At 41.5% G+C, this 144,179-nt stretch overlaps 2 protein-coding genes and 1 pseudogene across 3 annotated transcripts; 2 read left to right on the top strand and 1 right to left on the bottom strand.

Annotated features, from left to right (window-relative positions):
- Window positions 1–27,470: 27,470 nt before the first annotated feature.
- LOC129495222 (60S ribosomal protein L23a-like) lies at window positions 27,471–27,938 on the top strand (annotated as a pseudogene).
- Window positions 27,939–40,793: 12,855 nt separating this feature from the next.
- ACO1 (aconitase 1) lies at window positions 40,794–99,740 on the top strand. 2 transcript variants are annotated; one of them, XM_055302346.1, is made up of 22 exons: window positions 40,794–40,864; window positions 43,303–43,420; window positions 64,100–64,218; window positions 65,251–65,419; window positions 66,451–66,588; window positions 73,641–73,710; window positions 73,843–74,026; window positions 74,765–74,904; window positions 76,598–76,769; window positions 77,379–77,479; window positions 78,391–78,507; window positions 79,693–79,852; window positions 81,829–81,964; window positions 82,890–82,974; window positions 83,766–83,922; window positions 84,959–85,083; window positions 87,285–87,389; window positions 88,112–88,254; window positions 90,796–90,943; window positions 95,364–95,486; window positions 97,817–98,002; window positions 98,859–99,740. In XM_055302346.1, the coding sequence occupies exons 3-22, from the start codon at window positions 64,122–64,124 to the stop codon at window positions 98,970–98,972; spliced, it is 2,670 nt and encodes an 889-aa protein (XP_055158321.1). In that variant the 5' UTR covers window positions 40,794–40,864; window positions 43,303–43,420; window positions 64,100–64,121; the 3' UTR covers window positions 98,973–99,740. The 2 variants fall into 2 exon arrangements, with proteins under 2 accessions (XP_055158321.1, XP_055158322.1); XM_055302347.1 differs by lacking the exon at window positions 43,303–43,420 and having other exon boundaries at window positions 40,804–40,864.
- A 5,817-nt stretch (window positions 99,741–105,557) lies between these two features.
- RIGI (RNA sensor RIG-I) lies at window positions 105,558–143,569 on the bottom strand. Its single transcript, XM_055301777.1, has 18 exons — window positions 140,819–143,569; window positions 139,199–139,333; window positions 134,303–134,484; window positions 133,169–133,316; window positions 131,920–132,033; window positions 130,397–130,495; window positions 129,820–129,973; window positions 128,416–128,674; window positions 126,137–126,299; window positions 124,174–124,293; window positions 120,639–120,796; window positions 119,515–119,650; window positions 118,600–118,748; window positions 115,936–116,026; window positions 112,682–112,852; window positions 111,405–111,556; window positions 108,243–108,386; window positions 105,558–106,180 (listed from the first exon to the last, which is right to left on the bottom strand). Exons 1-18 carry the CDS (start codon window positions 140,922–140,924, stop codon window positions 105,896–105,898), a joined length of 2,766 nt encoding a protein of 921 aa, XP_055157752.1. The 5' UTR covers window positions 140,925–143,569; the 3' UTR covers window positions 105,558–105,895.
- Window positions 143,570–144,179: the final 610 nt, after the last annotated feature.

The raw sequence follows: 144,179 nt of genomic DNA, 5'->3' as shown, positions 1-144,179 counted from the left end.
CATGACCACTAAACCATCCCTACAATAAATTTTAAGAGGAACTCTTTGAGGAGAGAAAAAAAGACCCAAAGCAACAAAGTCTAGAAAGGACCAGAGAATATCAGAGAAATACCAACTCTATAGGTAATACAATGGCACTAAATTCATATCTTTCAATAACTACTCTGAATGTAAATGGATTAAATGCTCCAATCAAAAGACATAAGGTATCAGAAATGGATTTTAAAAAAAGAGATCCATCTATATGCTGTCTATAAAAAAACTCATTTTAGACTTAAAGATATCTGCAGACTGAAAGTGAGGGAATGGAGAACCATCTATCATGCTAAAGGATGTCAAAAGAAAGCTGGAGTAGCCATACTTATATCAGACAAACTAGATTTTAAACCAAAGACTGTAACATGAGAAAGAAGGACATTGTATCATAATTAAGGGGTCTATCCATTAAGAAGATGTAACAATTATAAATATTTATGCCCCCCAACTTGGGAACACCTAAATATATAAATTAATAATAAACATAAAGAAATTCACTGAAATAATACAATAATTGTACAAGAACTTAACACCCCACTTACAGCAATGAAAGCTGTAAAATAATCTAAGCAGAAAATCAACAAGGAAACAATGGTTTCGAATGACACACTGGACCAGATGGACTTCACAGATATATTCAGAACATTTCATCCTAAAGCAACAGAATATATATTCTTTTCAAGCGCACATGGGATATTCTCCAGAATACATCACACACTGGGTCACAAATCAGCCCTTGACAAGTAGAAAAAGATCAAGATCATACTATGCATATTTTCAAACCACAACATTATAAAACTTGAAGTCAACCACAAGAAAAAATTTGGAAAGTCCACAAATACATGAAGGATAAAGAATATTCTACTAGAGAATGAATGGGTTAATCAGGAAATTAAGGAAGAAATAAAAAAAATACATGGAAGCAAATGAAAATGAAAAAGAAGTCTAAAACCTTTAGGATGCAGCAAAAGTAGTCCTAAGAAGGAAGTATACTGCAACACTGGGCTACCTCAACAAGCAAGAAAAGTCTCAAATACACCATCTAATCTTACACCTAAATATAGCTAGAAAAGGAGCTAGAAAAGGAACAGTAAATAAAGCTTAAAGCCAGTAGAAGAAGGGAAATAATAAAGATTAGAGCAGAAATAAATGATATAGTAACAAACAAACAAACAACAACAACAAAAAAAAAAAACAGTAGAAAGGATTAATGAAACGAAGAGCTGGTTCTTTGAAAGAATTAATAAAATTGATAAAACTCTAGCCAGAGTTGTCAAAAAGAAAAGAGAGAGGACCCAAATAGATAAAATCATGAATGAAAAAGGATCACAACCAACACCACAGAAATACAAACAATTCTAAGAGAATACTGTGAAAAATTATATGCCAACAAACTGGGCAACCTAGAAGAAAAGAACAAATTCCTAGAAACTTACAAACTACCAAAACTGAAACAAGGAAGAAATAGAAAATCTGAACATACTCATAACTAGCAAAGCAATTAAATCAGTAATCAAAGATCTCCCAACAGGGACGCCTGGGTGGCTCAGCAGTTGAGCCTGCCTTTGGATCAGGGCTGATCCCGGAGTCCGGGGATCGAGTCCCCCATCAGGCTCTTTGCCTGGAGCCTGCTTCTCCTCCCTATTCCTATGTCCCTGTCTCTCTCTGTGTCTCTTTCATGAATAAATAAAATCTTAAAAAAAAAAAATCCACTGTCTTTAAAAAAACAAAATCTCCCAAAAAACAAAAGTCCAGGGCCAGATGGCCTCCCAAGGGAATCCTACTAGACATTTAAAGAAGAGTTAATACCTATTCTTCTCAAACTGTTCCAAAAAATAAAAATGGAAGAAAAACTTCCAAACCCATTCTATCAAGCCAGTATTAACTTGATTGCAAAGCAAAAGACCCTACTAAAAAGGAGAATTACAGGTCAATATCCCTGATGAACATAGATGCAAAAATTCTCAAATAAAATGCTAGCAAATCAAATTCAACCATACATTAAAAGAATTATTCACCACAATCGAGTGGGATTTATTCCTGGGCCACAGGCGTGGTTCAATATTTGCAAATTAATCATAATATACCAGATTAATAAAAGAAAGGATAAGAACCATATGATCCTGTCAATAGATGCTGAAAAAGCATTTAAAGAAACACAGCATCCTTTTTTGATAAAAACCCTCAACAAAGTAGGGATAGATGGAACATACCTCAACATTATACAGGCCATATACAAAAGACTCAACAGCTAATATCATCCTCAATGGGGAAAAATTGAGAGCCTTTCCCCTATGGTTAGGAACAAGACAAGGATGTCCACTCTCATCATCACTATTATTATTTAACATAGTACTGGTAGTCTTAGCCTCGGCAATCAGACAACAAAAAGAAGTAAAGTTATCCAAATCATCAAGGAAGAAGTCAAACTTTCACTATTTGCAGATGACGTGATACTCTATATAGAAAACCCGAAGGACTCCACCAAAAAATTGCTAGAACTAATACATGAATTCAGCAAAGTTGCAGAATATAAAATCAATGTGCAGAAATCTGTTGCATTTCTATACACCAATACAGAAGCAGCAAAAAAAAAAAAAAAATCAAGGAATTGATCCCATTTGCAATTGCACCAAAAACAATAAGATACGTAGGAATAAAACTGAATTTTATATTTATAATTTATAATTTATAAATCCATGGTCATGGATTAGAAAACATTGTTAAAATGTCTATACTACCCAAAGGAATCTACACATTTAATGCAATCCCCATCAAAATACCACCAGCATTCTTCACAGAGCTAGAACAAACAATCCTAAAATGTGTATGGAACCCCAAAGACCCCAAATAACCAAAGCAATTCTGAAAAAGAAAAACAAAACTGGAGGCATCACAATTACAGATTTCAAGATATATTACAAAGCTGTAGTCATCAAGACAGTATGATACTGAAAAAAACAGACACAGATCAATGGAACAGAATGGAAGACCCAGAAATGGAACTAAAACTATATAGTCAACTACTCTTTAACAAATCAGGAAAGAATATCCACAAAAAAAAAGACAGTCTCTTCAATAAATGGTGTTGAGAAAACTGGACAGCCACATGCAGAAGAATGAAGCTGGACCACTTTCGTATATCATACACAAAAATAAATTCAAAATAGATGAAAGACCTAAGTGTGAGACAGAAAACTACCAAAATCCTAGAGGAGAACACAGGCAACAACCTTTTGACCTGGACCATAGCAAATTATTACTAGACATATTTCCATAGGCAAGGGAAACAAAAGTAAAAATGAACTATTGGGACCTCATCAAGATAAAAAGCTTCAGGACGCCTGGGTGACTCAGTAGTTGAGCATCTGCCTTCGGCTCAAAGCATGATCCCGGAGTCCTGGGATGGAGTCCCACATCAGGCTCCCTGCATGGATCCTGCTTCTCCCTCTGCTTGTGTCTCTGCCTCTCTCTCTCTCTCTCTCTCTTTCTCTCTGTCTCTCTCTCTCTCTCTCTCTCTCTGTGTGTGTGTGTGTCTCTCATGAATAAATAAATGAATCTTAAAAAAAAGATAAAAAGCTTCTGTACAGCAAAAGAAATAATCAACAAAACTAAAAGGCAGCCTACAGAATGGGAGGAGATATTTGCAAATGACATATCAGACAAAGGGTTAGCATCCAAAATCAATAAGAGCTCATCTAACTCAACACCCAAAAAGCAAATAATCTAGTTAAAGAATGCGCAGAAGACATTGACAGACATTTTTCCAGAGAAGACATCCAGATGGCTAACAGACACATGAAAAAATGCTCTACATCACTCATCATTAGGGAAATATGAATCAAAACCACAATGACATACTGCCTCACATCTGTCAGAATAGCTAAAGTCAACAACACAAGAAACAATCAGTGTTGGTGAGGATACAGAAAAAGGGAAACCCTCTTGCAAACTGGTCCAGCCACTCTGGAAAATAGTATGGAGGCTCCTCAAAATGTTAAAAATAGGGAAGCCCAGGTGGCTCAGCAGTTTGGTGCCGCCTTCAACCCAGGGCATGATACTGGAGGCCTAGGATCCAGTCCCACGTCGGGCTCCCTGCGAGGAGCCTGCTTCTCCCTCTGCCTGTGTCTCTACCTCTCTCTGTGTGTGTCTCTCATGAATAAATAAGATCTTTTTTAAAAAATGTTTAAAATAGAACCACTCTATGATCCATCAATTTTACTACCACAGATTTACCCAAAGGATACAAAAATATAGACTCAAAGGGATATATGCACCCTGATATTTATAGCAGCATTATCAACAATAGCTAAGCTATAGAGAGCCCAAATGTCCATTGACTGATGAATCAATAAAGAAGATGTGGTATACACACACACACACACACATACGTGTGTGCATGCACACACAATGGAATACTACTTGGCCATCAAAAAGAATGAAATCTTACCATTTTCAATGATTTGTTTTTTGTTGTTGTTGTTTTTAAGATTTTATTTACTTATTCATGAGGGACAGAGAGAGGGGCAGAGACACAGGCAGAGGGAGAAGCAGGCTCCATGCAGGGAGCCTGACGTGGGACTTGATCCTGGGTCTCCAGGATCACACCCTGGGCTGCAGGCAGCGCTAAACCGCTGCGCCACCGGGGCTGCCCCATTTGCAATGATTTGGATGGAACTAGAGTGCATTTTGCTAAAGGAATAAGTCAGTCAGAGAAAGACAAATACCATATGGCTTCACTCATATGTGGAATTTTTTTAAAACATTTTATTTATTTATTCATGAGAAACACAGAGAGAGAGAGAGGCAGAGACACAGGCAGAGGGAGAAGCAGACCCCATGCAGGGAGCCCAATGTGGGACTCGATCCCAGGACTCCAAGATCGTGGCCTGGGCCAAAGCAGGTGCCAAACCGCTGAGCCACCCAGGGATCCCCTCATATGCGGAATTTAAAAAACAAAACTGATGAACATGGGGAGAGGGGAAAAGAGAGGGAAACAAACCATAAAAGACTCTTACTGATAGAGAATAAACTGATGGAGGGAAGAGGGTGGGGGATGGGGAATAAAGAGGGTACTTGTGATGAGCACTAGGTGCAATATATAAGTGATGAATCACTGAATTCTACTTCTGAAACCAATATGGCATTGTATGTTAACTAACTAGAATGTAAATAAAAATTTAAAGAAAAATAAGTTCAAAAAAAAAGAAAAGCTCTTGTGTCAGGAAGGAGGGACTAAGACCAAATATTGTAACATAAAACATTCTTATCATCCCTATCACTCAAGAAATTACAAGTTTTAGGTACTATACACCAGGAACTGGGAACAAAGACCTAATATATTATTCTTATTATTTCACAATATTACAGAGGCACATCAATTTCTTCAAGCCACAGAGATCATCAGTCTGGAATCTGGTGGGTGTACGTCTCCCAGATGACCTCAAATCCACCCAGGACCCAAAGAGAGCTCAGTATGAAAGAATATGGTTTTGTACCCACTAGCAAGAAAGCAAGTTGGGCAAAAATATAATCCCCAAGAGGCCAAGTCCTATATCCTGCCAAAATTATCTTAGAAGCTCCTAAATCAAGACCATATTACCTTTTGGTGTCGTGAAGAACTTCTGCTCAAAACCTTGATGTTGGGACTTCCTATACATCCACTCCAACCTACCCACACCACCCTTGATGTGTAATCCTAACTTTAGGCCTTAAACCCTGGTTTATTCATCCCTGTACTGTCAGCATGTACCACAGTGCCTAGGGCATAGGAAATTCTCAATTGTGTTCAAACAAGTGGAACTATAAAGTTATTTGTTAAATGAGCTATGTACGTCCAAGCCTGAAATCATAACAACTTGGATGCAGAATGAGATATTTGAAGGAATATTAGTCAGTGTGCCCATCCCAGGCTAAACCCCGCCAGTCTGACAAAAAGAATAGCAGTTCTGAGCAGAATGGCCAAGAATCGGAACCTTCAGGGAGGTCAGAGATAGCTAGGCCACTGGCCAATCTGGATAGCGCTCAAGAGTCAACATCACACATTAAGATTTTTTGCCCTCCCTGGGATGTAGACTTAATTTCCACTGTCCCCTGAATCCATTTATTCTTTAATTCAACATTCAGCCAGCCCATGTGCAAAACCCCATTTGAAAGATACAGAGATAACTAAGGCCTTTCAGGGCCTGTAGACATGCTTCGGAGATGCACGCAGATAGCCATCATACAAAACCACATGGGCAGGGGTCATAAGTGAGAGATAAATGAAGTTCTCCTTGATAAGAAATCTATTAATAACTATCTTCCAACTTGGTCTTTATGAGAGAAGTTTCTTCTTACTTATGACTTCCTAAGTATATGTCCCCAGGAGAAAGGAATTATGAGGGCTGCTCAGACTGGTCCCACTGCTTAGAACCTTGGTCCCTTCCCAGTTAACTCTATTCATCTTTAGATCTCAACTTACAAGTCGGTTATGCCATATCTTCTTTGATTCTCCTAAGATCCCTGCTATATGCTCCAAGACTCATGAGGTTTTCCTTATCGGACATTTACTACATCATATCCTAATTATTTGCTTGATTTTCTGTCCCTATAATGAGATTAAATTCCCTGAAAGGAGATCTGCACCCTGCATCTCTGCTCAGGGCTTGGTGCACAGTAGGTGTGCAGTGAATGTTTTATATGGATTTATCCATCAGTCAACACAGAGCACACTTAAAGAGCCTCAGCCAAAATCAAAGTGGAAAAGCAATGAGTAGCCAAACTGCTCATCAACCTACCTGGACATGAAAATGGATTAATGCAAATTTTTAACACCAGATATAGAACTCAAGGCTTACAGGCCCTGCCCCTCATGTATGGAAAAGGGGTTGACTAATGCTTGCAATAAGTCATAGATAATTTGAAACCCCAAATTATCCAATACTTTTTGTATTCCTAGTTACCATTAGTTTCCCCACCACCACAGTACCTTTTAATAGAACCACTAATAAATTAGGAGGAGAAACCATGCCCTGACTTGTCTCTGCTCCCTCTTCTACCTCCCATCTTCTAGGATGCTAGAGAGAGAGAGAGAGAGTGAGAGAGAGAGAGAGAGAGAGGCAGTAGCCAGAAGAAGAATGAGGAATAAAGATCAAATCATCCCTGTGCTTTAGCTCTTAGTTGTTGCAGCACTTTTTTCACAAAGGATCAGAGTCCTGCCCAAGGTCTGAACAACCTGGGGTGCCGGGATTCAGGGTTCTATATCCCCAGTCCTCTGCTCAGGAGGCTTCTCCATCAAGGCTGCCTCTCCACCTAAGAACCAGGCTGCCGGGGGATGCAGAGTCCAACATCCATCGGCATCACTGAGCATCCTCTACCTGGACAGCCGCTGACTGTGACCCCAAGCAGCCAAATTACCACTGGGATGCAAAAAACAACCTGGGCTGTACTTCTCAATGGAAATGCTTCCGTTTGATCTGTATCAGGGCACAGTGCTTTTTCTACAAGCCTGTCACTGCATGTGATGCCTCTATTACACACACAGCCTCTGGCAACACGGACAAGGCTGAATCTTTGCCCAAAATCAAAACGTGCCAGAGCAGATCAAAATATGAAGCAGTGCTTAAGCTGAGGTGGAGCGCAATTCACAGGCACAGACGTCTAACTCTTAACTCTTTCTCTGCCTCTCTCCTAAGTTTCCGATGGGACTGTGGATACCACAGCACCGCCCTCCTCCTCCTTGCTCCCCAAACCCATCATCACCACCAAAAATCACCCAGATTCCACAACATCTTACAATGCTATTCATTGGATTCTAGCAGAGAGGGAATGGAAACACAACATGACATCTTCCATTTCCAGACAGAGCCCAGGGAAGGCATTGCTCCGCTGACAAATGCTTGCTTTCAGGCGCTCCCAGCAATCCCCAGGTGGTTCATATGCACACCCAGTTGGAGAGTGGCACTTTCTAGTCTAGAGCAGCTGTTCCAAAGCCACCCTCAGAAGGTTGCCTCAGCTAAAAGCCAATTTTTTTATGGCAATGCCCACCGATTAATAAAGCATATGCAAAGAGATAGCCCTCTGAAAAATTAGCCTTCCTATTGCAGATCTTGGGAAGCCTTGCCTCGATCCAAGTCTGCCTGACATTTTGGCTCCTTAACTGACACAGCTGTAAGCAAATAAGACTTTTGTTAGGAATTTTAGGCATCTTTGCTAAAGCACAAGTGAGACAAGTAGGACTGAGTAACTTCCAGCTCTTACCAAGTGCCAATATGCTTCTCTCTCTAAGCTGCAAGGCACCAATGGGGTGGCCAGTAAACCCCCAACTACAGTGAATGCACATGGGAGGAAGAGTGAGAACAAGAGTGATGTTACACCTTCCTGAGTCTGTATTTGAGGAGGCATCAGAAAAAAGACTGATAATGAACCTTGTTGGGATTGATTCTGGAAGCTGTTTAAGAAAAATGTGTTTGAGCATGCCTAGGGAGCACAGTCAGATAAGCCTCTGATTCTTGATTTCAGCTCAGTTCATGATTTCGGCGTCATGGGATCAAGCCCTGCAGCAGGCTCCACGGAGTCTGCTTGGGTTTCTCTCCCTCTGCTCTGCCCTCTGCTCGTGCTTTTGCATGCTCTTTCATGCTCTCTCTCTCTCTGTCAAATAAATATTTTTTTTATAAAAAAGAATAACGTGTTTTTTACTACAAAAGGAGTTCATGTTCACTGTAGAAATACAGCCAAGCATGGGAAGAAAAATAAAATAGCAACAATCTACTTTCTAAAAGTAATCACTGTTCAGATTTTAATTCCTTCCTTCTGTGCACACCTGTGTGTGTGTATGCATGAATTCCTTCCTTCTGTGCACACCTGTGTGTGAGTGTGTATTTTTGGTTGTGAGTACTATGTAGTAACTGGTGTTTTTACTCAACAAAAATTACTATGTTAATATTTTTGTACTTTTTTTAAAGACCATAGGGATGGGTACTAAAAATAGCTCACGTTTATTGAGCCAGGAAAGTTATATTATCCCTTGTTAAAAGACAAATTGAGGCGCATTAAACATTTTAAGAGTTTATTTGCACAAAGAATCGATTATTCAAGTTGAACAGCACCAAACTGCAAGTGGTTGGGAGCGTTCCACCAGCAGGAGCCAAGGGAAAGACTGACAGGCATAGAGAAAAGGCAGAAGCAAAGGAAAGGAATTATCGATTGGCTAAAACTTGAGGCCTAGCTGGCCATTTGTGACTGGCTGTCCTTAGCTCTCTGATTTCATAACTGAGGCATATATAAGCTTAGATTTTGGTTTGCTTGTGGAGGCTATCAAGGCATTAGAGCCACCTCAGTCTATTGGTCTCCTTGTTTAATTAATACAACAGTCTTAATCCTCACAAGGACTCTCTGAGTTGGGTACTATTACATTTTGCCATATTTTTTTAATGAGGATACAGAGATGTAGCAATAAGATAGGTGGTGTCTCTTGTCTCTCCTCCTTTCCTTCTCCTCTTCTCCATATACCATCCTCTACCATCCTCACATCAGGAGACAGAAGATGGCCTCCAGTGCTTTCTTGGAGTTTATGAAAGCAGCGAGATGAGGCCATGTGGAAACAGGTCACTGGGCAGATCATCCAGGATCATCTCTGCCAGAGCAGGTCTGTGAGCAACTCAGACCTCAGACTTCCAGCAACAGCCTCCTGACACTTTCCTGCCCTGCTACAGCCAGTGGTGGCCCTAAACTCAATTTAGGGCCATTTCTGTACAGTGTTCTTTCTGGCTCTTTAGCTCTTGTTTTTTTGTTTGTTTTGTTTTTTGTTTTAAGATTTTATTTATTTATTTATTTATTTATTTATTTATCTGAAAGAAAGAGAGCAAGCATGACAGGAGGAGGGGCAGAGGAAGAAGGAGGAGCAGGCTCCCCACTAAGCAGGGAGCCTAGTGCGGGGCTCAGTCCCAGAACCCAAGGATCATGACCTAAGTCTAAAGCAGATGCTTAACTGACTGAGCCACGCAGGCACCCCTTGTTTTGAATGATTTTATCTCTTGTTTTGACTTATTTTTCTTCCATTTCTCTTCTCTTTCACTCTACTTTGATTACTGCTTATGTCTCTGAAAGACGACATTTGTTCTCCTTTCTCCTGTTGCCTTTTTTCACTGCACCCTCTCTTAGCTCACCCTGGTCCCCTTCACCAACTGATGGTTCCTCAGCTTCATTTTCTGTAGATCTCACTCTGATTAAAAGGTCCCCTTCCTCTCTCCCTTGGTCTAGCATGCTCATTCAAGCCTGCTTATGGCATCTGGAGAAGTCAATGACAACCAAATGGCAGGATCCCTGCTCTATATGATCAGGAGATGGTGGGAAGATATCCCCTGGGTTAGAACCTCCAGCTGCTCACACACACACACACACACACACACACACACACACACACACACACACATTCCCCTGACCAAATGAAAACTGTTTCCCTTAGTTTCAGTTTGTCTGCATTCTTCCTCAGTGATTTCTGGCTCTCATTTGTTCAGAAACAACTGAGACCAACGTGATGTTGTGATGATGAAGGTTCTTTCCTAGAGCCCCTCTGACAGCACGTTGCTTCACAACAGGTTAGACCTCACAAATGCAAATAGAAGTAATGTGTGCAGAAAGATTACAATGCACCCTACAGGTACCATCTGGAGTCAGTTCTGCTTAGTTTTCTGACAAAGGCCGAGGTATTCGTGAGACATTTCACTACCTAGAAGCCAGGTTGTTTAATTTCACTTGTCACCAATAACTCAGATTGAGGAGTCAGAGCATTGCAAGCAGTTTGGGGGGAAAAGAGGGCACAGACTAAATGCAATTCATTTTGCTTTCTGGGCTGACTCTCCGGCAAGGCATGAGGGAGCACTTGTTTTTCACTTTGGTTATATTCCCTGACCACTCCAGAGTCTCCAACTCCTCCCTCTGTCTACTCTGTGCCCTGCCCACCCCCCAATTTGCACACGCAAATGCCTATACTCACACACATGAGAATCGACCCTCAAGACCCCAAGGGCCTTCAAAATGTACTCACTGATAGGAACCAAGCACTGCTTTTAACAGGTCTTTTTTGTTATTGTTTTTCATTCTTACCATAATAGAAAATGGAGAAGAGAATTAAAGACAGGTAGAGCTGAGAAGGAGAACAAATCCTTAGGAATCTGCTAAGACCTGAATCCTGAAAATCTCCAAAGAGGCCTGGACAGCAGCCATGGGGATCAGCCCATGATCAACCTGCTCTAAGGTCCTGAGTTGTTGGCAGCATCACTCAAAAATAATGAAGAATCCAAGAAAGCAGATTGTGCTGCTGACTGGGTTTGCTTTCTAAAAGTATATCTGATCCTGATCCATCCTCTAATGGTAACTTTGGGGAGCCATTCCATAGACATGGTATTGTGGTGAACAGTAAAGAGGCTTCCACCTGAATGATGTAAGATCCAAATCATGTTGCTGCTTCCCCTCAACACACAGTCTCCAACTCGAGGCAAAACTATAGTGGCCCAATTCTGCTTTGTGTTGAGCTAGGAAAGAATTTGCATGATTTCCTCAAGGATGACGGAAACAAACAGAAGACATCAGGATACAAATATCTCAGTCTTAAGACTGAGAGCACGGGATTAAGACAAAGTCTACAGAGAAATCAGAAGAATCATTGATTTGGGAAGTTCTCAAGCAGGTAGGAGTGAGAGGCCAGGCTTCAAATAGCTCCTGCCAGCTATAAAAATAAGTGAACTGTAAATTCTTCTGACTGTAGGTTTCCTAAAACAGCAGAAAGAGAAGTATTCCTAACATCCTAATACAGGGAAAGTCACTCAAATAAATACTTTTTAAGGGAATTGATGCATTAAGAGGAAGCATTTGCAGACTAAGAGCCACATAATACACAGAGGTTGCATCCTGACAGGATACTCGTTAAAAGAATCCATTTGCGGTTCCAACATTCAGGGTCGGTAATTTCTCAGAAAAAGGTTAATGGAAACAAAACAGAATTCAGGGCACATTCTTCCAATCAGTGTGCCAAAGTATAAGCAAAAGTATACCTTTAGCAGAGCCTCAGGCTATAGAAAGCAAAATTATTGCAACATTCTATTTAGTAGAATTTGCAATCAACACAATGGAAAAGCGAGGGAAGAAGGCCAGATGCTGGGGGACATTTGTGTGTGTGATTGGGCAGGTGGACCAAATGACCCTGGTCACCTCCAGAAAGGTTACAGTGATGCCATGTTTGAAGGCAGAGTATGAATGTGAAAAAACCAAATGGTGACTGGATGGAGCTGGAGAAACTTTCTCAAATCACCTTCTAGCCCTTGAAGCTACTCTGAAAAATTTATAGATATGTCACAGACTAACAGATTTGGGAAAGTTGGTGGAGAATGAAACCATGAAACCTAATGGCTGTGGTCTGTACCTTCCCTCCTGTAAAGAAAGAGAAACCTGATCTGGGCAGCAGTATTCGAGAAAGGTTGGGACATGGGAATCTGGCTTGGCTTTCAGGGTATAAAGTAGCAGGGTCCTCTGGAAAATCACAGTGAAGGTACCAACAGAGCAAGAGATGGATCAAGGTAGAGACAATGCAAAGAGAAAGTCTGTAACACCAACAGGATATAGGGACCTTGTGCACAGAGATTTGGAACAGGATGAGTAAGCAAATATGAGGCTGGAGGGAACCCTTCCAGAAGCTAACCTAGGTCAAATAACTTTTGAAAAAGACACCACTGCACTGAAGAGGTCGCAGAGATATCTATACAAGTCAGCTACAGCAGGAAATTTGTGTCCTTTGGCTGAGGGTGGTACACAATTCAAACTGTCCAAAAATAGCTTTCGGGCAAGGCCTCACCAGCTTCTAGACTCAGGGCTAAATGTTGTATGTGCAGCATGCTATGTAATCTCCAAGCCAGGCCTCCATTCTCACCAAACCCTTCAGTTAGAGAAATAACAATTATGGAAGATTGATGGACTTCTGAACTGTATCCTTCTGTTCAACTAGATGATCAGAAAGCTATACTGAATGCCCTGTAAGGACTGTCTTAGGGTACATGGTACTCACTCTTGCCCTTCCACCTCAAACTCTTTTAATTAAAAAGGACTATGGTATGACCCATCAGCTGACACTGCAAAAGTAGTCATGTGAGAAGTTTCATTGGCTTAATGTAGGAATATCATCTATTACATCACACAGGCTTCTTCTCTTCATGAGTCCCCAAGAGATATACTCCTGACCTTAGCATTAAGAATTACTATAGCTCTCCTAGCACATGGCATGTTTCTACATTATAGACACTGGATCATTCAACTGATCCTGTTTGCCTACTTACATGGGCTGCTAGGAAGCTCCAGGCCAGATTTGTGGCCCAATTCAAGGCATGCGGTTACTCTAACTTCATTCCATTTTTTTCTTGCTCCACTTTTTAACTATAGTTATCCTTGTCATTTTTATCCTATAAAATTATATACATTTTTTAAAACTCTGTTTGTACAAGATCAGGTATAAATACATATGTACATACATTCATATGTGCAGATCTAAAAGCGTTACAGCCAAATTGCAAAAATAGTGCAGGGACTAAGAGTTTCATGTACATATAATTGAAATTAGTGAAATTCCTGTCCCCTGTTAAAATTACTTCGTATTAAAATGTATGAGTAACCCAGTTTTCCTGCTTCACATTTTTATTGAGAAAATCCATTTTCAACTTGCCAGAAACCTGAATTTCTTTAGTCATCACAGAGGAGCCAAGCCTTCTGATTTATATGGAACAACTTCCCCATCTATTGGCACAATTCAATATTGCAAACAATACTTTAAAATCAAATGCTCCCTTATTACTCTCTGCAGATTTTTTTGCCTTCATTAAGTCTTTCAAAAAGTTTCCACTGTCAGTAATTAAATACATCTCCCCTGCATTAAGCTCTTTGCCTTCCGGAGTTAATAAACCTATAGAAATTAAATTCATGGCATTATTACTGGGCTGAGAGGCTTCCTAGATCATAATCTTCACCTCCAAAAGGAAGTCAAGCCAAATTTTCCAAAACAAAATATAGAGGAATGAAGAAATATTACACATAGACTTAATCTAAACCCATTTAGGATGTGATAATCATTTTAAGATCATGTTTAAGGATTGAGTGAAGTACTGGACATGCCAATATTTTAATCTTCATGTGAAATAGCTTGTAAGTGACAGAACATATGGGCATCCAAAGGGTCAGTTTTAAAAGTATGATATACAAATCCCACATCAGGCTCCCTGAGTGGAGCCTGCCTCTCCCTCTGCCTGTGTCTCTGCATCTCTCCTTCTGTGTCTCTCATGAATAAATAAGTAAAATCTTTAAAAATAAATAAATAAAATAAAAGTATGATCTACTTTTACAAGTGTTTACTCAACTGAGACAGAACCAGTCTCACCATTCCCCACCTACCAACACATCTCTACCTTTGAGTAAGTCATTTCTTCACCTAACAAGGCAATCCCATTTTCTCATAAACAAAATACACTTAAATTTTTTTAAGCACAAAATGTTCTTAAAATCTCTATGATGTTGCAGGGCACCTGGGTGGCTTGGTCAGTTAAACATCTGCCTTTGGCTCAGGTCATGATTCCAGAAGCCCTGCTTTCGGCTGCCCGCCCAGCAGGGAGTCTACTTCTCACCACCCCCTGCCCCGCCTTGCTCATGCTCTATCAAATAAGTAAAAATATTTTTTAAAAATCTCTGTGATGTTGCAATCTCTATATGACTCTGTATACCTGCAGTGAATTTATTTCTATGTACATCTCTTATTACCCTACAGATCAGAGCTTAAAATCCAATTTTTCTCCTTAGGCAAAGTGTGCAACTTTGAGCAAGTTACTTTTACCTCTATAATCTTCTTTCCTCACGTACATATGAAAAGAATACAAATTACCTTGTAGGACTATTGTAAGGATTAAATAAAATAATTGTTTAAAAAATATCTGGCACTTAGTACACACTCAATAAATGGTAAATTTTAGTAGTTGTTGTAGTTGTCATACAAAGAAGAAAAGGCTTCATCACACTTTTCCCATAAGTTGCTTGACCATTCAATCCTTCTCAAATTGAATCTCTAGCCTAAAGAAACAACTTTAAGAGGACCTAAAAGCAGGGAGGTTCATAACAGCAAGGAATAAGGGACTTAATGAAAATTACGAAGGAAGGAAGAAGCAAACGGAAGCAGAATAAAAAATATGAACTAGAACAGAAATCAACAAAACTGAAAACAGGATATCAGTAGAGAAAATCAACAAAACCCAGGGACATCTGGGTGGCTTAGTGGTTGAGCACCTGCCTTTGGCTCAGGGCATGATCCCAGCATACGGGATCAAGTCTCACATCAGCCTCCTCCTAGGGAGCCTGCTTCTCCCTCCACATGGATCTCTGCCTCTCTCTGTGTGTCTCTTATGAATAAATAAATAAAACTTAAAAAAAAAAAAAGAAAAGAAAAAATAAAATCAACAAAACCCAAAGTTGGCTCTTTGAAAAAAATCAGAAAAGCCTCTAGCCAGGGTAACTAAGCAAAAAAGAGAAAAGACAAATTACTAATATCAGAAATGGAAGAGGGGACACCTCTATAGATCTCATGGATGTTGAAAATATAATAAAGGAATATTATGAACAACCTCTATGCCCATAAATTTGATAACCCAGTTAAAATCAACCAATTCCTTGAATGACACAATCTGCCAAAGCTCACACAAAAAGAAACAGATAATCCAAATAGACCTATAGCTATTTCAAAAATTAAATCAGTTATTAATAATCTTCCAAAACTGAAAGCACTAGGTCATATGGGTTCACTGGTAAATTCTACTAAATGTTTAGGAAAAATATTTTAGCAACTGTTACAATCTCTTACAGAAGATAGAAGCAAGAGAAATACTTCCTAACTCTTTCTATGAGGCCAGGATTATTCTAATACCAAATCAGACAAAGGCATTATGAGAAAACTATGGACCAATATCTCTCATGAACATAGATGCAAAAATCCCCAACAAAATATAAGCAAATAAAATCCAATAATGTTTTAAAAAAATTATACACCATGACCATGTGGGATTATGGCACATATGCATGGCTCATTCAACATCTGAAAATCAATTAATGTAACACATCACATGATCATATCAATAGAGGCAGACAAAGCATTTGACAAAATCTAACACCCATTTATAATAAAAACTTTTAGCAAATTAGAATAAAGAGATGTTATAAAGATGTTCATAAAGAACATCTACAGGAAAATCTATAGCTCATATCATACTTAATAAAAGCCCTAAGCTTTCCCTCTAAAATTAGGAACATGGCAAGGATGTTCCCCTTTGCCACTGCCTTTAACATCTTGTTGAAACATCTATCTAATTCAATATGACAGGAAAAGGAAACAAAAGTTATACCAATTGGAAAGAAAGAAGCAAAACTGTCTTTGTTTGCAGATGGATGATTGTCTATGTAGAAAAATCTAAAAGACAAAAAAAAAAAATTCCTGAAACTAACAAGCCATTATAACAAGGTTGCATAATACAAAGTTAATATATGAAAATCAATCATTTTCCTATATTCTAGCAATGAAAAATGGAATTTGAAATTAAAAACACATTTCCAGTTACATTAGCACCCCCCAAAATGAAATGCTTAGGTATAAATCTAACAAAATACGGTCCGTATAGACAAAAACAAAGTCCATATGGAGAAAACTATAAAGTTCTAATGAAAGAAATCAAAGAAGAATAAATAAGTGGAAAGAAACTGGTGCTAGAAAAAGTGGATGTCCATATGCAAAGAAATGAATGTAGACACAAACTTTACAACCTTCACAAAAATTAACTCAAAATGGGTCACAGACCTAAATGTAAAATCAAAACTATAAAACTCCTAGAAGAAAACATAGGAGAAAACCTAGAAGACCTTCGGTATGACAATGACTTTTTCAATACAAAACCAAAGGCCTGGGATGCCTGGGTGGCTCAGCGGTTAAGCTTCTGCCTTTGGCTCAGGGCGTGATGCTGAGATCCTGGGATCGAGTCCTGCATCAGGCTCCTTGTATACAGCCTGCTTCTCCTCCCTCTGCCAGTGTCTCTGCTTCTCTTTCTGTGTATCTCATAAATAAATAAATAAAATATTTAAAACAAAACAAAAAGCCAAAGGCCTGATGAATGAAATAAAGAATTGATAAGCTGAACTTTATTACGATCAAAAACTTCTACTCTGTAAAAGACAATCTCAAGAGAATGAGAATATAAGCACAAACTAGGAGAAAATATTTGCAAAAGACAGTTGATAAAGAGTTGTTATTTAAAATTTACAAAGAAGACTTAAAACTCCACGATAAGAAAATAAACAATCTGATTAAAAATGGGCAAAAGACCTGAAAGACACTTCACCAAAGAAGATAACAAATGACAAGTAAGCACATGAACAGATATTCAACATCATATGTCATTGGGGAATTGCAAATTTACACAATAATGAGATACCAATACATTCCTATTAAAATGACTAAAATCAAGAACAGGGACAGCATTTTGTGCTGGCTCCAAATGCCAGAGAGGATATGGAACAAGAAAAACTCTCATTTGGAGCACCAGGGTGGCTCAGTTGGTTAAGCATCTGCCTTCTGCTCAGGTCATGGTCCCAAGGTCCGGGAATGGAGCCCCACATCTGGCCTCCTGTTCCCTCCATCTTGCTCTTGTGCTCATACTCTCTCTCTCTCAAACAAATAAATAAAATCTCTAAAAAAAAAAAGAAAAAAATAACTCTCATTCCTGATGAGAATGCAAAATGGTACACTTTGGAAGACAGTTTGTAATTTCTTACAAAATTAAATATATATTATCATGAAATCCAGCACTTGCACTCCTTGGCATTTGCCCAAATGGACTGAAAACACATCCACATGAAAATCTGCACACAGATGCTTAAGGCAGCTTTATTCATAATTGCCAAAACTTAGGAGCAACCAACTTGTCCTTTAATGGGTGAATGATTAATTAAACTGTGGCACAGTAATGGAAAGTTACTCAGCACTAAAAAGAAATGAGCTATCAAGCCATGAAAAGATATGGAGGAATTTTAAATGCATATTACTTAGTGAAAGAGGCTGATCTCAAAAGGCTGTATGATTCCAACTACATAAATTCAGGGAAAGGCCAAACTATGGAGGCAATGAAAGGATCAGTGGTTGTCAGGGATTGGGGGGTGGGGGATGAACAGGGGAGCACAGAGGATTTTTCATTTGCCTTTCCATACAAATTTTAGAATCAGCTTACTGATTTCTATGACAAATTCCTGCTGGATTTGATAGGTATTGCACTGAATCTACAGTTCAATTTGAAAAGAACTGATATCTTAACAATATTGAGACTTCAAATCCATGAATACTGTAGAGTTGTCCATTTACTTAACTCTTACTCTGATTTTGTTCATCAGTGTTTTGCAGTTTTCAGCATTTAGATCCCATACATATTCTTTGAGACTTATACCCAAGTTGTTACTGTAAATAGTACTCATCTTTACTTTCGGTTTCCAATTGTTCATTGCTAATATGTAAAAATACAATTGAATTTTATATATTGGTCTTGTATCCTAAAATCCTGCTAAACTTATTACTAATAATCTTTTTGTAAATTCTTCGAGATTTTCTACATAGTTGCTTATATCAGCTGCAAACAAATTATAGCTTTATCTAACTTTCAAATTTGCACACCTTTTATCTTTTTTCCTGATTTATTTCACTGGTTTGGACCCAGAACAAAATTGAATAGGAGTGATGACAGTGGACAGCCTTGCCTTGTTTCTGAGCTAACAGGGGAAGTTCTCAGTCTTTCACCATTAAGAATGATGTTAGCTGTAAGTTTATATCAAGGATGCCCTTTATCTAAGGTTGAGGAAGTTTCCCTTCTGCTCCTAATTTGCTTAAGTTTTTATTATGAATGGATGCTGAATTTTGTCAGGCATTTCTTCTCCATCTATTAAGGTTGATAATAGTTTTTCTTAGTCTGTTGATACAGTGAATTATATGGTTGATTTTCAAACGTTATATTGCTTTCCTGAGATAAATCTCTTTTTCATGATAAACTAGTCATTTTATATGTTGATAGATTAGACTGGCTGTTACTTTGTTAAGGATTTGCCTATTCTATACATTTCATATAAATGGAATCATACAATATGTGGTCTTTGTGACGGGATTCTTTCATTTAGAATAATGTTTTCAAGATCTGTCCATGGTGTAGCATGTGTCAGTACTTCATTCTTTTTTATTGCTGAAGAATATTCCATTATATGGATACATTACTTTTTGTTTATATATCATCAGTCAACGGACATTTGGATTGTTTCTACTGTTGGCTATTATAAATAATGCTTCTATGAATGTTCACTGTGAAAATTTTTATATGGATAAATGTTTTCATTTATCCTGGGTATATACCTAGAACTGCAATTGCTGGGTCATATATTAACTCTATGTCTAAGAGTTTGAAAAACATCCAAACTGTTTTTAAAGTGGTTGTACTATTTTACATTTCCATCAGCAATGTTTGAAGGGATACATCTTATGAGGGGAACCAATTTCTCCACTTTTTATTATCTATATTTTCTTACTGTGTTTAGTTTTTTAAATGTTTCTGCTTTAAACAGCATATATTTTTGTATAGCTCACATCTCTCTAAGAGAAATCTTTTAGATGGTCTGTTTAATTATAGCGATGTCAATAAAGCCAGAATCAGTTAATGAAATATCATGAAATTCAAATGTAAACTGTCTACAACCTATGTTAAATAAATAAAATTTTCTACTCCAAAATATTTTTTATAAATAGTTTCAAGAGTAAAGATCACTGTGTCACTGGAGAACATATGACTGATGAACTGGCCTGATTTAAATTCATGAAGACAGAAAAAAGGAAATGATTCAAGAAAAATGTGGCCAGAACTTTATTGTCCAACTTCACTGTATTCATATTTTGTTCTCAAAGGATTAAGCCATTTTTTCCACCTTTAATGAGGTATAATTGACAAATCAGAATCATATATACTTAAGGTATATAATATAATGATTTGATATATGTAAATATTGAGAAATATTACCAACATTAAGCTAATTAACAATCTCATTCATCACCTCACATCGTTACTTGTGTGTGGTAAGAACACCTAACATCTACTCTCTTAGCAAATGCAATTGTAAAACATTGATGACAGAAACTAAAGATGATAAAACAAAAGGATTTATGGATTGGAAGAATTAATATTGTTAAGATGTCCATACTACTGAAAGTGATCTACAGATTTAGTGCAATCCGGGCAGCCCTGGTGGTGCAGCGGTTTAGTGCTGCCTGCAGCCCGGGGTGTGATCCTGGGGACCTGGGGTTGGGCTCCATGCATGGGGCCTGTTTCTTCCTCTGTCTGCTTCTCCCTCTGCCTGTGTCTCTGCTCCTCTCTCACTCTCTGTGTCTATCATGAATAAATAAAATAAAATCTTTAAAAAAAGTACAGATTCAGTGCAATCCCTACCAAAATTCCAATGTCATTTTTCACAGAAATAGAAAAAGGCATCCTAAAATTCATATGGAACCACAAAAAAACTCCAAATAGCCAAAGCAATCTTGAAAAAAAAACAACAAAGTTGGAGGTATTAAACTTCCTCATTTCAAACTACATGACAAATCTAGAGTAACTAAAACAGTATAATACTGGCTAACATTTTACATTTTAAAAATGTCAAATTTTCAGTTTTTTCATCTCAACAGCATATGACTATCTCAGTGCTTTTTACTTTCAGACCATCCATGTCAACAATTTTTTTCTCCAGATCCCTGCTATTGAAATGTGTACCCTCTGGTTTCTTTCTTTTTTTTTTTAAGATTTATTTATTTATTCATGAGAGACACAGACTGAGAGAGAGAGGCAGAAACATAGGCAAAGGGAGAAGCAGGCTCCTCGCGGGAAGCCCGATGCGGGACTTGATCTCGGATCCTGGGATCACAACCTGAGCCGAAGGCAACTGCTGAGCCACCCAGGCATCCCTGCCTTCTGGTTTCAACTGTAATTTTGATGAAGGCTAAATCAGGAATATTTTTGTCTTAAATTGTATTTATAAATTAATATTCAATAACTATAAATTTTTAATGAGCATCAATTTCTCCCATTAAGTTAACAAAAAAATTATTGATAATATCCAGCATTCTGAAGGATCCTGAAAGAATAACCAGAAATTTAAACTAATAGAAGTTTTCTTTTTTAATTTATTTTTTTTAAGATTTTATTTATTTATTCATGAAAGACAGAGAGAGAGGCAGAAACACACTCAGAGGGAGAAGCAGGCTCCATGCAGGGACCCCAATGTGGGACTCAATCCCGAGACTCCACGATCACATCCTGAGCCAAAGGCAGAAGCTCAACAACTGAGCCACCCAGGTGTCCCTAATATAACTTTTCTGAAGGACAATTTGGAAACATATTTTAAAAGATTTAAAATATGCAAACTCTTTGATCTAGTAATTCTTCTTGTAGGAATTTATGCTAAGGAAATAATTATTTAGTCAAATAATATCTAATTATTAATATTATTGACTAAATAAATAGATATTTAGTCAAAGTTTTATATATAAAAATGTTCATCTGTTAATAATGGAAAAGAAAATTTTTAAATAGCTAAAATGCGAGATGATCAAGGGTTAAAAAATACAATCTATTTGTGTGATATAATATTATGCAACAATACAAAAGCCATGTTTTTTTAAAAGATTTATTTATTTATTTATTTATTTATTTATTTATTTATTCATGATAGACATAGAAAAGATTGAGAGAGGCAGGGTCACAGGAGGAGAGAGAAGCAGGCTCCATGCCCGGAGCGGGACGCAGGACTCGATCCCGGTACTCCAGGATCACGCCCTGGGCCAAAAGCAGGTGCTAAACCGCTGAGCCACCCAGGGATCCCCAAAAGCCCTGTTTTCAATTAACTTTCAATGGCTTGAGAAAAGTTTCTAATGTTATGTCTTGGAAAAAATTCAACACATAAAAGTAGCTACTGTGAGCTACCCACTTATTGAGATAAGAAACTAAACATTAACAATGATAAGTCATCCATGGGGGACATGATGGGCAGTTTTTAATGGAGTGGGTATGGGTGTGGGTGTGAATGTATGTGTGTGCGTATTCGCACACACCCGGATATATTTTCAAAGTTTTTTGCAGTGAAAATGTTTTACTTTTATAATGATGATGAAAGTGATGTACAGAAGTGTTCTTAATTTCACTTCTGTTAAAAACCACTTTTTTATTTTACTGCATAGCGATAAATGTCTCCTTCAAGACTATCTCATTTTGCTTTCTCCAAAAGTTGCAAAAGCAACTTAGATAATGAGCAGTTTATTTGCAGTAATAACATATTGGCACTACTTAGGGAACTAGCTCACAGAACTTTTCCCTATGGCAAAACAAAAATGTCATACACGGAGGCATTACAGTGTTTATGCTAACTCTGGCATTTTACACGCTTGAGCTCATTATTATTCTCATTAATTTTGTGATTGTTAATAGTACTGCTATTTATATGATGACTTAACCTTTACAAATTTATATCAAAGATTTTAAAACTCAATGGAGAATGTGTCTAGAATATAAAAGGATATATCTCTGAGTGATTTTCCTCAGTGGGAAACATATTTTGATCCTTAATATATTTAAATAATTGGGATGCCTAGCTAAAGAAAAGTTAAGAAACACTATTTTATCAGTGAAGGTATAAAAAAAATCACAATGACTAATTGGCTTTCATAAAAATATGTACAAATGTCAAAAATACATATGAAATGTAAACAAATGAAAACTAGGGGTATTTTCTAGGTGTTCCCTTTTATGAAGGTAATTTTCAAATAAGCAAGGAATATGAACCTTTAAACAAAGAGCCTTATTTTACTTTATTTTAAAGATTTTATTTATTTATTTATTTATTTATTTATTTATTTATTTATTTATTTATTATTTATGAGAGACACACAGAAAGAGGCAGAGACATAGGCAGAGGAAGAAGCAGGCTCCCCATGGGGGACTCTGGGATCACAACCTAAGCCTAAGGCAGACACTCAACCACTGAGCCACCCAGGTGCCCCCCAAAGGGCCTTATTTTATAACAAAAGCTATCCTAGGCTTAAGTCTGAGCTAGATAAAGTGAAAATTTCAAAAGGATAAAGATATAGAAAATTCTCTATTTTAATTGTTTGGAATGCAGTGAGGACCTCGCTGTTCAGTTTTGCCAACAGATGGTTGACGCTGTCTTGTACGGTTACTTTATCCCTGGTCATAGAGTTGTTCTGAGTCAGCTGTGTTTCTGCAGAGGTGTGAGTGTTTTACAGGCATTGTCAAAATCATTATACACAATAAGTAGAAAAGCAATAGGAACCATTATATCTTCTATCTTTTTCTACACTTTGAAAGAGTTTATTAAAAAATATATAAATAAATAAATAAAATAAAAGAGATTATAAAGCATAATAATTCCCTGTTGTAAGAAGAAGAATTTGATGGCAAAAATCTAAAAGTCGGACAAAATACTGAATCTGTTGATCAGGCTGTGGTAGGAGAAATGCAAAACAGTGCTTCCATACCAATGAGCAGTGGACCCACGGTGATTGTTACCTGTTGCCCCTCAGCTCCTGATCTATCCTTTCTTACTCTGCTCTTTGATACTGGGGCCAGGATTCTCAAGCCACCTTCCTGCTTTATCAGTCAGAATGTATCAATGGGAGCACTAGAGTGAGTTTGAGAGGCTGGAGGGGGACTGAAGGGAGTGGCTCCTCCTTGTCTGTTCCTGTCTACTTGCAGTTCCCATGAGTCTGTTCTGCAATGCTTTCACCCTGACAGCAGCAGTACTTTCCCATAACAGCAACCAAATTCAATTTTCGGTTTTCCCCATATTTGCAAATTCCTGTATCACATAGAAACAGGATATATAATAACAGCTGGCTACCCCCTTCAAGATCTGAGCCCCAGGCCCACAGAGCTACCCATTTCAAACTCAGAACCACAGCACCAGTCACAGCATCTCACAGAGGTCTGATTGCCATTTCATGGCATCCCTCCTCTTAGTCCCCTCAGGTGAGGGCTGGCTGGTACAGGCTTCCTACTCTTGCTGCCGTTTTGATTTCCTAAAGTTTTCTTTTTACCCTTTCAACAATTTAATTAAACCTCTACCTAGTGAACAATTCTTTACATTAAATTCCATTGGTTCAAATAGCTGACATGGTTTGTTTCCAAATTTGACTGTCTTAGTCAGTTTGAGGTCTAAAACAAGTTACCACAGGCTACATGCCTTAAACAAGATTTATTTCTCACAACTCTGGAGCCTGGAAGTCCAAGATGAAGTCAGAAGGTTTCTGGGGAGGACCCTCTTCTAGGTTGCAGACTGCTGAGACTGCATCCTCATGTGGCAGAGAGCTCAAGCTACCTCTCCAGCTCCCCCTCAGGACCTAACGACTTCCCAAAGGCCCCACCTCCAAATACCATCACATTTAGTGGGAAGATCAGGGGATCGTCAACATTTCAACATATGAATTTTGGAAGATACATTCAGTCCAATGCAGACCCTAACTAATACAGAAAAGAATTTGGCACTATCTAACAAAATGACATGGATTTACCCTTTGACTCATCAAAGATACATGGTCTAGGATTTTCTTCGAAGTGCTACCTGTAACAGTAAAGACTGGAAACAAAAATGTCTATCAATGGTACATGTTGGGGCACCTGGGTGGCTCAGCTGTTTAAGCGTCTGCCTTCAGCTCAGGTCATGATCCCAGAATCTGGGATCAAGCCCCATATCGGGCTCCCTGCTCTGCAGGGAGCCTGCTTCTCCCTCTCTTTCTGCCCCTCCCCTTGCTTGTGCACATTCTCTCTCTCTCTCTCTCTGTCAAAATAAATAAAATATTTTTTTAAAAAAGGTGCATGCACATAACAAAGTATTATAAAATCATAAAAAGGAATGGGAAAGGGTTCTATATACTGCTACAGAGTGATCTCCATGATATGTGGTTAGGCAAAAAAGAAAAAAAATAAACCACCATGGGAGAGAAAATATGCATAGGACACTCCTATTTGTCTACAAAAGAAAAACTAAAACCATATTCACATATTTGCTTTTGTTAAATTAAATTGAAGGATAAACAAAAATATATATAAGATATCTTGTAGGAGGTAAGAAAGAACAGGATGAAGATTGGGATAGAAGCTAGACTTCTCTGAATATCTTTATAGATTTGACTTTGAAAGGTTCTGGTACCAATTCCAACATGGGGGTGTGTGTGTGATAGTTGGGGAGAGGGATTCCCACACCAGCAAGCAATTCTCAGACAGCTGGGTATCCCACAATTTAACTCAATTCTGACACTAACTACCTGGAGATAGCATCAAATCTCACAGGTTGAGGGCTGAGTCCTACAAGACTGTCCCCCACCATCATTTCGGATGTGAGTCACAAGTTCAGGTTGTCACCTGTGCTTCTCACTGACTAGCTATAGATTGGAGATTCTAACAACCCCCTTCTTGAGCTCCATTAATTTGCTAGAGCACATAGAACTCAGAGGAACATTTTACTTACTAGATCATTGGTTTATTATAAAAGGATACTAACTCAGTAAGAGCCAGATGGAATAAAGCATAGAAAAAATTATGAGGAAAAGGTGCAGAGCTTCCATGCTCTCCCCAGACACACCACTCTGCCCAAATCTCCACATTTCACCAAGTCTGAAGCCCTTCAAACCCTATCCTCTGGGGTTCTATAAAGCCTACATTACATAGGCATGACTGATTAAATCACTGGTGGCAATTAACTCAACCTCCAATCCCTTTCCCATTCCCAGGATTGCAAGTTCCAACCCTAATCATGGGGTTGGCTCCTGTGGCAACCAGCCCCCATCTTTAGATGCTTTCCAAAAGCTGGCTCATTAACATAACAAAAGATTCCTTTATTGCTCTTACCATTTAGTAAATTCCAAGGTCTTAGGAGCTCTGTGCCAAAAACTGGACAAAAACCAAATACATATTCTTCATCTCAAATCACAATATCACAACTTTGAAACTAAAAATAATTTACATAATTGCAAGTCATACTCATAAATAAACTTAAAATGTTCAAATGATGTATTTTATAAACAAAATCTCCATCCACTGAAAAGTCATTGTTTCTACAAAGACCAACCCCACAGCCATGAGCATCCCTAGGGCACAGATTATGTCTCTAAATACCATTTCCCAATAACAGGAACCAGGTTCTAGGTCTGGAGCAGAAAATACACAAAGTGAAGGAGGAATCTCTTATACCAGACAGCAAGGAAGCTATCAAAAGACAATTAGATTATGTCAAAAAAGACTCAGGAGGGACCCCTGGGTGGCTCAGTGGTTGAGCATCTGCCTTTGGCTCAGGATGTGATCCCTGCATGGAGCCTCCTTCTCCCTTGCCTGTGTCTCTGCCTCTCTATGTCTTTCATGAATAAACAAAATAAAATCTTAAAAAAAAAAAAAAGACTGAAGAGCCAACCTGAAGATATTCTATTAGAACAACTTCATTTCCATGTCCTAATGATTAATGAGTCTAGGAAATGATCATCAATGCCTACTAACATCACAAAAAAGAAAAAAAAAAACAATACACATACATATACACACAACAAGAGAGAACCAGATATTATGTGCCTCCTAGTAAAAGTATATAACATCATATTTGAAGCATTCTTGTGCAAAACACAGAAGCATAATCTACTCAAGCTTCAGGATACATGTACCTGGGGTACCTGGGTGGCTCAATGGTTGAGTATCTGCCTTTGGCTCAGGTCATGGTCCCAGGGTCCTGAGATCGAGTCTCGCATCAGGCTCCCCACGGGGAGCCTGCTTCTTCTTCTTCTTCTGTCTATGTCTCTGCCTGTGTCTCTATGTCTTTCATGAATAAATAAATAAAATCTTAAAAAAAATACATGTACCTATTTGCATGAATAGAAGAGCATATTAAACAACACCAAGGAGATGCAATTTGCAAAATCCAGGTAGTAGAACACTATAGGACCGACAATTATTTCAACAACAAATAAATTGCAAGAAAAAAAGAGAATGTGTATATCTAAATTTTTTTTTTTTAAATTATTTATTTATTTATGATAGGCACACAGTGAGAGAGAGAGAGAGAGGCAGAGACACAGGCAGAGGGAGAAGCAGGCTCCATGCACCGGGAGCCCGATGTGGGATTCGATCCCGGGTCTCCAGGATCGCGCCCCGGGCCAAAGGCAGGCGCCAAACCGCTGCGCCACCCAGGGATCCCATGAATGTGTATATCTAAATTAATAGAGAAAGGGTAATGAACCCAAACTTTGTTAATATAATAATGATATTGTGGTTGCATTTTTTAAACAAAATATACCTTTCACAAAGATGGTGCTGAAGGCCAAGAAGGAAGCCCCTGCCTCTCCCGAAGCCGAAGCCAAAGTAAAAGCTTTGAAAGCTAATAAAGCAGTGCTGAAAGGCGTGCACGGTCACAAAAAAAAGAAGATCCGTAAGTCACCTACATTCTGACGACCCAAGACCCTGCATCTCCCAAGGAAGCCCAAATATCCTCCAAAGAGCGCCCCCAGGAGAAACAAGCTTGATCACTATGCCATCAAGTTCCCCCTGACTACTGAGTCAGCCATAAAGAAAATAGAAGACAACAACACACTTTTGTTTATTGTGGATGTCAAGGCCAATAAGCACCAGATCAAACAGGCTGTGAAGAAGCTCTATGACGTTGATGTGGCCAAGGTCAACACCTTGATCAGGCCTGATGGAGAGAAGAAAGCATACGTTCGACTGGCTCCTGACTATGATGCTTTGGATGTTGCCAACAAAATTAGGATCATCTAAACTGAGTCCAGCCAGTTATAAATTTTTTCCCCATAAAAAAATAAATAAAACAAAATATATAATACATGAAATTGTATAAAGTCAGGTATTTGCTTCCAAATTATCAGGTATGGTAAGAATTGGGTGAAGATATAGTAAAACCAATATTTTCCAAGACTTTATAATTGGAGTCTGGGTCACTGGTACATAGGGGTTCATTAAATAATTCTTTTAACATTTTCACATGATTACATTTTCCATTTTAAAAAGTCCATTTAAATCCAAAATCATCTGAGTGAAGAACATTTTTGGATGTCATTCTTCGATAACTTTTCCTATTACTTGCATGATTATTGCACTAGCCAAGTTTTCCATTTCTTCTAGCATTTAATGTTTAGTGTTTTCTATTTAATTCTGTGAACAAAGAATTTATTCATTAGAAATTTTCTTAGAGAATAAAATAAATAAATCCACTCTGAAGAGTGTAAGACTATGGGCAAACCTGACCTTGGGAAGAACAATAATGCCTGACTCAAAAAAAAAAAAAGTGAGAGATCTTGGTTACATCTGAAAGAAAGTGAGGGGAGAGAGAAGAAAGAGAGTAAGGGGGAAAAGGAGAAAGACAGCAGATGGCTATGCAATATGTAATTGAAGCCAAGGAACAGAAATAGTCTATATGAAATTAAAGGCTCGATAATAACATCTAACACCCAGTGAGCGTGCACAGTGGGCCACTTTTCTAAGCACGGTGTGCACATATTAGCTCATTCCATTTTCATTACGACCCTGTGAAGTAAGAACTGTTATCACCACCGTTTTCAAAATGAGAAAAATGAGGCATGGAAAGGTTCAATACTTTTTCCATGTTCCATGTTGATACAACTAGTAAAAAGTGGAGTCAGAATTAAAACCCAAAGCCATTATACTTTGGGGCAGGATTGACAAAACTGCCTACAGGCCAAACGCAGCCAGTAGCCTATTTTTGTACTTTATTTTTCCGGCGGGATGGGGAGGGGGGATGCCCTGCTTAGAGCCCTGCAGGCCGGCTGCAGGGATGCACAGAGGCAGCCGCAGACGCCCCCTCGCGGGGAAGCCGGGCTCACCTGCCGCAGAAGGGCCACCTGCCACGCCCGCTGGTAGGTGGCCGTCGGTGGCCTTCGGGAAAACACGAGGCTGCAGCACCCAGGTTGAGCAGGAGGAGGCAGCGGAAAGGCAGGCTCCGCCCCGTGCCGCCAGCCGCCCCGCCCACCGCACCTTTGCCCTGGGTGCAAGGCAGGTAAGCTAGGTACAGGTGACATCTTGTCCCCCAGGGCCACCATCGGCGCAGCCCCCCTATACATCTTGAAAGCTAAGAAAACTTTTTCGGTTTTTAAAAGGTTGTAAACTAAAAAAAGGAAGCAGGACGAGGAGTGATGTATGTGCCCATGAAGAATAAAATATCTGCTATCTAGCCCATTACAGAAAAACTAACCAAGCTTTTCTATGATCTGAGCGGTTTCCATGTGGAAAATTGTTAGATGTTGCCAGGAAAATAAATACAGCCTACATGGAGGAGTATGGATTTTTAGAAAACTATGAAGCAGTCACAAAATTCCAAAGCATGAGCAGGTTTTTGGATTGTCACAAATAGAAGTGGCATTTGAACCAAAGTCAACCATATCTCTGAGGGATGGAAGCTACAACGATACAGATTTTATATATATTGGTCAGAAATTTTCCTCTCGCCAATCTTTGTGAGTCTCAAAATTATTTGCATAGAATATTTTATAGTATTCTGTATCAAATTATTTTAACATTTATATTTGTAGTTATATATCTCAATAGATGTATGCATATTTTACCTCATTTTTTAAATCTGTCAGAGATTTGTATATTTGATTTATTTTTTTAAAGATGCAGTTCTCCCAAATAGCCAATTCTATATATTATATAATTCATTAATATTTTCTTACTCATTTTATGTTTTCTTTAGGTTTTTTTCTAACTTCACTAATTTCTTTTTCATGCTTTTTTTTCAAGATTTTATTTATTTATTCATGAGAAACACAGGGAGAGAGGTAGAGACATAGGCAGAGGGAGAATCAGGCTCCCACGCAGGGAGCCAGATGTGGGACTCGAACCCAGGACTCCAGGATCACGCCCTGGGCAGAAGGCTGATGTTCAACCGCTGAGCCACCCAGAGATCCCCCCTTTTTTGTTTTAATAACTACAGAACTTAAGGTTATCTATTTGCCACTCTATATAGCTTTGGTTACATCCAAAACATTTCAGGATGGGGAGAAAGAATTGTGAGTTTTTTTAAAAATTTCTTGCTAATAGAGCAATATATTCTCTGTTCACAAAGTATTTTTTTACAAATACAAATAAAACAAACATACTATACTATAAAATCAAAGTAAATTCCAGAGAGTGATTTTAAGACAGAATATATTATGAATAAAATCATATAATCTTATAAATGTGTTGCAAAGTCGTTGCGGATGGGAGGCAGATGTAGAAGTCAGCCATGAATTGATAATTATTGAAGCCAAGTGATATCCTTATGGGAGCTCACTACTAGTTCAGTAATTTTGTAATTGGCCAACATTATTCATTATTTTAAATTTTTAAAATAAAGCGGGATCCCTGGGTGGCGCATTGGTTTGGCGCCTGCCTTTGGCCCAGGGCGCGATCCTGGAGACCCGGGATCGAATCCCACGTCGGGCTCCCGGTGCATGGAGCCTGCTTCTCCCTCTGCCTATGTCTCTGCCTCTCTCTCTCTCTCTCTCTCTCTCTCTCTCTCTGTGTGACTATCATAAATAAATAAAAATTAAGAAAAAAAGAAAAAAATTTTAAAATAAAGCTTAAAAAGTGACAAAATAAAAATGTTCCAAATTTCCAGCTTGGCAAAATTTGGGGCAGTCACAAGACAAATTTAACAAACTGATTTTTTTTCCTCAATGTGAAAACAAAATTACACAACTAAATTTGTGCCTAGTGATTTCAACTAGACAACACAGCATTCCCCACTCCCCCACAAAACCATATATATGCTGTCAAGTATCTATACTGGGATTTTATTCTACTTACAACCTCATAAGATCCTGTTATTATTTTATAAATACTAGAAAAAGACACAAGATTCCTAAGTCACAGAAAAGAACTTTAGGGCAGCCCTGGTGGTGCAGCGGTGCCGCCTGCAGGCCAGGGTGTGATCCTGGAGACCTGGGATCGAGTCCCACATCAGGCTCCTTACATGGAGCCTGCTTCTCCCTCTGCTTGTGTCTCTGCCTGTGTGTGTGTGTGTGTCTCATGAATAAATAAAATCTTTTTAAAAAAAAAAAAGAACTTTATTACTCATGACACAGTGAACAGCATGAGCATGTCCCAGATCCCAGGGGGATAATGTGGAAGGACCTGGAAGGATGTACTACATACAATAGGTTTGGATTGCTGATGAACACAGCTTGGGAATCCACTGTTTTTATAATAAGTGGTAAGAAGTCCTGTACTTTGAACCCACATGTACCTGTGACCCAGATTCAACAATTACAAATTTTTGATGATATGGTTCATCTATGCTCTCACTCAATTCTTCCCCCAACCCAATAACTTTGAAGCAAATATCCGACCTATATATAATTTCAACCCCCAATGTTGTTCACTATAAACATAACCCTGAGAAATGGCATTAGGAAACAAAAGTCAGGAAGGAACTTGCATTCTTGGCATACCCAACAAACATGTGCAGGGATGTTCAGGGCCTGTAGAAGATTGTTTTCCCCACCAATCCACCTTTGTCCCTACCTGTTTGGGCTTCTGGCAAACTGTCACAAAAGTATTTATTTCTGTTGGCCACTCTGAATAATTTAACCAACACAGGCTAGAAGTAAATCTGTTTAATTTGTCTCACACAGCACTTAATTAAGGCTACTATCATCAGGACTCCAAACAATGAGATGAAGTTAACCTGCAGTATTGACCTCAAATACGCCTTCCAGGGTCCTGGACCTAGGCAACTGTCCCAAGAGATACCAGAGGACTTTATTTCAGACAGTCAGGTTGCAGTCCAGTCTAAGGCCCATTTATTATCCATTTCACTAACCTGCGGATCTTTGGTGACGTCACCAATAATTCCAGGAGGCAATAGAACTCTATCCCTAATGGAGAGATATTTCATGGCCCATTTCCAGCCATATAGGAGAATATAACCCAAGTAGGCACAGGTAACTCCTTCAGGATTTGTAATTAAACTTGATTTGGATCAGCATCACATTGGTTTGCTTAAGTCACATGGGCAGTGTCCATGAATAGTTGTAACTTCCTTTCCTAAATATGGCATATCCCTCTCAAGCATCAGAGAAGCATGTGAATTTGTAACAGAATGAAGTGAGGCTGTACCAGTCCATGTGTTTGTACCTGTTTAAAGGGGCTTCATGTTGAGAGCTGCTATTGATGATGCCACAGGCATGACAGCACAATGTACAATCACCCAGGTCCACAGATTGTCGGCTGCATTTACTGTTTGACTTGAGTGATGGTGTTGGATCTAGGCGACAAAAAGAATATTTATCACCCCCAACCTTGTACATCTTGAGTCTAAGGTGCCAGGGTTGTTTAATTTCTAAGTCTATAGTCTTCCAAAGGGTAGACCAGATAACAGACCAGATAGCTACATCATTGGTACTAACCCAAGAGTCAGTAAAAAATATGTTTCATCAAAGGGCATATTGGTCAGAGTTGTGAAAATGGCCTTGAGTGCTGCGCAGTGAGTAAACAACAATGACAAATTTTGGTATGGCATATCTAGAGCTACAGACCCCCCAGGTAGACACTAACAGGTTTGACTGTAGCCAAACCATCAGTAAACCAGGCCCCAGCATTAAGATGAACCTCTGTAACTGAGGGCCTCATTTGGTCCAGTGGCTTTATTTGGGGTGGTATAATGTGAATATAGTTTCCCCACAGCAATAGCTGCCACCTTTTCATATAAACTGAGATGCTGGGATCCCTGGGTGGCTCAGCAGTTTAGCGCTGCCTTCAGCCCAGGGCCTGATCCTGGAGATCTGGGATGGAGTACCATGTCAGGCTCCCTGCATGGAGTCTACTTCTCCCTCTGCCTATGTCTCTGCCTCTCTCTCTCTCTCTCTCTCTCTCTCTCTCTCTCTCTGTGTGTGTGTGTGTGTTTGTGTCTCTCATGAATAAATAAATAAAATCTTTAAAAATAAAAAAATTTAAAAAATAAACTGAAATGCTGCTGGAGCCAGGCTACTAGGCTAATATCCAATTTGCAAGTGTGGAAAAAATTTCTAATTTGACAAGTGAGGTATATCGGGCCTTTTCCTTATTAGTTGCCAAGCCTGATGTAACCCATGCCAAAATAGGGACATCAGGCTGCAAAGTCATGGGTCTTTATGGGTCAGGCTTTCTTCTTCAACAAGAGTTCCACTACAGGTCAAGAGCCACACCTCCCACCTCCCCAACCCCTACCACCCTGACCTCCTCCTGCAACCCCAGCTTTTTAAAAGAGGTGTACTCAGTGTCTGGATCAGCAGGTGGCGATGTTGTACTAGAGAATTCTCTCTCTGGGTTTTGCAATAGTTGGCTTTAACTAAAGCTGTGATTTCCAGTTCTCCACAGATTTTATATTCTTTTTGCTAGACCACCAGGAAGAGGACAGAGATTACCTCTCTACATGCCACAGTCCTTGAATGAAAGAATCCCTTTTGGACTTCATGAGTATTCACAACACAAGCATATATAACATAAATATCAATTATACCTTTGGCAGTGAAGGACAGTAGTACATTGAATGAGCCAAAAAGCCCTATCAGGTCACTTTAATTTTCTTTCTTCACAGAAAATGTTGCCCACACCCCATCAGGTGATTTTTAGATGCTTCCCCCCCCCCCCCCCCGCACAGCAAGGATTCCATCCTTGGCATTACTAACATTTTGGGTTGGATAATTACTCGTTTGGGGAGGTGTCCTGTGTGCTATAAGATGTTTAGCAGCATCCCTGCTTCTACCCACTTAATGCCAGTAGGACACACCCTCCCTCCTCTAGTTGTGATGGCCAAATATATCTCTAGACGCTGTCATATGCCATAGGGTTGGAAGTGGGGATTAAATCACCCTGGTTGAGGACCACCGCCCTGTGGGAACATGGACCAATGGACCAAGAAGTCTAATAGGCATATAAAGGGCTATAGCTGCTGGAAGTCCAGAAGGTGAGGGGATGCAGGCGGTGGGTAGGGAGGATAGGCTATGGAGGATGGCTTTTTTTTTTTTTTTTTTTTAATCCTTTGTCTCTTCAAGCCAGGATCAACATTTCCTTGCACATATTCTTGCAGCTTCCTCCACAGTCATCGGTGCCTTCAGCTACACTTGCATCTAGCACCCCAAACCCCTCCACTCACTCAATAGGATTGTAGCCTGGACACCTGTATATAATAAAGCTTAAACTATCTGAGTTTCTCCCTTCTTGAAGTCCCCCAAGCATACTCAGCTTTCTCCTTAAAGCAGCTAAAGTTGGAGTATGGGGGAAGCAAGGAATCAGGAGGTGCAGAGGGACAGAACAATCCCTTGCCAATAAGCAACACTTTGCATCAACTTTGTTTCAAGCAGCTGCCAACAGCTTGGGCTCACCCAAACCAACACTTGTTTTTTATCCACCTATGTTTCTATCTCCATATTGCTGACATCATTTATCTAAACTTTGGGGAACCCTTGACTCAGCAGTTGCAGCCACTTTAAGCCACAAACTGCCGCACCATCATATAACATCTCTTTCTCTCCTACTCTTTGAGAGTGAGCACAATCAAAACATCATTTGGGGGATCCCTAGGTGGCCCAGCGGTTTAGCGCCTGCCTTTGGCCCAGGGTGTGATCCTAGAGTCCCAGGATCAAGTCTCACGTTGGGCTCCCAGCATGGAGCCTGCTTCTCCCTCCTCCTGTGTCTCTGCCTCTCTCTCTATCTCTCTATGTCTATCTTTAAAAAAAAATCATTTGGGTAAATTGTTTCAATCCTGCTTTTTATAACTTACCCTCTAAACATACATTAACAGGGCAGTGGGGGACCCACACTCTGCACCTGGCTCATCACTTGGGTAAAAGCATTTGCTACTACATTCTGGAGAGTCTTCTCTTGCCCTCTAACACAGCCCATAGGTCTTCCAGAAAGGTATATCTCTGCCAGCGTCCCATCTTGTCACCAAAAGTGTAAGAAACTAAGATTTTACCCTACACATGCTAATAATTTAGCCTGTTACTGTTTCATGGATGTTGGCAGAAGAAAACAAGATTCTTACGACAGAGATAAAGTACTTTATTACTCACACACCACATGTAACATGAAAATAATGCTGCATCAGTTCTCTGTGGGGACAACAGATAGAGGGTCCAGGTAGATGCTATGCACATGATGAGTCAGCTTTGTAGCTTAGGAAAAATGAGTTTGGGGAATCCAGTGCTTTTATAGTAACTGCAAGACAGGTCAGAAAAAAATACCCAGAATCATGGACAAAGAGAATAAAGGGTGGAAAAGAATGAAAAGAGCATAAATGCATATGTGCTGTAGTAAGGTTTTTTTTAAGGTAGTTAATCTAGGGGCACCTGGCTGGCTCAGTGGTTGAGCATCTTCCTGCCTTCGACTTGGGTCCTGATCCCAGGGTCTTGGGAGTCTTGTCCTGAATTGGGCTCCCCACAGGGAGCCTGCTTCTTCCTCTGCCTATGTCTCTGCCTCTGTGTGTCTCTCATGAATAAATAAATATTTTTTTTAAAAAAAGGTAGTTAACTAATGCATGAAAGCAGTCTCCTTATAAACTGGAAATGGAAATGAATCCAATTAGTAACAAATCTCATTTTTCTAACTCACATTTGTTGATGTTAGCAAATAATTTTAAGATTTTTATTCACTTATTCATGAGAGACACAGAGAGACAGAGACAGAGACAGAGGCAGAGGGAGAAGCTCCATGCAGGGAGCCTGACGTGGGACTCGATCCTGGGACTCGGGGATTACGCCCCGAGCCAAAGGCAGATGTTCAACCACTGAGCCACCCAGGAGTCCCAGCAAATAATTTTCTTGAAAAAAATTAAATAAGTCAGTAGCAGCAGCCTCAGAATAATATTACTGCTCCTGACTTTTAACATTTCCATCCCCCAGAAGGGGCAGCATTTTTCCTTCCTGCACTAAACTATAGGGCTACATCAGGGATCTTTGTACTATAATTAGGGAGAAGAAGCCCTGAAAACAAATGAATAAGGCATTCTAAACTATATGGTGTTGGATCAAAGTTCCCTCCTAGATCACTGAAGTTCCTCTTCTTTTCTGCAAAAAATAATTTATAACTTCAGAGCATCTGATGATCTCATATAAAGTTATAATTCATTGCCTGGAGGTTGAAAGCACAAGCTCTGGAATTTAACCAGCCTTTGTTCAAACTCCAGCATCACAATTTGCCAGTTATGTGACCTGAAGTAAGTTATAAAAATCCTCTGAATCTCAGTTTCCTTATCTGTGAAATGGTAACAATGTCACGAGCCTCAAACGGTTGCTGTGAAGATTCAATGGAACATTTGATCACATTTGGCTTTTATCACTAGTTACGTTGAGGGGGATGGTGTTTAACCATAAAGCAGATGGCCAGCTGTTCCTGGTTCCTTGGGAAGGCAGCTCAAGGAGTCAGGCACTGAGGGAGGCGGTAAGAAAGAGAACACAAAAATTAAGTATATGACAGGTGCAGAAGGGGGGGTGGAAGTCAGATATTTGTGGGGGGCCAAAATGAGGCTAAGCACTGTCTTTATTATGAATACAGCATATTTTAAAGGAATGGAAAACAGTTATTTCAAACTTCCTCTAGTCTGAGGAAGACATGCTTTCACTGATGAGCACAGGTATTCTAGAGTTCCCTAAAACAAGAATCTCAGGAAGGATCACGTAATACTTCATTCATTACCAAACAATGTTGCCCCTCCGTGCCAGGCTTTAGAACATGGAACGAAGGGTAGTAGAGTAGGGGGCAGGAAGAAAGTCACAGTAAGTTAGAATCAACTGAGCGCCCTTCTGCCACTAGCCCCTGGAGTGATCTGTGCTGCCTGAGCAGCTCCACATCTGGATGACTTATTCTCAGAAGGTATATAAAGTATACATACTCCTCTAGGCCACTTGCAGAGTCTTTTGTGCCATGACAGATATAAGCAGTGATATGGTTCTACATCCCTTATATGTTTAGCTTTCTCAATGCACCATGAGATCCAAATTCAAGAAGTGAAATTCAGAATGAGGAAGAAGCTCGATGGGAAAGAGGAGACAGATTGATGGTAAGAGAAGACACTAAATTCCCATTTTATATATTTTTAAAATATTTTATTTATTTATTCATGAGAGACACACACAGAGAGAGGCGGGGACATAGGCAGAGGGAGAATCAGGCTCCCTGAAGGGAGGCCAATGTGGGACTTGATCTCAGGACTCAATCCCAGGACACCAGGATCATGCCCTGAGCCAAAGGCAGGTCCTCAACCTCTGAGCCACCCAAGCATCCCACTAAATTCCCATTTTATTATTTTTTATATTTTTAAGATTTTATTTATTCATTCATGAGAGACACAGAGAGAGAGAGAAAGAGAGAGAGAGAGAGAGAGGCAGAGAGAGAAGCAGGCTCCATGTAGGGAGCACGACGCAGGACTCGATCCTGGGTCTCCAGGATCACACCCTGGGCCAAAGGTGGCGCTAAACCACTAAGTCACCTGGGCTGCCCTAAATTCCCATTTTAGATGTGAAGAATGGCAGATGCCTTTGGAATATCCAAGTGGTGATACTCCACAAATGGCTGGCAATAAAGCATGTGGAGATCTGAAGAGGGTTAAGACAGCAACAGACACGTAGCAGAATGTGAGAGGTGGCACAGAGTTTGCATAAAGAGAAAATAACTGAAGAAAAACTTAGCAGTATATGAAGTCATATATGTAAAGCAAGAGGAGAAAGAGTGCAGTGAAAGAACCTATGAAAGAGGGAACAAAGACAGAAGACGTGATCATGAGAGCCACAGGCTCTAAAGCCAAAAGATCGTTACAATTTCAAGGAAAGACTAGTCACCAGGGTCAAATAACATAGAGCAGTCAGTGAGGACAAGAACAGAAGACAGGCCAGTGGATTTGCAATCTGCAGGTCACTGGTGACTTTCCTGAGGGCAACAGAGCCAAGTGACGTGGGTACTACAGGTATTTCCTGCTCTCCAAAAGCAGAGTGATCCTATGAAACCCAAAAGGCAGAAAGCAAAGAAGCAATTACCATTAACTTCAGTGGAAAAACTTTGAAGTGTTCCCAGACCCAAAAAATAACTTCTTTTAGGCTTTTACGATACCTCCTGTGTCCCCTACCACCTAGAATGTTGATTCATTAAGTCAGGAGTGGAATCTCCCCTGAGTCTGAGGAATCTAAACACATCTTGCTAATGGACGCACACCCCCACCCCCTCACTAGCCATGAGGCCTCCTGGGAAGGTGATAAAGCTCTTCCTTGCTTTGAGCTGAGAGCTGTCCCTGTGACTTTCTCCTTTTATTCCAGACTCTTGTTAGCCCTTGGTGACCTCCACTGCTTCTGAGTGGTCTTTCTTTGGTCTTCAGTTGTGAGGTGGAACACTGGGATTCATATGAGTCCTTACCCTCAGACAGTGTTTACTAATTCCAATTCCCTTTAGAGTTTTGATTTCATCATTTTCTGTCAAGAATTACCAATTACCATATTGTATGTCTGTTATCATTGAATATTATCCCTAACTTCCAAGGGAACTCTACTATTATTTTTCAGAGTTTGTGGTGAACTTCTGGCATGTGGTAGACACTCAAGGAAAGTTTGTTCAATGAATGCGCATAAGAAGAATGAATGAATGTGAATTTAGGAAGTATGTGGGGAAAAAGTCTTCTCATCATTTTTCAGATTTGAATATAATCCTTTATATTTAAAAATTAAATAAAATTGGGATAGCTGCATAACATGAAGAGGAAAGTATAGCCTCGGGATACAGGCATGAGGACTGAACCCCAGCTGTGGGGCATTTCATATCTGCAAAATGCGGTAATATTTTTCACTTCACAGGACAGATGAAAGAGTTGAATTAAATAAGACAGGTAAGGGGACGCCTGGGTGGCTCAGAGGTTGAGCGTCTGCCTTTGGCTCTGGGTGTGATCCCCGGCTCTGGGATCTAATCCCACATTGGGCTTCCTGCATGAAGCCCGCTTCTCCCTCTGCCTGTGTCTCTGCCTCTCTCTCTCTCTCTCTCTCTCTCTCTCTGTGTGTGTGTGTGTGTGTCTCTCATGAATGAATAAATAGGATCCTTAAAAAAAAAAAAAAAGACAGGTAAGGATTCAACCATAGGATCCTACAGAGAGGAGCAGAATAGTAACTAACTGGTAGCAGTGAGCACTGGTATTAGCTATTAGCTATTCATCCTATAAGCTTTATTCAGATGCTCAGGATAGAAAAACACCATAACTTTCCATATAAGTTGGCAGGAAAATCCCACCACTCTTGATCTAGAAAGATCTAATCACTTCTTTCTACTCACATTGGCTTAAGAAGACTGCAACTCCAACCAAGCAGTCAAAAGCAGGTATTGTGAAGAAGGCCCACTCAGTGTCAACTCTCATTCATTTCTCTGATTTTCCACCGGTGAACAGCCTGCATTATAAAATGTTGTCACACGTTAAAATTTTTTTTTTTTTTTTACATTAGAGACTTTGCATTCATAACCATGGAAACGCCGAAGTCTTATTATGTCAGCCTGATTCCGATGACACCCATGTGGCACGTTTTGCAAAGAATGAAGGCAGGGTAGGGGTTGGAGGTGGATACAAGGGGACGGAAGGGGGCACAAGGCGGTGGGTAGAGAGGGGCAATGTGACCGCACGAACGGGAGCAGCCGAAGAATGAAGCTTCTACCTTTAGGGCCAGATTTATATTTTATTTTATTATTATTTTTTAATTGGAGTTCAATTTGCCAATATGTAGCATATCACTCAGTGCTCATCCCATCAAGTGCCCCCCTCAGTGCCCGCCACCCAGAGGCCAGATCATTTTTAAAAGCGAAAAAGGGGGATCCCTGGGTGGCGCAGCGGTTTGGCGCCTGCCTTTGGCTCAGTGCGCGATCCTGGAGACCCGGGATCGAGTCCCACGTCGGGCTCCCGGTGCATGGAGCCTGCTTCTCCCTCTGCCTGTGTCTCTGCCTCTCTCTCTCTCTCTCTCTCTCTCTGTGACTATCAATAATTAAAAAAAAAAAAAAAGCAAAAAAGGACAGCTCGGGTGGCTGCGCGGTTTAGCGCCGCCTTCGGCCCGGGGCGCGATCCTGGGGTCCCAGGTTCGAGTCCCGCGTCGGGCTCCCTGCATGGAGCCTGCTTCTCCCGCTGCCTGTGTCCGTGCGCCTCTCTCTGTGTGTGTCTCTCATGAATAAATAAATAAAATCTATATTTAAAAAATAAAAAAAGCAAAAAGGAACAACGACTGCATTTGTTCCCCACCCCTTCGGCGCACCTCCTAGCACGGGCCGGGCAGTCACACCCTTCACAGCGGGCACCCTTCACCCGCGCCCGCCGTGGGCCCGCAGAGCCGAGGGCGGGAGCCGCCGAGCGTCCGCTTCCTGCCGCCGAGCCCTTGGCCGCCGCCTCCCCGCCCCCCCCTCCCCCCCGCCCCGGGCCCAGGCGAGGGCGCTCGGGCCGGGGGGCGGGGGCACCCGGGACAGACTCCGCCCCGCCCCTCGGCCGCGGCCCCGCGGCGCCCGGCCCGGCGCGCCCCGCCCCGCCCCGCCCCGCCCCGCCCCGCCCCTGCTCCGCCCACCGGCCGCGGCCCCGGGGACGAGGGGGAGGGGCGCGGAGGCGGCGGCCCCTGCACCCGCGCGGCGACTGGAGCGCGCCCCGCACTCGGCGCCCGCCCGCCCGCCCGCCCGCGAGCCGCGGCTGTGCCTTCGGGGTGAGTACCCGCCCGGCAGATGCCTTGGCCCGGGGCAGTCGGCGCCGGCCTCCTCCGCGAGCTCCTTCCCCTGCGGGACCGCGGTGCGCGGGGGCCCGGGGCCGGCGAGAGGCCGGGGAAGGCCCCGGCGAGATCCGAGGAGCCGCCTCCCGGGCACTGACCCCTCCGCCCCGCCGCTGCCTGTGCCGCGCGGGCGACAGGGCGCAGGGACTGGAAATGGCTCTCCTCGTCCCTCTGCCTTCACCGTGCGTGCCCAGAGTCCCCGCCGAGGCGTGGGGCCTCCCCGAGCCCGCTCCCGGGCTCCCGGGCTCCCGGCCGCACCGGCGAGTCCTGACCCCACCGGGGGCTGCCCCCGCGCGCGGGCGGGCGGGAGAGGGACACGCGCCCAGGGCCCGCAGGCCGGGGAGTCCGCGCCGGTGGTCGGGGGCCGTTGGGGGGGGGCAGAGATCCCGGAAGGGGCACGGGCTGCCTTGCCTAATTCAGCCAGACCCCAGAGTGGCGCGTCGTTCTGCAACGCCCGTAACCCTCCTCTCAGCCTTTAGGACAGCAGTTCTCAAACTTTTGGGGGCTCAGCAACCCCTTTGCACGCTTGAAGATTCACATACCAAGGAGCTTTTGTTTATGCGGGTTATGTTTTTTTGGACTTACCGTATAGGGACCCCTGGGTGGCTCAGCGGTTGAGCGCCTGCCTTCGTCCCACAGAGTCGTGGGATCGAATCCCGCACCGGGCTCCCTGCATGGAGCCTGCTTCTCCCTCTGCCTGTGTCTCTGCCTCTCTCTGTGTGTCTCTCATGAATAAATAAATAAATAAATAAGATCTTTAAAAAAGGAAATTTATATATATATATATATATATAAATCAGAATTTTACTATATTTAATCATTTTTTAGATAGCGGACTTACTATATATGAACATTTTATGAAAATATCCATATTTTCCAAAACGGTGTTAGCGAGGAGAGGGGGCCTTGTTTTATATTTTTGCAAGTCTCTTTAATGTCAGTTTTAACAGAAGGCAGCTGGATTCTTATATCTGCGTTCAAGTCTTGCAATATCACATCATGTACACACATCAGAAGTATCCACTGTATACTTCTGGACAGGTGACAGGGAAAAAGGCAAATTGCATCTTGGTATTATTAGGAAAGTTGTTTTGACCTTGTGGATATCTAGGGTTCCTGCACCACACTTTGGAAACTACTGGTGTAGGAAATGCTTTGGAGACTTAAGTCATTGGCCCTGGTTCTTGTTTGGGATGCTTGCTCTAAATGGAAACACATACCGCCCTATGCATGGACAATGTTAGCCTCTGGAATTTGGAGCCAAGCTTGATCTTGCCTTGGAAACTATGTACTAGGTCCCCTCCATGAGAGATGATGAGCCCCAGTGGTCTTCTGAAAACTCAGCAAGGCTCACAGATGGCTTCAGTAGTTTCTATGCCCACAGAGTTGATCTATCTGTGCACCCGGATTGAGGCGGCAGTGATGTGGCAAACAGGACCTGTGGGTTCAGAGGAGTAACCAGGAGTACCATGCCAAGTGTGTAGGGTTTTGTGCAAGAGTTACCAAGTAGTCAAAAAGTCATTTCCAAAAGATCATTGCTTCCCTTTCCTGCGGGTTCATTGCTGTTTGTACTTGGGTTGCCTTGAGTTTATTGGGCTATTAGGATTCCCCAATCTTGGTGCTCTTTCACTTTCCAGTATTAGAAGTGTACCACTTGGAGTAGCCCTGCCTCAGGCCCTACCAGAAAGCAATGTTCTTCATCCTGGAGTGTGATAAGTGGGATCCCTCACTGGTTTATATTCTTGGCTTCATGCTTTGTTAAAACAAGTTCCAGATAGAAATTACATACATATATATACCAGAGGAGAATGATTCCCTAACTTGGTCCTCCCTTTTGCTCCTGCATCCACAGAGCCTCTCCTGTCCTGCTGAAGCAGCTTGGGCTGGAGCTGATTGTTGAGAAATATTGCAAACACATGCATCTGTTGCTGCCCTGGCCACAGATGTGAGAAGGGAATGGGATGTAACCTTTGCACACCTGCTGTGTTCTTGGAGTAAAGCTCCACTTTGATGGTGGGATCTCATTCCTTTATCCCTTCAGTACATATTTATTGACGGTCTACCAAGCGCCCAGTTCTGTATTGGATACTGGGGGAAAGTAGTGAGCACAAACAGAAGCAAGTCCCTTTCCTTCTGGAGTTTATAGTCTGGTAGCTTAGGTGCCTGCTGGTTAATGAAGACAGTCCACTGTTGAGTGTTCACGTGAGACCTGGTCCTGTGCAAAGAACACTACCCCTACCAGACATGTTCTTCAAAGCACATGCTGAGAAAGACACAGTCCCAAACCGTGAAGATAATGATAAAATCAACATTTATTACCATGTGCTTAGCAAAGAACTTCCTATGCCTTCTTTCTTCTGTTTTTCCTTTTACAGAGGAAGTGACTCCCTGGGGGGCAGCCAGACTACTGGAAAGGAGCTCCAGCCTGAGTCCAGTCACAGGGACAGTCTTGGGCAAGACACTTATCTGGGCCTCGGTGTCTTCATCTTTAAAGTAGGTGTTTGGGCCACTGATGTCCCAAGGAGCCAGTGGTTTACTGAACAACTTTGCACTAGCATTTGTGTGCCTCTCTTCCCAACTCCATGTTCAATGGAATCACATTTTTTTAGCTTGAAGTTAACCATTATGGGACTATTCATGCCATGGAAATCAGCAAATGGTGTATAATCCAGGGCTCCCCCACCCCAGAGAGCAAGTGGTTAAACATTTACCACCACATCATTGTTACTGTCAGAGCCAGGGTGCTTTGTGTTTGTATAGTTTACCTTTGAACAACCTGAAGGTTAGGGATACTGACCGCCTGCACAGTAGAAAATCCAAGTACAACTTTTGATTTCCCCCAGAACTTAACTGCTGATAGCCTACTGCTGATCAGAAGCCTTACCAAAAATATAAACAACTAGTGCACGTTTTGTATATTATATGTGTATGCTGCATTCTTCTAATAAAGCTAGAGAAAATAAAATGTGAAGAAAATCATAAGGAAAATACATTTACTTTACTGTACTTTATTGAAAACTATTTTTAGATAGGTGGACCCGTGCAGTTCAAACCCCTGTTGTTCAAGGGTCACCTGTTTTTTTAAAAAATAAACTCTTTAGGTGTGCTGGGGTGGCTCAGTCAGTTAAACCTCTGACTTATATGGTCTCTAGGTCCTGGGATTGGAGTCCTTCCTTGCGCTTCTGGCTCAGCAGGGAGCCTGCTTCTCCCTCTCCCTCAACCTCCCCCCCCCCACTTGTACACACCTTCTCTCTCAAATAAATAAATATCTTTAAAAATAATAATAACAAAAAAATAAACTCTCTAGCCTGGACAAAGACATTGAATATGGGGTATGTGATTCAATTCCTCCAGAACTTTGGATAGGGAAAAAAGTCTGATTTTTTTTTACCATATCCTAGAACATGAATCAGCAAACTTTTCTTTAGGCTTTGTGGGCTTAACAATAGTTGTAGCTATTCAGCTCTGCTATTGTAGTGTGAAAACAACCAGAGACAGTATGCAAATGAATGGGCACAGCTGGGTTCCAATAAAACTTTATTTACAAAAACAGGGGCTAGGCCAGAGTTTGCAGACCCATCTTAGAATGTCAGAACAGGAGCTGGGCTTCTAGGAGGTAATTGCATGGAAAAGGACATTCTATAGAACTTTATCCATAAATACCACAGATTTGATACTTGAAGACGGTTATAGCTAGAAGTGGCAACTGCAAAGTATTTGGAATTGATTGAAAAAGAATCCATAGTAGGTTGTTTAAATAAAGGCCAAGAATGTTCACATATTGAGGACACAACCATGGATGGTGAGTAGGGGAGGGTATATTTATTCCCAGCTGCCTCTCAGGAGCCATCTCAGACATTATGCTGGGCAGTCTAAGTCAGCATGTGAATTTTTGATGTTCTGCAGGAATCAGTGGTGCTTCTATTAGCTATTCTGATTCCAGGGAGATGGACAAAAGCGTTAAAAAAAGAAATCCTCATTATTTGTATTTATATTATATACACTGTACATGTACATTGTATATAGGTATACGTGCATGTTTGTATACCTACATATGTACCTAAGATAGGTGGCTGTGTGAGGATTTTTCCATGTATTTAAAATAGCCTTATGAATGTTTGGAAGACAGAGATGCCAAGCTATTACCAGTAGTCAGTTCTAGGCAGTGAAATGGGGTTGAAGAAAGATGGGAATTGTTACTTATTACTCTTTGTAATACTGTGTGTTTGCCTACCCTGCAAATTCATGTATTGCTTTTACAACCAAAAAACGAAAATCCCAACAACCTATACTTCTTAAAGGAAAATAGGATTATTTCTCTGGTAAGAATGTTACCACCACCCCTTCTCCCCAAATAAAACAAATTATTTTAAGTGGCATATCACAGTTCTGAACTAGTGTATATACTAGTATATATTAATTCAAAATAATACTGGGAGAAAGGCCAGATCAAACCATTTTATTAAACAACTGAACCATCTGTCCAAGGGTACAAGATTAGTGTTCTTTAATAGACTATTATGTGGCCCTTAAACTAGTGTTGTAAAATATTGTTTCATGAAATGTCATGAAGTACAGCTTTTACACTTAAAACCGTGTTACCAAAGAATATTTTTCTGTGGCCCTGTTTTTATGGAGAAAGCCCGTGTACACACACACATGTGCGCATATGGACAAAGGTGAAGGATATGCCAAACGCTGAATAGTTTTCTCTTGGTGGTGGGGTACAGTTGCTTTTTTCATTTTCTTCACTTTGCTTATCAGTATTTTCTAGCATGTATTAAACACATATTAAATTTGATAGACTCACTAAATTTGAACACCTATTAAATTTGATAAGACTGAAAACAATCACCCAGTTACTTGTACATGGGGGACAACCCAGTTGCCTTCATTTCTCTTAGACTCAGTTACTCCTGACCTGTCTCCCAGCAGACCCCTGCGTGCTCCCTTTCTCCCAGTGGGAAGGAGAGAAATAAGTATGGGGCAAGAGGCAATGGGGAACCGAAAATGGGCAGGCTGACAGACCGTAGTCACATTGTGCCTTGTCCCCTTCCCTGTGGAGTTGGCTCCAACCTCAGCCCCTCCTCCCTCCAGTTGACCCACAGGTTAGAAAGTTCATAGGATCAGTGCCATTACCTGAGAGGCTATCAGCTGACCATCTTCCTAGATTGAGTGGCCTTCGTTTCTTTTTTAGCTTGGGGGTGGGGGGGTAGGGTGGGGCTTGAACTCAAAACCCTGAGATCAAGACCTGGGCTGAGATCAAAAGTCAGACACTTAACCAGCTAAGCCACTCAGGTGCCCCTCTTTTTTAGCTAATTTTAATGGAAAATTTCAGACATACAAAGAAGTAGAGAGTATACACCACCAGCTTCAGCAATTATGAACATTTGGCCAATTGTGTTTCATCTATACCTTTCTCCAAATTCACTTCTTTTTTTCCCTCTTCCAGGAGTTAGCATCTTATTTTCAACTGTATAAAGTAACAAAAAATTATTCTTTATTGTATCTTTTTAGTAAAAAGCATGCACTGATGCTGGGGCAAAAATCTTTATATCCTACCCTTATGTTAGCCCAGTTGAACACCTGCACAGCCCTTGCGGACTTGCTTGTTGTCCTGCTTTCCTGCTCTTGAATTCATCCTTCTCTCTGCCTAAGAGTCAAAAGCCATCTGCCCTCATTCCTTCTCCCAATTCTTTCTATAGCCTTTCTCAATTCCCCTGGCTGTAGCTATCTCTTTCCAGATATCCTCCTTTTTTTTTTTTTAAGATTTTATTTATTCATGAGAGACAGAGAGAGAGAAGCAGAAACACAGGCAGAGGGAGAAGCAGGCTCCCAGGAGCCCAATGTAAAGGCAGGTGCCCAACCACTGAAGCCACTGAGGTGCCCCAGAGATCTTCCTTATGACCCTTATCATACTATAGTTATCTGTGTGCTTATCTTAGTCTCCTTGCTCGATGGTACTGTTCTTATAAAATAAGGAGTGTTTTCCTGATCTCCCTCTCTTCAGTGGTACTTAGCAATGCTCAATGCAGAGAAACACTCAGAAATGTATGCTAAATTAATTTGACTGAAATTCATTGATGAAAATTTTTTATTATAAAAGAAACTCATCACATTAAAAGAAAAATGTTCAGATATAGCCTAGGACCAAGAACATTTTATCTCACCTGCAAAGATTTGATTTGATTTGATTTTTTAACAGATTTTACTTATTTGAGAGAGAGAGTGCACACATGAGCAGGGGGAGGAGCAGAGACAGGGATAAGCAGACTCTACAATGTGAGGCTCTACCCCAGGACCCTGAGATCATGACCTGAATCAAAATCAAGAGTCTGAGGTTTAACCAGCTGAGCCACCCAGGCTCCCTCATCTGTAGGGATTTTCAAATATTTTAAAGAATTGTGATGAAAAGAATTTTCAATTTGAGCCAATATAGAAAGGCAACTTTTTTTGAGTAAAATAATTTGTATTAATGGTCTGTTGTCACTTTTTCATATATATATATATATATATATATATATATATATATATATATATATATATAAAATGTGTGTGTGTGTGTGTGTGTGTGTGTGTGTGTGTATCTGGAGCCTGTAGCTCTTCTCTGGTTTTAAAATATTTTTTTACTCCAGTTAGGTAACAGTGACTCTATGTTTTAGAATATCCATTGTATTTTAAAATGTAGATTTACATCTTTAGTAAAAAAAAATAGGCTACACGTAGGACCCACATGCCCCATGAAGCAAGTTGATATCAATCTCATGAATAATGGTAGCTCACAGGTATAGAGTTCCCAGTGTACACTCTGCTTTTGCCTATTCCCATGTTTATCACAGCAGCCCTGGTGAGCAGGGCAGGGCAGGGCAGGTATTGTTACTTTAAATCTGCAAAGAAGTAAATGTAGGGTTAGGGAGGTGGAAGGTATCTTGCCTAAGGCAAAAAGTGCTGGACTCTGTTTTAAATGTGAATTGGAAACCAAAGGGCTTTGGAGTTAGATATTGCAAACATGCAGATAGGAAACTTTTTCAATGGTGTATGTCTTTGGGAGACAGAGCAGATTGTTGAGGTAAGTATGTATCTTTTAATGCCAAAGAACTACTAAAGTGATCTCATACTTTCTGAACCAATCATTTCTCAGATTCCTTATGTTCTCCCTTAGTCTTTTGTTGTAAGAATTAATCCACCTTCTGATGAATTAGCTAGGCTCTTTTGCATAAATGCTGATGTGGTTCTCTCTCATTGTCTTTTCCTGACTTGAGAACTCTGGGCAAGCCCGCGTCTGGATAGACTCTGGGCAAGCCCGATCTCTCGCTCAAACAGATGTGTATGGAGGACTTAATTATTCCTTATCCTCATCATCCTTTTATGACCGTTATTATAAAATTACAAAGCAACATATACCTTGTTCATTAAGGAGGTTTGACAGTCTAAGAGTAGTATCCTCCTACATGATCACCAGGTCTGAATTTTTGGCTGAGAAGAGGGGAGATGAATAAATCATTGCTGACAGTCTGCTATATGCAGGAACTATGCTAGAAGGGTCACTGAAACAGTTCTGTAATAGTAGTGAGATAAAGACCAGCCTCAGGATGGTTTTAAGAGTGGTAAGTTTCATAAAAGCCTTATTTGCTAAGTGAAGGAATCAGTTCCATTTTTTTTTAAAGGAGGCTCCACACCCAGCATGGAACCCAACATGGGGCTTGAACCCCAACCCTCAGATCAAGATCTGAGCAAAGATCAAAAGTTGGACCCTTACCTGACTTGAGTCCCCCTGGTGCATGATCAGTTGCATTTTAAAGGCTGGCATTGTCTGTATTACAGACATCAACTAATCCTTTCAAAGTTAACTATCATGCAGATTTTGCCAAAATCAAGGATATTTTAGGAGAAATAGAGATTGATCCTCTAGTCTTAATATATGTACCTTAGAGTGTGAAGATTGTTTTAATATGAGGTTTCAGTTTTTAATTTAAATCTATTTGGTTAATTTGGGTTTTTGAATTCCGGGCCTGGGTTTGACTCCAAGGTTGGCCACTTAACCAGCCACAAGCCCTGGGCAGGTTACTGAATGCCTCTAATCCTCAGTCTTCCTACCTGTAAGATGGGATGGTGATGCCTTTCTCACAGGGTCGCTAATGGATCACACATTAGACAACGTGGCCGAGGTGGCTGGCATCCCAGTGGCACTCAGCACATGTTGCCAGCTTCGGTGCTTATGAACTGATTTAGCACTCATGGCATAGTGCCAACGCATTGCTGCCGTTCTTCTGAACTTTCTCAACCTAGCGCTCCCAAGCTCCAGACCCAGCTGCCTGCTGGGCATCTTCATCCCAAAGTCACCATAGCAAAAATCAATATCATGACTCCATTCTCAGTCATTGGCTCTGTCAGTTGGCCCAAATGAGGCATATAAGGAGCTGTCCTACACCTCTTCTTCATCTCTCATCCTCAGTCCATTGTGCCTTAACTCTCACTGGCATCTATTGCCTCTGACCTTTTTTTCTGACTCGGTGACTGTAATAGCACTATAACCTGCCTCCACAACACCAGTCAGCATCCTCCCCCTGAGTCAGGCACTGTGACTCCCGAGTGATCTCAGAAAATCAAATCAGGTCTTTAAAAGTTCAGCCTAGAATTCTTTAATGGTGCCTCCTGTCCTCAGGGTCTATCTGAACCTTGTTGCGAGGCCTCTGAGGATGTAGACCCTGCCCTTCCCCTTTCCCTCCTCTCCTAGCACTTCCCACATGCACCCTATATACTTGATCCACCTGGGGATCCTTTATGGATCCCACAGGGTCACACTTTCATGCCTTCTTTCACTTGTGCTCTTTTCTCTGCCCAGAATATTTTTTCATGACTCCCTCAGTGTAGTTCTGGGAGGCGCATAGATGGTGTTATCTGCTCCGGAGGCCTTCCTGCCCCCAGTCCCAGGCTGGATTAGCTGCTCTCCCTAGAGGATTCTCTGTCATCATCACCACTGCTGTAGCATGGGTCTTATGATACTGTCATTAGCTACTACCCAGTCTGTGTGTGACTGCGTATCCCTTTATCCCAGTGGTTTATAAATGTCACATGTAAGATATGAACCTACATCCCTTCTCTTAGACCATCCAGAGAGGCTTAGTACCAGATATGTTTAGTGCTGTTTCATTCCTTGTCACATCTATGATGCAATGAAGTGGCAGTTGCATATGCCATGTCACTGTGTGAGCCGCTGAAATGGAACTCCGCCAGTGCTGCTTCACAGGTAGGCTCTGGAATCTGATGGACTGGATTTTGAATTCCAGTCCATTATCCCTCTCAGCAAGCTTGCAGTGTAATTTTAGATATCCAGCTCCTAACCATGTCGCCATACTGCCAAGGGAGAAGAACCTGGCGCTCGCAACACAGGAACGCTGGGTCCTCCCGGCAATTACCTTTCTTTTGGAAAATCAGTAACTAATGGGTTTATACCTCAAGCGTCTGGGAGCTCTACTAGCATGAGTCATCCTTCTCTCCAGTCCAAGCAATTCTGAGGTGGGTGGGGATAGATGATCTCAGAAACTTGGTGATTTCGTGGAGATAAATGCTGCCCTATGAGACCCTGGCAGCCTGACACCCTGTCTTTCGTGGTGACGCTGTTTCTGATTCCTCAAATTCGAGTTAGAAAAGTTCACTACCAAGCATCTACAAAATTAGTTCAGAAGCTTGAGGAAATCATGCAGTTTTCTTAAACAGTGGATATCGATTAGGCCTGTTACATAATGCTTTTAACACAGTTGTCTGCTCCTACTCCACTCTTCCTGTTCTCAAAAGCTAGATGCAAAAGGACATGGTTGTGCAGATGTCATTTCTGTGGTGTCTGCAAGTGTCATTTTTGAAGCCCCACCAATAACTGTGGGTTGCTGCAGGGTCAGGGACCCACATTCTGAGAAGGAGCCGAGGACTGAGTCAGGATGCTTGCGGGGGCCCTGCCCTGTTTCTTCCTTTCCTTTCTGGCCCCACGATGACTTTCTTTTCTCAGTGCATCTCTAGAATTATAAATTCTGAAGTTCATGAGACTTTTCGTGAAACTGCTTTATTAGCCCACAGTGATATCCAACATTAAAACTATTTCTGTTCTTCTGAGTGTGTGCTACTGCAGTTAGCTTAAAATGAGCTTAAAGGATGTGTCGGGTAAGCCTTTCTCTTTTGGGAATTGCTGTCTTGGCTAGCCAGCCTAGAACTGGGAGTCTTAATGAGACAGGAGATGTCCAGTCAGACAGTGTGGTGGCCATGGCCCCTGTCCCTCAAATCTTGACTGTGGCCTTTGGCAGTGGCTGCATACATCTGCCGAGTGAGTCATGATCATTTTTGTGTTACATCCTAAAAATTTCCAGTGTTACTTAATAATGAAGTCCAAGGAAACAGAAGGGTTAGAAATCAGGAAGTAGCTACTTTTTAAATGCAGTCTAGTATTTTCACGGCATGACTTCGTTTCATATCAAACTTTAACAAATTCCGATGTTGGAAATTTGCAATTTAAACCAAGTGTAAAGCTAGAACACTACTTTATAGTTTGTTTTCCTTTTTTTTTTTTTAATTTATTTTTTTTTTGGTGTTCAATTTGCCAACATATAGAATAACACCCAGTGCTCATCCCATCAAGTGCTCCCCTCAGTGCCCGTCACCTGGTCACCCCCACCCCCCGCCCACCTCCCCTTCCACCACCCCTGGTTCGTTTCCCAGAGTTAGGAGCCTCATGTTCTGTCTCCCTTTCTGATATTTCCCACTCATTTTTTCTCCTTTCCCCTTTATTCCCTTTCACTAGTTTTTATATTCCCCAAATGAATGAGACCATATGTTTGTCCTTGTCCGATTGACTTATTTCACTCAGCATAATACCCTCCAGTTCCATCCACATCGAAGCAAATGGTGGGTATTTGTCTTTCTTTTTCTTTATTTTTTTTAAAGATTTTATTTATTTATTCATGAGAGACACAGAGAGAGAGAGAAGCAAAGGCATAGGCTGAGGGAGAAGGAGGCTCCCTGCAAGGAGCCTGATGTGGGACTCGATCCCGGATTCCGGGATCACTCCCTGAGCCAAAGGCAGACACTCAGCTGCTGAGCCACCCAGGCGTTCCTGTATTTTGTCTTTCATCACAGTTCCTACAGTGGCCAATTCTGCTGCTTCCTCACCTTGTCTCCTCCTTTTCTGTCCTCAAGCATCTTACTCTGGCCTCCTTGCCTTCCTCAGAACCACCTCAGGGCCTTTGCACATGATCTCACCCCTCCTCCGGATTGTCTATAGCTGGTCCCCTCACTTCCTTGACTCTGGTCCAAGTGGCTCCAAATTGGTGAGACCTCCTTTGATCTCCTGATGTCCTTTGCAGCCCAACAGTCCCTACTGCCCTCATCCTGCTTATCCATAGATCTAGTCACCATCTGACATTCTGTTTGTATATTTATTGAGTTGTGTAGTCTGCCTCCCTCCTCAGGAAAGCACTGCAAGGGCAGGCAACTTTGTCACTTTTGTTCCTGGGTGTATCCCCACTGCCTAAAATAGTTCTTGGCACATGTTAGGTGGTTAATATAAATATGCATTGAATACTTGAATGAATGAATCATAGAATTTTTTCACTATTAGGGACAACTAAACTTATGTGATAGATTGAGAAACTGAGGCACAGAAAGTTATACGGCTCATTTCAAAATGGACCTCAATCATTTCAAAACTGTTATAGCTCTTTTTAAAAATCTAGGACTCTATGTGGAGCCTTCTGGTCAGTTGTCCAGTCCAGTCCGGGGTAACACAAAAGAATAAATGAAAATTGATAATTTAAAATTTTAGCAGAAAACCCACAAGTTACTATGTAATGGCAAAACTTTCTGATACAAAAGGCAGAGTCTTATTCATGTTTACAGCATAGAGTGCACATTGCATATAATTAGTGCTCAAGAGAAATGTGTTAATAGATTTGGTTATATTGTTATAAAGCCATTCCTTTCTGCAAGACCCTCCTTCTGCACTAGTCCCAAAATAGACAGTTATTCTTAGGGCTTTTTATTCAAAATTTTTTCAGTATAAGTATCCCATTTAAGAGTGTGTGTGTGTGTGTGTGTGTGTGTGTGTGTGTTTAATTTCTTTTACAAATAGCTGACATGATCAAAGAGGTGACCTCATCTCTGGGAAAATCCAGAAATATTTAGTTATTCCAGTTTTCCAGATGTAACTACATCAAATAAAGCAAAGAACTAATCTTTCTAGTTCTCCACTTTGTGAAAAAAATCCAGTTTTCAAGCCATGATGGTTTGCTGGCCTGAATGGTTCCGACCTCAGACTTATTTATGCTTACATAGACATCCTTGGAATCTCACTTTTGACAAAAAGTTGTTTATAAGTAGCATGATGTTTAGATATACAACAGTCAGTTTGGGAAGTGGAGCCAATTAATTTCTCTTTAAGCATAAAAGAAACGAAGCACAGCTAATCCTTATAGTGAACTGAAGTGAACTCTAGAAATGCAGTGACATTAACTTTAGAGTTGGAAGCTGTGAAAATTCAGGATGGGCATATTTAGGAAAACGTGAGAAGAGAGATGGGTAAACCACATGAAATACAAAAGAAGCCTATTTCTGTTGTTTGTATAGATTTTAAAAATCCACTGTGTGTCTTTAGAAATCTTAAATAAATAAACAATTCGGCAGATATATTGCCTGCACTTTAGACCATTCTTGACTAACTACCTGCAAACTCTTTAAAACTATGCAAGCTGTCCTGGAAACTGATACGCACACTCCCAACTCCCAAAAATAAACAAAACCTCTATCTTCCCCACCCCATTACTGGCAGGAGTTCCGCTGCTCAGGCTTACTCTTCTCTGCTCCTTCCTGCTGGTGTATGGAAATCATGTGGTTGGTTGTGGGGCCCATTCATGTCTATGCCTCTTTTTCTATCATAAGGTAACCTGAGGGGATTCAACCCTGATAACAGAAGCAGCTAAATACTGGATTTATATACTCCAAAGGCTGGAAAGTAACTTGAAGAGATGAATCTTACCGTATGTGACCACTGGCATTTAGTTAAAGTCAGTTGACCTTTCCACGCATTTCTACAAATCTGGCTGTGCCAAAATAAGCATCATGGTGTGGCATTCACTGCCAGCAGGGTGTATGGTCTGAGATGTGGTTTAGCAGTGTGCTGCCCATGCTCTGTACTCAGTCTCCCAGACAAAACCTGATGTAGGAAAGATGTTAGGGTTCAAAGCTGATGACCAAGAAAGAATTCTTGAGATGTCTTTGGTGCAAAAAGGTGGTTTTATTAAAGCACAGGGACAGGACCTGTGGGCAGAACAGGTAGGGGCATGAGGAGTGGCCCATTATAGACTTTCAAGTTGGAAGGGGGTTAGGGATAGCTTAAGCCTTCCAGGTATTTTAGAAACAAGGTTTCTAGGATCCTAAGGGGGGCTTATCTATTGTTGGGAAAGGTCATTTATTATTGTTAAGTAAACCCTCAGTCATGAGACCCTTCAGATGTATAAATAACGTGGGTCATGATTGGAGGATGATTGCCAACATGTATAGGGGTGGGTAGAGATAAAGGAAATTTCCAAAGGAAGTTTTATATGTTAAAGTAGACTTACCGGGTCCTGGGAGGTCAGACTAAGATTGCCTTTTGCCCTTAGCTAAGTATTAACATCGAGGCAGCTGTGTCCCTAGAGGAAGGTCACTCTGCCTGTTTCAAGGACTTGTTAATGGGCCGTAGATAGTAAGGAAATTTAATAATTTTTCCTCTGCTTTTATTTCCCATATCAAAACCCATCTGTAGGATTGCTGCCTGGGCTTGGGAGTTCAGTCAGAGTAACAGGTAGCAGAGCCCACTGATCCGAATGGGGATTTTGCCTGTGATTCAAGCTAAAGGGGCCGCTTACCTTGCTATATAACCCGCTAGGTTCATGACGTACCTCAGCATGGAGTCAAACCGCCTAAAGATTTGAGGGCTTCATCATATTTGATGGGCTGTCTTGCCTCTACAGGGTTACAGAGCCTGTCCTTATCCACATTAATAGCTCAGAGATGAGAACATTCGGTCACTAGAGGCCATCTGAGTGTCACTGGGTTTGGCCTGTCTGGCAGTTTACAAAAGAAATTCACATGAATTCACATGACAGAGGAAGAGACATGAAAAGTATCCACCTTTACTAGAAATTAAAGAAACACCCAAGATTAGCTTTTTAATCTCTTAATTTGGCAAAAAGTAAAGAAAAAGAATCATGTTGCCTGGTTGAGACACTTCCATTCCCTGCCTCCAAGAAGAGTCATAAATTGGCACAGCCTTTCCTGGCCACATGGTGATGTTTAATGGGACGGAGACATGCAAATCCTTTCACCCAGCTGTCCTGCTTCTAGGAACCAAAAGCTAGGAATTTCTATTAAGAAAATGGATTGAGGATGTACTCCAAGGAGAGTGTACAAAGATTGCAGCATTGTTTGAATGTTAATACTTGGAAACAAACTAAGTATTTTAATAATAAGAGATTTAAGTAAATTGTTGTATATCTGAATGATAGATGTTTATAGTGCAGTTAAAAGATCTAAAATACCACAGATGGCCTGATAGATTGCTGAGTGAAAAAAAGCCATTTACAAAACAATGTGAGGTCGAACCCATTTTTTAAAGAAATCCTAATACATTTAAAAGTTGTGTTAGGTGAAACTTCAAACTTCAGTGGTGACTTTTGTTTATCTGCACTTTCTAATTTTTCTGTAATGATCATCTGTTTCTTAGTGTAATATTTTTGAAGTTATCAGCCAAAAAGACAAGGTTCTGGCAGGTTTGGTCTCCTGCTAGGATTGTTGGCAGAGAGGGGTGGGGGAGAGGGGGTGGGAGAAGGTGGTGAGAAGGAAGGGGTCCCGCTTGGATTGATAGGCCTGTAGGAAGTATTCAAATGGTCTATCCAAAGTGAAATAAAAACCATTCATGGATTCTTTTCAGAACCATTGCACTGGGGGATCCCTGGGTGGCTCAGCGGTTTTGGGCCTGCCTTTGGCCCAGAGCGCAATCCTGGAGTCCTGGGATTGAGTCCCGCGTTGGGCTCCCGGTGCATGGAGCCTGCTTCTCCCTCTGCCTGTGTCTCTGCCTCTCTCTATGTCTATCATAAATAAATAAAAATAAATTTAAAAAAAAAGAACCATTGCACTGCATCAGTGGATGGTGAAGGTCATAGTTTGGGGAGCAGAGTGGGTTTCTCTAAAGAATAATAGTAACATATTTACTTTTTCAATAAATCCTCATCAGACATTTTGATTTTAAGATTTTATTTATTTATTCATGAAAGACACAGAGAGAGAGAGAGACAGAGACACAGGCAGAGGGAGAAGCAGGCTCCATGCAGGGAGCCCTATGAGGGACTCGATCCCAGGTCTCCAGGATCATGGCTTGGGCCTAAGGCGGCGCTAAAACGCTGAACCACCCAGGCTGCCCCTCATCAGACATTATTAAATAAATAACTGTGTACTGTGGTTCAGGAACTTTATGAACTGTTCCATCTTCCTTTTAAAAGATACCGCCCAAGAAGTCAAGTTTTCATTTCTAGATACTATTTCTTCCTGATGAAATATCCTCTACAGGTATTTATGTCAGGAAATTGAAAACGACTGCTTCAGCTTTTTAAAAAGTAAATAACAAACGAAATCATGCTTACAAAAAACAGAACTTGGATTCTATTCAGAGGTTGAAAGTCCTTCCCACTGGTCCTGCCCTTTATACAATGTATTCTTCTATTTAGGGATAATCAATGTTAACTTTATTTTAGATCTTTCTTTTGTATTCATTGACATATACAATGGTGTGTGTGTGTATGAATGAATATATACTAATAGTCTTAAAGTTTTTAAATTGGATTCTAGTACATCTATTATTTGCAACTTTTTCTATTTCATTATATTACTTAATGTGAGTCTTTGCTCACATCTTTTTTAAAGATTTTATTTGTTCATGAGAGACACAGAGAAAGGCAGAGACATAGGCAGAGGGAGAAGCAGGCTCCCCATGGGGAGCCTGATGCAGGATTCTCAATCCCAGCACCCCAGGATCATGCCCTGAGCCAAAGGCGGATGCTCAACCTCTGAGTCACCCAGGTGTCCCTTTGCTCACATTTCTTACGTTGCATCTGAGTAAGGAATTGTATCTTTGATATTTATATCAATAAAATTTATTTGCCCTTATTCTGTCTCTCAGAATAAATTCAGTCACCCAGGGCAACTTGTTAAAAACTTAGCCCTAGCTCTAAGTTGTTTTCCTAAAGTTTATTATTTTTTGTTTGTTTGTTTTTGTTTTCCCAAAGTTTAGCTGTCAGTCAGTTCCCTGGAAATCTGAACCACATGGAAGGCTCAGTCAATGATTAGAGACCTACCTCCCAAAAGTGCCAGCAGAATGTGATATGTAGTGTGTGATACGTGAAAGTGCTCAAGTTGTACTTTTCTCAACTTTACTTTTGAAGGATTTTAAGCATTCTTTTTTCCCCTGCCAGAAATTTGCATTTCACTTGAGAGAAAATCAGCTGTATTTTCTTCCTAGGTCTACCCCTCATAAACCTAGTGACCCCACTTTCCTTCTAGGGGTCTCTGTCTCCTGGTCAGGAAAATGCTATAGCATCTCTAAGGTTCTTTCCAGAAGGCTCAGCATTCTCTCATTCTGTCTCATCAGCTCCATTAGCATCTAGGACAAAGTGTCCTGAGGGTATGGGGTGGGGAATGGGTTAATGCCCTGCCACATATGCACAAATGATGGTGTCCGAGTCATTTGCAGGTGTCCAACATTGCGACCAAAGGTTGGTTGGCAGCAAGACTGTGGTTGGGAGGAACCACAGCTCTGATCTCCCTGCAACTTCTTTACTAACAGCATGGTTCAGTTGTTAAACGTCTCAGATCTGTCTGCCTATGCCTAATGTTTAGCGTTTTTAGTAATTTACTTTAAAAATCTGGTGTTCGGCACTCTTTCCCCACTCCCACTCTTCTGTGCATCTGTGTACAAGATGTACCTGAGGGCATCATGACATTGTACAAGTCACCCAGCTGGTATTTCAGGATAGTTTAGCTTTGAAAGACAGTGTTTCTCAACCAAATAATTCTCTTGATTTTAAGAGTGTGAGCTAGGTGTAGGGAAGGGCTTCAAATACAGTGCAAGTGTCTTTTTAAATTCCTTCTGTTTAAGAACTGTTCACGTGTGCTACTTGATTCAAAGGCCAGGGCGAATGTTTAGCAATCCTGTAATGAACACAAGTATTCATGAACCACAAGCTCCAAATGAACTCCAACATCACTGCTTATGAGACATAATTTCCCCTTCTTAACTTTCTTATTTTTAAAACTTCTCTCTTTTTTTTTTCTTGGCCTCCATGCGATACTATCTTATTCTGTGGAACAGAAAAGGTAGCACCCATGCATATTTCCATGTATATTACTAACCCTTCTCCTAGCCCCCCAAAAGAAAATAACTAAGATAACACACCTCTCTCCCAAAAAATCCAGTGACTCTCTCTGTTCACGCCTTCCTTTTATTCCTATTGAATGGGGATTAGGTAAAACAAAACAAAACAAAAAAGGCAGGAACAAACCTGAAGGAAGGCAGGATAGGGATAAGAAAAGAAAGGAGTTGAAGCAATGACAATGAGGTGTGGGCTTTATGCAGATGTGGGAAGTAGGGAGGGCTCTCTGGCCAGTTAGCTGGGTTTTTAGATAAAACCAGACGAGGGGTAGTTTTAGAGTCTGCAGGATTTGCAGTAATACTTGAGGTTTGAGGGTGGGGTATGATTCTGGCCGAGGAAGGCAGACCCGGGAAGCATTTATGATGCCTTGATTCTACTCTGGGTCTCGACTGTTCTCAAGCTAAAGATCTCTCCCTCCTACCTGCCTTGGAATATGGTAGTTTTTGGCTTTCTCTTGGGATCGCTGAAGCATGGGGAGTTCCCTATAAAGCGATCTAAGACAAGGAGTGATGATAGCATGAATGAAACCTAGGAGGGATTGAGGGATTGCGGGATTGCCAGAGCCCTCCAGGGGGTATGAAAGGACTATTTCACAACTTGGAAGCAAAACCAGTTTTTGGTCACCAAAACACAGCTGCTGTTGCTCACCTATGGCTCAGTAAAGTGTAGCAAGGGACATGTGACAATGCCAAGCTCAGACCAATGTGCTGGGTAACCCTTGGAAGAAGGAGGGGTAACTGCAGTATTCAGAACTGAGTCCCAGTAGGATTTGTCAGGCCCATGAGTCTCTTCTGGCTTTTTTTAGCTGTGGGGTTGATTGGTGACCTCTCTCCAGCACCCCCTTTAGAACAGCAGTTGTTGCACCAGGGGAGGTGGCGTGAGGTGGCTGGAAAGAGCCAGGATTTAAAACCCAGCTCTCCGCCTCTTACTAGGTTAGATGTATGTCCTCAAACATGTTCTTCCATCTCTGAGCTGCAGTTTCCTCCACTGTAAAATGGAAATAATAATACTCTTTAACCTACAGAGATGTTGCCAAAATTAGATAAGATGGTATAAAGCACTGGGTATTTCTGTACCGGTATGCAGGTACTTATATGCCGGTCCTAACTAGTGACAGATTCCTTTCTTTTTTAGCTTCTGCAAGTAGAATTTGGTTCACGGGACGCCTGGGTGGCCTGAGCGTCTGCCTTAGGCCCAGGGCGTGATCCTGGAGACCGGAGATCGAGTCCCAAGTCAGGCTCCCTGCATGGAGCCTGCTTCTTCCTCTGCCTGTGTCTCTGCCTCTCTCTCTCTCTCTCTCTCTCTCTCTCTCTCTCTAAATAAATAAATAAATAAATAAATAAATAAATAAATAAATAAATTATTTATTTAAAAAAAGAATTTGGTTCATTAATATAGTGAAATGAGAGTTACGTAGTTTCTCCTTTTTTTTTCTTAAGATCTTATATATTCATGAGAGACACAGAGAAAGAGGCAGACACACAGGCAGAGGGAGAAGCAGGCTCCATGCAGAGAGCCTGATGCGGGACTCGATCCAGGGACTCCGGGATCACATCCTCTGCCAAAGGCAGGCGCTAAACCGCTGAACCACCCGGGGATCCCCCAGTTGCCTATTTTCTAAGGAAAAAGTGAGGCAGACGGTAGAGCACTATACACAAAGCCATTTCCATAAAAGCTGTAGCGGTCACTTTGGGTCACTTTATCTGTTCTGAACTACGCAGGCAGGCTTTGTAGGGGAGTGGGAGGAGCAGGGATTGTGTGAGGATCCCAAAATTCTGCCTCAGGTGTTTGTAAGCTACAGGGAGGCAAATGGACCCGTTTCTTCCTCACCGCATCATGGCCAGTATGGGTACAACTTAGCAATTGGTTTAACCATAGAATTTTGGCAAAATGGAAGCTCTTGGCCCCTTTAGGGTTCGACAGAGAGAGAGGGGCGATTCAGAGACTCAAGGCTTTTGAAGATGGGAATGACCCACCCCGCCGGGTTCTGCAAGGATCTCCAGCGCTGCCCCCCACCACAGAGGTTCTCTCATGTCCCACAACCTCTGTGGAGACACCCTTCTCTCTATCCATTTCCCAGGCAGACAGTTTTACTCTTGCAGTTCCTACTGTTTGGGGTGGAAACATTAAGTCAAGAATTGGAACTGATAGCAAATCAATGGGAGAATAGGATTATTGCCTTTTTCAACTTACACCTTCAAAATTCCAGTCAGTGGAATTATTAGTCTTGTTTCCCAGTCCATGGATTTGGCAACTTCTGCAGACAGGTGAGCTCACCTCTTAATAAACGAGCGTATTTTTAGGGCACGGCACTGGCTCCCCCTTTAGTGGGGATGAGTAACAGATCTCTGGCATCTGTGTGGCACTTAACTGCGCTCTCCCCTCCTAGGGGGCGACTCGGTGACTCCCCCCCCCCCCAGGCCGCCCTCTCTAGCCTTTGCCTCTTTAGTTCCATGCACCACTTTTCCGTGGCAGCAGCCACCCTCCAGTGGCCCACACAGGTCACCTCTGGCCTCCTCCCTCCCGTAGTCCCTCCGGGAGCCCTGCTGCCCTCCTGTCCAAAACCTCTGCCCCCAAGGTCGCTCCGCGGGTGGCACAGAGCCCATAAGGTGTGTTCGTGTGGCCTTCCCGCTGCAGAACCACACAGCCATTTAGAAACCTTTAGTTAGGGATGCCTGGGTGGCTCCGATTGAGCAGCTGTCTTTGGCTCAGGGCATGATCCCAGATTCCTGGGATCGAGTCCCACATCAGGCTCCTTGCATGGGGCCTGCTTCTCCTCCCTCTGCCTGTGTCTCTGCCTCTCCTCCTGTGCCTCACATGAATAAAATCTTAAAAAAAAAAAAAAATTAAAAAAGAAAAGAAACCTTTAGTTACCCAGATTTCTAAATCAGGAGAGGTCATGTAGAAATCCAGACTGCCAGGCTTGCTTGAAAAATCGGATGATCTGTCGACACCAGGCTAGGCTAAGTCCCTGCACGCAGCTCAGGGCTGGAGCCGAAGGGCTGCTGCCCCCTTAGCCGGCACACTCTGCCCCTGCCTCCCTGGTGCTGGGTCCCTTCCCCTCCGTGGAGGCAATTTCATTGTGATTCCCTCCGCCTGGCAAACATACAGCTGCCATGGGATTTTGCTGCCTCCTAAATTAAGTATCTGTTCCTCACCTGGCACTCCGGCATCCAGCCGTGATTCTCACCTTAAAAATTGGTTACAAACACCTGGAGACCAAACACTGCAATTCCTGCTTACCTCCACCTCCCCCATCAATTCTAATTCAGTAGCTTAGGGGTGAGACTCAGGAATCTCTGTATTTTTTTTTTAAGATTTTATTTATTTATTTATTCATGAGAGACAGAGGCAGAGGGGGAGGCAGTCTCCCCATGGGGAGCCCCTTGCAGGACTCGATCCCAGGACCCTGGGATCACGTCCTGAGCCGAAGGCACTCAATCACTGAGCCACCCAGGTGCCTCCGTTTTATGTTTTGTTGAAGAAATGGGCCTGTCTACGGACACAAGAACCACCTGTCACTTTTTATCCCCCAGTCATTTCCTTTACAAGCATACTTCATTTTATTGTGCTTTTGCTTTGCAAATACTGTGGTTTTTACAGATTGAAGGTTTGTAGCAACCCTGCATTGAGCAAATCTCTTGGCACTATTTTCCCAACAGCATTTGTTCACTTCAGGTCTCTGTGTCATGTTGTGATAATGTTCATAATAAATCCATTTATTATTATATATCATATGGTAATCTATGGTCAGTGGTTATGACTCACTGAGCGCACAGATGATGGTTAGCATTTTCTAGCAATAAAGTTTTTTTTATTAAAGTACATTTTTTTTAGACATAATGCTGTTGTACACTTAATAGATTACAGTAGAGTGTGAACATAACTTTTATATGCACTCGGAAGCCAAAAACTTCATTTGGCTCCTATTATTGTGATATTTGCCATATTGTGGTTGGGAACTGAACTCACAATATATCTGAGGTATGCCTACACATGTTATTTTTTTTTTCATTTTACAGTAATATGTTGACCATATTAGTCATCCCCAAAATATGTTGAATATTTAAGTATTCATAAAACCCCCGGAATAATTGGGGAAATGTTACTGTTTTTTTGTTTTGTTTTCTTTTTTTTTTTTTTTTAAGATTTTATTTTTAAGTAATCTCTACATCCAACATGGGGCTTGAACCCAAAACTCTTGAGATCAGGAGCCGCTCCTGACCCGCTTACACTCCACTGGCTGAGCCAGTCAGCCCAGAAACATTACTATTCTTATCTCAGAAGACTCTTGGGCAATGGATTGGTTGAAGGATTTTTGCCCAAGGGTTAGGACTGGAAAGCAAGTCATCTCTTACTCCAATGTGTTTTGCTCTGAGTTGTACAGTGAAGTTTTTTGAAACCTCTGTTTCTCTATGTGGTGGAAGCCAGGAACAGTGTCCTCCCTTGTTCACTGCTTATAATTTATACAAGGATCGGGACGCCTGGGTGGCTCAGCGGTTGAGCGTCTCCCTTAGGCTCAGGGCGTGATCCTGGAGTCCTAGGATCCAGTCCCACATCGGGCTTCCTGCATGGAGCCTGCTTCTCCCTCTGCTTATGTCTCTGCCTCTCTCTCTGTGTCTCTCATGAATAAATACAAATCTTTAAAAAAAATTTTAAAAATTATACAAAGACAGCTAAGTCCTTCCCCAAGCTGGGGCAGAGGGTCTCCTCTGCACACATCTGGGAAGTTTGCATCTTTATGCCCCACTGCAGTAACCGAGATTACCTAATGGGAATGCTCTGTTGACACCATACGCAAAAGTGAGTCAGGAAGACTTTAAACTAGCACATTTATTTTAGATGCTGCAGAGACTCTTAGAACAGAAAATACCTGCTTCCAAGCCCTCACTTCCCAAGTTCAAGTTTATACAATTGCATGTCACCCACTATGGACCTTTTACTTTCTGTCCAGCTCAGAAGTCTCTTCATATACTGAGGATTTACCCTGAGACAAAACATATCTTATCAGTGGAAGAGGGTTGGAAAGTTATAGACATAAGACAAAAGAAGTTTAGAATTTTATAATCTCTTAGGAGTTGAATGCAGGCTTTCACAATAGCCTCACAGAGGCCCATTTTATTTGCTAAGATATCATTCTTGTAGTCCTGTATGTCCCTCCTTCCTGCTACGTTGAAAAGATAAGTGATATCTTGAAGTGAATATGTACCAAGTGATATATTGAAGTGGATATGTACCAAAAAGAGGGCAAACACTCCTCAGAATAAATGAGATCCAGCTTTTTTTTTTTTTAAGATTTTTATTTATTTATTTTAGAGAGAGCAGGAGCTTGAGCATGGATGAGCATGGGAAGGGGCAGAGGAAGAAGCAGGCTCTCCGCTGAGCAGGGAGCCCAACTCACAGCTCCATCCCAGGACCCTGGAAGCCGAAGGCAGACCCTTAACTGACTGAGCCATCCAGGTTCCTTTTTTTTTTTTTTAATTTTTATTTATTTATGATAGTCACAGAGAGATAGAGAGAGGTAGAGACACAGGCAGAGGGAGAAGCAGGCTCCATGCACCGGGAGCCTGACGTGGGATTCGATCCCGGGTCTCCAGGATCGCGCCCTGGGCCAAAGGCAAGCACCAAACCGCTGCGCCACCCAGGGATCTCAGCCATCCAGGTTCCTGAGGTCCAGCTTTGAGAGTAGAAATTAAGTGTTTTCTTTTTTTTTTTTTTTTAGGGACACGTGGCCATCAAGAATCATGAGCAACCCATTTGCACACCTTATTGAGCCTTTGGATCCTGCACAACCAGGAAAGAAATTCTTTAATTTGAATAAATTGAAGGATTCAAGATATGGTAGGCATATGGTTCTCTGATGTAATTGTTCTCACAGCTATCAAGAGTCTTGTTTGCATAATAATTAAGCTATGTAATTAATTAGCCTTTAGGAGAGTTGAAAGAGGGAGTTACAGAAATGGCTGAATGGTCTTGGATTAAGCACACAAACACACGCCACTTTCTTATGTTGCCTGTTTTTAAGTAATAATGATTATATAAATATGACATTTATATAACATTTATAGCATATAGAGTATTTGTGCACATATATTATTTAATCTGTATAACAACTCTGTGAGGTCATGTTTATAAAATGTAAGAAGTCCTAAGAAGCTGAGGCCCAGGGAGCATCAATGACATGATCAAAAAACGACTGTGGGTACCAGAATTGGATAAAAACAGTTCTTTTTTTATTCCAAATCCTCTGCTTTTCTACCTTTGCACTCTGGTCTTTCCCAAATAATATTGGGATTAATATTGATGATACAGTATTTCTTTTTTAAATAAACAAAATAGTTTTTTCAGGAATTACCATTGTTTTATCCTCAAACCCATTATGGTGTTTATGCTTGTGTTTCCATTAAAAGGTATATATGACTATACTTTGATCTTAATTATAATAGTTGTAAAGAAGTTATTTTCTCATTTTCTCATTTCTTAAACAGTAGTTTTCATAAGAAATATTACTCTGTGTTACTTGCCAAAACGTAATACAATAAATACCTAGACTGACTTCTTTCATGGTAACTTAAGAAAAACTCTATTATTGGAATCCTTGGATAAGGCAATAATTTATTATGAAAAAATTAACTATAATATTTATCTTTGCCTAGTCTGTGGGTATTTTCTAGTACCGAATGTCTTTTAAACCCATTCGATATGGTTATATTTTAAACTGTTGAAATCAGTTTAAATTTACCCTCTTCCCTGTTGGAGGAGTAGTCTAATGCCTTGTATCAAGTTTATATAGAGATTGGCTTTAAATAGCTCTTATGATAAGGTGTCTCATGGCTTTTGTTTGTTTTGTTATGCTTTCTCTTTTTTCCCTAGAACGCTTACCATTTTCTATCAGAGTTCTCTTGGAGGCAGCCATTCGGAACTGCGATCAATTTTTGGTGAAGAAAAATGACATTGAAAATATCCTAAATTGGAATGTCATGCAGCATAAGAACATAGAAGTGCCATTTAAGCCTGCTCGCGTCATCCTACAGGACTTCACGTGAGCCTGATATCACTTCACTTCCCTCTTCACTGCCTCCCTTGTCAGCCTTTAGAGAGTGCTTCACATACACACACACACACAGAGTGCCTGTATAATTGATCACCCAATATCCAGACACTTTTGAAAATGTAAGAGGTCTGTTGTCCTGGACAGCAAGAGTTTGTCTCAGATAAATTCGGATGTATAGTCACTCCACCTTTTCCAATGGCAAAGGTCATCATCTTTGGTCCTGGAGATCCTATTCTTAAGTATAGTGGCAGAAGATGGAAGAAATAGCATGGAGTATAACTGTCTTGGAATCTTGTCTCCCTCACATCCTATCACCCACAAGCCAGTTTCAAACAGCCATCCCTAGAACACTGATGTGCTGTCACCTTAGGGAAGACTTGTAGTTCACAAGGCCCAACCTGTTGCCATTCAGCCTCAGTTCACACCTTGCCATTCCCAAGAGTCTTTACTTCCCATCATGGCCTGTTTTTTTAAGACACCGTCTTTCCATTTTTAAATGATGTTGTTTTATTCCTTTTAGAACCGAATTTCATTTTTCTAGAGGACAAATTTTATACTCTAAAATAATAAAAAGGAGAGAACCACCTAGTATAAATTTGATTCATAGCATACTTCTCTGAATTACATCCATTTCTTTAAATTTGATCTGAAGTTGGAGGTATGATCCATGTATCTTCTCTAGGTCTTTATCACCCCACCATGTGAATGGGAATCAGCCATGGCAGTAACAGACCCAGGGTTTTTAAGTGCCTACTTTCCTAAGGTCTCTATTTAGACCACATTTGTTGTTAACTTTAGTGCAGTGACAAAATTGCATGTAGAGATACCACTCAGTCATGGCACTTCCAATTTCTGCTCAAAGAAAGATATATAGAAACTTCCACTTTTCTAAGTCATCCATTGTCAGACCCACTGATGACACTGTGTCACGGCCAATTGTCAGTGGAGGCAAAAGCTGAAAAATCAAAGTACACTTTATTCAACAGTTTTGTTTTCTGCTTAATTCTCTCTTTTCTCAGAGGTGTGCCAGCTGTGGTTGACTTTGCTGCAATGCGTGATGCTGTGAAAAAGTTAGGAGGAGATCCAGAGAAAATAAACCCCGTCTGTCCTGCCGATCTTGTAATCGATCATTCCATCCAGGTGGATTTCAACAGAAGGTGAGAGATTAGGACGGATACTTGGGTTTTCTGTTTTGTGCAAAGTCTTGGAATTCACGTCTTCTTTATGTGTGTATGTAGATAAACAAAAGAAGAAATCTTTAAAAGATGTATTCAGAAAAATTCAAACTTACCAAAGATTTTCCAGTAAAGGGTGGGGGGGGGGTTCTTTTTTTTCTTCTTTTTTTAAATTTATGATTTTTTTCTTTTTACTTCTGGTGCCCAGGCTGAAGGAGAAAGCAGCTATCTGGTGATCACAGAGGCTCAGGAGGGCAAATGGGAACCCACAATATCTCTTGAGGCTTACATCAGAGCTAGTGTAGAATCACTTCTCTTCACAGTGACATTAATCAAAGCAAGTCACAGTCAAGCCATAAATTAGGGGTGGGGAAGTATATTCCATCTGTTGTAGAAGTAGCTGCAAGATTACACAGAGAGGGGACGCCAGAGTGGCTCAGTGGTTGAGCATCTGCCTTCGGCCCAGGGCGTAATCCCGGAGTCCTAGGATCGAGTCCCACATCGGGCTCCCTGCAGGGAGCCTGCTTCTCCCTCTGCCTGTGTCTTTGTTTCTCTCTGTGTCTCTTCTGTGTCTCTCATAAATAAATAAATAAATCTTTAAAAAAAAAAAAAAAAAAAAGAAAGAAAGATTACACAGGGAGGGCAGCCAGGTGCTGCTAGAAGTCTAGTATCTTAACCAAGAAGAATAACTAAATAGTTATCATCAACTCTGAGTGGGGAAAAAAAGAACTATACCACATTCAGTGCTGGGGAAATTAATTATTTGGTAGAGAGAGTGATTCCTGTGAATTAAAGCATTAATATTTTTTAAATTAAATCATCAAAAATTTCAGAAAAAAATTTAAGTATGTGCCAAATGTCTTGAGAAGGACCTTTCTAAATTTAAAAGAAATGAATGGGGGCACCTGTGTAGCTCAGTGGTTGAGCATCTGCCTTCAGCTCAGATCAAGATCCTGGAAACCTGAGATTGAGTCCCACATCAAGCTCCCTACAGGGAGCCTGCTTCTCCCTCTGCCTATGTCTCTGCCTCTGCCTCTGTATCTCTCATGAATAAATAAATAAAATCTTTAAAAAAATATATAGTAAAGCCCAGCAGATAAATGGGTAAAAAAGTAGACATTTCACAATGAAAGGAAAAGCAATGATAAGCGCTATATGAATCCTTTTCAACTTCAGAAGTAATAAAAAAAAAGTAGATTAAATCCTTGAGATATCATTTTCTCTTATCAATAGAGTTAAGATTAGAAAATAAACATTATTCATTATAAAGGTGTCCTGAGGGAGACACTTTTATTCCCTGCTGATAATACTATAAATTAGGAATGATGAAAGCAGTATGTATGAAGATTATTAGAAATTGTCATATCCTTTGTCCTGGAATTTCCACTTCTGAGCATTACCCTTTATAGATAATCTGGAATTCACAAGTAGCTTAATGACTAAATAGTGTTCATGACAGTATTTATAATAATGGAAACCTAGAAGCATTCTTAATGGCCAACAAAGGAGAATGATTTACTAGATCATGATATGTCCTTAAAGTGAATTATTAGGTAACGTTTACCATTATAATTATAGAATGTTTAATAACACTTGGAACGTGCTCATGTCACAGCTCAATGAGCCGGATATAAGTTGCACGTAGAGTGTGATCTCAGCTAGGTGAAAAGTTGTACAAAAACTAAAAGATTGGAAAAAGAGATGACAAACTGCTGAATGATTTATCTCTGGGCTTATAACTGTTATTTATTTTGATGATAAGAGGCTATGGTTTTTTATAACAAAAAATCATTTAAGAGTATGAAACTATTCAAAGAGGAAAAAAAATAACTTTCCTTGCTTCCTTAAGGACTTAAGTGGGTTCCATACAGCCTAAAGAGAAATGTAGTGACTGGTCATTCTCAGATTAATGTTGTCAGTATCCAAACCAGATAAATTCCGAATAAAGAGAAATCTGCTTTGTCCCCTGAATTGACAGTTCTTGGAACAGACTAGATACTCAGCAGCTGTTCCCTTTCCCTTGGACTCTAAACTCATCCTTAGGCAACTTGTCTTTTTTTTCTCCTTAAATCACATGAGCTCAATTTAATGGTTTGGAGTCAAAGGGAAAAATTAAAAATACATACACAAAATGTTATTCTATTTGATAACAAGGATATTTCCTAACACCCCACTTCAGAAGTTATAAAAGTAGCCTCACAAAATCATGGACAATTTTATCTTTCTTGGAGATTCTCACTGGTGTTGATGATTTACCTTTATTTCACTGCCTGGAAGGTAAAAGTACAGGGAAGCCAGAATTGTAACTGTTTTAATGTCTGAAGTCTTTTGATTCAATATTCAAAGAACTCCTGACTGTTAAGCAGTATGAATCTGGGTAATTGCAAAGTTTGCTCTATTGATTTTTCCTCTTCAAACCTTAAAATCCATCAACTCTGGTTTCAGTTTTTTATGGACTCTTTTCATTTATACTGCAGTACTGAAAACATTATTATGGAAACAGCAAAGTCCGAGGGGATGGGGGCAGGACTTTGATCCAAACTGATATCCAAATCTAGCAAACCCCCCCCCCCCTTTTTTAAATTAAAGAGAACATTTTTGTTAGGAGTGTTTTCATTGGTGGTGTTTTGTTTTTATTGCTCAAGGTTGGTTTTGCAATTTGACCTCCCAGTCTCTTTCCATATTTTTATAAGGAATTAAATGTGATATGCTTCAACTTTTGTGGAACTGTGTGCTATGGGCTGATTTCCAGCTATTTCCAGAAATGAACTAGAAAAACTGTGGAAGGGGTTCTTGGATGTTAGATACTCTGATTTAAGTATTTCTGAGCCCTTTGCCTCTTTTGGATAAGAATAATTGGCGTCACCATTTTTAGGAATGGAGGGTCTAACTAACTCATTATTGTAAAGTTTTTCAAAGTTATCTCAAAAATAACTTAAAAAAAAAAATCCCAACATATTAACATGACGATTTCTGAGCAGATTTCCTGGGTATGGAAACTCTCTCCTCAATAAATACTGTTTGTGAATTTCTGGAGTACCATTAAATGGAATACTCAGAAACTTTGATATACGTCCAAATCTGAATTCAAATTATGTAACTGAGGAGAAATTTACTCTTTAGTCCATGAGGCCATTCGTATTCAGAGAACTTACTAAAAGCTCAATCGATTGGTGAACTTAGGGAAGTTCTGAGTTGTGGAAAAAATCCAAATTCTAGGTCTATTTATTCATTCCAGGAACTAGAACTGTTAATTTGAGCCAAAAAAAAAAAAAAAAGTGTTTTGTTTTAATAAGTAAATAGGTTTTTACTTGAAATTAACCTATCTTAAAATAGATTAACCATTTCTGGCTTCTGTTTGTCCCGTGAATATGTTGTTTATATCACACTGACGTCCCAGCATTCTCTGGGGTGACTCTTGCCGTTCCAACCGTGCTTTTGTGCTGTGAAAAGTTCTCATGTCCTTCTAGCACTGAAGACAAGAGGGTAAGGGTCCCTGACTGGCCGTCCACAAGTGTTCAGAGCACCATAGAAGGACTGGGGAACCAGAGGCAGGGCTGCATATGATTAAGAGCAATGTTCGAAGATGCCTGTCTTCCTTTTTTTTAAGTTAAATCTACTTAACAGACCTCTGTGTGCCGGCATTTGCTTAAGAAACAGATTAGTTTAGAACTGAACTAGTTTAGAATTAGTTTAGAATTAAAGAACACATGACCTCAGGGAGTTGGTAAATGTAGTAACCAAATCATCCTGACCCAGGTTGTCCATAGGGTTCTACCTGGAGAATCACTTGATCCAGGTCCGGAAGGGGTTTAAAAGGAGTGAGTCCTGGAAAAGGCGCTCTACACAGAGAATGCAGCATGAGGGAAGCGAGGTGTGGGAGAGCATGGGGGCTGAAGCTGCGGCTGAAGCTGAATGCAATTTGGTCCTGGTGATAGAGGTTTCATATTCATATTTCATATTCATAAAGGAAGTTTGAGGTTACACTGAAGGACTTTGTTAAGGCAAGGGATTCGTGCTTTATTTAGAAGATGGGAAGCCATTGTCAGGTTCCAGATGGGTCCTGATGATCTGTGTTTAGAGAATGGTCCCTAGTGATCGTACAAAGGTAGATTGACAGAGGAGCCAGCTAGGCTATTTCTAGAAGAAATGCTTCCGTAGTTGTAGAAACTAAGTGGTGGGAGGGGAGGTCATTAGATGGGGATGAGATTCAGAAAGGAAGCTTGCGTGTTAGGGGTTATCCCGTTGACTGTGTGGTGTTCAAGGTATTCCTGATGCAGATGCTCAGCATACATTGGAGACGTGGATGCGGACTTAAACAGACAGATGGGAGCTGGAGGGATGGAGCCCTCAGTGTATTAGTGAGAAGGAGACAAGTACCTTGAGGAATAGCCATACCTGGTCCAGAGGGTCCAGAGGCTCTGCTGTTCTGGGGGCAGCATTCTTGTCCAGCCTTGTTTCTCTCTGTTGGCATCTCTCCTTTCTCTCTTTCTACTTGTTGCTTTTCTCTAACACATACACACACCTACAGACATTCATACTCTACATCAGGGATCAGCGATTTTTTTTAAGGGCCAGGAGTAAATATTTTAGGTTTTGTTGGCTACATACTCTGCTCACGTATTTTTTTTTTTTTTTTGAAACCACCATTAAAAATGTAGAAATTACTGTTTGCTTCAGGGCCAAACACGTACAGGTTTTGGGCCAGATTTGGCCCATGGAGCTAGAATTTGTGGACTCTTGCTCTGAGGCACCCTCAGGAACTAATTCCATTAAAGCAACTGACACTGACCTTGGCGAGTATTCACACCAAGAGAAAAACAGGGTGGTAACTGAATGGAGCTTTTGTAGAGTAAATGATAAGTGCTCCCAGTCCTTCTTCCCCAAGGAGCACCTCCCTATCTTTACCTGGCAGACTCCACTTCGTCCTTCAGTCTGCACCAATATCATTTTCCTCTGCAAAACATGCCTCATTTCTGGTCTGAATTTGCAACCTTTTCTGAGTGTTCCCTTGGCACCTTGTACTTCTTGTATCATGACATTGATTGTCACTCTCTGATAATTGCCTGGTTGCTTCTCTGTATCACTGGCCAGGACTCTGAGCACCAAGTGGGCAGTGCATGCACTGCGTTTGTACCCTTGTATTCCCAGCAGGTAGCACAGGGTAGGCTCTGTGAATAAGTGAAGGAAGAGGGTGGATGAGAAGTAGAGAATGGCCCCATAGCCGTCAGACCCGGGCTCAGATGATGGCTCTATAATCATCAAATGTCTGGCCTTGGATAGGTGAGCTAACTTTTCGGTGCCTTGGCTCCTCTCCTGCACATAGAGGTAATAGGGGTACCTCTGGGAGAGATTGTCATGATGATTGATGAGTTCCTGCAGGTAAAGCACATAAAGCCTGTGTCATAATCCTGCCCTTTGGCTCTGTCTGCCAGGGTTTGAATTTCAGCTCCACTGTTTACTAGCTGTGTGATCTTTTTTTTTTTTTTAAGATTTTATTTATTTATTCATGACAGACACAGAGAGAGGCAGAGACACAGAGGGAGAAGCAGGCTCCCCGCAGGGAGCCCGAGGCGGGATTTGATCCCCAGATGCCCTGAGCCAAAGGCAGACATTGAACCGCTGAGTCACCCAGGCGTCCCTATCTGTGTGGTCTTGAGCAAGTTTCTTAACCTCTCTGTATCTCAGTTTCCTTTTTTGAAAAATGTGGCTGTTTGTTGCATCTAACTTAAAGGGTTATTATGGAGACTAAATGAGAAAGTAAATTTTAAATACTTAGAATAGTGGCTTGTTCCTTGTAGTTAATAAGCATTAACTACTTTTTTTTTTTTTTTAAGATTTTATTTACTTATTCATGAGAGACACACGGAGAGAGGCAGAGAGACAGGCAGAGAGAGAAGCAGGCTCCATGCTGGGAGCCCGATGTGGGACTCAATCCCGGGACTCCAGGATCAGGCCCTGGGCTGAAGGCAGGCGCTCAACCACTGAGCCACCCAGGCATTCCTAAGCATTAACTACTAATTAATGAAGTCTAACTTGAGTCTTAGCTATTAGTTTACTATCTTATTCTTTGTTCACTGACTACATAGTATACAGTTTATGAGTGCCTTCTGTATGCCACATCAGCAAAGTTGTAACTATGGTTTATTTTACCTTCATGATTTGATTATAAAAATCCTGGAGAAGCTTCTTCTTCTTCTTCTTCTTCTTCTTTTTTTTTTTTTTAAGATTTCATTTATTTATTCATGAGAGACACAGATAGAGAAGCAAAGACACAGGCAGAGGGATAAGCAGGCTCCCTGTGGGGAGCCTGATGGGGGACTTGATCCAAGGAGCCCAGGATTACACCCTGAGCCAAAGGCAGGCACTGAGCCAAAGCCAAGGATCAACCACTGAGCCACCCAGGTGCTCCCCTAGAGAAGCTTCTTTGATGCCCTGCTCTGCCTGTGTCATTCCTGATGGACTAAATGACTTTGAGTAAACCTCATCATATAATCTGTGCTTTATAAATGTTCTTGGGTAGCACCGTCCTTCTCTGAAATCTCTGCCCAAGAGCTAGGAGATGGTGATTCTATAAATGCCTGGGCCTCCTGGCATTGCTGGTTCCCTGTCTCCCAAAAGAAACAGATGAAATTGCCAGCTCGGAGCAGCCCAGCTCAGAGAGGTGTAACGAGGTCACCTATGGGAAAGAAATACGGGAACAAGAGTTCTTTCAATATCTAGGCTGCTGTTGTCATCATAAATGTCTAGAGTCTGTTCCTAAAAGTCAGGCTTTGTAATTAGATTAGTTTCAACTTAAATTCACTTAATGTGTGTTACTCACCATGTTTAAAGGTATTGTAGGGATCACTTGAACCAAATAATAATTATTCTTTTTACTTTTGCTGATTCCCTCTCATTTCCCATGTGAATGAATGCATCAGTACCACACAGCAAGCCTGCAGACAAAGTTGCCAGTTTGTTCAACACCCATAAGTTCAACTGGTAACCTTTTAAACCTTAAAATTTATACATTTAGTTCTTCTCTCTAACAGGACAGACAGTTTACAGAAGAATCAAGACCTGGAGTTTGAAAGAAATAGAGAACGATTTGAATTTTTAAAGGTATGAGCAGAGTTTGGTTTCACTGGTTGTTTCTTTATATATATGGGTACAGCACAAAGAGAGGTGCCGAGGAGATGGGCCACATAGAAATGCATCAGGTTTTAATAGTGTTCTTTCCATTCTCAATCCTAGTGGGGTTCCCAGGCTTTCCTCAACATGCGGATTATCCCTCCTGGCTCAGGAATCATCCACCAAGTGAATCTGGAGTATTTGGCAAGAGTGGTATTTGATCATGATGGCTATTATTACCCAGACAGCCTTGTTGGCACGGATTCGCACACTACCATGATTGATGGTTTGGGTGTCCTTGGTTGGGGTGAGTATTGTTCCAGGATCCTATTCTGTATATGCTATTTGTATATGTGTGTAGCTTGATTTACACTAATACTGTGACATCCCGGGAGCATGACTTTGTGTGATCACACATATCAAAGAGGTATTTTTGTGTTTTGTTTTTACTGCTCTATTTCCAGTGCCTAGAAAAGTACCTCATGCCTAGTAGGGACTCAAAAATAATGTGTGGAAGAATGAACTGGAATAAAGGTTAGGGACATTAGAATAAATGCAAATCACTGTAGCTGTTTGTTAAAAATGGAGACTCCCAAACCCCATTCTCCACTTGGTATTGAATCAAGGCGGTTTTGATACAGGTGTTCTGGGGACCACATTCTGAGAAATACTTGTTAAAAATTATGTAGAGGGAAACAGAGGAAAGATAACTATTCTTTATAGACCCCAGATCTAGGGGATCCCTGGGTGGCTCAGCAGTTTAGCACCTGCCATTGGCTCAGAGCGTGATCCTAGAGTCCCGGGATCAAGTCCCACATCAGGCTTCCTGCATGGAGCCTGCTTCTCCCTCTGCCTGTGTCTCTGCCTCTCTCTCTCTCTCTCTCACTCTCTCTCTCTCTCTCTCTCTCTCATGAATAAATAAATAAATAAAGTCTTTAAAAAAAAAAAAAAAGAACCCAGATCTATGCTAGTAAAACCTTGTAACGGGGTTGAATTCCATAGTGAAGCACACTGAAAGCATCCTTGTGTCATGCTGGCTTTGCAGGAGTGGGTGGTATCGAAGCAGAAGCGGTCATGCTGGGTCAGCCAATCAGCATGGTGCTCCCCCAGGTGATCGGCTACAGGCTCTTGGGAAATCCCCACCCTCTGGTAACGTCCACGGACATCGTGCTCACCATTACCAAGGTAATGATATGCTGCCTCTCCCGTGGTCTCGAACAGACAGTGACAGGGAGGAAGTGGACGATGTTAGGAAACAGTATGTTGATGATTTTTAAAAAGAGATGAGATAAAGGGACAGTTCTGTGGCTATGTGTTAGACAGTTATGTTCATTTTACTCTTCTGTGACTACATGGATCCTTTACTTTAAAAAAAATATATTTTGAAAGTGTGACAGAGTTCAAATACACAGAAGTTAAAATGACATTCGTAGGCGCCACCACCTAGATTTAACAGATGGTAACATTTTGCCGTATTTGCTTCAGAGCTCTCCATGTATGTATATTTTTTAAGAAATAAAATGAAATATTTATGGCCTAAGCCATCCTCCGCATTCCTAGAGATAACCACTTTCCCAAGGTGGTATGACTTATTCCCAGGCATGTGTTTATACTTTGACTACATTTTTCCACATGAGTCTCCCTTATGTGTAAATAACAAGCTGCTTCTGTGAATTTAATGTCTGACTTTCTTAATTCCCTTCTCTGTATTCAAAGTTATATTATTGTAACAGATGTTTCTCCAAGCTGGAAATAGTGTTTTTTTTTCTTTTTCTTTAGCTTTTGCAAAATAATCTTTTTTTGTGATTTGCTTTGCAAAAAGGAGAGCCATTTCATTTTGCAAGATTATTAGAAAAGTGAAATTATTCTGTTATCACAAACATTCTTCTATTATCACATATCTTTTCTGGTTATATATTTAGGAGGCTTGGAGTGTTAGGGATAGCTACTGTCCTGTTAAAGGCCAAAAATGTTTCTCTTTGATTTGATCTTTATGGACTTTGGAATTGCATTTATTGGAATATTGTAACTTATTGTAGATGTCTGTGCATTGATCCTCACATGTAGAATAATGTAGGACTTGCCCATAGAATTTAGCAGAAGCCCACATAACCTCAAGAGCCCATCCTTCTGATTGTCCACATGGTTCATGAAACTGGCTTCATGCAGGGCCGCATCAGCCACCAATGCCTCAGCCTTGGCAGATGGCATGTCTGGAAAAGAGATGTGAACCAGACTGGCTGGATCTTTTGGTTACATTTCATTTGCACTTGTGTTCAGGAAATTTGTTCATTATAACCCTTGAAAATAAGCCTCTTATTTACTTAACTAGTGCAAGATCATTCGAGTTGGAAAGAATTTATTTAATTTTTAGCACTTCCAGTAACTCATTAGAGAGGAAAAAGTCCTTCTCATTTTGGAAAACTTTTATCAATGTTACTTGTGTTTAGGGCATTACTTTCTCTTTTTCTTTTCTTTTTGGTAATAACTGTTTTGATATAATTTTAGATTTACACGAGAGTTGATGTAAATACAGGTAATACAGAGAATCCCTGTTACCTTTCTCCCAACTTTCCCAAATGTTAACATCTCACATAACCATGGTACATTAATCAAAATGAAGAACGCTGGTATGACACTAAACTAGAAACTTAGCCAGTTTTTTCAGTAATGACCCTTTTCTGTTCCAAGATCCAATCCAAGATTCTGGATGGTATTTAATTAACAGAATTTTTTAAATTTTATTTTTCAAAGTAATCAAAACTATGCTGGGCCAATTTATTTTCTATGTTTACTCACCAGGCTAATTTATAAGAATGACAAAGTGCATTTTAAATATAGGTTATGGAGTCTCAAGGTTTTCTCTTGTTCTTCTCAGCACCTGCGCCAGGTGGGGGTAGTAGGCAAGTTTGTGGAGTTTTTTGGGCCAGGAGTAGCCCAGTTGTCCATTGCTGACCGCGCCACCATTGCGAACATGTGTCCTGAGTATGGAGCGACCGCTGCATTTTTCCCAGTCGATGAAGTTAGCATCAAATACCTGCTACAGACGGGTAAGTGTGCAGCCCTGTGCGAGCAGAACGCCCTGTGCAAAGTGCATAGAGCTCTGAGGATCCAAGCGCTGCCTTCCGCCTCTGCCCCTTGGAGGATACAGGGTCACATTCACAGTTTTTTAGGGTTTTTTTTTTTTCTTTTCTCTATGGAGTCAAAATGATTATTGGGATTTCACAAGATATGACATAGACACAACGGTTTGGCCAGTAGAAAGAGCTTAGGTGTTCTGGAAGCTTAGATATTTGTACTGGTCATCTACTTGTAGTTATTTGACAGGAAGCAAGCGATCCTAGTAATTAAGGTGTGCTTTGACAATTAACTAAGCCTGAGATCCCCTGAATGAAGGATGATGACCAAAAGGGGAGAGGGGGAGTATTAACAGGTAGGACCAGAATCTTCTTGAGAAGAGCCCAGATTGGTTGACAAACCCCTAAAAAACAGCATCAGCCAGAGTCAGAATGTGAGACTGGAAGTTGAAATACCAGCAGAGCTTTTGTTGTTTGTGTGAATGCAATGCACCTTACTTGTATAACTGCTAGTGGAGGCATTAGTTTTCATCACGAAATCCTAATGTCTGTTACTGGTTATTTCTTAAAATGTCCATTTAGGTCGTGATGAAGACAAAGTAAAGCGGATGAAAAAGTACCTTCAAGCTGTCGGAATGTTTCGGGATTTCAGTGACCCTTCTCAAGACCCAGACTTTGCCCAGGTACGAGAGAGCGTGCATTTCCTCTTCCTTGAGGCTCTGAGCCTCATCGTGTGTGTGTCTTCCGAGGGGGTGAACTTGTAGGAAATTAGTCACTGCCAAGTCATCACAGAACAATAAGGTTTTAAGAGACTGAAACCATCAAAAAGATAAGGAATTATAAATGTAAAATAACATCTTCCTTTCCTCCTGGCCATTAGGCTGAGTGTGCCCCCTTTCGGACCTGCTAGTGTGGAAGACCTTTGAAGAAGGACTTCACCAGAGGGAGGAGGGCTGCTTGAAGGCTAATCTCCTCAGGGTAGCTGGAAGAGAAATGGAGGTTAAGCAGAGCAATTCATTCTGGTTTTTCCAGTGACTTACCTTCATTTCTGGGGGGCAAACTGATGCCACATTTTTCCTGACAGGCAAGCCTGGAGGGGGTAACCTAGATGTGAGACCCTGGTTTTTTTTTCACAGTCCACCAAGGGAAGGGAATAGGCAGTGAGACCCAGGCCCGTTTCCTGGCATCGGTGACTAAATAGTGGCATCCTACCAAATCATTTTAGCAAAAAGTATGGTGGTTTATGTATCATAGCAGAAAACCCGTCTCAAACTCCGTGTAGCATTAAAAAGGCTGTATCAGCTGCTTTGCAAAGAGGGATGCATGGAAAATGCTGGCCAGCAGCTAGGTCCCCACCCTGATCTCTCCAAGAGGTGACAGAACTTCCTGCCTGTCCCACACCACTGATGTGCCCATCCTGGTCTTTGGAAGTTCATTCCTTAAGTATTAAAAAGGACATTGACTCCTTGTGTATGGATGTGGTGGTTTAGTTTGTCTTTGTGGGTGTGGTATCGCTGGCTCCCTGGTACCACTTGCGTCTTTTCTCGGAGAGTATGCTGTCCGTTCCTGAGCTCCTTATCTTTTGGGTGGACAGGTGGTGGAACTAAATCTGAGAACAGTCGTGCCTTGCTGCAGTGGACCAAAGAGGCCTCAGGACAAAGTAGCCGTGGCCGACATGAAAAAGGACTTTGAGAGCTGCCTTGGAGCCAAGGTAGGGGCCGGGGAGAGGCAGGTGGAAGCCCTCCCCGACCTGGCCCCACACCCCGTTCCGTAGAGCCCATACTTCTTTTCACCCTCTGATGAGGAAGCTTCCCAGAGCCTGATGCTGAGGGCATTTCCTCTCCATCCTGAAGTCCTTTGAGCCTCTCCCGTTAGCCAAGGGCCACACAGCTTCCTTGAGCACTTTACCATCTTTGAACACAGCTCAGCCCGCCTCTGTGAAAGCAAACCCACCCTTCATGTGACTCTTGTCACATGGTTCACTTGACTTGCCCTAGCTCTTCTGGCCAGTGTACTTTTGTTCACGCCTCACCTCCATCCACCTGCGTGTCTCCTCCCCTTCCCAGCATGTCCGAATCTCTTGGCCCCTCCAGAGCATGGGCTCACATCTCATGGCAGAAAACCATCCATCCCTCATTTGAACTTTCATGGCCCTTGGTCTGGAACCCTTTGATGGCATCCATGTTCTTAAACTTACATTGCTGGTCCTTCATTTTATTTGCATGTCTGATTTCCCTTATTAGACCGTATGTTTGAGTATAGGATTTGTGTCAGAATCACCTTTGTACCCACAAAGTACCTAGCATGACATCTTGTATGCAGTAGATTTTCAATGAACATTTCCCCAGGTGATGATTAAGATTATGTGATGAGTTTTATCCTTGGGCCACTAGCATGACACCAAATGTTCAGCTGTACTTTATTTGCCTCATCGATCATAACTCGTTGAATCTGACCAAAAATGGCACATTTTTCTAAATTTCCCTCATGTTAGAATCTGTGGCCATGGTTTACATTCATGAAACTCCACAATAATGTCATCGGATTTAATTAGACTAACTTGGAACTAAATTTGTAGTTTTAGCATTTTCGAGATGAGAGACAAGTAATTGTTAATAGGACTTCAAAACAGAGTAAGATTCAGAAATGATGACTGCTTTTTATAAAGATTTAAAAACAATAAAGAGGACTTTAATTTTTCTGTAGCATTTCAGAGTTCAGATATTTATATCTCAGCCAGTGACTTTTGTTAAAAATTGGCTTTTAAAATTATAGTTACCAAGGTATTTATTTTTCTTCTAAAGTGAGAACATTTCACTGTGTGTGTATGTGTGTGTGTGTGTGTGTGTTTGTGTATGCGGGTATATATATATACAATTTTTTTTTCTTCCCATAGCAAGGGTTTAAAGGATTCCAGGTTGCTCTGGACCATCATAATGACCATAAGACGTTTATCTATAATAATAGTGAATTCACCCTTACTCATGGTTCTGTGGTCATCGCTGCCATTACTAGCTGCACAAACACCAGTAATCCATCTGTGATGTTAGGAGCAGGTGAGTGCATGTGAATCCCTCCCCACAATCATGTGGACACATGGGTAGAAGTCTTTCAAGACACAACCCTGGGGTTTCCCTGAGTTGTACGTGTAGTTCCCTGAACCTTGTCTTTCCCAAATGCAGAGATTATTGGCCCAGTAGTATTTATATAATAAGTAGCATCCAAAACAAAGTATTTAAAGTAGAATCTATAATGCATACCAGTCCTTAGAATTAACAGAAAATAAGTAGAAGAAAAAAAAAGATGACTTTCTGGTAAAGTTTAGAATCTTGTGTCAGACTCTAGAAGAAAAAAACTGTTTTCATATCACAGATTGATTAGCCTCTAAAAAACCCTCAATAGGCCTTTTTGTACTGCGGATTTCAGTCTGTCTTAGAAGTATTGTCAGGTGCATCTAAATTAGGGCACAGGTCACCAGTTGATAAAACTTCCTCAGATGTTATGCAATTCTGGGCAAGTAGTTAATATTTACATACGGAGTTTTATTAATAGAAGAGTGTTTAGTGTCCACTTTTTTTTTTTTTTTTATCATTCCCAAGGAACTCTTGGGAGTTCCAAAGATCATCATCAGAGAGTTCTTTTTTTATAAAGTGCACGAGTACATAGGGAAAACCTTCTTTAAAAAAAAAAAAATATTTTATTTATTTATTCATGAGAGACACACAGAGAGAGAAAGGCAGAGACACAGGCAGAGGGAGAAGCAGGCTCTATGCAGGGAGCCCAACACAAGACTCGATCCCAGGACTCCAGGATCAGGTCCCGGGCCAAGGGCCAAAGGCGGCGCTAAACCTCTGAGCCACCCAGGCTGCCCTGGGAAAACCTTTGTCCAAGAACTCATCTGTTGATACCTAAGCTTTTCTTATCTGGAGCAAATGAGTTTCCTTAAGACAAGTCACCAGCTTATCTATAGCTTTTTGTGCCTTTTTATCCACCCCCCCCCCCCCCCGCCATTTCTTTCCAAATTCTATGATACATCCTAAGAGAGCACCCATTGTCTCTGTAGTGGCCTCTGTATTTGCTAAAATTCCAGTAGCCTGGGGCCCGTAATTTTCTACTTTAAAAAAATACCCAGGGACAAGATTTTTACTCTAGACTGTGTACTCCTTACCAGCCAGCACACAATTCATATCCTTTAAGAAAGGGCCCAACCAATTAAAATTTTCATCCAAATAAAACGTAATTGGAAAGATTGTTTTTCCCTCCAACATTTAAAATTTACTCTGTTAGCACATTGCCAAGACCTGGACCTCCTGACTGAGGCATGACAGTGACATTGTTTGTCATTTGGGTCACCGAGGACTGCTGTACATCAAAAAGGGTACAGTTTACGTAGCTAAAATTGACCACTGTCTGTCTTGCTCGGGATGATAGGAATTGTCACCATGAGGAGAAATCTTTTCTGTCACTTTTCATTACACCACATTTTACCAAAGAATTAGGTCACCCCACTCAGGAAGGTCCTGGGATGCAACGTGTGGAGTAAAGCTTGCTTGCTATGGGAACTTGAACTCTGAATTCCCTGACTTCTGTGCAATTAAAACCCCAAACTTAATGTTGCATTAGCGTGGATTTTCCATAGCAAGTTACAAATGGAAGGTTCTATGTTTCATATATATTTTTCAAACATATGTTACTGCCTATGTTTCTGATTAAAAGCTCATCCCAAACAAACAAACAAAAACTTACTTTGTAACATATTCCTAAATGTTTTTAGGTTTATCTCTTTAAAAAAAAAAAAAAGGCCTCTCTCTTTTCGTTCCCATGACTAATTTTGAGTTTACCGTGTTCGCATAGATGACTTTGGGCCAATGAGCTTTTGATTTCTGCGAGGCGACAGAAAGAGCAGAAAGCACCATTGGGGCTTTGTCACATCGGGGTAGGAGATGCAGAATGAAGGGGCAGGCTCTTTCCTGAGCTATCCTGGCACCTAGAGGGGCAGCCACCTCACATTGTCAGTGTTTACATTGCACAGGGTTGTTAGCAAAGAAAGCTGTGAATGCTGGCCTCACGGTGAAGCCTTACATCAAAACTAGCCTGTCTCCTGGAAGTGGGGTGGTCACCTACTACCTGCGAGAAAGCGGAGTCATGCCGTATCTGTCCCAGCTTGGGTGAGGAAGAATTTTCTTTTACACCATTGCTTTTGTTGTATTTTATCCCAGATGTCTCTTACTGTATCACCTTGTAGCATGTGTCAGCTTGTCTAATTAGTCTTGGTATCTAAATAGTCTTGTCAGACAGTGAGCAGCACTTACATTTCAACAGAGTAGAGGCCTCCCATTGACGGTTGTGCTGGTTGTTCATCATACCACGGTGCCCTTGAAGGGCAAAGCAGGGCTGAAGCCAAGCCTGCGCTTTGGTGTGGCGCTGCACCTTCTAGAGGAAGGGGTGCCTTTCCTCAATTGACAGAGGTGTGCTGTGGGCTAGCATTGGCTCAAAAGCCGAGAGTCTGCTCTTTGGTATGAAAATAATTACCATGGCTAAGAATGTTCTGATTCCTTGGCATAAACGAGTCATTTGTTACCAAATGCAATTCCTGCAGTTTCCCCACTACTCCTAATTTGGTTGAGAAAGATTTTACTCATTTGTCTCCTAAAAGTCAGTGATACAATGGGATGATACAATCAAAGTAGTGAATAGAAAAAATAAATGGCATATGTGATTTCAGCTTTCGGAAAGTCTAGATCATTCAGTTAGGCTCTTTTTTACACTTTACTCAAAAAGGACTCTAATTGAATGATCTAGAATGGACGAAGAGTATGTTAAAATGCTCCACCTGGCTGGCTCAGTTGGTAGAACATGCGGTTCTTGACCTTGGGGTTGTGGGTTCAAGCCCCCATGTTGGGGAGTAGATTGTACTTAAAATTAAAAAAATATATATCTAAAATGCTCCTAAGAATGAAAGCTTTATTGAAACAGTACTAAACTTATTCCCCACACTGCTGTTCTCTTTAATTCAGTGGTCTCTAGAGCTGTCACCAGCAGAGGGGCTCGCTGAGCGTCACTTTCCGTCTGTGCTTCTCTCTCTGCGTCTAGGTTTGATGTGGTGGGCTACGGTTGCATGACCTGCATTGGCAACAGTGGGCCCTTACCCGAAGCTGTGGTGGAAGCCATCACGCAGGTAATTGCAGAGGAGCCCGGAGGGCTTCAGAGCTGTTGTCTCTTTTCACACAATGTGTGACCGAAATGCTGGTCATCTCCAGAAGGTCCAGAGAAGCAGGGGTTGTGTTTAGATGTATGGTCTTTGGAGGCAAGCTGACTGGCTATCTACCTTGTGCCTCAGTTTTCCCAACTGTAAATTGGAGATGATAGTAGTCCCTGTTTCACAGAGTTGGAGCATGGAGATGATAATGGACATAAAAGACTTTGAGGAGTGCCTGGCACACGAGTGCTCAGCCAGTGCTGGTTTTCATGACAGACAGCTCCACAACTATTTGTTCTTGGTCATCTGAAACTGGCTCAAAGTCAGACATGTCTCCATGCAAACAATGCAATCGAAACTACATTGCACTGGTTTGATTTTTGTTCCATAAGTCCTGTAGCATTGAGAAACAGTATTTGGGTTGCTTCGCGTGAATTACAGAATTAACATAGGTCTGTGTGGCTTCCTGTAGCTTTCAGCTGTTTGGACATTTCCTTCTATCCTCAGGCCCCAGGCAGCCAAGTAACCAGGATGCTGCCTTCTGGCCCACCTGGGATTTCCTCGGGAGCAGAAACATGTCTCTGTCCTTTCACTCCGTGTCTCCCCAGGGACACCCGTGCATGCTTTTCTCCCTGCAGGCAGAGGACCAGGTGCAAGCCATGTTAAGGAGCTCTATCCCCAGTGACGGGAGAGTTTAGCAGGTGGCATAAGATGAGAAGCCTCGGCAGCTCCTTCTCTGGGTGACCTGATTTTTCTGTTGCCGGCCACAGGGAGACCTTGTAGCTGTTGGAGTACTGTCTGGGAACAGGAATTTCGAAGGTCGAGTCCACCCCAACACCCGGGCCAACTATCTAGCCTCCCCGCCCTTAGTGATAGCGTACGCGATCGCTGGCACCGTCAGGATCGACTTTGAGAAGGAACCACTGGGTAAGGTTGCGTTTGTGCAGCTATGCTTGTTTGTTTGTTTTTTTTTCCAGTGAATTTGAAGATATCACTGGAGTAAAGCAGAACTAAGATAGAACTAACAAAGATAAGGAGAGTCTGTTCTTTTCTCTCCCAAACATGACGAAGACGGAACTGCAATAGTCAAGAATCCACCGAAGGATAGGGGACAAGGAAAGGAAGTAAATCCAACAAGTCATAGAGAGCCTGCTATCCTGGCACCTCCCCCAGTTCTTCTCTGTCTGGCTCCTGCTTCTGTCAAATGATAGGCACTATCTTAACGTAGCCGCTGTAGGAACTCATCAACTTCCCCAAAGCCAGAGAAATGATGCTCTGTTTCCTTTCCTCTGGAGGTCTTGTGTCCTCCTCGCTCCATTCCGAGTAGATTCAATAATATGAAAACAGTGCCCCTTAAATTTACTTTCAGGAAATCACAACTAGAGTTCTAGTTGATCCTCGTTCTATATGGATTCGATATTGGCACATTTGTCTGTTCACTAAGATGTATTTTAACCTCCAAATCAATACTGGTCATGCCTCCACGGTCATTTACAGCCCCGCACAGAGGGGTGAATGCTGTTTTTCTACATTTTTGTGGTTTGGGTGATTTCACTTTTTTAAATAGCCCCCAGGCATAGTGCCGAAATCCTGTCTAGTACGCATAAGCCCAAGAAGGCTGTGTGGTGTGCCCCTGGGAGGCCGACTTTGTTCACGCCTGAATTGAGTGCTGTTGGCTGTGACTTCAGTATTAACTCATCCACAAGATGTATTAGATAAGGCGTCTTTAAGCAGAAGCACACATAAAGCAAGATCGTGTATTGATCAGTTGCCGAAAACGTGACGAGGGGCTCTCAGGAGCCTAAGTCATGCTCCCTTGCGCCAGCAATTCAGGCTCCTCTACATAGCACTTGCGTGGACTTTACAGAACATTACTACCACAGAGAACGGGATCTGGCTGGATGTGATCATGAAAAGGAATATTAAATGCAGTTTTTCTCACTAATAAACTTGTTTTCCCCAGGGGTCAATGCAAAGGGACAACAGGTATTTCTGAAAGACATCTGGCCAACGAGAGATGAGATCCAGGCGGTGGAGCGTCAGTACGTGATCCCTGGCATGTTTAGGGAGGTCTACCAGAAGATAGAGGTGAGTCCCCGCCCACTCTGCCTTCCTGCGTCCAGGGGACAGCCATTGCTTTGTGGCATGTCGGAGACCCTGACGCTGATGGGGGTGGAAACTGAAGAAAGTAGCATTTCTTTCTTTAGATAGCCTAGAACGTGGTTCTGTCATTTTCTTCTGTGATTTATATTTTTGCATACCCCACACTCCCCAAATGTTCCCAGATTTGGCAGCAGCCTCAAGAAGAGAGGCCTCAGCTTGTGTATGATTCGTAGCCAGCTTGCCATTACCCCTCCCGCCTCAGACACCCTGGGTATCGTGTCAGTTGTGGTGGAGGATTCCCCGATGTCACCATAGAGTGTCACTGAGGTAGAGTTAATTGGTTGAATGTGCCTTTCAGAATGATGTGGAGGCTAAAAAAAATTTAAAAAGCCAGTCAGGAAAAAGCACCAAACTACTGAAATAAATAAAATATGCATTTGACAAGTAGAAAATATGTGAAGCTCAGTATTGTTTTCTGAGACCCTTGGATGTTATTTTTTTTCTTTGCTTTCTGTGTTAGGTAGACCTTAGGAATGCTGACTGGGGCACTTGGGTTTGAAATAAGAAAGCAGACTGTCTGGGGAAGAGGGTCACGCACTGTGCCCTCCCACAAGTTGCTCATCGGAAGTGGTATGAGCAAGTTTGCTGAGCATTGGGTTAAATGCATTTCTCCAAAGGTGGAGGTCATGGCCCCGTGAAGACAGTTCAAGCTGCCTTTAACACATAGCAGCTGTATTAAAGCTGTCCATGTGACAGTGTCCATGTGACCTGGTCATCTACTTCCCCAAATCTTCAGAAAGTAAATCATTTCCCCTTTGGTACAATCTGGATTATTATTTCATAAGTTACATTATGTATATGGATTAGTTATCTATTGCTGTACAACAAATTATCCCAAAACTTAGAAACAGCATTTATTATCTCATGGTTTCTGTGGATCAGAAACCCATGTGTGGCTTAGCTGGGTGCCTCTGCCTTCACAAGGCTCCAGCAAAGATGTCCTTTGGTGCCGCAGCTCATCTGAAGGCTCATCTGGGGGAAGATCCACTTCCATGGCCACTCACGCTGTTGTTGGCAGGACAGTGTGTCTCACAGGCTGTCAGACAGAGGGCCTCGGTCCCCTGCTGACAGTTAGCTGGAGGCTTCCCTCATTGCCTTGCTGCGGGGCGGGGGGGGGGGGGGGTCTCTTCACAGCTCACAGCATGGTACTGGCTTCCATCAGAGCAAGCAGGAAAGGGTGAAAGAGACGGAAGGCAGTTTCTTCATAACCTAATCTTGGAAATTAATCACTAAGTTCAGCCCCCGCTTAGCAGGAGGCAACTACTTAAGGGTGTGAATGCCAGGAAGGTGGGGGGCAGGTCTGTGGGGCCATCTTGGAGTCTGCCTATCATGGTGCACATGTATTTTTAAGTCATTTGGCATGACATTGTCTTAGTATAAAGAAGGAACTCTGACCTGTGACTAGAATAAGAACTGTTTTGGGTTTTGTTTCATTGAAGTATAGTTGGCACACAGTGTTACATTGGTTTCGGGTGTACAGCATCATGATCGGACAACTCTGCACTACCCAGTGTAGCTGCCGTCTGTCACCATTTGACACTATTACGATACCATTGACTGAATTTCCTGTGCTGTACTTTCATCCCCATAACTTATTCACTCTATAGCTAGAAACCTGTACCTCCCCCTCCTCTGTACCCTTTATTGCCCATCCTCGCACCTCCCCTCCCCTCTGGTAACCCATGAGTTAGTTCTCTGTGTTTATGGATCTGTTTCTGCTTTGTTCGTTTGTTTTGTTTTTCAGATTCCACCTATCAGTGAAATCATACTTGTCTTTCTCTATTTCGCTTGGCATACCTAGAGGGTATCATGCAAAGAATGGTTTTTATCGTACTCTTAGAATATATAGTTTCTGCTTGCATGTTAAAGTTTCCTTAGAGGGATGCCTGGGTGGCTCAGTAGTTAAGTGTTTGCCTTCAGCTCAGGGTGTGATCCTGGAGTCCCGGAATTGAGTCCCACATCGAGCTCCCTGAATGGAGCCTGCTTCTCCCCCTGCCTGTGTGTCTGTCTCTCTCTCTGTATCTCTCATGAGTAAATAAATAAAAATCTTTAAAAAAAAAAAAAGCTTTCTTTAGAATGGAATGTGATTAGATTTGCTTATCTTTCTTTTATCTTTTTTTTGTAAGACCGTGAATGAAAGCTGGAATGCCTTAGCAGCCCCATCAGATAAGCTATATTGCTGGAATCCCAAATCTACATACATTAAGTCACCGCCATTCTTTGAAAACTTGGTATGACTTTTTTATTTTTAACAAAATAAATTTCTCAAAAGCTTTCTTTCCTTATGAAGTCTACTTCATTACTCTTTGCCCTTGCTTTGACTATGCATTCCATTGAACCTTTGCAAAGCCGAGCAGATGATCCCGGGGAGAGCTCTGAGAAGCTGGGGTATTTGGCTCTGTGTGCAGGGTGAGGCTGCGCAGGGACGCCCTGGCGATCCCAAACTGCCTGGACGTAGACCCAGAAAAATCTGAGGGACAGACTGTTCCAGGGAAACATCCCCAGGCCTGCTGTATTTAAACTTTCTACTCAAAAAACCAGGAAGATCTTCCCTATAACTGATGATCAAGGAGTCCGTGCTCCCTTGGATGTGCCCTTGGGTGTAAAGAGGAGGGGAGTAGAAGTCAAGGTTCTAGTTGGCCTCGGCATCGGAGTTCCGTGGATGTGGAGACAGGGAGGGCCATTTGCAACTGCATCCCTCTGCTTTTGAGGGAATATTGGTCCCAGTATTTTGCCTCCATTTGGGGGTTAGGGGGATGTGAGTGTTTTGACCAAATTCACCTCACTTTTCTAAGCACCCCTAATAAAATGAAAAAGCCTAGAATTTTCTGTGCATCAATGAAGGGCTGTCGTCCAGTTCGGGTCCCAGGAACAGGTAGAGAACATTGAGACTCCCCTGGTGACTTGCTGGAGAAAAGCTGAGCCGGCACTGACCTGCTGTGTTCTTTTCTAGACTCTGGCTGTCCAGCCCCCTAAATCCATAGTGGGTGCCTACGTGCTGCTCAATTTGGGGGACTCAGTAACAACTGACCACATCTCTCCAGCCGGAAATATCGCAAGGAACAGCCCCGCTGCTCGCTACTTAACTAACAGAGGGTGAGTGTGAGTGACGGAGAAAGACTAAGGCAACTGGAGTGAACGAGGCCGGCCAGTATTTCTCTTCTCATCTGTTCTCTTTTGACTCAGACTGTGGTTTTTCACCGAACCCCGAGGCTTGATAACCAGTCACCCTTTCTGTTTGCTGCTACCCAGCCTCCTTGGGAGATTCCATCCAGGAAACTGCAGCAGAGGGAAGGGCCCTTCCTTCTGAGCAGGGGCCCCGGGAGAACTCGCTGTGGGCCCCGCCCCCAGGGTGCTAACGAGAGAGTCCAGGCTCTGCTCTCTAACGTCCCGCCATCAGTGGGGGGTGCCCCCTGCCATGTCCCCCACGCTGTTCGCTGCCGCTTCCTGGGTGTGACACATAGTTACTGCGGATTTGCCACCGACAGATCCATTTACCGATCCTTCAGTCATAGAGTGACCTGAACGGGTACTATACCAGTATTATCTAGTGTCCTCTAATACCCCCACAGTGACGAGTCCATCCCAGATCTGACTTTCCATGAAAATCATCTGGGGAGATATAAATTCCTGGCTCCTGTCTGCACCTCCTGAGTCAGCGTCCCCAGGGATGGGACCCAGAGCGAATCTAAGAACAGAATCCAGCATCTTTTTCATTCTTTCTTTCCTTCTCTTTATTTTTTCTTTCTTTCTTCCTTTATTTAATTTTATTTTTTTCTTTTCTTTGTCAGTGGGAGGAAAACTGCCTTGGCCACATCTCACTTAACCCAGCAGCTAACCTGTTTACCTCACAGCTCCGCATCTCCTGAGCTCTGCTCAGCCCCCTGCCCCCACCCCTCACCCACCCCACCTTGGCCCATTCCAAGCAGGAGAGTTAGTCACATTCAAAGCAGGAGGAGTCCACGTTCCCCAGAGAAATGAGTGCTGTAAGTTTCAGAAGCTAGCCCACCTCTAGAGCAGATGATGCACAGGAGTCGAACTCGAGATTTTTTTTTTTTTTTACATGGGGCAGCTACTCTGTTAAACATGTGAGAATTTCTATACACAGATGCATACAGTAAGATTCTAAAGGGGTGTGACTATACTTTGAATGGGAGAGGGGTATTCGAGAGGGGTCAGCGAATCTCTGCTCTTCCCCTCACCCACTCTGCTGTGGCTACCCTAATGGCTACTTTGTTTATCGAATGTTCCAGGCAAGGCCAAATACCCTTCTGCCTGACAGCCTTTGCTTGAGCTGGCTGTTCGTTCCTCTTGGATGCTCTTCCCGAAAATATCTGTCTAACTAACTCCTTTGCCAGTTCAACTCTTCTCCATGAGGTCACCTGCACCATACTGCTCTTCTCGCCTTGATCTACTTTTTTTTCCCTCCCCAGTTATTAACCACAGTCTGGTAACACTTATGTAGGATGCTCATTTTTTAATTATGATTATTTCTTTTGTCTCCACCATTTAAAATGTAAGCCCTGCCAAGGCAGAGATCTTAATCTGTTTTGTTCCATGATCTATCTCAAACCCCTAGAACAGTTCTTGGCACATAGCAGGCTCAATAAATAGTTGTTGAATGAATGAATGAATGATTGGGAGAAGAGGATTCACCAACAAACAGGGAAATTGAGGATGAGGCTGGAGAAAGAAACTAAGGAAGCAAGCAGTGATGAATACTTTTTTTGATTGGTGATTGTTGACACTTTTGAGACATGGACTCTTTAGGGAATTGAATGGAAAAAAAAAAATCATACCTCCCCAGGAAAATGCACATATTCCCAACATTCTGGATACAATTTCAGGAGTTTGTAGACACGCTCACCTGGTCCTAAAGCCCATTCACAGACTCTCTCAATCTCCATATCACATCTCCCCACAAGATCAGATTAACACTCACAGATACTTCCTAGCATTTTAAGAAACAGCCCAGTGAGATGATGGCAGTGTTAATTGTAAGTTGTTTCTGCCATCACAGAGTATCCTTTGACTCTGGCCCATAGACAGGATTTTTCTTTGATTTCAGGACCAGGAAGAGCTCTTCTGCCTCTTTGGCGCTGTTCTGATTTTTATTTTATGAAAATTGTAAATCATGTTACCTGTCATGTGTCTTGCCCGATACATTGAGTTCTTGATAACTTGAGGACAAATTTATACCTCCTTCCAGTTAGTTTACAGAATGTATTTTATGTTTCCTTCATTCTTGGCTCCACCTGACTGGCCCACACTGACTCCTCTTTGTTTCCTTTTTCTTACCCATGTTTAATATTTTATCTTTTTGTGAGATTTTCCAGGCTACTCTAGTGAATCAGGAAAATAAATACTCATTCGAGTTCCTCCTGGTTTTTCTACACAGATTTATAAGACTGTTGTTGACCCTGGGAAAATGTTGACTTCCCCGTTCCACTACCCCACCTCTACCTCTGACTCTCCCTCAGCAGAAGATTCAGGAACAGCTTTTCTGCCTTGGAGAGCAATGCTTAGTAAACTTAGAGAGATATCTAGGTTGTGGTTTTTTTCCTCTTTTCTTGATGGAAGGTAAGTTTTCCTTTGTTCCGGTCACTAACCTAGCTCCTCTCTCGCTTGCATTATTAGCTTGACTCCACGAGAATTCAATTCCTACGGCTCCCGCCGAGGTAATGATGCCATCATGGCACGGGGGACATTCGCCAACATTCGCTTATTAAACAAATTTTTGAACAAGCAGGCACCACAGACTATACATCTGCCTTCTGGAGAAATTGTGAGTACTGTGTCTTTATCAGCCTCTGGGTGGTTGGGTATTTACACGCTCACTTGCCTTTGGGTCTCATTTTTTCTTCACAGCCCCATGCTATCTCTTGTGTCCAAGAGAGTTCATCACTGATAGAGGTGCCCTTTAAACTAAAACTTTCTCTTCCTGCTTAGAGATTCTACTTTATGGTCTAACTAAGCCTCGTTTCCTGGGAGTTGAATTTACAAAGCCTCTGGGTGAAATTTCATCAGTTCAGAGTATTTGAGGGGGAGCTTCCAGGTTAAGATAGAGGCTATTTATCAACAGGTGCTATTATTGTATGACTTTATTAGCATTTAATTGAATTCCCTGTCCCAGTAGGAAAAGAAGGAATGTAGAGGCCCGTGGAAGCCTGCTTGGGTCCTGATGGGTGCCATCTGGAGTTGGCCTGTTCCATCTGGAGTTGTTCATTCCCAGAGGGGAGGCATGTGAGAGGCGGGGAGAGCCTGTACTTTGAGTCAGACATCCCTGCTCTGGAGCCTTCAGCAAGTTAATTCCCTCTCTGAGCCTCAGTTTTCTGACCTATGAAGTAGAATATCTACCTTGTAAGGTTCTGAGGCTTAAGCTTAAATGGAATGATGTGTAGAACATGGAGCAGGGTGTCTGACGCATGTGGTAGTCTTCGGCATCGCTTCCCTTTCCAGCAGATGCCGTAAAGCTGCTTGAGAACTGTTTAAGTTACCTGAGAAATAACACTCCTGACTCACTTAAAAATAATAATAGCTAGTATTTCTATGGAACTTACTATACCCCAGGCACTGTTCGAAGCTCTTTGCATGTATTGACTTATCTAATCCTCATAACACCGTTTGAGGTAGGTGCCACAATTGTTCATCTTTTGAGATAATAAAAATAGAGATGAAAACCCAGGGAGTCTGGGGGTACCTGGGTGGCTCGGTTGGTGGAGTGTCCCACTCTTGGTTTCTGCTGAGGGTTGTGAGATTGAGCCCCACGATGGGCTGTGTGCTAGGCACAGAGTCTGCTTTTTTTTTTTTTTTTACAGAGTCTGCTTAAGTCTTTCTGTCTCTCCCTCTGCCACTGCCCCTCCCCCCCAAAAAATAGATAAATAAATCTTAAAACAAAACTGAGGGAGCCTGGCTCCAGTCAGTGTGGTTTACCACCACCCATACAGCCTCACTTGTAACATTATATTTTGGAAAGCAAACTCTTCATAGATGATCGCCAGGACCCAACACAAGATCAGTGCCCAGTACATAGTTGTTCAGTGAAGAACAGGGATGATAAACTACTAAATGAAAAAGATACAGTTAGGTGGTGAAATGCCCAAAAGACCCAGGGGAAAGATGCCGTTATAGACACTGGGGGTGGGCCTCTGGTATAGACTGTAAATGCTTATTTACAAGCCCTGCCATGACCTAGAACTTCTGGTCCAATGTTTAATGCCTCATCTTAAATAAGGAGACAGAATCAGAGATGAACAGACATCTGAGCCAAGCCTCGAACTTGAAAGACAGACCTAGACAAAGAAGAGGGGATGGGGTAGGGAAAGAAAACAGAGGTAACACAAAGAGTAGAAGAAAACAACAACAAAAAAAGTTTGTCTTCTCAGAATGTTGAAATGATTTTCTGCTGGTATAGAATAATCAGAAGACAAGAAAGGGCTCTTAAAAAAATGATAATAATTTAAAAAGAAGGGAAACGCTGTTAAAAAAAAAAAAAAAGCCCCTAAAAAATTTACAGGAAAAGTTGATTAGTTGAGAAAATCTTCTCAGAATATAGAACAGAAAGACAAAGAAAAAATTAGAGAAAATATAAGAAAATTAAAGACTGAAATGAGGAGGCTCAGCATCTGACCGGAGATGTTGGGAAGAGAAGAAAGGAAATTATCCGGGAAGTAACACAAGGAAAATTCTCCGACTGTGAAATCCAATTCCACATGACATCCGCTGAATACCCACATGATTATGGAAGAACAGCTCCACGTGGCATTGGTGTGAAGTTAGGAACAGCAAAGATAAAGATAAGATCTAGAAACATCCAAAGAGGAAAGAACAGCTTATGTGCAATGTGCTGGGGATCAGAAGTGCTCAAACCAACACTGGAAACTTGAACTGGTTTGCACCCCAAAATTCCATGTCCCATGTTAAAGTAATAACACATTCCAATTTAAAAACTTTGAAAATACTCCTCAGTCCCTGTCTCAGGAAACTCCTTGGTGAATGCATTTTACCAAAATGAGAGAATAAGCCAAAAAGGGGGAAGATGTAGTATTCAGGAAAAGGAAATGCAGGGAATCCCCAGGATGCCAGTGAAGGAAGATTCTTCTATAACAGGAATATACCACCTCTAGAGAAGAATCAGTCCAAATCAGAAGAGGACTGACGTTCCAAGAGTGGTATCTCCATGGGAAAGATTTTTAAATGACAGACTACCTGATACATTTGAATGTCTTTAGAGAAGATAGTACTTCAGGCAGAGCGTTTGGGAGTTAATTGATGCAGAGGGACACAGAGACAGGTGAGTGCACATACAAAAAGTAAATAATTAATTCCAGTGGAAATTTTTCTTAATTGCCAAGAAAAGGAAATCAGAGGGATCCCTGGGTGGCGCAGCGGTTTAGCGCCTGCCTTTGGCCCAGGGCGCGATCTTGGAGACCCGGGATCGAATCCCACGTCGGGCTCCCGGTGCATGGAGCCTGCTTCTCCCTCTGCCTGTGTCTCTGCCTCTCTCTCTCTGTGTGTGTGACTGTCATAAATAAATTAAAAAATAAAATAAAAAAAAAAAAGAAAAGGAAATCAGAGTACATTACTTGACTCAGCTATAAATAACATTCACATAGTCAAAGTAGTGCAAACACCAAACATTCATTTACCCAAAATATATGATATAATTATATTGGAAGGCTGGGGAGAGGGGACCTAGGGGAATGGTAGTTAATTAAGAGAACTAAATCCCCAGGGTGCCTGGGTGGCCCAGTTGCTTAAAGTCTGACTCTTGATTTCAGCTCAGGTCATGCTCTTGGGGTCCTAGGATCAGAGCCCTGGGTCAGGCTCTGCACTCAGCAGGTGTCTGCTTCAGGATCTCTCTCCCTCTGTCCCTCTCTCTGTCTCTATCTCTCTCAGATAATTAAGTAAATTAAAATATATTAAAAAGAACTAAATCCCCATCAAAACAGGAAATTGATAAATGATAACAAAAATGGAGAAATGAAGAACTGGCAGTGTAGGTATAATACTCAAGATCCAGAGGCACAATCTCACGGAAGAAACAACGAAATTTTACGTCCTGTTCTTTAGAAGAGAAAGGGAGAGTGCAGGGAGCCGTTGCTTTATAAGCTCCCCAGATTTGGGTAACACCAGGTGGAACTAACCGAAATGGTGATTTGTGAAAGCTTACTTGAGAGGTTGATTATACACCTTTCTAGAGCTTCTTTTGAAGGAAACCCTCTCTTGAGGGAGTTTTTCTTTTCTTTGTGTTTTGTTTGTTTTGTTTTTGTTTTTGTTTTTTTTTACTTCAGTCACCAGAGAAAGCAGTGATAATCAGATGTCTTCGTAAAGTCTTGGCTCAGCAGGATACTCAGAATTCTCGTGAGAAACAAATGAAGCTGTTTGTGCAAGATGTTTCTCATATATACCAAAGTATTAGTTAATCTTCTCCTGTCCTTTATTGATTTGTGCTTCCACTGGTGTTTCTAGTGTCTCTGCCTTGACCTCCTTGTAGAAAGGTGACTAGTAAAAGTTTGCATTATGGGGCGCCTGGGTGGCTCCATCAGTCAAGCATCTGTTCAGGTCAGTCTCAGGGTCCTGGGATCGAGTCCTACATCAGGCTCTGGGCTCCATGGGAATCTGAGGATTCTCTCTCTCTCTGCCTCTCCCCCCACTTGCACTCACTCTTTCTAAGATGAATGAATGAATAAAATTTATGTGTGTCTGCATTTCCTATAATTTCAGAACATGTCACCTTCTTTGCAGTTGTTACCCTCCACAAGGGACCATCACTGAGTCTCTGAAACGGAGTCAAAACCCAGGTTTAGGTGGGACTCTGTTTTTTAAGTTCTAAAAAAGTTTAATCAATAGAAGAGGGAAAAACAATCTGGTCTAGTTTTTTTTTCCCCCCCTTGATGCCTTAGGATTTGAATGTTTTTCTAAAACCAGGACAAAAATGAGGCCTTTCAGTTAGAAGAATATAAAATTCATTGGCAAGGGTAACTAGATGGAGTTAATTGGAAATTTGTGAAAACCAGGCCACTGACGGGTTGCGCTTCCCTGTCAGCTCTGCGTTGACTTGGGCCACCAAAGACCTTTCTGACCCTGTGCTTCTCACCCAGTACCCCCGGCCTGGGTCCACGCTCTCTCACCCAGTCCCCCCAGCCTGGGTCCACCTTCTGTGCCCGTACAGCCTCTACAAACCTTGCTTTTCTCGTCCTCAGCTTGATGTGTTCAATGCGGCAGAGCAGTACCAGCAGGCAGGCCTTCCCCTGATCATCCTGGCGGGCAAGGAGTACGGCTCGGGCAGCTCCAGAGACTGGGCAGCCAAGGGCCCCTTCCTCCTGGTGAGTGTGGCGGCGGGACCCGGCACACAAGCTCGGGGAAGTGTGTGGTGCTAGCTCGGCTCCTGCCGCGTGGTGGATCCGGCTTTCCCTCGAGTGGTGAAGGGTCAGCGAGGCGCACGCTGGGTCCTTAGATCACATGTTCCTATTCTGGCAACCGTGGATCTTTGGGGTGGTTGTGGAGCAGTCGGGAGGAGGGCCTGTGCAGTCTTGGAAATCATTTTCAAAAGTATGTATATAGGTCTTTTTTTATGGGGAAAAGTTGCATGGTTTTCCTAACATGCAGGCTGAGGACCGGAGGTGTCCTCGGGCCGCTGTCCCAGGGCAGCAGTGAGGGGGCCTGCCCCCGTGTTGTCTGCGGGAGGCTTGCGGAAGGGCCAGAGCAAGGAGCCTGGCCTTTGGACAGACTTTCTGCAGCTGCTTTCTCGGCCTGTGAGCGGCGGCTAGCCTCTCCCACCCAAGGAAGCTCCCTCTGGGCGTAGACAGGGCCCGGCTGGCGCTGGGGGCGTCCCCAGGGAGACGTGCGGAGAGCAGACCGCTTTTACCTCCTGAGCCTCTGCTGGCCCAGAGCAGGGAAGAGTCCCGCTGCTCAGCTTTAATTCTGGGGGCGGGTAAGATGACTTAGCCGGTGACAATCTCGATGATTTATGGCTCCAACAAGCTAAGCCTTGGGAAACAGGACGTAAGCTGACATCCACAAGTACCGTAAAGAATGAGGGGTCTGGCCACAGCCCTCTGGCCGGCCGGGTTTCCGCAGACGTCTCTGAACAATACACCTGTTGTTTTGTTTTGTTTTTTAATCAAGCATTTTGCTCTATGGGGGGAACAAAAAATGTTCTTTGATGGCTTGGTAATGTATCAAAAGCCTGCCTTTTCTAGAAGCTGCTGGAAAGAAGCAGAGAAATTATAGAAGAGGAAAGAGTTTTAGGGATGGGGCTGGGAGCCCATAGTTTCTAGAAATGAGACCCGCGCAGCATGCAGCCAAGTGGGGAACCCTAAGAGCCGATGGAGGGTAAGACAACTGGCACTCAGGGGGCCCCCCAAGGTCTAGACTCCTGTGCAGAACAGCTCCGGCTGCCGAAGCTGGGCCACTCAGCGGTGCTGGGCTGTTCTCACAGCAGAGGGGCCTAGACGACTGGTCGGCAGCCCTGCGCAGCCCTTACCCAGAGTAGGGACGTGCCCAGTGTGATTTACGAAGCCTGCCACTCCCTCACCAAGGGAACATATGTGTACATAAGTCCATGCAGAATATCTCCTGTTCGGAAGAACCTGTTCTCCCTCTATAAAATGATTCTTAAATTTGGAGATACCTGTGGGATTTTTTTTAAATGCCTATGCCAGGATCTCCTCCCCAGAGGCTCTGGGGTTTAGTTGGTAGGGAGAAAAGCCTGCACAAAGGGATTTTATAAGCCTGGTGATTCTAATATGTGGCTGAGTTTGAGAACCAGAGCTCTATGCCCGTGGTTCTCACAACGTCCAGGGATCCCTAGCTTCCTCTCCCCCCATGTGGCCCACCAAGAGGTTCTGAGCAGTATATCTGGGGTAGTACCTAAAGAATCTACATTTTTAACAAGCTCCCCAGGTGATCCTGATGCAGGGGGGCTTCAAAGTGTACCCTACATGTCAAGAGGCCTTTTAGGGGTATCTTAATATTATATTACAATTAACTAATATTGAGAATGGGGTGTTCTAGTTAATCAGGTATCCTGGCTTATTGATCATTGCCATATGTTGCCAGTTATAGGTTACCAATAAAACGTACTTTATAGGAAGCTCAATATCAAGACTGTATCCAATGGAATTTGATCCTTGAAACAGGAATTGTAAAAGCAGCACATCATTTACTTTCTCTGTAGTATGTCTGAACGTTGCTTTTTTGGTTAAATTTTTTGTGTCTGCACTGATGATAATAGCACAATTCAAGGGAAATGAAACAGAAATTGTATTGTTGTGTGGATTCCAGATACAATGGAAGTTTGCTAAGGGATGTTGTGTCACAAAGCAGCTAGGTGTGTGGTCAGACTGCATGGGCTCAGGTACCAGATACTCCCACTGAGTGTGGGTAGAGAGGGGACGGTCATAGCATTCACCTCCTGGGGCTGGGGGGCGCAGAAGGGGAGAACTGATGGGCCTGCGGACCGCCTGTAACCGTGAACAGATGGTCCAGACCAGCTGCGGGGTTACAACTAGAGGAGCCGTTTAGGTAAACGACTGATTGGTACTTACAAAGAATTTAGCTGTGAGAAGACTTTGACTTACGAAGCCTTTTGTAAAGTTTCCATGTATCTCAAGAAAATTGAGACTGTGTCCAAAGTCCTGTCTTGGCTCCTCAGGGAATCAAAGCTGTCCTGGCTGAGAGTTACGAGCGCATACACCGCAGCAACTTGGTGGGAATGGGGGTGATTCCCCTCGAATATCTCCCTGGGGAGACCGCAGACACCCTGGGACTCACAGGGCGGGAGCGATACACCATCATCATTCCAGACAACCTCACACCTCGGATGAAAGTGCAGGTCCAGGTAAGCCGGAGCCACCCCGTGCCAGGCCTGGGTGTACGGGTCCGTGTGCTCACCCTCAACCCCATCACCAAGAAATGAGTGGAATCTGGAAGGAAAACCGTCACTCAGTAGGAGTGAGTCACACCTGGCAGTTCTGCTGGCACCGGCTCTGCCTTCACAACACAAGACGACTCCTGTTGACTGATGACTTAGGTCTGTTTAGTCCTGGAAGTTCCATCCATCCCTTCCTTGCTGCAGGCCGCAGCCAGCCCCACTGTCTCCTCAGACTCCCAGTCTGTCTTTAGCCTACAGAAGTGTTAGATGCTCGAGGAGACAGTACATTTTCACATGATCTGAAAAACACCTCTTTCTTATCAAAATGTGAACAGACACAACCCATTCCTGAGCCTCCCCCCTAGGCCCCAGGTTTTGATTCGCCCAAAAAAACGACAGCCTCCCAGGTGAGGCGAGGCAGGTGCCGAATCCCAGGGTCCCAGGGTGAGGTCCCAGGGTGAGCAACTGGACCAGCTGCCTGAGGGACAACCTCCTGAGACCCCTGTGAGCCTGAACCTCCCAAGGAGGGTCTGAAAACTCCCATCCCTAGTGTCACTGGTGCTGCTGCCCCAAGAGGCCTGGCCCTGGGGTCCGGCCCCTCGGTCATTTGTACTCTGCCCTACTTTACTGTGCAGAGAAATCGGCTGGGGGTCTCGGCCAAACGCAGCCTCGGGTTCACAGGGTCTGGGCCTGAGTCTCCCCACGGGCTGGTGGGCCACCCACTCTGAGAGGCAGCCCTGAGGGCAGCGTGGGCGTCCCTCCCCACGGGGCTGCCTGGCCTCCCCTGCCCTCCCTGATTGTCCTCTGCTCTCTGTCATCGCAGCTAGACTCCGGGAAGACCTTCCAGGCCATCATGAGGTTCGACACCGACGTGGAGCTCGTTTATTTCCACAACGGGGGTATCCTCAACTACATGGTCCGCAAGATGGCCAAGTAGGTCATCTGCACTGGAGCCCACACCTGGAGCTGTGCAGGAGGGAGCGAAGCGCCACTAGCCAGTGGGGCCTGGGTGCCGAGCATCCTCCAGGGCGGGCCTCCCCGCAGGGCACCCCCTTGCACAGGGGTGTGTGCTGCTCACGTCACCAGTGCCGTTCTTCCAGGCACAGAATGCGCAGTCTCTGCATTCTCAATTTTTGTGAATCTTTTTCTCTTTTTCTAGAATTTGGAAGCTAGAATGGTGGGAATGTCAGTAGTGCCAGGAAGAGAAGTGAGCGAGTCTGTAAAGGAACTGACTACAGAATGTTGATTTTTCATTCTTGGCCTGTTTGTGTTCAGCTGGACACAAATGAGTCTCCTCAGACGGCAGCCCCCGCCTCTCTTCTGTTCCTCTGTTCCCCTCTGCTCAATGAAACCTTCCCGTGAGGGGCTCGGGTCTCTGCATATTACAGTGGGGCTGACTGACACGGTAGGCGAACACTTGCTCACGCTGCAAATCACAGCAGTGATTGCAGTTCTTCCCTCTGCCTTTTTCCTTCGGGTGGAATGATCCAGACACCTCGTGGATAGGTCAGACACTGACATTTTTTTGATTATGTACCTTTTGATGGATCAACACTAAAAAAATGTGACGTTTTCTTTTACTCTCTTCAAAAATTTTCCCCAGAAAAAATTTTCATTTGTCAAGAGGAGAACTTTGGAGGTGGTTTTGGAGAGACACTTAGAACATTTGTAATTTGAATAAGATTAAATCTATTTTCAAGGAAAACTTTGACTTTGGAATTGAATTTTGTGGTGTGTGAGGCTCTAGTCTGGGGAGAGTTCGAGCAGAGCAGATCTCAAACTGCAGCATCCAGAAGCCTGGGTGACCTTCAGGGTCTGCTTTTACAGCTGCATCCATACTATACAGGTGAAATGAAGAGTTGAGGAACAGGATTTCTCTGCCCTGGTTGGGAGCAGACAAGAAGGTAGCAGTAGCAATAATGTAAGTATGGTGAACAGATCATAATTTTTTAAAATTATTTTTGTGTCCTCTAGTTTATCTTCTTATTTTCATCACTGACATCACTTTGGCTCTGGCTACCATAACAAAATACCATAGACTGGGTAGCTCAAACATCAAAAATGCCTAATTCTGGAGGCTAGAAGTCCAAGATAAGTTTCTAGCCAATTCATTTTCTGGTTTGAACTTTGTCCTCACATGCCTTTCCTTTAATGCATGCGTGAGGAGGGAGAGAGAGCTGGCTCTCTGGTGTCTTTTAAGGGCACTGATTTTATCAGATTAGGCCCCCACCCTTATGACCTCACTTAGCCTTAATCATTTCCTTAGAGGTCCCATCTCCAAAGAGACACACTGGGGGTTAGGGTGTCAACATGAATTTTGAGGGGAGGGGACACAAAAAACATTCAGTCCATAACAGGGCTTCTTACAGCTCACAAGTTGATCTCCTTGTAATGCATTTTATTTATTTATTTATTTACTTTTTAAAGGTTCCATTCATTTATTCATGAGAGACACAGAGAGAGAGAGGCCGAGAGAGAGAGAAGCAGGCTCCATGCAAGGAGCCCGACATGGGACCTGATCCCGGGTCTCCAGGATCATGCCCTGAGCCGAAGGCAGTGCTAAACCACTGAGCCACCTGGGCTGCCCTGTAATGCATTTTATTTTTTTTATTTTTTTATTTTTTTTTTGCAATTAGCAAGAGGGTTTATTGAACGTTTGCGCAAACGGGCTCTCCGCCTCCGAGGAGGAAAAGAGCCCCGATTAGCAATTACAGGGATCTTTTAAAGGCAAAAGGAAAGAAACCGCCTAAGGAGTCGCTTAGCATCCAGGTTGATTTCACAGAGGGTCAACATGAACCTATTCAGGGACATTCCAATCAGGGTGTGGGGCCTCTACCATTATGGGCCCTCTAGTTATCCTGCTCCTGCTGCTAACTTTCGGCCCCTGCGTCCTCAACCGGCTGCTCCAGTTCATCCGAGAAAGATTGTCTATTACCCAAGCTCTGGTATTAACTCAGCAATGTCGGGCCCTCCAAACTGAAGAAATAAATGTTCCCTGTAATGCATTTTAAATCTCAAATTTAGCACTCAGGGAATGTGGCCTGGTCATCAGAACACCCAGGATTGAGTCTTGTCTCTGCTTCTGCCAAGATGAGGGACTGGACAGGTTACTGAGTTTACTGAGCCTCTGAGGATCCTGGGACCTAGCGTGTGTTCATAGGAAAAAATTACAAACAGAACCTTGTGGTAGAAAAAAGCCTATGACCTTCAAATAGGCATCTGTCCTACATAAACGCACTAAGAAGGACTGAGGCAACAGGTCTGTACCGCCCTGGCTCTGTTACTGAGCTTGTGGGGAAGCTGTGTGGCCCCTCACAGTCCATGGTTATGTGGTGATGCTCGTGGCTATGACTTCTAGATCGAGGTCCCTTCACTTCTGGACTCCTTTACCTCTAAATGCACCTTCTGCCCTGTTCATTACGAAAACGTCTTGCCCAGGGTCACACCCTGACCCACAGCAGGACTGCACAAATAAACTCCTTTGGCCTAGTTTCTCAAGAAGGCACTAGTCCTCTCACCCCAAACTAAACGTTTGCTGCCCTTGCTCCAGGTGCCAGGCCTCCTCCCTCTCCGAGGGGTTCCTGTCTCCAACGAACCTAACAGTTTTCTGAACCCATTAGGCCCGATCCCTCCGAGGAAACAAGCGTTCTTTGGTGTGCACGCTGCACTAACGGCCTTACTGAAAGCAGCAAGATACTCGTGTGTTAGGCTGTGGGACGGCATTTAGAAGGTGAGAGTAAGCTAGAGGAGGGTGGAGGAGTCATGGCTCGTGATTAGAAGCACAACTCTAACTGGTTAAGCAAAAATAGGAATAAATAATAACTGGCTCCTAGAACTTGTGGCTACAGAGGTTGCCACAGCCAGAGGCTCGATTGGATCTAGTGACTCACACTCAGGCTCCCTCCCTATCGTTTCTCCTCCTGGTTTGCCTCATTCTTTAAGGCTGGGCTGCTCCACGTGATATGGCTACTGGCAGCTCGGGGGGAAATTAATCTTTTGTGATCTAGAAATTTATCTCCCAGTAATCTCTAGGCTAAAATTAAGAGCTTCCAAGTCACCAAAATGAAGAACTGTATTTTGGGCCCAGTTTCCTTTTCCAGGTTATGTGAGGACAGTGGCGTACCCGGCAGCATTATGTAGGAGCGATGTAGACCTACCTCTGGAAAACAGTAAGGTTCCCTGGCTGCTTTCTGAGGAAGCTGTTGTTAAGTGTCATGACCACAAACAGAATTGAACACCCACGAAGTTTTTGTTCACCCAGGCAGCCTAATTATCAGGAACAGAGATTATATAATTATAGCTGATAGTTTTAATAATTTGCATCCCAAGAACAAAGGCTTACATATTAAGTGCAGTTTTGCTGAGTGAAAGGTGTAGTTTTATTACGTAGTATAATAAAAGGGTTCCTGGTGTGATCCTGAAATTAACGTTCCATTTGGTTCTGGTTTGCCTACTTGGCATCTGGCCTGCATTCTTGTGGTTGCACTTCCACAGGATGTGAAAGGTGTCCAGGGAATAACAGGGTTCCAGGGCCAGTGTATTGGGGAATCACTGAGTTCAATGCATCTTGTTAGCACAGAACTAATACAATGACACACAATGACAGTTACGATGTAAATCACTCATCTGAGGGGCGGGCTGGCAGCCTTTGGTACAGGAGCCTATCTGACCACAGAATATTTCCGTCAGAGTATCTCATAGCATGTGGGTTCTACAGGACATACTTGAAATGCTGACCGGATGGTTTTTAATTCAAATAGTAATATCAGTTTTAAGGACAGGAATCAGGGTTTACAGCCCTTATGACACAATCAGCCATTTGACTGAAGGCAACTCCTCATTTCAGGTGAAAAACCCATCATAGTGCCAGCACTGGCAGGAACTAGAGAAACTTGATCCTGCAGGTGTGTGATGGGTTGGTATCTGAACCACCTGAGGAACTTCAGAAAGTACACGTGGCTGGACACTCTGCTAGGATGGCCTAATGGGGGTGGGGCACATGCCCAAGGAAAAGATTCCACAGTGATTCTGACACACAGCCTTTGACATAGAAATCCAATCACCAGCATTTAGGCATCAGTCAAGAGTCTGCAATTCTTAAAGCACTACCTACCAAGTTTTTTCATTGAGTAAATAGTAACCAAGTGCCTAACTCTGTTCCAGGCTCTATGCCTGGCAGTGGCTTGACTCAGTGCAAAGGTCCAATTAGGAAATTCCCAGATTTTTTTGTTTCACCTTCAGTCTTCTGTTGGCTGAAAAGAGGACTATTCACCTTCATCCAAACTGAGCCATTTAGATATTTGAAAGAACTTTTCTCAATTCTTCAGCAGTGTTTTAAACTTCATATCTGAATTCTTAAACAAAGCATCCAAAAAAGTCAGTCATATATAAAAAGAGATACTTGTGAGATTGTGATTTATATAAGAAATATGTATTTGGCTTTCGTCCTCATTTCTGGCACATACAACCCTTGGAATTTCCTAAGTGACACAAGTGACAGAAGTATCTCTTGTTATGTTAACGATGTGACTTTTGGACCACACCTAAGGATAGGGCTGGTTGCCAGAACAACCAACTCTGATTTGAGGTCTGGAATTTAGTCCCAACCCCCTGAGCACTAGCTAGGGGAGCTGGAGGTTGAATCCATCACCAATCGCCAATGATTTGATTAGTCATGCTAATATAAGAAAGCGTCCATAAAAACCCAAAGGACAGGGTTTGGAGAGGACATGGGAACTCCTTATCCTTTCCCATACCCTGCCCTATTCATGTCTTCCAATGGCTGTTCTGAGTAGATCCTTCCCTAATAAACCTGTGATTAAGAAAATACAATGTTTTTCTGAATTCTTTGAGTTACTCTAGAAGATCAAATTTAAGGAGGAGGTTATTGGAACCTCTGATCCATAGTCAGCGAGAGGCACAGGTGATTATCTGGATTTGTACCTGATGCCAGAAGTGGGAGGGGGACTGAGCCCTTGACCTGCAGGACCTGACACTATCCTCCAGGTGGACAAAGTCAAACTGAGCTGTATTTCAGGATACCTGGCTGCTGTCAGACAGCTGCTTGTTGGCATGAGAAAACCACAACCCTGGAATTGGTGACCAGAACCTCAAATACCCTAATAAAATCTAAATGGAAAATAAAATCATCAAGCAAGCTGGCTTAATCCGTTTCTATTGTGTCTTGCCAAGAATACTACAAATAGTAACCATTATCATGCCACTACTATGTTTATCATGGACTTTCATACATTATTTCGGTTAAAAACCCTCCACTAACCCTCACAGGTATGTATTATCCTTGTTTTACAGATGGAGATTAAGCCAAAGAGAAGTTATGTAAATTGGCAAATCCTCTGACTCTTGGCCAGTACAACTGCTCATCAGATCACGTGGAGGCTGAGGTGACTGAAGCAGATCACCCCATTGCTCTGCAGGGCCTGTTTCAGTGGCCTGGGTGGCCTCGTGAACACCAATCAGCTTTTACATGTAAATAGGAGCTACTTGGAAAGGGTTATGCAATCACATGTGCTAAACATATTAGCATTTTATGATGTTAGAGGTTTGTGTAAGCCATTGATGGGCCTGGTGAATTATAAATGACTAAGCTGAATCTGTTGTAGGAAGATACTTAAAGTTACTACAGAGCCTACCCTGATTTGAACCCAAAATACCTTGGCATGCATGGAAGCAGCAAAACTTAGGCAGCTCTCCCCACGTCTGGAAAACTCCAAACTAAGCTCTCAAGCATCAGCCAATCTTATTAAATGATACAGGATTGCCATTCGGATACATATTCAAAAATTTTAAGTGGAAAGAGCCAAATTAAATGGTCTCCTCAGGGACGCCTGGGTGGCTCTCAGATGGGCATCTAACTCTTGATCTCAGCTTGGGTCTTGATCTCAGGGTCGTGGAGTTTGAACTCCATGTTGGGCATGAAGCCTACTTAAGAAACAAAAAACTGCCTCCTCAGTTTCATCCAAGGGACCTGAGAAGAGTCCAAGCACTGATCATCAACCATTATTACAGAAGGGCTTGAGATGACCATTCAAAGGGACAATGGCACAGGTTAAGGAAACGAATAAATAGGGCAGGATGTACAATAAACTACAAGAACAGAAATCAACTTCTCAAAAAGTACTGTCTCGTTTACATGTCCCCATTACTAAAAGCTGTCCTACAGAATTTTAAGATTACATGCCACGCACTGGTACATAGAGAATATGAGTGACTACTGTACCTCTGTGTAGGAATATGTACTGAAGCCTCAGAATTACCAACATTTAAGATATCAGCATAGAGGAACCAACAGGAGAGACTGGGATAGAACTAGAAGAAATAGAAGCCAAGATGGGGTTCCAGGAAAGACCCTCAATAGAGCCAAGAGTGGCAAAGGGATCAAGGAGAAGGACATCAGTGCCCAGTGGATTTGGCAACCAGAATCACTGGTAATCATAACAGGAATAATTCCAGTATATTAAGGGCAAAAGTCAGTTATGATAGAAACACTTTCAACATGGTATCCATTTATTCATTCTATTTATTGTAATGTGTACTGAGTGGTTACTGGGGGGTACACTGGCACTGAGCTGTGAAAGGAAGGATAGGAAAAGAAGGCTTTTTAATCTTTTCCAAGTACTCAGAGCTCCACTAGCCCATGGAGCATTAGTGCTGTGATTCATTTACTTGTGCTTTATATATAGGGTACAGTTCAAACTGCTAACAGTAAACAGGGTGAAGTTAAGTGACAGATACATGCTGGTATAAGCGAGCCCTGACTACCCACTGAGGTTCATTTCTTCTCTCAAGGTCACCCATTCCTTTTAGCTCAAGATTGAGGTCCCAAGGTCATTTGGGTATTTATGGAGAACCAAAGGGTATCTTCTCAAAAGGAAAGTCCTTCCACTTTGCATATAGTTTCTGAGCTCCAGTCACAATATCTTCTACCACAAAGCTTTCTATTTTGATAACTGGAATCTCAAATGTCTTATACTTCACATGGATTCCCCAGTCATGGCCACAGTTCCGTCTGGCACAGAAGATCTTTGCTCTCTTCTCAAAATGCCCAAAGGTCTTTGGTTTAGGGTGTAACTTACTCACGAAGCACTCCGTGAATGCATTTCCAACCACAGTGTAATGGCATTCCTACGGATGAAGAGATTAAATAACACACAAAACGGAACGTCAGAACCAGTCCAGAACTGCGATGTAAAAAAAAAACTCCACAATAATCTGAGATGAAGAGTGGGTAGGATCCCACTTATTTACAGATGGGGTAAGAAGGAAATACACATTCACCTGAAGGCCAGACTAGAATCCATGCAGCTTGACTCCCAGTTACAAGGATGGAGGTAAGGTGGGGTTGGGGGTACAAGTGAGGTGACAGGGGCCATCTCATGAAGAGGACGGCTAAGAAGTTTCCAGGCAACTGAGCTGGAAGTAGATACTCTTTATTAATTTAGAAACAAAAGGGGGTATTTATTGAAGATCTCCAAAGCCTGAGTTCACCTGACAGGCACAATCCAAAGGATACAGAGAACACCAAAGGGTCAATGTGGATCTGAAGAGGGTCATGGACTGTGTCCAGAGGCTCTACCTACAGTCAACTTTAGAGTAAAGCCGAGAAAGGCCACTCTGTACAAAACAAATGCACACCCAACATACCAGCCCCTTGGGAAAACATACAGTCATAAAGGGCCATTTCAATAGAAAAATCACCCAAATGGAAGCTGAAAGAAACTTTTCCAGCTAGAGAAGCAGACTCATGAAGGCATGGGGAATTTGCTAGTATCACCCTTGATAGTATGCTTCTCGTTCAAACAGATGGACAGAAACCGCAGCTTTCTGAATGAAACCAAAGACAACCCCAATAACATCATCTGAACCAGCCTCCCCTCTCTCAGCAGCAGTGTAGTCAAATTCAATTTTTTTTTTACATTCAATTTTTGTTTTTGGAAATTTTTAAGAAAAAAAATATAGAAAACTAACCTGTAGTTGTTTTTAAAATAAGCATATATTTTGTTTTCATTATAAAAGTGACCCATATCCCAAAAAGAACTAGTTTAGGAAACAAAATAGGAAAAAAAAATCATGGAGCCTCCTTGCAAAATAGTAATACATTTTAGTATATTTTCTGTACTCTTTTTTCTGGACAATGATAATTCTTTAATGCTTTTTGATAGTGATGGTGGTATTGTCACTATTATTTCACACCACTGTAGTCACAATTTATTTACAATTTTGTATCCTTGTTATTTTTTCCATTTCACCATTAGTTTGTAAGAAGTTTTTTTTAATAATAAATTTATTTTTTATTGGTGTTCAATTTGCCAACATACAGAATAACACCCAGTGCTCATCCCATCAAGTACCCCCCTCAGTGCCTGCCACCCAGTCACCCCCACCCCCGCCCTCCTCCCCTTCCACCACCCCTAGTTCGTTTCCCAGAGTTAGGAGTCTTCCATGTTCTGTCTCTCTTTCTGATATTTCCTACCCATTTCTTCTCCCTTCCCCTCTATTCCCTTTCACTATTATTTATATTCCCCAAATGAATGAGACCATGTTTGTCCTTCTCCGATTGACTTATTTCACTCAGCATAATACCCTCCAGTTCCATCCACGTCGAAGCAAATGGTGGGTATTTGTCATTTCTAATGGCTGAGTAATATTCCATTGTATACATAAACCACATCTTTGTAAGAAGTTTTTTATTATACATAAGCCTCATGATCATTCTGTTTAATAAACTTTACTTTGGAATTATTTTAGATTTATAGAAAGCTGTAAACACTGTCTAGACAATTCCTGTATACCCTTCACTGAGCTTCCCTGAATACTAACATCTAACCTACTGTAGTACATTTGTCAAAACTAAGAAATTAGGATTGGAACATGACAATGAACTGAACTCCAGATTTTACTACTTTTTCTAATAATATTCTTTATCTGTTCTAGGATGAAATCCAGGATACCCCATTCATTTAGCATGACCATTATTTTCAATGGCTACACAATATTTAATTAAATGTCTTCTTTTTCTTCTTCATTGCTAAGGGTTTCCTTTCAAAACCTTTTTGGCTTTTTAAAATACCATAGCCATGATATCAACAAAAATAATAATATTCTTGCTATAAATAACCCACTGATAGAAAATAAGCTTTAATTAGTGCTAAAAAATGACCCAGTACTCTGTTAAAAGGCCACTTACCTCCACCACTCTGATGTCAGCTGTATAACATGCAAAGGCTTTGCACTTTCTACAGAGCAGTTTTTTATTTTCCTTATCAGGTACAAGTTCTACTTTTTCTTGACTATCTCTGATGTTTTTTTCTTGAATCTGTATCTGGAGAACCTATATGCGAAAACCCAAAACAAAAACAAAACTCACCTCATCAGTATAATGGTATAGCTAGGAGGCGTGCACGCACTCATGTACACATAAGTACATAATCATTCATTCATCTATAACTTCCATGAACATATGGTACCTGGCTTTGTTTATAAAAATCACATAGATAATTATATTGGATTCTCCTAATTCTTTGTTAGTGCTTAATGGTGACCTCCAATGAGTCTTTTAATTTTTGCATCAAAGATGCCCATAAAAGGAGTGCCTGGGTGGCTTAGTCAGTTAAGTTCAGCTCAGGTCATGTTCTCAGGGTCCTGGGATCAAGCCCCACATCAGGCTCCATGCTCAGCAGGGAGTCTGCTTGAGGATTCTCTCTCACTCACCCTTCCCCCTCCATATGTGCCCCTCCACTCTCTTGCAATAAATAAATAAAATTTCTTTTAAAAAAGATGCACATAAAGTACTAAAGATGTTCGGGCAGCTCGGGTGGCTCCGCGGTCTATGCCACCTTCGGCTCAGGACATGGTGATCCTGGAGACCCGGGATCGAGTCCCACATCGGGCTCCCTGCATGGAGCCTGCTTCTACCTCTGCCTGTATCTCTGCCTCTCTCTCTGTGTGTGTGTGTGTGTGTGTCTCTCATGAATAAATAAATAAAAATCTTTTTTAAAAAAAGTATTAAAGATATTTATAAACAAGCATGTAAACCATGCTTTCTACTTCAGTAGTTGGCAAAGCTTTTTAAATCCTTCACAAAAAGATATGTATTGACTGTTTCAGGCATAATTACACCCACTTCTAGGGCAGAGACCCACTAAATGGAACAGCAGGCAGAAGAGTCCCCATCACCTAAATCTTTTTTCTCTCTCCCCTTCCAATCACAGAGGCTATCACTGAATTACTGTGAAGTTAAATATGTGTACAGTATGACTGCATTCTATTTCAAAACTTCGGGCATGCCTAAGAACCTGGACATTATAGATAAAATAAACCTAAGAAGATTCAGAAGACTGAAGAGAGGAAGGCAAATAGCTCTAAGTTCCGAAACTCTAGGAACAAAATGGTGGTGAGCTTCCTGGATTTTCTTTTCACCTTATATATGCCAGATTCCAAGCTGACGGAACCAGCAACCAAAAATGCCTAAGGACACAAATAAAAACGACAGAAGCCTACTCTCTCTAGCCGAAGGACTGGGAAAGGGGCAGCCTAGCAGGACAATAAACTTCTAGACAATAGCTGTTCTACTCCTGCCAAAGATCACAGAATAAAACAGACAACTGCAGCCTAACCCCAGCTCGTGCCAGCAAAGATTGAGGGGGCACCTGGATCTCCACCTTGCAGAGTTGGTAACAAAGCATCTCTACACTCCCACCTAGTGGTGTCACAGGAGGCCAAGTAGGGAGCCATGGCTTTCAGCCCTGAAACAGGTAGACAGCTTTGCCTGTGATGTCAGTGGGGACCCTGTGGGGAACCAGGATTCCCACCCCCACTCACGGAATTACCAGCTACCAATAGGTCCTAGCCACGCTGGTTCTGGGCTCTTTCTCTTTCTTTTACCCCCCTCTGCCTGTTTTCTATGGCTCTTAGAGGAATCCCAGATGCTATTCAACAAATATTTAACCCGTTCTGTCCTCATCCTACTCTCATCCTGGTGAGCTGGCTGCAACCGACTCTATGTCTGGCCCAGCCTCCATCTCCCTCAAAGGCTTTCATTCTATGTCTCCTGTCACACATGAATCTATGTCGTTTTCACCCAGTTGAAGAGACAAAAACTATGGCATTTCAAAATGTATTAAAGCTATTATGGTTTTAAAGATCTTTATTGCCAACATCAACATATGCTACAAAATGGGAAGGTGGCTCAGGAAAAAAAAAAAACCCTATTCTCAGTATAATTCAGGAGGAAAATTAAGAGGAACTAAAAAATTTCCCTACAGTTCTCAATGAAAATGTGGAAGAAGTGTTTTTAAATATTTTAATTTCTAAACTTTAGGAAGAAATGTTTTTAAAAATGAGTTAACACTGACAAAGTTGTAATTTTGTGTCCTAAAATAAGTGTTAATTTGCTTTAGACCACTGCTTCTCAAAACTTTTTTGAGCAAAGAGCTTATGACTTTTTAAAATTATAGATACTGTGGAATTGGGCTACTGAATTGAAGGTTCATCTTTGTGAAGTTCAAGTCTGCCTCATGCCTCTATCCATAACAACTCTCAATTTCTGAGTACATACTTTATTCCAGGCCCTGTGCTAAGCAAAGCATGTACCCAACTTCATCCCCCAAACTGCCCTGTGAATTAAATACCACCTTTCCCAACTTTATGAATGAGGAGACAGATAGTTGAAGAGACAGAGTAACTACCTAAGGTCACACATCTTCTAAGTGGCAGAGATCCTGAGATGACAGTCTCTACAAAGGGTCTGGAGAAAGTGGGGGGTGCATGTGTATGCATGCCTGTGTGCATGTGCATGCTTGTGCTTCTTGACTTTCCCCAATCCAGTTCCATGCTTCTATATTATAAAGGAAACTATAGTAAAATGTAATTTCACTGAGAACCAAGAGGCTGAACTGAACAGATATGCCAATCCACAGGGTACATTCCTACCCAGACCTACAAATGGGCATTCTAACACATGCACCGTGCACTGGGAGCTTTTCTCTGAGGACTCGGGATGTTAGAGAGAGAGAGAGATCTGAGGAAAAGACCGAGAAGGGCTGTGTCTTGCCATGTTAGACTGGAGTCCTCAAGATGAGCTGTCGACTTAAGTAAGAGTCATCTAACTCAGTTTGCCCTTTTATAACTAAAAACCTTGCTTTAAGGATTAGCACTAACAACATATATTTTAATCTCATTGAGACCTAAAGCAGAATGAATCTGATGTTCACTATAGGACAAAATTTTAAGCATAAACTTATTGTTCTAATGCAACGGAGCAATATGATGAAAGGCACCAACTATGTTCACATTCTATTTGTTACTCATGGTCAGATTCTGAAAGAGTGACACAGATTAAAAGACTTACCTTTTCTTTAAATACTGCTTCATTCCACATCTGAAGGCTTAAAATGGAGTCATTCATTATTTTTTCTTTGTATATGTTTAGTTTTTCTTTTTTAATTACATCAGCATTGCTAGTTAGAAGGAAGCACTTGCTACCTCTTGCTCTTCCTCTGCCTATCAGAAAATAAATATTTTATTGGTGTCTTTGACTTAAAACTCTGATAAATCTAAAAAAAGGTAAACAAAGGGGTACTTCTAAAATTCAACTTTGATTCACTGAAACCTGCTTTGATAGGAAAGCTGAGCTGTTAGAGCATAGACTCCAATGCAGGTGTATAACTCCATATCAAACCACATGTTAAACTAGGTGCCTAGTTTATCCTAGACTGGTTTCCTGGGGGTCTCCCTTAAGAGCCTTCAAGGAAGTGGGGAGATAGATATGTTCGCAGCCACTAGAATATAGGTAGAAATAATAAGTGCAAAAAGAAAGATAAATACAAAGGATCATGGGTATTCAAAAGTTTAGTGCCAGTTGAAGGAATTGGGGACAGATGATATGGAAGCAGGGGAGGAGAGAGAGAAAAGTAAAACAAAGATTATCAGTAGCAGTACATGAGCACTTTCTTCAACAAGGAGAAAATGATGAAGTCAGGTTGAGAGAAATGGATAATGAAGAAAGGGGAAGAATGGAAAACAGACTGGTAAGATAACCTGGTGCTGGAATTTGAGCTTTTTGACATCATGTAAATTGGGAACAACTAGAGTCTCTATACAGGGAAGTGACATGCCCAGAGCTATTTTTAAGGAATTAAAGTGGGCAGCTGTTGTTATAGAAAATGGAAAAAGGAAGAGAAGCTAGTTAGGAGATCACCTAGTTCAAGCAAGACAGAAGAATTCCATGGAATATATCTTCTAGAATACAGGGGCCCATCATCACAAGCACAACCTGAAAAGTCTACACATTGGCTGCCAAAGTCTCAATCCAAGTGGGAACTATCTTTTCATAAATATGTCAGTCAATTTTGGTCAACTAAACAGTATTCATCATAAACAAAAATCAAAATAGTGTTTATATTGGTGGGCAAAACTGTACCCACCCAATCCTGATCAAGTAAGCTGCCATCGGGGCCAAAGATGCCAGCGTCCACTGTGCCAGAGGTCATAAAGCCACTATGGCTTAGTAAAGGAGTAAGACCAGAAGCACAATGACTGGGAGAGAGTAAGTTTCTAAATGACAGATACGCTCACAAATCAGACAAATTCACAGTCATTTACTAATGGCATCAAAGCTCTTCTCACCTCTGGTTTGGATCATTCTGATGACATTGCCCACGTACTCATACAGGATGACCAAATTGCACTGAGCAATGTCGATGCCTTCATCAGCAACTGAGGTGGCAATCAGAATCTTTTTATCTCCATCAGTTCTGAATGCATCCAATGCACACTTCTGCGCTGGGAGTGTCATTCCTGTGTCAGAGTCAGAGGGCATTATACAACTCACCAAAGAGGGAATTTTACCCTTGAAAAATAGCCATTAATTATGGAATGCTTATTACACGCCAAATACTGTAATAAGTGCTTTATAGTCATGATGTCAAAACAACGCTAGACAATAGGGCCTATTCCTATCCTTGTTTAGAGAGGACATTATGGTGGTATTTAACAATTTGGACCCTGCCACAACACTGCCTGAGTTCAAATCCCAGCTATGGCACTAACCAGTTGTGGGACATCAGTCATGCTATCTCAAAACATACATTGATTTTTTTTTTTTGAAAAAACTATCAACAACAACTTTCAACAATTAACAGTTTTTTGCAAAGCTATTAATCACAATGCCTATGCATGTGTAAAGGACTTTATAGCTGACAAAACAGTTTCACAACAACTTACTCTCTGGAACTTCATAGAGCCCTTTTAGGTTGATGTGGTAAGCATTACAATTCCCCTTTACAGATGAAGACCTTAAGGTTTTGAAGGTATGATGAACTGACAGGTTAATTAGTGGCAGAACCAGGCCTTGAATTTAGGTCTGAAACCCTAACAGTGTGCAGTTCTCAGCCACTGATATGATGAGAAGAAAAAGAATTTCAGTGGTCTCCACTTCTGAGTTAATAGAATTTTTTAAAATATTTTTATTTATTTATTTGAGAGAGAGAGAGAGAGAGGGAGTATGAGAGAGAGAGAGAGCACAAGCTGGGTGAGGGGTAGAGGAAGAAGCAGACTCCTCACTGAGGAGGGAGCATGACACAGGGCTTGATCCAGGGCTCGGGGATCATGACCCAAGCCAAAGGCAAACACTTAACCAACTGAGCCAAGGTGCCCCCTGATTTAATAGAATTTAAAAGTTCTAATTTTTTCCTAGTCTATTGGCAGCCATAATCTTCAGATATATCTGAAAAACAATTTCTTTTTACCATCATCTTCTGCTGAACAATGAGAATGCCCAAGACAGACATCATACTTCATTAATTTCTAATTTACTCATCCACTTGTTCATCAAACATTTATTCCGCAAGTATAGTTTCTCAGATAAAAATACAACAGTCAGAGGCACCTGAGTGGCTCAGTCAGTTAAGCGTCTGCCTTCAGCTCAGGTCATGATCCTGAGACTGAGCCCCACGTGGGGTTCCCTGCTTCTCCCTCTGCTTGCCGCTCCCCCTGCTTGTGCCCTCTCTTTCTTTCTCTCTCTGACAAATAAAATAAATAAAATCTTTTTAAAAAATACAATGGTTAAAGTCCATTTTTGTCTGTGAGGATCTTGTGGAAGAAGAGTATCAATAGGAAGCTATAATTCAATGTGATGAGCAATGAAATGGAGGCAGAACTGCATCTATGAGATGGGGAAGAGAGACACCTCTGCTAGTCTTGGGAGCCTGGAGAAGGCTGCTTGACAGAAGCACAATGACTGATAAAGAGTAAGTTTCTAAATAAATGTGGATGGATGGAGGGACACCTGGATGGCTCAGTGGTTGGGCATCTGCCTTCAGCTCAGGGCATGATCCTGGGGTCCTGGGATTAAGTCCCAAATGGGGCTCCTGATGTTAGAAGCCTGCTTCTCTCTCTGCTTATATCTCTGCCTCTCTCTCTCTGTTTCTCATGAATAAATAAAACCTTTAAAAAAATGTGGATGGATGGAGATGGGTGGATAGACAATGAATGGATAGATGGATAGACGAACAAACAAAATATTTTGAGTGCTTACTTGTGAAGAAATAACAAAGTTTGAAAATCAACTCATGTTAGAGTTGGATTGCAGAGAACTTTGAATTTCAACTGCAATAATGTGGTGTTGGACTTCATTTGGTAAGCTACATTTTCAAAATCTGAATTAACTTTTTAGATTCACGAAGTTTAAAATTTGCACCAGGGTAAAGTGCAAGGAGCACTTGCATGGCTCAGTGGTTGAGCATCAGCCTTTGGCTCAGGTTGTGATCCTGGGGTCCTGGGATCAAGTGTCACATCAGGTTCCCTATTCTCCCTCTGGCTATGTCTCTGCCTCTCTGTGTGTCTCTCATGAACAAATAAATAAAATCTTTTTTTTAAAAAAGGGGGAGGGAAAAAAAAATAAATAAAAATAAAAAAGGGGGAGGGAGTGATAACTGAGGACTGATGGGATGGGGACTGCTTATTACAAAGAAAACTAAATAGGGGGAACAAGTGAAGATCTGTCCTGGCTGGTCACTGAGGGATTGGGGGTGCATGGCTAGGGGAATGTCAGGTGAGGGCTGGCACCCCAGGATCCTCCTGGAGAATTACAGAGGCAGCCTTTCATCTTTCAACCACTGTAGCTAGATTGCAGGATTGTGTGCTTGAACGTTTTTTAAATTAAAACATATATAATACACATAAAAGCATCTATAGTCTAAAAAAACAAAAAAGAACATTTCTATTTCTAGTTAATCTACTGGATGAGAAAAAGAGTGAATGTTCAAACAATATTTTTAAAAATAAAAAAAAATATTTTTAAAAATACTGTCTTGGTTTCATCCATAAGACATATGGGAAGAGGAGAGGTCTGTAAGTTTTTGTATTTGAGCACTGTGAGGGTTTTTTGATGTGTCAACATGGCTAGGCTGAACTATAGTATCCAGTTATTGATCTAGGTACTTCTGTGAAGGGAATTCACAGATATAATTAAAGTTCCTAAATCACCTGATATTTAGGTTACAAAAGGTTTTTCATCCTCGGTTAGCCTGATATAAATCAACTGGCCCTTTGAAAGAAGGCTTAGGCAGTAGTGTCTGAACTCAGAGATTCCAAACAGCTCATGCCTATGAGATTCAGGCCTGCTCCTGACCACCTGCCTTATGGATTTCAGACTTGCTTGCCAGTCCAATTGTGTATGCCAATTCCCAAATCCCTAGGAGTTTGTGTTTGTGTACATAAACAACATATTAATGTACATATGTATGTGTATATAATCACTTGCTGGTTTTGTGTCTTTAGTTGAACCCTGACTGATACAAGCATTAAAAAAGAACTTGAATATATTATAAATATTCTTATATATATAGTATACTAAAACTCTAATTCACTGTTTATAGTACCTGTATTGTGATTTGTTTTGCCACGTCCAGTCAATATGCCAGGTTTTAGGAAGCTGAGTTCAGAATTTTCTTCAATCCATTTCTTCAAAGCCTAAAAATCAAAAGCAATTATCTGTTGGACACTATTTGTAGAACACATTTGTATAACTATTAATTCAATATTGAAATATTACAAGAAGAAAAACCTTTAAGTTAGTAAACAGTCTTCTGACTGACAAATGTGAGAATAAAAAGCTTTTTTGGAATGGAATTCTATGCAATAATTAACTATAGTGGTTCAGATCTTTGTGATCCAACACAATTTAATCTCTAAGACATTTTTTTATACATATATTTTATTTTTTTAATTTTTATTTATTTATGATAGTTACAGAGAGAGAGAGAGAGAGAGAGAGAGAGATGCAGAGACACAGGCAGAGAGAGAAGCAGGCTCCATGCACCGGGAGCCGGACGTGGGATTCGATCCTGGGTCTCCAGGATCGCGCCCCGGACCAAAGGCAGGCGCCAAACCGCTGCGCCACCCAGGGATCCCTCTAAGACATTTTTTAAATGAAAAGAAAGAATGTTCAGAACAGTGAGTGTGTAGAACTATTCAATGAGTTTAGCAAGATCTCAGGACATAAGATCAATATATAGAAATCAGTTGTATTTCTATTAGCTGGCAACAAGCAACTAAAAGTACAATTTACAATAGCATTAAAAAATTCACAGGTTTAAATCTAGCAATATATGTGCAGAATCTGTATGCTGAAAATGATGAAACAGTGATAAAAGAAACCAAAGAAGATGTGGTAGGTGGCCTCTCAGGTGGCTCCCAGTAATCTCTACCCCTGGTCTTCAGATTCTTGTATAATCCCTTCCCTTCAAGCATAAACTGAACTTATTACTGACCTGCTTCTAATGAATGAAAAATGGAAGGGGTCATCACTTCCAAGTCAAAGTTACAAAATGACTACTATAATCTCCATATTAGGCATACTCTGAATCTTTCTTTGGTCACTCACTCTAGAGGAGGCCAGCTGCCATGCTCTGAGGCAGCCCTGTGGAAAGGCCCACATGAGCGAGCTTAGAAGCACATCTTCTGAGGTCTGGCAATAGGCAGATATGTATGGTTGTAAGTTGAGCCTCTCAGGTAGAACCTTGAGATGACTCAACAGCCTGGAGAGAGATCTTGAGCCAGAAACATCCAGTTATTTCCAGATTCCCAATCCATAGATATTGTAAGATAATAGATGTCCGTTGCTTCTATCCACTAAGTTTTGAGGTAATTTGTTATCAGTAATAGGTAACTAATACAGAAACTCTATATAAATGAAGAGAGAGAGGTATGGATTGGAAGACTCCATATTGTCAAGATGTTACTTTTCCCCAATTTTATCTATTGATTCAATGCAATCCCAAACAAAATCCCAGCAGATTTTTTTTCATATATAATATAATTGAAAAGGCAAAAGAAGATAGCTAAAACAATTTTGAAAAAAGGAAAAAAGTTGGAGGACTCACACTATAAAGCTAATCAAGATAGTATGGGATGTGCAGAGGATAGATGGATATAGATGAATGAAACTGAACAGGAAGTCCAGAAATATGCCTACATAAATACAGTCAACTGATTTTTTAAGAAGTTACAAAGGCAATTCAATGAAGAAAGGACAGTCTTTTCCACACACAGTGCTGCAGCAACTGGATATCCATATACAAAAAGAAAAAAAGCATCTCAACCCCTAACTCAAAATGGATTGTAGACCTAAACGTAAAATGAAGAACTATAAAACTTCGAGAAGGTAACAAAGAAAATCTTTATGATCCTGAGTAAACAAAGGGTTCAAATATACAGTACCAAAGCACAATCCACAAAAAGAAAAAATTGATAAAGTAGGCTTTGTAAAAGTTAAGATTTTCAATTTGTAAAAGAAACTGTTCAGAGAATTAAAAGACCAGAAGAAAATATTTACAAATCACATTTCTGACAGAGGAATTTTGTCAGAATATATTTAAAAACTTGGGATCCCTGGGTGGCGCAGCGGTTTGGCGCTTGCCTTTGGCCCAGGGCGCGATCCTGGAGACTTGGGATCGATTCCCACGTCAGGCTCCCGGTGCATGGAACCTGCTTCTCCCTCTGCCTGTGTCTCTGCCTTTCTCTCTCTATCTCTCTGTCACTATCATAAATAAATAAAAATTTAAAAAAAAAAATAAAAATAAAAACTTTCAAACGCTCAACAATAACATGGTAAACAACTCAATAAAATCTTGTTTTAAAATGCGCAGAAGATGTGAAGGGTCACTTCGCCAAAGAAGATATATGGATGGTTAATAAGTTCATAAAAAATGTTCAACGGCATTAGTTCAAACGCAAACACACTGAAATGAACATTCAAACCCTAGTGAGATACCACCACATGCCCAAAGATTGACTAAATTTTTTTTAATTGACAAAAAAATTTTTAAAGTATGAAATCCTTGCTCTATAGGTACCAAGACTTACTATAAACTAAAGTGATTACGATAGTGAGGTATTAGTGTGTAAGGATAAACAAACAGATAATCAGAACAGAATACAGACCCACATATATATGGGTGAGTACAGAGCTGTGAGGAAAGAACACTCTTTCCAATAAAATGGTACTACGTCCATTTGTTATCCACAAGAAGAAAGAAGCTTACATCCACAAGTGCTCTGGTTTTCACAAAGAGGATAGTTCTACTCTCTGGGTTTAAGTGGTACTCCTCTTGCAAGATGAAGGAGAGATCTTTGAGTTTAGGGTTCTCATTGCTGAGATCCATGGAAATACTTTCCAGTTCCTGCAGCTTTTCTGTAAAAGGGGAACATTCTATAAATGGCTTATAAATTCTAGAAATTTAGAACACACTGTGACCTTTAGCTACAGTTCAAACCGTTAATCTCTCAATCTCTGACCAGAATCTTAAGAGTAATAGCCACTGCTTTAATGCGTACATTAAACGCAGCAATCAATGCATAGTTGTTTTTCCCCAGACAGCTAGGTGCTCAATGTATAACAGCACATCACTGGGCTACACTTTTGTATACTAAATACTTGATATAGGCCAAACAAACTTATTAGCAGTAATTACCCTTTGGGGCAAAAATTTTGAGAGAGGGAGAAGGATTTACTTTTCATTTCAAATATTCAAGTATTTTTCTTAATACAAAAGCAGTGGGATTATGGGCCACCTTAGTTTTCTTCTTTATATAGAAGTATACATAAATTATAATCTCTTTAATACCATTAAAATGCTTTCTATGTATTTTTAAAGCTTTGTTAAATTACTAAAATCTTAACAAAAAAAAATGCCACTACTGATTATAATTTCCATGTGATGTATCCTTTGCAAATCCTATTTTTCCTTCTTCAAAATAAGAAGTAGTGTAAGCAGCAGATTTTTTCCATTAGTAGCAGATTTTACTGAAGCTTAATAATCCTGCTGTCCACAGTTATCTTCGTAAGCCCAGGACAACTCCTTGAGCATCACTGTATGCTAAATAATAATACAATGTAAACATCCTGCCACTGGAGTCACCAGGCTCCAATAGCTTCCTCCTCTGGAAACATCACCTACCTTCGAATCTACAAGTGAGATGCTGCTCAATCTCATCAAATCCTGCTGCTCGGACATCAGTGAAGAAGTCTTTCAAGTAATCCAGAGCATCTTTCATTCGTGCATGCTCATTGATAATGAGGGCATCATTATATTTCTGTTTAAAATGAAAATTGAGTTTCAGTGTGTTTCCAATGTCTAATGCATTTGTTGTACTGAAATTCAATTAGCTATACTTAGCATGGAATTAATTTTTAAAATAAACTCTTCTTAAATCTATTCCAACTTAGTTTTTTAAAGATGTTTCTAATGGTACTGCAATAAAACCTTTGAACCAAATACTATTTAAAATATCTTAATTAGCTAGAATCATTAATTAATTAGGATCATTTTGGATTCTAGAATTCCACCTTGGAGGAGAAAGAAAATTACAAGAAAAATGCATGCCAAAGATTAAAAAACAGAAAACAAAAGCAAATCAACTTCCACATCAACTTGCCTCGTGATTCAGACATTCAACTTAATCTCTTCATACATCCAGAGCCATCACTGAATTGCAACTGCACCATTCAGAATGATGGTGCTAACTACCTACACCAAATATTCAAGTAGGTTCATTAAAATTCTATAAATGCATACTGAGTCCATTTTTAAATATTTTCAACAGCGTGATAAACAGAGGTGATGTTTGTTGTTTCTTAACTTCTTGGTTAACCAGAAAACGACCAAGGACCCTGTATTTCTGAGCATGTGGCTTTGCCAAAGGTAAGAAAATATATGCTTCAAGGTAAGGCAATAGGAGATACTTACTGAACTTTCAAGATGGCTGTCACCAATGGCATATCTACAGTAATGTCATCATCCCTCAACTTTTTCCAATCGTGTCAATAATGGGAATGCTAGAGGCACATGGTATAGCACCCTAGCCTTTGTTTCTATCCTGTGGCTGCTAGTATTAAGTTTCAGTAAGCAGAGAGAGAAGATGCTGAATGGGATAACTTTAAAGTTTGCCTCATAGGAAGCCCTCAGAAAATTCCTAAATGAGCTCTTGAAACAGAGTGAAAAGTTGATGTTCTCTTGGCTCCCAGAGCAAAGCTCCCAGTAGGTGCTACACACTAACATATGTCTGCAAAAAAGTCACATACCCGCAAGTGGGAAGTGTACAAAAACAGTGCTTTACAAATCCTGCTCTCTTCATCTTTGTTGGGCAACTGAAACACCATGCATGCCTTCTGAACAGAAACGATCCATTGTTCATATTTCTGTGTTCCAAAATTCCTATTTTGAATTTGAGATACATTTTCTGGAAAAAAAAAGTTTTTTATGGTACCATATGGTCAGTCATTTAAAGTTCTAAGCATGCCTCATACTCAAATTTTCTTTCTTACTCTCTGTAAGCAGAGTATTCCTCCTGAAATATTTGGTTTCCAGCAAAGTGTATCTGTGTTTGCATATGATTGCTTACTGAATACTTTCTCTGCACCATGAATCAAAGTGTCTTACACTAATAATTTCATTTTCACAAACCTCTGAGGTAGATGTTATATTTTACAGGTGAGGAAACCATTAGCTCAGAAAAGCAAAGCAATTTACCCAAAGTGACATAGCTAGTACCTGGGGGGAATGCAGGAATGCAAAGCCAGGTGTGTCTGATACCCAAGCCTTACCAGCTCTGTGAGCTGACAACCAAAGCAGCCCAGAAGTAAAACAATGGGCCTGAAAATATCTAACTTTGCCTTTAAAAAATGAAGCAGTAAATAAAAATAATAGATCTCATGAGCTTCATTAGGAAGATATTTAAAAGCAAGAGAGACAGAACTCAACAGAGCCTACTCTGCCTTGCTATGAACTTAAGCCACCTGATTTCCACAGTACCATTCACAGGGCAGAGCAAAGAAGAGGCACTCAAAAGATGCTTGTCATGGAGGCTTCTGTATGTGTACATCTCCTAAGCTACACCTCAGTTGCTCCATCCAAAAATTGAGCATCTGTTGTGGTCCAGGCTGTGTGTGTGTGCAGGGTGCTGGTGGTAAAAAGATGCAGAAGATAGAAGCCTGTTCTCGAGCAGCTCAAGTCTGTGAGTTACTCTGGGATCAAATCTTCAGGGCTCACTGGGAAAGAGCAGGGTATAGTAAAACTCACAGCCAAGAGCTATATTTCCAGGTTAAATTGCTCCTCTCACCCATTCATGTTTAACAGGAGAAACAAAGGAGGTTATTCAAAATGCATTGACATGCTTCTTTCCCAGCCCCAACTACAAACAAGGTAGCCAGCAGTAAACTAGATGAATTAACAAGTATTTCTTGAATGTGAATAGGTATGAAAATGACCTAAGCAATCTGGAAATGAACAGTTCACAGGATGTGGACTGGGGAAAAGGTGGAGGTAGGGAGTTAGAAGTGGGAGGAATAAGAAGATAGAAATTCATATCCCTCCACCCTTCTGCTACCTTCCCAGTTCCGACCATGTTCTAATGTTCCTGAATAAAATAACGGCCTCCTAACTGGTCTCCCTACTTTTTTGCCTTGTTCCCTCTAATCCACTCCACTCAGCAGCTAGAGGTAATTTCTAAATTTGCAGAGGAAACACTTTGCTACCCCACTACTTAAAAGCCTTTAGTGGAATCCTCTGGCCAAAATCCTACCCAGCTCCCAGGACCCTCTGTGATCTAGCCTCTGCCTGCTTCTGATTCTCATCTCTAGCTGCTCCACTTCCAGCATCTGTCAGAACTAACAGAAGTCCTCATACTCTCTCCGCTTTCCTGGCCTTTGCACATGTTTTTCCTTCCGCCTGAAACACCACCCACTTACCCCTATGCTGTTGCTTTATTATTACTTTATCTTTATTATTACTTATCTAATTTTGGCTTTACCATTGGACTGGAAATACCACAGGGAAGGAGCTATGTCTCAGTCTCAGGGTCCATGCTATGTTCCCATCACCTGGCATATTGCTCAGCACCAAGTAAATGACAAGTGAATGAATACGTTCAAGGTACTGCTAAATCAAAGGATTCAAGCAGGGAAGGAGTAGAAGGTAAAACTGGAAAGATGAGTAGAACCAGATTGTGCAGGCCAGGGTGAGACTGGCAGGTTAGAGGCTTAGAGAGCTTTGCTTATAAGGCAGAGAGGTTCAAGCAGGATCCTGACATGATAAAACTGGTATTTCAGAAAGACCACCCAGGGGCAACCCAGGTGGCTCAGCGGTTTAGCACTGCCTTCAGCCCAGGGCCTGATCCAGGAGACCAGGAATCAAGTCCCATGTCAGGTTCCCTGCATGGAGCCTGCTTCTCCCTCTGCCTGTGTCTCTGCCTGCCTCTCTCTCTCTCTCTCTCTCTCTCTCTCTCTCTCTCTCTCATGAATAAATAAATAAAATCTTTAAAAAGAAAGAAAGACCACCCAGGTAATGGGAGGCTGATTGGAAAAGTGAGTGGGGGTAGGGGTGGGTGAAACAGCCAGACAGCTGTTACAGTAAGTCCTAAATCAAGCTGTGAAAGAAGAGGAGAAAAGAAAAAGCAAAATAAATGTGAGTAAAGGTGAATTCACAAATTCAGCATCTCCAACACTGCTCCTAGTTCTGGAACCAGCACTACTCACTGGTATACCTACAAGGGTACATGCCAGAAGCTTGGTGGAGGTCACCCCTACTCCCAACTCAGAACCAGAAGCCATGAAATTGGAACACTTCCTGTTTGCAACACTTGCTCAGCACGTGCCTCCTCCCTCCACCAGCCTGTCTTGACTGCCTCTGTTTGACTCTCTTTGTTCACTGGTATCTTTATCACATCACAAATCAGTTTAAAATCTTTGGATGCTTCCCCCTGCTTTTAGGACAAAGTCAAACTCAGTTTGGCTACCAGGGCTTTCCTGGTCTTGCCCCTGCCTCTCTCTTTAGCGTCACTCCTTTCTACCACTTGTGCATTAGGAGTACCATGAAATGGTTGCAGTTCCTAAAACGTTTTCTTCCTTTAAAGCCTTAATGCCTTTTCAACCTCACTTGGTTATCTTTCCTTCTTAATTTGGCTGACTTTCAATACTGTCTCAGGCATCCTCCCACCCCAAAACGCTTTCCCAAAGGCCCATTCCAGGTCAAAGTTCCCACGTGCTCCCAGGGCACACAGGTGTCCCTCTGCCCTGTGCTACTCACATCTGACTCTCATTATTTAGCTGTGAGTTCCCTGAGGATGGGACTATGTCTTTAACTTTGTTATTTCCATTAGCTGGCACAATGAATATCTGGTGAATGAACGAAAGAACAAAAGAGAGAAGAACAGAACTTGGTAACTTCATGAGAGAGTCTCAAAAGAAGAAAGAATCAAAGATCACCGCCCATGTCAATCTGTCCATGTCAATCTGAGCCATCAAGGAAATGGTGGTTTCTTTCATATAAAGGGGGAAATCAGAACAGAAAACTAATCGGGAAGATTAAGAAAGCCATAAACTGATTTAAACATGGTATTTTTTGGGTATGTGTATCCACATAGATTTACTGTGGATTTAAAAAGAAAAAAAAAAAACAAGGACTAAAGGAGGACATAATGAGGACGTTCCCGAATAACCTATAATCAAGAAGTTAACCTCTTGATATGGTCTTAAGACCGTCTGAACTAAAGAGATGCAAAAAGAGAACACTGTATGGCTATTCCTAAGTGGAGAGAACATAAAATGAGATTTATCTCACCGAGAGTTATGGTACCGAGTTCATCAAAGACATTCTTTGCCAAACTCTCTGTCTCCCTCATCAGCTGAGATATGATGCATTTAAATCTGTCAGTAGTCCGTGATTCCACTTTCCTGAAAACTAGAGCCATGAAAACAAAGTGAGTATTTTTTAGGAACAACACATCATAGTTCAAAGTAGGCATCTGCACACGTTTCTCTGCCTGTTACCTCCTCTGCAAGATCTGAGGCTCACGGGGAGATTGTCTAAAGGATATATCAAATGTTCAGAAACTTGGCAATAGTTCCCTGGTGCTTACTGCACAGATCCCAACATCTCTGTCTTTCATGATCTGGGTCTAATCCAACTTTTTATTCTGCTTTTCCTGTTACTCAACATGGAGTCTCTACTCTGACAAGGCTGGTATCCATCTTATCACTGCAAATACAACACATTTTAACCCTCTCTTCTTTGATTTTCTCCTTTCCCACTCAACCCCCTGAAGTGCTCATACTTCCTAAAATTCAGTACTACATTATTTTGGCAGAAACTTATTAACTGCCTACCATGTGCCATGTTCTGGAGATCAACAGTTGAAAAGTACACAGCCTGTGCTCACAGAAGACTGTATCCTCAGGGCAGAGAAAAATACATAGCCAAATAATCTCACTGAAGTGCTGTAACATTAGGTATATGAAAGGTGTCATGGAGCACAAGGAAAAGAATCTCTTATTCTTTCAAGGGAGGAAATGTTGTGGGATAAATAGAGGAAGAGGAGTGGAGGAAACACTGATACTCTTGAGGAACCAGAGGTATGCAACATGGTTGGACTTATGGGAGGGGGAGATGAAGCACAGAGAGCAGAAGGGACTTGAGGGGCATCTGGGTGGCTCAGTGGTTGAGCATCTGCCTTTGGCTCAGATTGTGATCCTGGGGTCCTGGGATTGAGTCCTGCAGGCAGGAGCCTGCTTCTCCCTCTGCCTATGTCTCTGCCTCTCTCTCTCTCTCTCTGTGTCTTCTCATGAATAAATAAATTAAAAATCTTTAAAAAAAAAAAGAAAGAAATTTGTACTTGATACTGAAAAAAGTTTAGATTGGGTACCTTCCTTAAACTCTTTACAGGAAGCTCCCAGAAAGGAACTGAACTGCCTCTCCTTGGCTATTTCATGTTTATTTGTTCTGTTTTATACAGTCATACACTATCCCCAGAGCAAGGATGAAGGCATATATGTCTCCTCTCCCACTTTCCCCTGCTGGGTTAGTATAGCATTGGAATTTATTAAATATTTGCTAGTCAATATTTTTTTAAAAAATCATATTCTGATCTGCTGAGAAAAAATATGATGAACTAAGATTAATTTCATTTCAACTCAAATCATCAGATACATATTCATTTTTTTAAAGGTTTTTTATGTATTTATTCATGAGAGACACAGAAAGAGAGAGGCAGAGACACAGGCAGAGGGAGAAGCAGGTTCCATGCAGGGAGCCCAATGTAGGACTTGATCCCAGGACTCCAGGATCACGCCCTGGGCCAAAGGCAGGCGCTAAACCGCTGAGCCACCCAGGGATCCCCAGATACATATTCAAATAATGAATGGCCACACAGTATCCTTCCTCCTTAGGAATGCAACACAGGGAAGGACTGAGACCAGCTCCTGGCCATTTATTTGATTTGATTTTCTCATCACATCTCTCTTGCTGTCAGTATCCTTATAAGAACTTTATCAAAAACAAAAAAAGAACTGAATCAAACTGAAGAGTAAGAATGTTTGCTTTCGACAATCCACTCCTGAGGTTCACCCACTGATAAAGAGCTCAGCTGAGAAGAGAGGCATGAAATGTAATTATTTCCCAAATTTGGGGTTAAATATTTTCTACTAAACAGAAAAAGTAAAAATTCAGTATTCATTCAAATGGCTCCGAACTAAGAAAAGCACAGGGTAACAAAGTCCTGAAGGGCTTGTTACTGGATTCCACTTACACTTCTGGGGCTTATAAACAATTTCTTCCAATTCCTCCAAGTTGTCTTTGACTGTTGCTATCACTGATGTGTCAAGAGAAGCACACAGTTTGCAGATATATTCCATGGCTTCCATTGTGTTTTTGGCATCCCCGATGCCAACTGAGGCAGTCAGCCCAACAACCTATGAGGAGCATTCCAAATTGTCAGACATCTGGAAAACAGCATGCCATTTCCACAATCCCCCATGCAACCCTTTCCTGCTAAAGTCGGGTTTTGGTTTTTTATTTGTTTGTTTCTTGCTAATTTCTTTTTTTTAATTATTTTATTTATTTATTCATGAGAGAGAGAGAGAGAGGCAGAGACACAGGCAGAGGGAGAAGCAGGCTCCATGCAGGAAGCCTGATGTGGGACTCGATCCCAGGACCCCAGGATCACACACTGGGCTGAAGGCAGGCGTTAAACCGCTGAGCCACCCAGGGATCCCCCTTACTAGTTTCATATAAAGCTCAGGAACACTATTTTTTCCCCTGATGTTCTCTAAGATATTTCAAATGGAAAGTCCCCACCAGGCAAAGCAGTGAATAAATGCAGGATTTTCAAATGCATAAGTTTTCAAATAAACACGAATTAGCTAAAAAACCAAGAGCAGAAACACTCTCAAGGCAGGACTTTTCTCTATTCCTATGCCCCCCATGATGTGTAGAACAACATACTATAAGAACAGGGACTAAAATCAGACACAACTTCATTCTAAACTCAACCATGCCACACTGGCGGTGGATCATTGGACAAGTATCTTCAGCTCTCTCTCTCTTTTTTTTTTTTATTTTTTGGTGCTGAAACCCGGGATCGAACTTTAGCTCTCTTTAAGGCTGGGAAACAATAGCTATTTAAAATGGTAGGTGTGTGAATTTCATAAGGTAACATTTGTAAAAAAAAATTAGCTTAATGGTCACCTAACAATTTATGCCTTACTCAAATAGCCACTCAGTAAATACTGAATAGTTGACTCATTAGCAAGGAATCTAATTAACCAGCATTTTTTTCTAGAAGAAGCTGTAAGATATGTGCTTGCTACAGAATTTTTTCTATGGGTACCATACGAATTTCTTCTATGTTTCCTACACAGGTAGTTATTAGGGCTAGAGAACTTTACCCATTGTGATATTGGTATATTAACTATAAAGTCATGGTTTCCAACTTCATCTGGATCCCCAATATGACCAAGCAATTCTTCTATATATTCCTCTTGATTCTCTCATTTCAAATCCTCTCCATGCACTCTGAGCTCCCTCCCCATTCCCATCCTGATTATTCTCAGCAAATTATCTACCTCTCATTTAAAAGAGATATTAAATGCCAGGGATTCCCTACCTTTCCTGTCCCCAACTCAGAACTACCCTCTCATCTTTACTCTTCTCACACCCTCACCTCTGATGACGCCAAAAATGCTCTCCTGTACTAATGCACATACCTGCCTACTTATCCCATACTCTCTGGTCTCTCCTAGAATCTTGTTCTATTGATCATTCCCTCTATTCCACTCTGCCTCACCTACTGCTATTTACCACTTCACATTCCACACTCAAATGATACTGAAGAGCTTCAGGGCTCTTGCGCACACCATGTTCTCTCATACCTCTGTGCCTCCAGACACACAGTAGCCTTTCCTGAAAACCATCCAACTATCCACCTTGTACATTCTTGTTAGTTTTTGCCTAACTTCTGTTGGGTCTTGGCTCACTTTCATAGCACACTTACGAGTTTTCACTTCTCTTCTGACTATACCTTGTACCATGTCCATAGTATGCCATCACCTTATATTGTGACATAATTCTTACATGTCTGGTTCCCCATGAAACTTAAATTGTTTGAGGTATATGCCTTTTTATATATGTAGCCCCAGTGCCTAGCACAGTGGATAACACAAAGGGGCACCTAATGCATATTTGTTAAGTAAATAAATGAACAAATCAAAATTAATCAATGAGGGACACCTAGGTGGCTTAGCAGTTGAGCGTCTGCCTTTGGCTCAGGGCATGATCCTAGGGTCCAGGATCAAGCCCCACATTGGGCTCCTTGCGAGGAACCTCCTTCTCCCTCTGTCCATGTCTTTGCCTGTGTCTCTCATGGATAAGTAAATAAAATCTTAAAAAAAAATGAAAAATTAATCAATGAACTAGATGATATGGACTTAGGACCTGAGAAGACTATCCTCAATGTGGTCAGTAGGGTAAGAAAATAAGATTTTAAAAGGCTATGGCTCTTCTGAGGAATCCATCTGATTCTGGAGATACCTGAGGCAGTGGGTCTGAAGATCCTCCAAGTTTCTGATCTAGATAATTAAACATGATCATATTGTAAGGATGGTGTTTACTGGTGTTGTGACATTCATCAAATATCATCAAAGTAAAGACAGAGAGTGATGGAATAGTCCCATTTCTAAGGCAATTCACAAGAATCTGTGGAGTTAAAACGATGATGTCATTGTTCTCAACAATCTGTTCCACTGAGATATTCTCAGATGTTGCTCCAGAAATACCTGCAACTTTGTACCTGGGGAATGACAGAAATTCACTATTACCAACCATGATGTGAATGAGGAGTCACAAAGACATAAAACACTAAGTCAGAGCATCAATTAATTGAGTTCTCCCTAACTCCAAAAGGAATATATCTGGAGACAAGTGCTTAGCATGGAGCTATAAACATAGTAAATGGTTGATAAATGCAAGCTAGCTATAACTGCTAGTAGAGTATGTTAATTCCTTCAAGTCTTAAGAAAAAGTAGTAGGGGCGCCTTGGTGGCTCAGTCAGTTAAGTCTCTGCCTTCAGCTCAGGTCATGATCCTGGGGTCCTGGGATCAAGCCCCATGTCAGGCTCTCTGCTCAGCAGGAAGCCTGCTTCTCACTCTCCCTCTGCCTGCCACTCCCCCTGTTTATACTCTCTCTCTGTCAAATAAATAAATAGAATCTTGGGCAGCCCCGGTGGCTCAGCAGTTTGGTGCCTGCCTTCAGCCCAGGGCGGGATCCTGGAGATGCAGGATCGAGTCCCATGTCAGGCTCCCTGCATGGAGCCTGCTTCTCCCTCTGCCTGTGTCTCTGCCTCTCTCTCTGTGTGTCTCTCATGAATAAATAAATAAAACCTTTTAAAAAAAAATAAATAAATAAAATCTTAAAAAAAAATAAAGAAAATAGTACTTAAAGAAAAGAGTAATATTAAGGAAGTTATAAAATCATTAAAAAGTTAAATGTGGGGGCGCCCGGGTGGCTCAGTCAGTTAACCATCTGCCTTTGATTCAGGTCATGATCCCAGGGTCCTGGGATTGAGCCTGGCATTGGGCTCCCTGCTCAGTGGGGAGTCTGCTTCTCCCTCTCCCTCAGCCTGCCACTCTGCCTACTTGTGCTCTCTCTGTCAAATTAAAATCAACTGATCTTTAAAAAAAAGTTATATGTGTCATTTAAATGGAAAATTGATCTCAAGTCATTTACTCACTTGGCAAGAGCTAACCAAAGGAGTTTAGGATATCAAGCATACCTAACAAAACAGACTTGCATCCATGAAAAATTAATTACATCGAGATTACATAAAAGCTAAATCTTTTATACATTTTTAATCCCAGCTTTTCAAAAATTAAAGCTGAATACACACCAGTTACATGAAGCTAGAGAAAAAGAAATGGGACCAACTGTTATACCTACCCAAGTCTTTCAAAATATTTGGAGAACACAGAATTCTGCTGTTCATACACTGGGATTTGAATAGCAAAAAAGACAATCTTCCCCTTTTGTCCTTGAGGAAATTTTTTAAGATGATGTTCACAAATAAGAAGGGCAACAAAGGTTTTTCCACAACCTTTTAACAAACAAAGAAAAAAAAAAGAAAATATGTAACTGATATTATACTAGAATATTTCTACAGAAAGGTCATTATTTTTGGCTCCCCTAAAACCACAGCACCAACTAGTAAACTAAGAATGTCCATGGGTTAGCTGCAGCAGAATTTATACCAGGACAGAAAAATGTCAAGCTACTTCCTAAGTAACATGCAAACAGTTAAGGCATAAAGCAAGCTAAAAGAGGGCATTTTTCTTTCTCTCCTCAGGTTCCTTAAAATACCTGGACACTATACTAATAGGAAAGTTTTCTCAAAAGATATACGGAACAAGGAAAAAATGGAAACTTGCCCATTTTATCCCAGTATTCAATAAAAGAAAAAAAAAAAAAAAAGGAAGCAAACCCAGAAACAAACCACTGTAGGTAGTAGCAATCAACTTACCAGTAGGAGCACATATTATTGTATTTTTTCCTTCCTTAGCAGGCAAAGCAAGTTCTAGTTGGTAATTTCTTGGCTTCAGTGGGGTGCAAGTAGAAGCAACTTATGTAATACAAAAGGAACAAAATTACCAAATAGTTACTGCTCTCAGGAATCAAGAAGAGCTATCTATCATCAAACAGACTGAAACTGACTTTAGCAAAAAGGCCTCATTTAAGAAAATTTAGAATCCTTGTCTCTTGTTAACCATTCCAGCTTCTGCATTGATATGAAGTCCAAAATTCTCCCTCAATGACAAAAGTACCAATGGCAAGAATTCTTTCAAAAAAGCCACAAAGATTTCTTTCTTAAATAATCTTGGAAGTCTAGTAAGGAGAAACTAAAGCAAGGATGGCCTAATTCAGGGCAAAACAGATGGCCACTGGTTAAAAGGAAATGCTATGTGGAACAAAACAACAAATCCCTCCTAGATCTCTGAAAAGCAATAAACTGTAAACACTGAATTTTCAAACCAATCTCTTACTGAAGAGCAACCATGCTTTATAATTCTTCAGGTTCTCACATGGTATCTTCTCTCAATAGGACCAGAAGTTTCAAAAAATAACCAGAGGCTTTTTCTCACTAACATAAGCATATAGAATGTTACTGCTAGAAAAGACCTTAGAAATCATCTATTGACTCCAACCTATTTTAAAGAAAAGGAAAATTTCTAAAAGGTTAAGTGAGTTCACTAAGGTCCTTTACATGTCAGAAAAATTTAAAGCAACTTACATTCAGTGATTTTACTCTGAAATAACAAAATACTTGTATCATTTGACTGCAGAAGTAATTCTTCTGCAAAAATGACATTTCTTCTGCAAAATCCTGGGGTCCTGGGATTTCTTCTCATACTACTCAGAATATTTTCCCTGATGTCCTTATGTAAATAATATTTTACTGTGGCTCATTATGCAACTTTCTGGTCTCTCATGAAAAAATGCTTCTAGAAACAGAAGGTGGGCCTTATAACTAAGTATAGAGTACCTTTATGTAAATTAGAAAAAAGGAGAGCCTCTGGGAGGATACAGATTCTTGGTGCACTGTTTGGATCTCAGACTCAGCTAGGCACATTTGTGCAGTATACAAACATCAATAACTTACACTGCAGCCCTGGGATAGTAAGGAGAGTGAGCAAGCAACTCACAAATAGAAGTATTTCTTTGGAGAGCAGGGCTGGTTTTGGATTTCACAGACACTAAGCTTCTGGGAGGACTCTTTTTGCGTTTGCATTTTCAATGTAGACACGCACAGATGTTCTTAGTGATGAAAGAAAATAAGGCTGACAACAGCTTTGTAAGAGAGAGTAATATTTATAATTACAGAAAAAATATTTTAATATAAATTATCTTTTCTTTTAAAAAAAATGATCTTTTCTTACTTTTCCTTAAAAAACTTCTCATAACACTGTGACTCTTGGCACTGCAAGATGTGTCCCCACACAAAAAAACCTGAAGAACATCGTTATGGAAAAGAACATTGCTGGGTACCTGAAGGTGTACATGGGTCCTGACTAAGATTCTGGCATTCTGGTTCTTCCTTATAGAAAATCTGTACTTCGGAAGTTTCTATTTCATCATCCTCAAGAACTTTCGGTTCAGCATCTGTATGAAACGAAAAAACATCTTAGACTCTTCATCTAATCTGATGATTTTCTCGACAGCGCCAAGTCCTACAAAGAGGTTATAATACTAAAATTTTCAACTTCCATTCAGATTTCTTACAACTACTCCCTTCACCTTCTAAAACAATTAAAAGAATCTTTTTGAGGGATTCCTGGGTGGTGCAGTGGTTTAGCACCTGCCTTTGGCCCACGGTGCGATCCTGGAGACCCGGGATCAAATCCCACGTTGGGCTCCCAGTGCATGGGGGCCTGCTTCTCCCTCTGCCTCTCTCTCTCTCTCTGTGTGTGTGTGTGACTATCATAAATAAATAAATAAAAATTAAAAAAAAAAGAATCTTTTTGAGTGTGATGTCTCCATGTGGAGCCTGAACTCCAATGTCATTGAGGCCTTTATTATTCAAAGTGTGGAACAAGGGCCAGCAATTTCCAGAACTTGTTAGAAATGCAGGCTCTTGTATCTCTGAGTCAGAATCTGGATTTTAACAAAATCTCCAGGTGATTCTCATGCACAGTAAAGAAGCACCACTTAGCAGACAATTATGGCTTCCATTCCTGACCTAACCCAAGAAATCAGATGTGTATTTATACAGACATTGTCTAGAACAACTTGTGATCTAAAGAAGCTTAGGAAAAGCCAAGACCAGACATTTGGATTACCAAACTCAGACTTTAAAAAACAATGCTCTGAGCAGATGTTAGCTTCAGAAAACCACATGATGGTACAGGTATCCTGAAGTTCGAACCTTTTACTCTAGAATTTTAAAGCTACTTCTCCGAAGATCTAAACCCAGAGAGTGAGCTCAGATTCTTCCTTCCCCAAATCCTTTGGGCTAGAGGGCTAATTCTGGGTGAAAGCAATTTGCCCTGGTCCACCTTAAGGGTTATTTACAACTGAATTACTTCTGTAGGCAAGTTGCCACTTGTCTCCCAGAACTCAAATTTCATGCTGCTCTCTCACTAGAGATGTAGCCATGGGTCTCTGAAGGGCAAAATCCCTCTGACACTGAGTGAAAGACAGGTGGGAATGGAAGAGACCCTAAGTAGAACTATGAAAAAGGTAGACCATGTTTTCAGACCCTCCCAACCCTTCAGAGCTCTTCCCTGGAATATACTACCTTTGTCCACAATCCACAGTTGACTGAACTTGCTCTCTTCTGTCTCCAAAGCAAGTTTCAAAGTTTTGGGCCAGTTTTCCTTGTCTGATCTGAGAAGGCATTCAACCATTTTCTCCGCACCTGCCATCAGTCCCTTGTTGGAACAAATCTGAGCAAGACAACTGCAGTTGATCAATCAATCATTTCAAAAGTTTTCCTTTTATGACTTTACTGAAGAAATACCAATTCCAGCACTATCTGATTTAAAATCATTCAATCCTCCTATGGTTCAATAGGTCTTATTCATGATCATTTTTGCCCCATCCAACACAGTGTCTTTTAAGACCCTCTTTCTTTTGTCTTTGTCTTTACACCTGGCATCGCTATGTCAAGCCAGGTGTTCTCAAGTCCTCTGAGATATTGTATCTATCATCAGCAGCAATATTAAGAAACAATCCATTTGACAACCATTCAAAATATGGGTATGTTGGCATAGATATTTGGAAGAATATAACAAAATATTAACAATTTTTTTTCAGGGTAGTGGGACCTACATGATTTTTATTATTAATCATAATAACTAAAATTTATTGAGAATTTATTATTATGTGTCAGGCATATGTAAGCACTTTACATATGTCATCATATGTCATCTCATTTAATCCCCATAAAAATATCATGTTAATAAGGTACTATTATTATTTCCATTTTACACATGAAGAAATAGGTTTAAAAAAACTAACTTGCTTAAGATCTTACCACTAGCAAACGGTTGAACTAGGATTCTTACAAAATTTGTGTCCAGAGCCTGTAGGCTTAACCACTAGAATCTATAGCTTTTGTTTTATTTGCTAAACTGTTCAACTTTATTTAAATTTGCAAAGATATTATTCACAAAAGTAATAATTTTAACTAAAAATAGGACAAACCTGAAAAAAACTTGTGACATTAAAAATTACTTGATTCACAACCAAAAATACTATTATAGGTAATTATGCCTTAGTTTTGAAGACTTCTGTGGATTTCAATGATATTTCTCAAGTCAAAATCAGTGGAGAAAACCGAAAACATTTCCTATGTTCAAATAACTTCCCCCCAATTTAGTATTTTATATTAATTATAATTATATTAAATATATTAATCTAATTAAATTACCTGTATAATTTCTTCACATTCCTGACTAATTAAACATTCAGATATTTTAGGAAGAATATCATTTGGATTAACTGTAGTTTTAAATTCTGGTTGTAAACGCTTTAAAAGCAATCTATACTCCTCTAGACTTTCAATTTTTTGGAAATTCCAACTTTCAATTGCTTCATAAAGTCCAGAATAACCTGGAAAGAAGAAGAAAATGGGGGCTTTTATAAAACCAACTAAAAGACATTTCAAGATTATTATCATAGAAATCATGTTTGAATGTATAGTTAAGAGAACTCAAAAGAGATCTATAAATCACCTCAATAATTAATGATCTTCCAAAAAGAAAATTCAACATTCATTATAGGCACCCAACATTTTAGGTCCTCTAACAACATTTATCACCTCTTGGGAGAAAGTACTCGGATAACGTGAAGTCTTACTTTTGGTCTTAGTATAAAATTCTCCTTCCAAAGTGCACCATGGACTTTACCTACCACCTCTGACTTGTCTTCCAGTGAGTTGAATCATTATGCAATTTTTTAAAAAAGATTATATTTATTTATTCATGAGAGACACACACAGAGAGAGGCAGAGACATAGGCAGAGGGAGAAGCAGGCTCCATGTGGGGAGCCTGATGCAGGACTTGATCCCAGGACCCTGGGATCACAACTTGAGCCAAAGGTGATAGCCACTGAGCCACCCAGGTGTCCCAAATCATCATGCAATTATTAAGTAACTTCCCAATGCAAGACAGCAAAGCTGGCAAAAGGAAATATAAATCTTAATTCCTGACCCTGAGGAACTTAACCTTCTATGTTACTCCCAGAAAAGGATATTAAGTATAATGGGAAACTTAAGGTGGAAAAACAATTATTTCCACCTTTAATAATTCAAGAATGCTTCCATCTAAGGTTCTCAAACAAAATCACTAGATTTGTCTGACTATAAAGCCCACACTCTTTTCATTTGGCTACAAAGAACCTAACAAAATGAACACATGGGAACCCAGTATGCAATTTAACAACTAGAATTTCCCAACACTTTTGTGGGAGTGTGCCTTTTCCCTACCCTTCTACCTCCCTGCAAAGAGACTACTACCTTGTATTTCATATGTTATTCTCTTCATTTTTTTAATAGTTGCATGGCATACATTTGATTCCTTCAACAATCTGTGTTCTGGGGCACCTGGGTAGCTCAGTTGGTTAGGTGTCTAGCTTTGGCTCAGGTCATGATCTCAAGGTCCTGAGATGGCATCAGGCTCCCTTCTCAGAGGGGAGTCGGCTTCTCCCTCTGCCTCTGCCCCGCCCCCCTTGTTCAACCATGCTCTCTTTCAAATTAAAAAAAAAAAAAAAACTTTTTTAAAATAAAGGCTTTAAAAAAATCTGTTTAGTTTGACTTGTTTAGAATTTCATAATTAGGGATCCCTGGGTGGCGCAGCGGTTTGGCGCCTGCCTTTGGCCCAGGGCGCGATCCTGGAGACCTGGGATCGAATCCCACATCGGGCTCCCGGTGCATGGAGCCTGCTTCTCCCTCTGCCTGTGTCTCTGCCTCTCTCTCTCTCTCTGTGACTATCATAAAAAAAAAAAAATTTCATAATTTTATCCTACTGAATGTAATTTTCTCTGCTTTTTATAGAGTTTAATATTACATTTCAAAGCTTCACCTGTGTTGTCATCTGTAGCTGTGTTCATACATTTTCACTGCAGTATAGTGGACCATCATGTGACTATTACAGAATTTTATCATCCGTTTTCTTCTTGAAGGACATTGGGTTGCTTCCAGTTTTGTTTGCTTGCTTTAGTTATTACAATTATTCTATGAATATTTTTGTATATGCATGATGGAATATATGCATAAGAGTTTTTCTAGGTCACATACTTAAGAATGAAACTGTTCTACAGGGGGATATTGAAGATAATTGAACTATATATGATGCCAAATTGTTTTTCAAAATACTTGTATTAATTTATACTCTATATAGTGACAGTTACGATTTCCCATGATTAAATATTCTCTTCAAGCCCTAGCATTGTTGGACTTCCTAAGTTTTGCTATCTAGTAGTTAATAAAATGCTATTTTATAGAGTTCCTAAAGTCACAATTCCCTAATTGCTATTTGGGCTAAGAATCTCTCCATGTTTATTAACCTTTCCTTATTTACCATTCTTTATAATGTCAGTTCACACTTTTGCCCTGTAGTTGTATTCTTTCTTTTTCTAACTGACTTTAAAGCTTTTTAACATATTCTAGATATAATCATCTTGGTAATTATATATTTTGCAAATATCCTCTCCCAGTTTGTATCTTGTTTTTTCACTTTCGTGTGTTTTGACATATTTTTAATTTTAATGTCATCAAACATATCAATTTGTCTTTTATGGATAATGCTTTAATGTCTTGTTTCATAAATCCTGTCATACCTCTAAGGTCATAAATTATTATTCTATATTCTTTTCTAAAATTGTTAAATTTTTGCCTTTTTAGAATTACATCTTTAATTCTTATGAATTCATTTCATGTGTGTGAATGCAATGAGCTAAGAAATACAAATTTATTTTACATGGATATGTAATTTAGGGTTTTTTTTTTTTAACATTATCCTGTTTATAATGGCCCACTGCAATGTTTCTTTAAAGATTTTATTTATTGGGCAGCCCGGGAGGCTCAGCGGTTTAGCACCGCCTTCAGCCCAGGGCCTGATCCTGGAGACCCAGGATCCAGTCCCCTGTCGGGCTCCCTGCATGGAGCCTGCTTCTCCCTCTGCCTGTGTCTCTGCCTCTCTCTCTCTCTCTCTCTCTCTCTCCCTCTCTCTCTCCGTGTCTCTCATGAATAAATAAATAAAATCTTTTTTTTATTTATTAAAAAAATTTTTTTATTTATTAAAAAAAAAGATTTTATTTATTTATTCATGAGAGACACGGAGAGAGGGGGGGGGGTGGGGCAAAGACACAGGCAGAGGAAGAAGCAGGTTCCCTGTGGGGAGACCCAAGCAGAACTTGATCCCTGCACCAGGATCATGCCCTGAGTCACCCAGGCATCCTGGCCCACTGCAATTTATTAAAAACCCCTCTATTCCTAAGGATTTTCCTTTCCCAGTTATCTCAAATATATCAGGTTTTCATTTATATATGAGTTTAATTGAAGGCTCTCCATTCTATTTCAATGGTCAGTTGGCAGATGCCAGTACCAATGTTACACATTGAGAGATGTTACACTGTCTCAATGCCTATGGCTCTATAATAAATCTTGCTACCTAGAAGGGGAAGCCTCAGCCTACTTAATTCTTCTTAGGAATGTCCTGACTATTCTTGGATCTTAATTTTTCCATTTCCATTTTAGAATCATTTATAAATTTCTCAAGCACATGAAAAAGCATATAGGATTTTTATTAAAATTATATTGAATATAGAAATCAATGTTGGGAGAGCAGATATTTTTATGATATTAAGTCTTTCTCTCCGTGTGCATGGGTATGTATTTCCACTTAGATAGGACTTCTTTAATATTTTTCAATAACATTTTATAATTTTCTCCATTCAGAATTGACACATCTTTTGCTAGGTTTTTCCTTAATACATTTCTTCCTGCAAGGAGCCTGCTTCTCCTTCTGCCTGTGTCTCTGCCTCTCTCTCTCTCTCTGAATAAATAAATCTTTAAAAAAAATTCCCCATATAAATAAAATCATATGGTATTTGTCTTTCTCTGACTTATTTCACTTAGCATTATACCCTCTAGATCCATCCATGCTGTTGCAAATGGCAAGATCTCATTCTTTTTTATGGCTGAGTAATATTCCATTATATATATATATGTATATATATATATACATATACATATATATATATATATGTTTCCATAACTTGATTATTGTAAATAACACTGCAATAGACATAGGGTTCCTGTATCCCTTTAAATTAGTATTTTCAGGGATCCCTGGGTGGCGCAGCAGTTTGGCGCCTGCCTTTGGCCCAGGGCGCGATCCTGGAGACCCGGGATCGAATCCCACATCGGGCTCCCGGTGCATGGAGCCTGCTTCTCCCTCTGCCTATGTCTCTGCCTCTCTCTCTCTCTCTCTCTCTCTCTGTGTAACTATCATAAATAAATAAAAATTTAAAAAAATAAATAGATTAGTATTTTCATTCTCTTTCAATAAATACCCAGTAGTGGAATTATGGGACCATATGATAATTTTATTTTTAATATTTGGAGAAACTCCATACTGTTTTCCACAGTGGCTGCATTAGTTTGCATTTCCACCAACAGTGCATTAGGATTCTTTTTTCTGCACATCCTCACCAACATTTATTATTTCTTGTGCTTTTGATTTTGGCCATTCTGACAGGTGTGAGGTGACATCTCATTATGGTTCTCATTTTCTTTTCTTTTCTTTTTTTTTCATTTTCATTTCCCTGATAGTTAGTGATGCTGAGCATCTTTCCACGTGTCTGTTGGTCTTCTTCGGAAAAATGTCTATTCGTGTCTTCTGCCCTTTTTTTTGGGGGGGGGGTTAGCCAAACTTTTTATTTAGTATTCTGTAGTTGCTTAGCATTCTGCCGATTTTTTAATCAGATTGTTTGACTTTGGGGCAGCCCCAGCGGTTTAGCACCACCTTCAGTCCAGGGCCTGATCCTGGAAACCCGGAACTGAGTCCCACATCAGGCATACTTTTTGTATACTGATCTTATATCCAATAAGCTTGTTAAACTCTCCCAACAATCTGTCTGCAGATTCCTTTGGATATTTCAGGTAGGCAAATTATGTCATGACTGAAAGTAATCTTTACATTGCCTCAGATTAAGCAACATGAAGCACATGAGGATAGCTCAAAATTAATAGCATTTCACTCTTACCGCATTCTGAAACAGTCAGGTAATATCCTGATTTATGAGTAAGAAGAATGAACTAACCTGCATGACCAAGGGCATCCAAAAAGCCACGGAACCAGCCTTCTTCTTGGAGCTCCAATAGGTACTTAAGAAAAAGTGAGGCAGCCTCCATCGTGCCTTTATTGTTCTTCTCAGCCTGAATATACTGCACCTCATCTACAAATATAAGAGTGGCTCATCAAACTGCAGAACCACTAATCACTGAAGAAAAAAAAAAAAACCTTAAAAGGGTTGTCAGATTTTCTCAAATAGGGATGGCAAGGGACACCTGGGTGGCTCAGCAGTTGAACGTCTGCCTTCAGCTCAGGGCATGATCCCGGGATCTGGGCTGGGGATCAAGTCCCACATCCGGCTCCCTGCAAGGAGCCTGCTTCTTCCTCTGCCTATGTCTCTACCTCTCTCTCTCATGAATAAATAAAATCTTAAAAAAAAAAAAATGGGGATGGCGATTGTAACAAATCCCAGCAATGGAAGGAACTGCAAGAAGGCAGCAAAGTCTCTGTTCAGGCAGATGATGCCCATTCTTCATCAACCTACCTTCCTTCCACCCTGCATCCTCTCTAGAAATTTCTTCTAGTTTGGTGGGAAGTCTGGGAACATATTCTAGGGCAATCCTTTAAAAAGAGAGTTTCTTAACAATGTGTGGAAAAAGTATACCCACAATAAAGGAGATGGGACCACTCCATGGCATCTTTAATTACACCAGACTCAGAAAGCAGAGTTAGAAATACTTTCATGGTCCTCTTTCCAGGTTTTTGCTTAGACAGTATGAAATATGGGAGAAAAAGCAAGAGGAGCTAAAAAAACACAAGGCCGGGGAACAGAAAACTATCCACCAAACTGCTGGTGGTCACATGACTTTGTACACTAACTCCATGTCTGGGGCAATGACCAAATGGTTGCCTTCACATGTCCTGCCACTTGATATTTCCGCACTTGGAGCCTGAAAACGAGTGACCAGATCCCCCTTTCTCCTTTCAGCTCCTTCCAGGCGTCACCTCCTTTTTTCTCTTTCCTCAAAGCCTATGTTCCTCTCCAGTGCAGTGCATCTGGATTCAAATTAACAAAGATCTATCATCAGGAGTCTCCAAAATCTAGACAGACAGAAACACCTGAAATGAAGCCGGCAGCCATTCAGTCCAGAGTCTCTTACCCCTGGCAAGCTTCCAGTAATTCCTAAGTGCAAAGAAGACTCCGCAAGAGTCACTGTCAATTACCTTGAAGCATTTTGCAATCATTTACATACTCAGCAGTCTCCACCCCCACAAAATCTTGGGCTGCAAAGTATTTTAAAGAGGGGCCTACATCTTACTCCTGAATCTCTACTGTCACTACAAAGCTGAAGACACGGTAGACATTAAGCATTAGAGAAAGAAAAATGGACAATGGTTTGTTTCCCCCTCCTTGAAGCTAAATAGAGGTGCACACCTACACAAGTCATTTCCCTTCTCTGGAGCTGTTTCTCCATCTGGACCCCTAAAGGCTCCTCAGACTGTCCTGGCGAACTCCAGGCTACACTCCTGAGGATCCTGCCTCAACATCCGCGTTCCTCGCATGCTACTTGTGTTGATTAAAAGGGGAGAACAGAGTCCTGAGTGGTTTCCTTGCTCCGAGGGGCAGGCGTCCCTGGGGACCACTCACCATCCTTAAACCAGGGGGCCATGTAGCTCAGGATGTAGGCAGGGTCCAGAGTCTTGATGACATAGTCCCGGAAGGCGTGCAGGTTTCGCCGCTCCTCGGCCGTCATTCTGCAGCTCAGCTCCCGGGGACGTCCGCACCTCGCCGGCGCTCACTCCCTTAAATGCCTGTGCGGGGCTTGCAGGGATCTTGGGCAGCGGACGCAGACCCAGCGCTGAGAGGCGGGGCCGCCGCCGGGGAACCCCAACTGCGGATGGGAAATCGAAAGCGCAACTGGCGGCCGCGGGCCAGGGTGCTGGGGTGCGCTGCCGCTGCCCCGCCTCCCGGGCCAACCGCACTCTTCCCGAGCTTTCGTTTCCCGTCCTCCGAGTGCCTGGCTTGCCAATCTGGAGGCGCCCGCGACCGGGTCCCTCTGGGTCCTCCGGAAGGACCGAGGACAACACCCCCCCCCCGGGAACTTTTCTGATTATCATTTTGGGTTTTTTCCCCCCATTTTGCTTTTATAGCAAAGTTTAGATTCAATAAAATGCGCAAATTTTAAGTGTACGATTCCATGAGTTTTGAAAAATGTATATGGGTGGTAACTGCTTCCCCCAGGGCGTGTAGGTCCTATGGTAAGTGAATGTTTAACTCCACAGAAACCTGCCACCCGTTTTCAAAAACAGACGTACCATTTTGCATTCCTAGCGTAGACGAAGAGATCCAGTAGATCTACATTGGTCAATTTGCCATCATTGTCTATCATTGTGGTTTTGACTTTAACTCCTCGAACAGTTAACGTGAGCATATTTGCATGTGTTTATTGGCCATTCATCTTCTTTTGTGAGGCATTTGTTCCCATCTTTTTGCCTGATTGTGTTTCCTTTATATTATAGATTTACAAGTTATTTATTCTGGAGATGAGCCCATTGTCGAACGCATGTATCCCACCCAAATACCTTCTCCCAGACTGTGACTTACCATTTCATTTTCTTTAAAGTGTCTTTCAAGCAAATATGAAATGATACAAAGAAAGCAAATAGGGTCCGAGACAGAAAATAATGGAGGTTGGAAAAAACTATTTTAATACAGTGGTAAAGGCATATATATCTCTGGGTATGTCACATTTCAGCTGAGTCCTTAAAAATGGGGGAGGAATTAACTATTCAAAAAAGGAAGAGAGGGATTCCACGCAGGGGGATAGAGAAAACAAATGAATCAAAGAAAAAAAAGGTGAACAAGGGATAAATGGCATGTAGTGTTGCTGCATTGGTAAACAGGGCCTTGTAAGGCAAGGGATCAAGTACAATAGGAACACATAGCAGGACTTTAAGGAATAATTTGATCACATTTTTAGAAAACACTTGCCCCCTGGCTCCTATGCAGAACAAGTGTATCAATGAGAGGAGACTCAAGTAAGAGATGATGGGATCACAGATAAGGACAGTAGACATGGAGAGTGTAAGAAATGAAAGGTTTCAGATATACTTTAACAATAGGAGTGAGCGGCAGTGGAAAGGAAGGGGGGAGGGGAATCAAACCTACATTCCAGGCATCTGGTTTGAGCAACTAGAAGAATGGTAGCACCATGACTAAAATGGAGAAGACAGGTTTACAGCTTAGTCTAGTCCAGCGTGGCAGACAGACATAATACATGAGTAAGTTCAAGGAGAAATAAAGCCAGATAAGAGAATAAAGAGTCGTGAGAGTTGCTTGTATCAGATGAGCTAATGAGGGAGACCTAAATGAAGTGAGAGAGCAGGTCATTTGGGTGAAAAAGCATTCTACTAAACAAAGTGCAAAGGAGGAGAAGGGGAAAGGAGGAGGAGAGGAAAGAAAAGGAAAGGGAAAGTAAAAAGGAAAGGAAAAGGAAAGGGAAAGTAAAGGGAAAAGGAAAGGGGAAAGGAGAGGAAAAGGGAAAGAGCACAAAAAACCCAGGAGTGAACCAGGCCTGAGAAAGTAAAAGAGGTGAGCGGAGTTGCTAGAGTGAAGTGGTCTGAGAGGAGGAGAAGTGGCCAAGGCAGTTCACATACAGTCTGACAGACCACAGGACGACAACTTTGGCTTTGGATTTTATATTAAATATGACAGGGAACCATTGTAGGATTTTGAGAGGAAGTAGAAGATCTGTTTTTAAAGGAGCACTGTGGTTGACTGGAAGAAAACAAGCTTCAGGGGAACAGGTTGGATGCCGAGCAACCAGGTAAGAAATTGGGACCAGCACCAGAGAGCTGATGGCATCTTGGATCAAGAACAAACCTGTAGAAGTGAAGTTGCAGGATATATAATTCTAAAATCACACAATTTGGTGATGAACTGGATGTAGGACATGTGAGAAAGAATAATTCCTGTTTAGCCTGAGCAGCTGCATGAATGGTGGTGCCATCACTAACGTGGACACTGGAAGATAGATGGGCAGGCTTGGAGGAGAAAAATCAAGAACCTGCTTGCTTGCCTGCTGAGAATGATCCACAGGCAGGGCTTCTCACACATGAATGCCCACATAGGTCTTTTAAAGTGCAGATTCTGACCTTGTAGGTCTGAGACTCTGCATTTCTAACAAGCTGACACTGATGTGATGCTGATGCTGCTGGTCCACAGACCTTGTTCTAAGTAGCAAAGTAACTAAAAAAAACATGAGATAAAAGAAAAATGGAGGATACTTCAAAAATCAGTATTTCTACTAAAGTGGGATAAGTGAAATCCTGAGCACACGTGGAGGGAATGACCTAGAACAGTGGTTCTTTTTTTTTTTTTTAATTTTTATTTATTTATGATAGTCACACACAGAGAGGGAGAGAGAGGCAGAGACACAGGCAGAGGGAGAAGCAGGCTCCATGCACCAGGAGCCCGGCATGGGGTTCAATTCCGGGTCTCCAGGATCGCGCCCTGGGCCAAAGGCAGGCGCTAAACTGCTGCGCCACCCAGGGATCCTAGAACAGTGGTTCTCAAACTGTAGTTTGTAGGCCAGTGGCATCAGAACCACTTGGAAACCCGTTAGAAGAGCAAATTCTTGGCATCACAGATGTTCTGAATCAGAAAACTGTGGGTGTGGGCCTCAGCAATCTGTTTTAACAAAACTTACAAACGACACTGATGCATACAAAAGTGTGAGAACTAAAGGCCTAGAGAAAGAGAGCTTCATCCATTGATGGAACAAAGATGGATTCTATGGTAGGTTGAACGCAAACATTACAATTCTTTACCTTTCCTAGTATTTACACCTCTTGCTAGAGAGGTATTTTGGTAAACAGGGTTGCTTACCCAAACTTTGTGCTGGCCAGAACTGCCCAGCCCTATGGAAAGCATGTGATAGAGACAAGTGGGAAGGGTGAGGTATGAAATATATCCATTGTACCAATGAGCCAGAACACTAGAGAAACTC

Source organism: Nyctereutes procyonoides, unplaced genomic scaffold (genome assembly GCF_905146905.1).
Source record: "Nyctereutes procyonoides isolate TBG_1078 unplaced genomic scaffold, NYPRO_anot_genome, whole genome shotgun sequence".
NCBI lineage: Eukaryota > Metazoa > Chordata > Mammalia > Carnivora > Canidae > Nyctereutes > Nyctereutes procyonoides.
Note: the sequence above shows the minus strand (reverse complement) of the source record. Positions and strands in the feature narration are given on the sequence as shown.

Bases quoted from the DNA above. Each gene is read 5' to 3' on its own strand.
- ACO1 (XM_055302346.1), top strand. From the start codon at position 64,122: ATGAGCAACCCATTTGCACACCTTATTGAGCCTTTGGATCCTGCACAA. The intron at 74,905-76,597 runs GTAATGATATGC...TGTTCTTCTCAG, and splicing joins TCGTGCTCACCATTACCAAG to CACCTGCGCCAGGTGGGGGT. The intron at 87,390-88,111 runs GTATGACTTTTT...GTTCTTTTCTAG, and splicing joins CGCCATTCTTTGAAAACTTG to ACTCTGGCTGTCCAGCCCCC.
- RIGI (XM_055301777.1), bottom strand. From the start codon at position 140,924: ATGACGGCCGAGGAGCGGCGAAACCTGCACGCCTTCCGGGACTATGTC. The intron at 129,974-130,396 runs GTAAGTTGATTG...GTTTGTTAAAAG, and splicing joins AATAATATGTGCTCCTACTG to GTTGTGGAAAAACCTTTGTT. The intron at 126,300-128,415 runs GTATCTCCAGAA...TGCTCCTCATAG, and splicing joins CTTCAGACCCACTGCCTCAG to GTTGTTGGGCTGACTGCCTC.